This window comes from Impatiens glandulifera, chromosome 1 (assembly GCF_907164915.1).
Source record: "Impatiens glandulifera chromosome 1, dImpGla2.1, whole genome shotgun sequence".
In the NCBI taxonomy this organism is placed as follows: Eukaryota; Viridiplantae; Streptophyta; class Magnoliopsida; order Ericales; family Balsaminaceae; genus Impatiens; species Impatiens glandulifera.
The window spans coordinates 43,149,278-43,293,456 of record NC_061862.1 but is presented as its reverse complement, the minus strand read 5'-3'; the positions used below and the strand labels follow the sequence as shown (position 1 = coordinate 43,293,456).

The following is a 144,179-nucleotide window of genomic DNA, read 5'->3' as shown; positions in this document are numbered from 1 at the left end:
TTGAGTGATTTGTTTGATGAGAGAAGAATAAAATAATGTTTAATTAAGTTGGATTATTTAAATAACTTAAGAACGAGACTTTGTTTAGTAGAATTTTATTTAAAATAAAGAATAATAATCTAACGATATTTCAGACCTAAGTAAACAAGCAAATATTTTAGTAAAATTATTATGTTATTATTATTTTAGTACTCTTTAAATATTTTTATAAAAATAAAATAACTCCTCAATATCACTCATACAAAATATTTTTTAAACAATTCATATATTATTTACAAAAGTTAAGTCCTTAAATTCTTATGAAATGAATCAGTTAAGACTTTTTCAAGTGTTTAATTATTCTTGTGAGTAGGGGTGTTCATCGGTTTGGTTTTCGGGTTATTCGAGTTTCTCGGTTCGGTTTATTTGAATTTTTATTTTTTTTAGCCAATTCGAAAAACGAACCAAATTCGAATAAATTTTAATTAAATCGAACCGAATTCGAATTTGATATTCGGTTTGAATTTCGAATAATTCGAATTCAAACAGAATTTGTTTATTTTATTCTTTGAAACTAGTATAACTCAAAATAAATTGCACTAGCTAAGAATTGAACCCAGATCTGTACCGTGGCAGGGTACCATTCTACCACTGATGCTTTTTTTACCTTCTTTTTTATTATTAAATCTTGATTTCAAAATATTTTAATTTAATTATTTCGAACTTTTTCTTAAACTAAGTTTGGAAAAATAAATAATAAAAAAATGAATTCGGTTTGGTTTTCGAGTTGAAACTCAAACTCGAAAACCAATTCGAAAACCGCATTTGAATTCGAATTGGTTTGAAATTCGATTTGAAAACCGAAAATGAAATTCGAATTCGATAACGAATTCGATCTGATATTCGGTTCAGACCAAATATTGAACACCATTACTTGTGAGTTTTATCTTATTATTATTTTTAAAAAATAAGGATGTGAATCCTTTGATAATTGAATTACTTGAAAATTGTAAATAATAATAATATGCAAGAGCTATTTTTTATTATTATTTTAATAATGGATTTAATATTTGTAATTATAAAGTTTAGATTTATTTATAAACAAAACTTGCAATATAATATTATATAATTGGAATTGATTAGAGAAAATAAAAAATCATTATCCTCTGATTTTTTTTCTTACTCAAACATTTTCCTCTACGTCAGGAATCTAAAAGAAGGTCACGTGTCTCTTTGTTTTCTTCTTATGATTTTTTAATTTTTTGAAGTTACAATATCGTGATTTCTCACATTGAATGGTTAGTTTTATTCAGCTAAGTTGAATATAATTCCCTTTATTTAATAATAACGTTAGCTAAGTTTAATTTATTTATTTTTTATATTTATAATATTATTTAATAATTAATATTATATATAAAATTATATATATAATTAAATTTTAAATATTATTAAATTATTTAAATTAAAAAATAATATATTTTAAAATAAATTTTATAAATATATTAATTTTTATAATTCTATTAATATATATTTATTTATGTTCATTTAATAAAACAGTATTAACACTTGAAAAAAACTTAAAATGAAACTAGCTCCAACATTCATCATTTCCATCCTAAATGTATTTTTAATATAAATAATATTTTGCATTATTTTATATATAATTTTCTATAATTTAACTTATATAATTATATAAATAAAACTTATTTATATATGAATTAATATTTATTACTTGTTTTTTTAAATTTATGGGTTATTATAAATATTTGTATATAATAAAAAATAATAATAATTTTTATAAAATAAATATAAATAATAATAATTTTATAAAATAATATTTGAAATTAGAATAATATAATTATAAATTAGTTTAAAAAATAAGTTATATAAATCTAAGTTGTATTAATTAATAATAGTATCACTAATTTATATAAATAATTATAAATATCATTTATTAATAATTTACATGGCTTATTATAAAAATAATTTTATTTTATAAATTAATTTTATATATGACTTATTATAGATACAATTTTATTTTATAAATTAATTTTATATATAATTATTATTTTTTAATTAACATTATTAGTTATTTAAAATAATTATTATATTTAATTATATATAAAATTTTCAATTTCATTTTTTTTATACTTCAAAAATATAATTTTTTTATTCACAGAAATAAATAAAATATATAAAAAATAAAAAATAAGTAATTATGTAGTAATTATTATTATTATTTAAATTAGAAAAGTTAAACATAATTAAATATAAATGAATATTTAATTATTATCACCGAAAAAACAAGAAACGTCGATTAAAACACGATCGGCACGGTTAGCACAGCACAATCGACGACACGATCAGCACGGTTGGTACAGCATAATTAACGGCACGATCGGTACGATCGGCACAATCGGCACGAACAACACGATTCGCGAAGTAAGTGTCGATAACCCTAAATCTCTTAGAATTTCGTTGGTAACTTTTTTGGATGTATTTTTCCTAATTTAGAGCATCAGTGTGTTCTCTAATCTTTGGTGTTCTCGGAAGGTTGCATTTCGAAACGATTTCGTCGCTAAATCGTTAGGGTTTATGAATTGTCATAATTCTGCATTTATTTTACTTTATTATTTTGTTCTGCAACAATGGGGAAAAAGAAAAGTAATATAGTGAAGGAAATCAAAGAATTTGTTATGGAAGGTCTCAAAGAGATTGCTGAAGAAGACATTCAAGAAAAACATGACAAAAACAAAGGAAAATCAAATGTTGTGGAAAATTCTGAAAAAAATAATGCTGGAAATTAGGGGAAGAATGTTTCTAAAGAAAATAATATAAGAAAGTAAGGAAAGAATGAAGAGGTCTTAAAGGTTGGTTACAATGAGAGAGGCAATCTGTTTGGCCTAAAAAACCAGATCACAAAGTTTCTGATGCAATCTAAAAAATGAGAGATTGTTCTTAACAAGGAGAAAGTTCAGCATATAACAATTCAACTCAATATTCATTATCTTTGAGACTAGAATTTGCTGAAGAAGGAAGAATATGAAAAGATAGTAAACTGGTCAGTGACTATAATGAGGGAGCCGATAAAGGCCCCTAAATCGAAGATATATACTATAAGGAGAAACTCTACCTAGAAAGTAAATGAGGTATCGAATAAAAATGCATGAAAGAAAGATGAAGACCATGCCTACAAAGGGAAAATCTTCTTGGGGGATGTTAAAACAAAAGTAGAGGTACTTAATTCTCTTTTTGAATTTAAACTTTCCAATGAAGTAAAAGAAAAGTGCATAAAGAAATGGGAAAATGTGGTGGTAGGGAATTATATTGGAAAAAACAAAGTATCGTTCTCAATCACTAAAGAAGCTTTAATGAAACAATGGAAGGAAAATGGGATGGAGAAGATCTCTGCAAATATTCATGATCTCTACTTTTTTCAATTCAAGAATGAGTTGAATCTGGATGAAATTATAAAACATGGGCATATACATATATTGGATACAACTGCATGAAGTTGGAAAGATGGTTTAAAGATTTGAACCTGTTAAGTAAACTTAATAGATATGGTCCAAGCTTTGGAATATCCCTGCACACATGTACAAAGAAGAAGTCATTAGTCATTTTAGGGATGGCAATGGGTACCTATGGATACCCGATGGTCGGGTTTCGGGTTTGGATATTTTAAATCGGGGTCAGGGTCGGGGATGGGGAGTATGCAAAACCCAAACCCAATACCTGATACCCGAAATATTAATATTAAATATATATATATTAAAAATTAATTTGACTTTTCAAATTTTAAATCAATACCATCATTATAAATTTACATTAAATATATTAATTAATTAGTTATACCAACACTCAACCACCCACTCCCCACGCCATATCCATGGCTCTTAATCTTTCTTTCTTTAATAACAAAAATTTTCCCTCTCTATTCATTTCTTATTTTCAAGATTAACATCTCTTATCTCTATTTTGTTTCAATATTTTCTCTAATTTTTGTTGAACTTCTCTTTAATTCTTATTGAAATTCATGTATGTATATTGTTCAATTTCTACAATATAACTATACAAGTAAGTAATATTTTCATATGGATTTTTAATATTTAGTAATTAGTATATTTAGAAAATAATAAATAAAATTAATATTTTAATCGGGTAATGGTGTACCCGTCGGGTATCGGGTACTCTACGAATCGGGGATGGGGATACAAATAGATATACCCGTCGGGTTTGGGGTCGAGGATGGGTAATAAAAAAAATCGGGTTCGGGGGTTGGGTACTTCACTACCCGGTGGGTAGGGTACCCGTTGCCATCCTTAAGTCATTTTGTAGGGTTATTGGGAAAACCATTATACATGGACCCAATAACAGAAAGAGGAGAGCATCTATCCTTTGCTAGAATTAGCATAGAGGTGAATCCTCGTAGTACATTGTCGAATAATATGATAGTGGTCGACAGGAAAGGAAAATCTAATGTCATGGGAATCACTTATAAGTAGAGACCGGACAGGTATGCATTTGCAATACATTCCAACATGCCAATACGAAATGTGCTCAAGCTATGGAATATGAGCAGAAGATACTGAAATGCCAAGAGGCAAAAAATTAAGAAAAAGAAACAAGGGAGTCTAAAAGCAAAGAGCAAAATATGGAGGCAGAGAAAGAAACAGAAACCAATGAGGACTTTAAAAATGAAGAAAGTAATAAAATTAAAGAAAAAATGATAAGGGGGTTTCTGTTGAAGAAGAGAATAAAGGTAACAATGAAACAGAGAATAAAGTAGATGAAGGAAGTTGATTCTCAAACAAGTCAAGTTGTAATACAGGAAACTAGAGAGGAGGATATTTAGAATAATCAAGCTAAAGTAGATGTTACCAAGGTTGTTGCAGAGGATATCATAGATGAAGCTGAGGGAAACAAAGATAAGAATTATGAGAGTGATCAAGAAATTCAAGTTGAGAACATAAAGATGAAGAGTCCGAAAATCTTGAAAAATAATTCTTTCTATCAAATTAAAACAGGTTCATATAAAGAAATAAAACAAAATGAGAATATGCAGTATTCAATAATCTTTTCAGTTCATCCCCTTTTATTATAAGAGAAAGGAGAAAAGGAAGACAATTTGTTGATACAACAAGTTGGTATGGAAATAAAAATCCTGATTAAGATAATTAGGATTTGATACAGTTTATAATCTCTATTTGTATGTTTGATTGCTACTAATAATTTTCTTTAGGGTCGTTTGATTGTCATCCTTTAATCATAACTAATGTTTGTCTAGTTTTGATCATTAACTCTCCCACTTTTGGAATTTTAATGAAATGGTTTTAACCGTTTTAAAAAAATTATTTAATTATTATTTATCTTATTGTTATTATTATATTTTAAAATATAATAAAAAAATAAAATTTTAATAATTTTATAAAACTAAAAGATAAAAAGAAATATTAAAGCTTAAATATTTTGGTAATAGTTAAAAATAGTATATAATCTAATTTACTAATTTAATATATATATATAATATATATATATATATATATATATATAAAGTATCTCGGTCTATGTTTTGTTCCATAGCTTAGCACGTGTCAAGAGACACGTGACAATATGGAAGGACTATCGCGAGAAAACTCGAGGTTCGATGTGTTTAAATCTTGATTTGTGTGCCAGATATATTTTAAAATAAAACATTTATTTTTTAAAAGATTTTAAAAATACTTAGAGCGGTAAGTAATTAATTATGTAAAAATAAATAATTCTTTGTTCAAATTTTAAATAATTTGGGAGGCTAAATAACAGTTTAACCTTGACTCGATTTAAATTAATTAAATATAATCAATTTAAAGATTATTCATTTGAAAATTAGAGTCGCTAAGAGATTTTATGAAAATGAATAAAATGATACGTGTACAAGCATATTTATAATAGAGTTTATGAAAAAAGTGGTTCGTTGTTGTTTACGCTCGGGAAATGGTTTTTTCGCTATGTCCTATTTGCCCGTCTAAGCACGGTTTTCAAAATTCTTCTAAAATAAACAAAGTCTGGCTTCTATAAATCTAATTATATCATTTTTTATCTTTAATTAGTAGTCCAGTGGTCCTAAATAAAGATAGACTTTTAAATAATTGTACAAAATTATTTAAAAGGGTTTGAACATGTTGCGTTGGTGTTCAGATTTGATAAAACCTGAGAATATCAGAGGTGAATGTCAGAATTTAAAAATAAATTTCAAACGGGTCCTTATCCAAAACATTGGTTTAGAAATATCTTGAAAATATAAAAATATTATTTTTGATCTTTCGTGATTATTTGAAAATGAGTGTAGATTCTAAAATTACAAAAATAATTTTGAAAAGTGGAACCAAACAGGCCTTAGGACTGGAGTCTTAGGGTCTAGGTTCATTTTAACCGATCTGGGCTCGATCGAGATCGAAGGGGTTCGCATCATGGCTCGGTCGTATGGGTCAAGGGACCGAAGAGCTCGATATTAGGCTTGGGAGGCTCGGTCCCAAACTCGGGTGGATCGGTCAAAGACCGAGGAGGCTCGTTCCCAGGTCAAGTATATCGATCTAGGTGTTCGGTCCTAAAATTAGGTAGCGATCTGTCTTAGATTTAGGGTTAAGGTCAAGTTTAACGGTCCTATGTCAGGTGAGGACTCGTTCATATGGTTAGGTTTATCGGTCCTAGACTAAGTGAGGGTTCGATCCTAAGGTTAAGTTTATCGGTCCTAGTCATCGGTCCTAAGGTTAAAGTGCTCGGTCTTGGCCTTTGGTCCTGGCTGAAGAACATCGGTCCTTCTCCATGGTCATAGTTAAAGAACATCGGTCTTGCTCCACGGTCCTAGCTGAAGAACACCAGTCTTACTTCCACGGTCCTGGCTGAAGAACATCGGTCCTACTTCTACGATCCTGGCAAAAAATCACCAATCCCTCCCTTGGCACTAGCATAAAATCACCGGTCTTGGGTCTGTTTTCTCGGTCCTAGGCTAAAACCTTGGGACCGAGTGTTCTTAATTTGGTCTAAAATTTCAGAAGTCCATAACTTTTGATTGGGATCATGAAATCATGATTCGTAGACTATAGTAAGTTCATATGATCATGAATAACAAAAACCCTAACATAAATCACGATTTCGAAGCCCTTACAAGGATCAATTTTAAAACACCATTTCTAGGTCAAATTTTGGGATCTTTTAAATTAGGTCATTTCAAGGCCTGATTTTTATTTTATTAGCTTTGAAATGATGAATATATTTGATTTAAACTAAAACAAGAACATCATTAGAACAGTTTTTGAAGATTGAATCAAAATCCAACTTTTTTCAAAAACTTAATTTGATCAAATATGTTCAAAGTGATGAAATACTTGATTAGAATTCATCCTCATATGCTAACAAAAATGTATAATAGCAAATCTAGATTAAAAGCAAGAACACAGAATTTCAAAAATCTAAATTTTCAAGTTTTTTTTCTAAAATTTCAGTTTGATCAAAACATGATTACAGTTGTTTATAAATCATTCAAACATGTTTACAAACATGTATAACAACTAATTGAACCAAAAAATTTTAATTAAACTCAATAACATAAGATTTCAAAAAAAGTCTAATTTTTAAGTTTGACTTTTTTGAAATTTTTGATTTAATCTAATTTCTTTCAACAGAAAACATATATGTGATATATAGAATGATTCTCAACAAAGAAATTCCATAATCAACGTTAAGAATAAGATCAAACAAGAAAATTTGAAAAAGTTCAAAATTTTCAATCACAAATCCTAGGGTGTGTTGGCAATTATTCAAGAGCCTAGATTAAAGTTTGGATCGTCAGAACAAGTTTTGACAAAAAATAGTTCGTCAGAATCTTCAAAGCTTGATTTCAGGTGATGAAATCCGGTAATTGATGGGTTGTTATTTAATGATTTGGTAGTGGAATGGTAGGAGTATTTATAGTAGGGGAAGGTCGGTTGAGAAGGGTTAATTTGAGACAATTTTAATCTCCGGCGAGCTTATCCCAAAAATCTAATCCGATAGTTGGCAGACTTATCTACATTAGGATAAGGTTGGAGGATAAGGGAGAAACGTAGGCGCTAACGACGAGGGGGTCGCGTAGCCGAAAAATTTAGGGATTTGATTGCATATGGAGGAAGCTAAAGCTTCTAAAAGGTTGGACGTCGGCGAAGTCGCGATTCTAGCGAAGAAGACGAGCCAAGCGGCGTCGTTTCATGTAATGGGATGCCGAGTTCCGTCTGGTTCCGTCAACGGTCAGCCTAGTTGACTAACGTGGTTAGTCTGTCCCATTAGTTGATTCAGTGCGGGCGCACACGCGTGGCTGCGCTACATCCAACTACGTATGAGCGTCTAGGCTTTTGGATGAGATCTAGGCGCTCATTTGATGGTCCAAAATCATGCTGCATAGATTAAACATAATTTCAGCTACACAAGATTATCAAATTTTATTTTTATTTAAAAAGTTATTAAAAATCAATTTTTAATGTCTTTTAAATTCATTTCTTCACCAAAAATTCACACAAAAATATTTCTGAAATCATAATAACAATTATGATCATATTTTATATTTTTTGATATTTTTGGGAATTTTAGAGTATTTTATTTAATTGATTTAAGTCATGAAATAAATCAAAATTAAATATTTGTAACCCCTTCTTAGGTCTAATTTGGGAAAATAGATACAATATTTTATCCTTAAATTAATTTTGGAATTTTGGAAAATTTCCTTAATTAAAATTTAATTATCATAATAATTAACACTTAATTACATTTTAATTCATTTTTTAAGTTATTTTGAATATAAAAATTCAAAATACTATTTTAATATTATTAAACACAATAAAATTATTTTAAAAATAGGGTAAGTCAATTTTCATGATATATATATATATATATATATATATATATATTTATACCACATAGCTCTTTTAAGTAGTATTTTGTATGCGGTAATAAAATGTTTTTTTTGTTGCATTTATTTCTAGTATTGTTTCTAAGTGGATCCATCGAGTGTAAGTTTTTTTCGGATATACAAGTATTAATATTTTACGTACCCAATTTATAAAATTAATTATTATTTTAATTATTTTTTAATAATAAAATAAAAGCAAAACATAATTAAATAATTAATTATTATGATAATTAAATCTTAATTAATTAAAAATAATGGCCAAGAAAAATAAATACAATAATTTGGAATAAATGTTGTACTCATTTTATCTCATATTAATTTTTAAAAAATCAAGGGGAATTAAAATAAATAATTTAGGATAATTGTTGTATCCATTTTATCCCATACTAATTATTTATTAAGACCAAAATTATATTAAAAAATAATATAAATTTACAAAATATATGTTATATTTATTAAAAATATTTTGTATATTTTTAAGATTAAAAACAAAGCTCAAAGGAGTAAAAAAAATCAATTTCAAACAAACCCCTAGGCTAAAAATAGTTTGTGATCCTATGTGGCTGAAATTCAGAAGAATCGCTACAGTATGAACCACGGCATTCAGATGAGCACTGAATTTTCATCCAACACCCATAAGCCATCAATGTAGCCCGCTGCAACGGATGAAGAGTGTGTGCGCGGAGTAAGGGATCAACTAACACGCGCCTCAGCGTCGTTAGCTGAAACGCGACAGAACGCCCAAACTCGGACAGAATGTAGACAAAACGCCAATAGACCATCCCGCGTTCGAAATAGCTTCCTAAATGACATTGTTTCACCCTATGTTGTCGCCTTTCTCATGATGATGAACGAATAAACACAACAACCATCTTTGATTTTTCAAGAATGGAACTTTGTCGTTTCTCCACATTTTGACCTCGTTCAAAAGGAGAAATAATCACTCTACTCCGGTGATCATTTCCTCTACGCATAGGATCATCATCACGACCCATGCCGGCAATTGACCAGAGAATTGCCGACAATATTTTGAGTGGGTCAAGATACGATACGATATACATAAGATTAAGACACGACACAATGGAGAGTTTAACACGACTTGTCCGAGTCAAATATGACCGTTTAGGCACGATGCATAAAATCTGATCAATTGAAAACTGTTAGGGTTTCTGAGAACAAGAGATGAATTGAGAAAATGATAATATATTCACGATAATAAAAAATTAGAATAGTGTTCCATATTTATATAAATATAATTTATACAATGATCCTTCGATGATCCTTCGACTGTATAAGAATATATAAATTATACTAAATTTTTTTATTTGACTTATTACAACTCAATAACTATGCATTTCTAGCATTACATAAATTATATATAATTCTTACATTACCTCCTCAAGATGAATATCTTTAAGATTCATTTTGCTTCTAAGATTGTAAAAAGCTTTAAACTCCAATGGTTTAGTGAAAATATCAGCCTCTTACAGTTTTGAATAAATGTGTTCTAGACGGATGAATCCTTGTTTGAAATTGTCCCGAACAAGATGACAATCAATATCGAGATATTTTATTCTTTCGTGGAAGATTGGATTCTCTGTAATGTGAATAGCAACCTTGTTATCACATCTTAGGGGTATATGCAGTTTAATGTGTGTGTGGAAGTCTTTGAGCAGAAATGATATTCATTTTAATTCGCATAATGTTGTCATCATACTACGACACTCAGCTTCTGTAGATGATCTAGAAATAGTCACTTGTTTTTTTGTTTTCCAAGATATGAAGGCTTCATCGAGTTTGATACAGTACCCTGTAACAGACTTGCGTGTATCATTGCACGTAGCCCAGTCTGCATCTGAAAAACTCTCAAGTAAAAAATTAGAATTACTAGGATAAAATAACTCCAATGATGGTGAGCCTTTAAGATATAAAACAATCTGCAAAGCTGACTCCCAATGTACATTTAACTGGTTATGCATGACTCAATTATTGAACGTTAAAGCTTATATCAGGACGAGAAAAGTTTAAGTATATTAATCGTCCGATTAATCTTCTGAATTTTTCTGGTTAGGTGAATATTAAACTATTAGAGCTACTCAATTTTGTTCCTTTAATCATAGGGGCATTAGCTTGTTTACAAATAGTCAACGTTGTGTCGTTTAAAATATCCAGCACATATTTGCACTAGTTAACAAATAAACCTGCTATAGTTCTGTAAATTTTAGTCCCCAAAAAATAATTTTCTTTACCTAAATATTTAATTGAAAACTGATATTGAGATATTTTTTAACTTATTCAATTGTTTCCATGTTGTTTCCAGCAAATAAAACATCATCAACATAAACAATCAAAGTTGTAAAAGTGGAACCAGTTTTGTATACAAAGAGACAATTATCATGCATAGACTGTACAAAACAAAATTGAACAGATTTTTTTGTAAATTCAAGATTCCACTGTCTTGATGATTGTTTTAAACCATATAAAGTTTTATTTAAATGACAAACCTTATTAGCAGTTTCTGTTTTTTCAGTATATACTTCAAGGATGGTCATATAAACGTCTTCCTCCTATTCCCCATGAATAAATGTGTTATTTACGTCCACCTGTTTTAGAAACCAGCTATTAGCATCAGTTAATGCAAGCAAAAGTCTTACTATTACAGGTTTTGCAACCGGTGAGAATCTATCATGAAAATCTATTATGTCCCTTTGATTGTAGCCTTTAGAATCTAACATCGCCTTGTATATAGCCATTGTACCATTCGGAATTAATTTTGTTTTACAAGATCCACCTGCAACCAATTGATTTCTTTCCTTTCGGAAGTGTAACTAAATATCAAGTTAGGTTATTTTTAAGTGCTTTCAATTCTTCATCCATTGTATTTTGCCAATGTTTGATTTGAGAAGCCTCTTTGTATGTTTGAGGATTTTTAATGGTAGAAATAGTACCCAAAAATTCAATATGTTCATTGTCCTTACAATTTGTGAAGTAAGGAAGTGTATTGGGTGTGTATCCCTTACCAATATTTGAATCAATATTAGAGTTAAAAATATAATTGTCAAATTAGATAGGTTTTCTTTTTTCTCTGTTACTTTTTATTTGCTGTCTACAAAGAATTTTGTAAATTGTTTTCATCTAGTTCATCACGTAAAATATTTGAATCATCATTAGGGCGGGCCATATGATCATCATGATTGTCTGTCATTGATGTATCATTATACTCCAATATTTCTTATTTTTCATCTAAATCGTAAAAAATAAAATCTTCTTTTACATAAAATTTTGTTTCATTTTCAGCCCTTTTTTATATGGAAAAATATTTTCATGAAAAACTATATCTCGAAACAAAAATGACTTCATTTGCTATATCAAAAACTCTAAACCCTTTTTGTCCTGAAGAATACCAGTAAAAATGCATTTTCTTGCTCTTAGTTCAAATTTTGATTTTTGAGGAATATTATTTTTGACGAAACATAAAAAACCAAAAACTCTCATATTATTTAAATCTGGTTTCTTTTGTACAATTTATAAAATGGACTTTCCCAGTTTAAAAATATGAAAGTGTTCTATTTATTATATGTGTTGTCATAAGAATTGAAAAAGACCAAAAATTAAAAGAATTTTGACTTTAAACATCAAAGATCGTGCAACCTGTAATAAATGTTGGTGTTTACGCTCAACAACCTCATTTTGTTGTGGGGTATAATGGCAAGACCTTTGATGCAAAATACCATTGATGACTTAAAAATTCAATACCATTATTAGTTTTAACCATTTTAATTATTGACTGAAATTGTGTTTTAATCATAGTATGAAAATCAATGAATATTTTATAAATAGAACTTTTTGATTTAATCATGTATGTCCAAGTAAATCTATTAAAATTATCAACAATAGTAAACATATATGGACAATTAATAAGTGATACTTTTTATAAGGTCCCCAAATATCCATATGAATTAAATCAAAATATTTATCAGTTTTAGATGAACTAAAATTAAAAGGTGGTCGTTTCTGTTTTGAAATTGGACATATATCACAATGAAAGTTTTCTTCTTTATTCAAACCAAAAGTATTCTTAAGTGCAACATCAAAAATATGTCAAAATCTTCTCTATAATAACATGAAATCAGTAGATGTATTACACACGTTATTGACAAAATTTATATCTAGTATGTAAAGATTCTGTATAAAATCTCATTTGCCTATGATGGTGGAATTTTTAACTTCCTGCAATAAACAACCAGTGGAAGAAAATTGGCAACTAATATTATTTATTTTTGCAAGTTTAGACACTGAAATCGGATTATATGTAAAATCTTTTACAAACATAACCTTATACAATTTCAGTTTATCTGACAGTCTAATATTTTCTAAAAATTTGACATTTTTAGTTGTTCCATCGGGTAAAAATAAAAAATGAGTATTTTTTCTAATTTCAGTCATGCAGTTTAAGTTTGTACAAATATGACAACTAGTGTCACTATCTATAATCCAAACAGGTTTATCTTTATAGATATTACGTACATTTAAACTACATTCATTAGTGAAATTTCTAGTAGGATACATACCTTCATATTAGTTCTCATTTCCTTTGTCTTTTCCTTTTCCATCTCCAAAAATTCCTTTCATGACTTCTTTAACGACTGCAGAAATTTCAGAGCTGCTGAATTTATCAAAAGATGAGATCTTTAGTTGTTCTTCACCAAAACAGAATAGAGTATTGATTGCGTTGACAAAAGCTTTAGCTTTTGAGTCACGATTTCATCTCCACCAATCAGGGTATCCTATGAGTTTAAAACACCCTTCTTAAATGTGGCATTCAGTTTTGCATTATGTGCAATACAGTGTCGATGACCCTTTTTGTTTGATATTTTTCTTTTTGTTGTATCCTCCCTTTCCTTTTGTATTTCTATCAATGTTTTGCTGCTTCTGTCTTTCAAAATAATCTTTTACTAACATAGCAAAAATTTATGTTTAATCATTCATCAATGATTGAACCTCTTTTTGTCTTTCAATACTTTGTATCACTGCATAAGTCCGGTTTAGACTAGGTTTAGGATCCATCAAAATGATTTTTGTCTTGTATTATCATAGTATTCATTCAATCCCATTAAAAATTGTGTTAACTTGTTAGTAGAATCTAGTTGGATTACTAATTTCGTCATCCTACAATAACATAATGTTCTTGGATCGCAATCACAACATGGTAAAGGTTCTAGTACTAAAAGTTCATCCCACGATTTTTTGATTTTTGAATAGTATTTCTCAATAGAAAGTGTACCTTGCCAAAGCTTGCTATAACTTTCTGAAGATGGAAAGCTTGTGGATCAAAACTTTCTTGATACCTTTCTTTGATATCAATTCATAAATCTTTTGTTGTTGTTGTGGAAAAATAATTTATTTTGATTTCTTTTGAAACCATATTCAAAATCTACGATTTTACCAAGCAATCAACCTTTCTCCATCTATCGAAGTCGTCTACTTCTTTTGGCACAACAAGTGAACCGTCAATAAACCCTAGCTTCGACTTGGCTTTAAGGGCTAACCGAAGACCATTGCTCCATCCGATGTAGTTCGATCTGTTGAACACTGTTGTGCAGATAATCGCTTATGTATTGTCTGAGTTACGAATCGCGAATAGATCATTATCGTGTCTCTTCTTTCCGGCCATCTTTCTATCTGATGAATCGGGCGGAAAGTACTTATTGGATTTTGTTGATGTCGAATCCGACGATAAGGATGAAACACTAGATGTATCACTTACTGTTTGAATATTTTCTTAATCTTCAAGAAGATCCCACTCTGATACCATGAAATCTGATTATTTGAAACTGTTAGGATTTCTGAGAACAAGAGATGAATTGAGAAAATGAGAATGTATTCACGATAATAAAAAATTAGAATAGTGTTTCCTATTTATATAAGTTTAATTTATACCACGATCCTTCAACCGTTTATATATATATAATTATACTAAACTTTTTAATCTAATCTGTTACACCTCAATAACTAAACATTGATAGCATTGCATAAATTAAAATGGTTGAAAGAAGGAAATAGTGAAATAGTAAAAAGATTGGGTAAAGATAAATAACGAAGTTCTGGCGGAGTAATGAGGGATGGTCCACCTTCTTATGAGACTCATGAGAGAGATAAAAAGAAAAGAATATTTTCAGATGTACGGGCGGGAAATGGGATTCAAAGATGGGTTCCACATCCATCCCATCCAGTTCCTTCTCTGCACCTGATTCATCATCACTAGCACTTCTCGCTGCTTCGCGCCACCCTTTCCTTTTTATCTCAAATTTATATAAAAAAAATATTTAAATATTTAAATTCAATCATTTTTTTTTATAAAATTATGTTTGATTACATTTTTGGAAAATTAATTTTTTTTATAGTTAGAAATTAAAAATATTATTTATTTTGTAAAGATAAATTATTTTTATATAATTAAATTAAGGGTAATTTTTTAATTTCAATATATAAAAAAATAATTAAATAGTTGAAATAATGAATAATAATTGAGTTTAGGGATAAAATTCTAAAAACAAATCCAAGAAATTAACTACATCAAATGAATCCTTAGTTTATATTTTAATATATATATATATATATATATATATATATATATATATATATATATATATATATATATATATATATATATATATATATTTTAAATCATTTCATTCCACCTTAATTAATCATATCACTACATTTATAAATAAAAATATTATCTATTTTAAAAAATATTTTTAAAAAAAAATAATTAACTGATATAAGATCCATATTCAATTACAACTCATTTGGGGCTGGTTTGAGGTGTGGTTATTGATATTTTCCTGATTTTTACTTTAAAATTTAATCATTATTTCAACCATTTAATCACTCTTATTATATATTTAAATATCAAAATTATATTTTATTTAATTATATAAAATGAATTAATTTTATATAATTAAATAAAATATAATTAAAAAAAAAAACTCAAATAATCAATACATCAAACTAGCTTCAGGCCTAATTTGATTTGCTTATATGTGTGCTGCTGCCGAGTAACTTTTTGTAATAATATAATTAAACACATTTTATTTTTGGGTTTAAACTTAATTTTCTTTCTCATTATTTTTAAATATTTTTTTATTTATTCTCTCTTATTTTTTTCATTTTTTTCTAATTATTTTATTCATTCTCTCTTATCTTTTTAATCTCTTTCTAATTATTTTATTCATTTCCTTTCATTTATTTTATATATTTATAATATTTTTATATATTTATATAAAATTATTATGATAAAAAAACATACATTTAAATATATTTTTATTTATTTTCGATAACATATATATCTTAATATATAAAATAATAAAATAAAATATAAAATATTAATTGACTGTGATTTTTGTTTTATAATTATAATTTTAAAAATCAATAATTACCCATTACAATTGATTGACTGAAATGAATAATAATATAAAGAGTGTAGAAGAGAAGGGTTAGAAAGAGAAAAATATATATAATAATAATAAATTTTCTTTGTCTATATCATTTATTTGAAAATATATTATTTTTTAATTTAAGCTATTTATTAATATTTAAAATTATATATTAATAAAAAATTATAAAAATTAATATATTAATATAATTTATTTTTAAATATATATTATTTTTTTAATTTAAATCATTTATTAAAATTTAAATTTAAATTTAAAATAATAAATATATATATTAATTATTAAAAATATAAAAAATAAATAAGTTCCGCGCATAAGCTACCCAAATGTAACTATTAAATAAACTAAAATTATATAAAATATACAAGCCGAATAAGTTGGCGTAAATAAATTGAGAATAAGCGAAACTAATCTCTAAAATGTAGAAAGATTTTAGGTTTTAATAAAAATTAACATTTCATATTTTTAAATTTTTACTGTAAATTATTAATTTATTAATAAAAATATGAAAATACAAAATCTGAGGTGAAACAAATTATAAATTTTGTAGAGATTTAATTTAAGATATAAAACTTGTAATTAATTAAATTATACTAATTTTTAATATTTTAGGTTATAAATTTATAATATTATATATCTCAAAACTTTTTTAAAATCATAACAAATTATTTTTAAAATAAATTATTTTAGATTCCAAAATGATGTTTAGATAAATTTAATTGAAAAACAAAACAACAATTATAAGAAATTAATTATTATGTTTGTTAATTCTAGTAAATTTTATTTATTCTTTTATTATATTTTATTGGAGTAAAGAAATGTCAACTCCTACACATATTCTGACGGACCAAGGCATTAATTAGATTTAGATGTATCCAACAATACCCATATAAAAAAATATTTTCTATATAGATTAATTATATATTTATAAAAATATAAAATTATCATGTTGATCGAATAATAAATTATATATATATATATATAAAAGTATTAATGGGCTAAAAGATTAATGGTTGTCTTCGGCCCATGGGCCTTTTTGTAAAGTATTTATAATTCTATGACAATAAACCCTAATTTCTTTCTCTCTTCGAAAAGAAAGAGAGAGAAATGAGAGGGGGGAGAACGACGATGAACGCTATGAGATCCGTAGTGGTGGTTTTGGGATCATTGGCTTTCGGTTACCTCACCTTGCACATCGGATTTAAGCCTTATCTCGAGAAAGCTCAATCGCAATCGCAATCTCAACAATCTTCTCTATCGGACGACTCTCCAATCTCACTTGACGATACTCAAGCACTCGAATTCTCTCACCTTCCACCGGATGATTTCGTCTCCGATAACTCCTCATAGACATGAAGAACTCCTCCAGTGAGATTGATTACAATTACAGGTAAAAAAGAGCTGTCTCAATTCCTGTTTTATGAAAGTAAAGAGAGTTCATTTTGCATAATCAATGAAGTCTGGCGATTATTCAATAGAAGAAAGGGATATTTTAACCAACTAATGTGATTTCAGCAATGAAACCACACAATCAATGCACAAATGTCTATTATAAGCATCTTGTTTGATATGAATGTAGAATTTTGAGGAATAAGTAGATTTTATTTATTTTGAGTGTTTCCTTTAATTCCATGTATGTTCATGACCAAATACTATTGTCTATGTATGTGTTCATTCATGGTAGTAAAGATCTTGTGAGAAATATAGATTGTTGTTTTTCTACCATACCTTGAATTGAATGATTCTCTTGAAAAGAGAGATGTTGAACAATCTAGTTTGATATAGATTTGAATGCAAATATATCTCATGATACCCAAATTGATTCGAAGTACCGGATTTGTCCATTAGAAGTTTTTAAATACATCAAAAGAAAATGTTTTCAAATAAATTTATAGCTGTTTTTGGGTTTTGGATAAACTTCTATCAAAAAAAAAAAAGAGCTTTGATATCCTCATTTATGTTATGAGATTGACTTGTTTCATGGTTTGTTCGTTGTTAAATTGGTTGAGTGTTTACATATTGCGTTTCTCTTCTAAACAAAATTTTGTAAAAACTTTGTTGTTATTTTTATAATTTAAATGAAAAAATGATTAATATTTTGATGTTGATTTATTTATATTTAATTCTTATCAAACATGACTTGAGGATTTTCATGAAAAGAAAAAATGTCCTAATATTAGGATCTTTGTTGTAATATCTTAGCTATTTTAATATTAGTCTTAGTTGAACAAATAAAAAACAAATAATTTTAATTCATATTTAACTGAAATTAAATTTATTATTATTTATTTTAATTATATAAGGATAAGTTGAATTGTGATACTAGTTATAAAATGTATATTTATATAAACTCTTTTTCTTCAATTTTTTATGACAATTTTTTTCTTTTGCATTTTGTTTTTAGACCATATTAGAGCTCATTTAATGTTTTTTTTGTTTTTGTTAAATAGTTTTTTTTTATATTTTTTTAATCATTTACTTAATTTATCAATTAAAATATATTATTTTATTTTTAGGAAATTTAAATTTTATATAATAATTTAACTGAACTAAAAATTAAATTAGCATCTTTTTATAAATATATATATATATATATATATATATATTAAAATCTTATAAAATTCAAAATATTCCAAAAGCTTTTGTTGAGTAAAAGAAAATTTATGTTAAATTGATAGATTTAGTTTTATTTAAATCCTAATATTATGCTGTAAAATAAAAATTAATAAAAGTTTATTTATAATCACATTTTTTTAATTAATGTGAAAATAGTTTTTAATAAATAAATAAAAACTTTGGTTTAAAAAATCACTAAAAACTAATTTATCTTTCTATGTTTAATAAGATTATTTTAGTATATAAAATTATATTAAAAATTTTCATATTATTATACAAATCTAACATTATTTAACAAGTTAGAATGAACTTCACTTTTCTTGATCTACCTTATTAAATTTTATAATGTAACTCCTTTGGTATATATATATATATATATATATATATATATATATATATATATATATATATATATATATATATATATATATATATATATATATATATATATATATATATATATATATATATATATATATATATATATATATATATATATATATATATATATAAATTTGTATCTTAATATATAAGTTAAAAGAAATATTAGTATTTATTTTTATGATTTTTTATTTAATATATCAAATTATTTTTTTGAAAAATTTAATATATCAAATTATATAATTAAATATATTGATTTTATTAACTAATATAATTAATATAGATATAATAATTTTGTTATATTTTTTAATATTATTGTATATATTTTTAAACCAATTTAAATATTGAGTATTTAAATTTTTTTTATTTTTATTTATTTAATAATTCAGTTTTTTTATCTCAAATATTTAAATTATTAAATATTTAAAATTCAGTAATATTTAATATTCAGATTTTAATTTTTAATTATAAAAAAATTAAATGTTAATGGATCAAAACATATTTAAAACTTATTAAATTAAAAGTTAGAAGTAGAAATATAATGATGATAGGTCATCATAATTTTTTCTCTTTAATAAATATATATTTTAAATTTAAAAAAAAACTGTCTTGAATAGTAATTCAGCCTTGATAGCATATAAACTTTTGTATGTATAGGTCATATTTATAATGTATAATTTTTGTTTTTCAAAATCAAAACTGAATTTGTTGAGATTCAATGCTTTTCTTTTTAAAAAAGAATATTAAAATAATGACATTTTTTATTTGTAAAAATATGTTTTTATAAATTAAATAGATATTAAACCAAATCAAAAATGAAAATAAATAGATGTATTGTGCAGAAATATCTTCAACACACACGTGAAGAAGAAGTTAATTAAAAAAATTGTAAAACATATCTTGTAATTAAAAAAATAAATAAATCAAAACACAGAAATAGAAATGTTAATTAAAAAATAAAATAAATAAGATCACAACAAACAACTGATAGACCGGATGTACACGAAGTCGGTGGAGCCATCCACTATGGTGGGCCTTATCCATTATGTAATTTCTAATAACTTTAAAATATCCCTATTATATTTATGCTGTAAGAATTATAATCCTTCCTGTGGATAAAGTATACTTATATTTATAGTAAATTTTTAGGATTGTTTAGTTATTATATATTTATATATATATACAGTATAAATCAGGTATAACTTATACATAAGGGTAATGTTTGGTAGGTAGTATTAAATATATGGTATAAATTATGGAGAGGTATAAATTGTAAAGAATATTAGAAGGTATAAATTATATAAGTTATTAGTGTTTGGTTGAAAATATAAAAGAGGTATAAATTATATATGTTTTATTATTGTGTGTTTGGTTGGTGATATAAAAAATGAGTAAGAAGTATAAAAAGACTATTTTACCCTTAAATTTGTATAAATTATTTTTAATTATTATTTTAATATTTATCTTATAATTAGTTTGTATTATTAATTAAATTAAAATTTATAAAAATATAATATATAATTATGCGTATAAATATATTTTAAAATAAATAATATTGTTACATGTTTTATCATATTTTATATATAATTTAACTTATATAATTATAAAATATTAGTAATAATAATTTTATAAAATAATATTTGAAATTAAAATGTATAATTATAATTAGTTTTAAAAATAAATTATACAAATTATAAATTATGTATAATAATAATAATATTTAGTTACGATTTATTATTATTATTATTATTATATTTTAAAATATAATAAAAAAAATTAAAATTTTAATAATTTTATATTTTTAATTAACATTATTAATTATGTATATCATTTTTATATTTTTAATTAAAATTATTAATTATTATATTTAATTATGTAAAGTTATAATTTTTAAATTTTTATACTTAAAAATAATATAAATTTTCTATCATATATATATATAAATTAAAAAAATAAAAAATTATGTAATTATTTATTATTATTATTTAAATTAAAAAACTGATATAAAGTTAAATATAAATAAATATATACTTATACTTTATTATTATTATTATTATACTTTAAAATATAATATAAAAATAATAATAATAAAAATGTAAAAGGTAGAAAAAGAATATTAATTTTTTTTAAAGCTTATACCTTCTTTGTAATTAGTATTAGTAGGTATTATTTTGTACCTCATCCAATATATAAATAATCCTTGAATAATACTGTACATATAAATTTTAATAATCCAAACAACTTTTATAATTTCCTGTAGATATAGTTATGCTATATCTACAGTTTTGTATATCATAACAAACGTAGCCAAGGTATATAATATTATACCTACCTACATCAGTTACAAGGTTGCATAAATAATTATAAACTAAATATTCTTCTTTTACTCCTGATTTTATAAAATTATTAAAATTTAATTTTTTTTATTATATTTTAAATTATAGTAATAATAATAAATTATATCTAAATATCAATTTAAATTTAACTGTTTAATTTTTAAATTTAAATAATAATAATAAATACATAATTACTTAATTTTATTTGTTTTTTTAGTTAATATATATTTTTATTTTTATAAACAAAATTATATTATTTTTAAGTATAAATTTTTTTAATGTAGTAATTTGTATACATAATTAAATATAATGATTATATAAAATTAATAATAATTTTAATTAAAAAATAAGTTATATATAAAATTAAATTTTAAATTAATATTTTATTTCATTATTAATAAATAATATTTATAATTAATTATATAAATTATTATTATTATTATTAATTAATACAACTTATAACTATATAGTTTATTTATGAAACTAATTTATAATTATAACATTCTAATTTTAAATATTATTTTATTAAAATTATTATTATTAATAATATTTTATTTTATATAAATAATTAATATTATTTCAATATACAAATATTTATAATAATACATAAATTATTATTTTTTAATTAATTAATATATAAATAAGTTATATATATATAATTATATAAATTAAATTATAAGTAATTATATATAAAATAATGTAAATCATATAATAATATTATTTATTTTAAAAATATATTTATACAATAATTATATCTTATTTTTTATAAAATTTCATCTAATTAATAATACAAACTACTTATAATAAACATTAAAAATAATTTTAAAAAATATAAGGATAAAATAGTCTTTTACACTTTTTACTACTTTCTTATACCACCAACCAAACACAAAATAATAAAACATATACAATTTATGCATATTTTTTACTCCCAACCAAACACTAATAACTTATATAATTTATACATTCTAATACTTTCTTATAATTTATACATCTTACAACTTATACCTATATAACTAATATATCATATCAAACACTACTTTAGTATCCTATACATGTTAATATTTTTTACTCAATAAAAATTCAAATAAATTGACTATTTCCCAACCCCGTGTGAATATCAAAATTTTATTTCTAATAAAAGAAAAAATATGTCATATATAATAGTTCAACTATCAATTCAAAGTTACAATTTTTTTTAAATGGTTAATATAAAAAGTAAAATGATTTTATTTATATTTAATATAAAATATTTGATTGAATTAAATTAACTTTTATAAAAATAAAATTAAATTTTTATATCACAATATTTTTCTAAATATTTAAAAAAAATGTTGTGCTTTCAAATAGGTTAAATTTGTTTTAATAAAAAAATTATTTAACCCTAACAATCATATATTCTATGTAATATTCACTAAATTTTATTTTGATCTTGATTGACTTGGAATATTTTTTAGTATAATTGATTAACTTGGAATATATTTTTTTACTTAAATAATCAAATCGTATAATTGATATATTTTGTTTAAAAACTTAATTAATATGTGTTATATATACTATACATAAAACTTTTTCATTTGCTATTTGTTAATTTATTACATTTTAAAACAAGTTAGTATGTAAATACATAATTACAACAATATTACCACTTTATTAATTATTTTGATACAAATGTATTAAATTTAATTTAATTTTTTAATTAGACCGATTTATGGGAGTGAGTTAGAGTCTGTTTTAATTTTAACTTTTAATATATTTAAATATATTATTTTATTTTTAGAAAATTTAAATTTTATATAATAATTTAACTTAACTAAAAATTCAATTGGCATCTTCTTATAAATAAATAAATAAATAGATAAAAATATATATATATATATATATATATATATATATTAAAATCTAATAAAATTCAAAATATTCCAAAATCAAAGAAGCTTTAGTTGTTGAGTAAAAAGAAAATTTATGTTAAATTGATATTACCTTACTCATTTTTCTCCCAAAATTATCTAAATGATTTGAATTACCTTAATAATTTCTTAAATAAATTGTTTTTCCCACCCCTATGATATTCTCATCCTCATTCCTCACTCACTTTCAAAATTACTTATTTATTACTATCACTTTTATATATTTACCTTTCTTATTTTATTTATTTTATTTTATTTAATTATTAAGTTTTTTATCATTAAATATAATTAATTAATTAATTTTTAATATATTTTTTTCTACTTTATTTATTTAATTAAAAATACAAAATATTATTATTTTTATATTATAATTGTTTAAAATATATAAAATAACGAGTGGAGGACTTGGCTGTGCAAAATTTGGAGGAAATATCTATTAGAATTTGTATTTTTATATTTTTATTTTACTTTGGTGTGTTTTTTTTTCTTTATTATAACCTGTACTCTTTTTTAAACATGGTTAAAATATTTAATATTAAAAAATTAAAAGAAATTTTTTTTAAAGATATATAATTAATTTTAAATATTATATATTAATAATAAAATTATAATAAATTAATTAAAATAAAATAACTTTTATATAAAATAAATATTTAAAAAAGTTAAATATAAAATATTTTAATAAAAAATATTATTAAAAATATTATGTAATGTTATCATATATATATATAACATTATATTTAATGACTAATTATTAATATATAATATATTAAAGACTTTATCTTATTTATTTTATATAAAATTTTATTTATAAAAAAAATTAATTATTTAACTATTATTTTTATATTAGAAGTATTTTAAAATATATATAAATATAATTAATATAATAAAATATTAAATATTTATATTATATTAAATTAGAACACACTTCAATATTTAATATATTTTAAACAATTATAATATAAAAATAATAATATTTTGTATTTTTTATTAAATAAATAAAGTAGAAAAAAATATATTAAAAATTAATTAATTAATTAATTATATTTAATAATAAAAAACTTAATAATTAAATACAATAAAATAAGTAAAATAAATAAAATAAGAAAAGTAATATATAAAATTGATAGGAATAAATATGTAATTTTGGAGATAGTGAAGATTGGGACCGAATAGAAATATCATATGGAATGGAAAAAACACCTCTTTTTCGTTATATATATATATATATAATAATACTTAAAGTAATAATGCACGTCATCAAATATATAATTCACGTGATTACATTATATATTTTCTCTCTTCTCTCTATTCTCTTTTTTAATTAGATTTTAGATTCTAAAAATTATAAATATATTTTATTTTATATTTTATTTTTCCTAATTATTTTCTCGATCATTATATATATAATCTCACTAAACATAAAATATATATTTTTTATTAATAATTTATATATAATATATATATATATATATTTTAAATGTAGTTACCTTTTATATATATATATATTATATTATTTTTTTATCAATAATTTTATATAAATACATTTTATCGTTTATTATACATTTTTTTATATCATATATATATATATATTTTATTTTCTTTAATAGTATAAATAATTTTTTTAATTAATATAAATATTAAATACAAAATATATATACATATACAAAATAATAAAATTATTTCAACAATCACAAGTGGTCTAGCGGTTAAATTGTTCACATTTTATATAGTAACGCAACTTTTAAATAAATGATACAAGACATCTGAAAGTGTGAGGTCACGAAATAGAGGTCGGGTGGTGGGTGGTTTGTTGAGTGTGAGGTCAGAATTATTGGTTGGTTTGGAAAACATTTGAAAGTGTGAGGTCACGAAATAGAGGTCAAGTGGTGGGTGATTTGTCGAGTGTGAGGTTGGAATTAGTTGATGATTTGGCGAGTATTTGAAAGTGTGAGGTCATGAGATGGAAGTCGGGTGGTGGTATTTGTCGAGTGTGAGGTCAGAATTAGTTATTGGTTTGACAAATATTTAAAAATGTGAGGTCACGAGATGGAGGTCGGGTGGTGGGTGGTTTGTTGAGTGTGAAATCATAATTAATTGTTGGTTTGAAAATCATTTAAAATTGTGAGGTCACGAGATGGAGGTCGAATGGTGGGTGGTTTGTCGAGTGTGAGGTTGGAATTAGTTGTTGGTTTGGCGAGTATTTAAAAGTGTGAGGTCACGAGATGGAAGTCAGGTGGTGGGTGGTTTGTCGAGTGTGAGGTCAGAATTAGTGGTTGGTTTGACGAATATTTGAAAGTGTGAGGTCACGAGATGGATGTCGGGTGGTGGGTGGTCTGTCGAATGTGAGATCAGAATTAATTGTTGGTTTGACAAACATTTGAAATTGTGAGATCACTAGATGGAGGTCGAGTGGTGGATGGTTTGTCGAGTGTGAGGTTGGAATTAGTTGTTGGTTTGGCGAACATTTGAAAGTGTAAGGTCACGAGATGGAGGTCGGGTGGTGGGTGATTTGTCGAGTGTGAGGTCGGAATTAGTGGTTGGTTTGACGATAATTTGAAAGTGTGAGGTCACGAGATGGAGGTCAAGTGAGTGGTTTGTCGAGTGTGAGGTCGGAATTAAGATTGGTAGTTGAGTTTGACAAGAGATAAGAGATAGAGGCTTGTCAATTGAGGTTGACTAAGATTGATGAGTAGTTTCCGATGGGATAAAAAAGATATATAAAAAAAATATGAGTTAAAATGATGTTCAATTAATGGTTAAATGAGGGTTGATGGGATAAAATATATTTTAATATAAAATTTAAGATTAAACTTTATTTTTATAAACTAAAATTAATTTTAAATTATTTAAATTTAAATAATATTAATTTTATCTCAACCATTTATAGATGAATAATATCAAAAATATATTTTTATTATTACAAATGCACGGAATATATATATATATATATATATATATATATATATATATTATAATTGATAAATTAATAATTTAATATATAAGTTAAAAGAAATATTAGTATTATTTTTATAATTTTTTATTTAATATATCAAATTATATAATTAAATTTATTAATTAATATAATTAATATAGATATAATAATTTTGATCTATTTTTTTTAATATTATTTTTTTGAGTATTTAAAGTTTGGAGTTTTTTATTTGATAATTTAGTTTTTTATTTTAAATATTTAAGTTATTAAATATTTAAAATTTAGTATTCAGATTTTATTTTTAATTTTATTTATATGGACTAAATTTGAAGTTAAAATTTTTGAGCATTAATTGATTAAGGAATGACAATAATATTTGTTAATAGTGCAAACGTCATAAGTACAAGTTTGATTTCATTGAAAACATATTGAATATTTGTTTAATTTTCAATTAAAATATTTTAAATTAAAGTATAAATAATAATAATAAGTTATCATTATTTTTCCTCCTTTTTTAAGTATATATTTCAATTAAAAAAAATATTGTATTGAATTGTAATTCAATCTTAAAGAATATAGGATGCTATTATAGAGATATAAACTTTTATTAGTTTATATGCATTGCTCATGTTTATGATGTATATTTTATATCAAGATCAAAACTGAATTTGTTGAGATTCATCTTGACAAATCTGCATTAGTTTTAATACAATGTTTTCTTTTTTTTACAAAAAAGAAAATAAAAATAATGACATTTTTTATAAATTAAATGGATATTAAACCAAATTAAAAATCAAAATAAATAGATGTATTGTGCAGAAGGATCTTGAACACGTGAAGAAGAAGTTATGACAAATAAGAGTTGACTTGATAATGAATGTTTTAGGTTATTTATAAAAAAATGTAAAACATATCTTGTATGACATAATTCATATTATTATAACTATAAATTTATTTCATTTATTAACTAACCATAAAAATATTTTTACTTTATTAAATTTTAATTATAAAATACATTTTAATGATTTATATTACAAAAATGTAAATAAATTATTTTTTTTTCAAAAGAACTTATACATATCAAACAAGCTGGGAGAGAAAGAACAAATCAAAACACATAAAAGTTAATTAAAAAACAAAATAAAATAAATCAGATCACAACAAACAGCGGATAGACCGGATGTACACGAAGTCGTTGGGTCCCATCCACTATGTAATTTCTAATAACTTTAAAACGTCCTTTTTATAATATATTTTTTACTCAATAAAAATTCAAATAAATTGACTATTTCCAACCCATGTGAATATCAAAATTTTATTAAAAAAAAAAAAAAAAAAAAAGAAAGTGAATTAACAAAGTCATATATAATAATTCAACTATCAATTCAAAAGTTACAATTATTTTTAAAATGGTTAAAATAAAAAATAAAATGATTTTATTTATATTTAATATAAAAAATTTGATTGAATTAAATTAACTTTTTATAATTTTTTTATATTATATTACACAAATATTTTTAATCATAATATTTTGCTAAATAAAATTTTAAACAGAACAATTTATTTTTGGGTGAGTTGGAGTCTGTTATAACTTTAAATTTTAATCTTTAATTCAAAACTCTAACATGTTTTATGCTGGCTAATTCATGACATTTATAGACACATTTTATTACCACATAATATGACATCATTTAATCATCTACATTAAATTTCAAGATTTGTTTAATCAATTTAATTATTCAATGTAACCCCTTAATTCCATCAATATTATTAGATATCAAATTAATATTCCATTCTAAATAAGCTCTTTATTAAATTGTTGGGATATAAAAAGAAATAAATTATTTTGTTTAATAAATGTAGTAAGTAATGGAGTTTAAGAAGATAGTAAAATAGGATTGATAAACAGAAATCTCAATAATAATTACTAACTCTTAAATTTAGTTAAAATAAGTAAATTTCACTCTTTTATTAAGGTAAGAAAAATAGTTACTTTTTTTTTGGTATAAATATTTAATCTCTTTATAAGACTATTGAGTTTAAATGAATGCCTTTTCTTACCTTTTTATTTTAAGAACTTGTTTGTTATGAAAAGAATAAATAATTCTTTATATTTAATATCTTAAATTATAAATAAGTTAATATTTTAATTAATAATTCAAATAATTTATTTAATAATATAATCTTAAGATCAAACAAACATTTAAGATTTCAAGATTGTTTCTTTACTTGATCATCATCATAGTCATCATTCCAATTTCCACTCGCCGAAGAAATCTCTCTCTCTTTCCCTCTTCTCAAGTCTATGCCCGAGACCCAGGCCCGGGTCTCACCCATGACCCGATGAAGGAAGAGAGGAGATGAAGAGAAAAGGAGAAGAAAACCGAACGCCCGCTTCATTCATTTTTGCTACTAAAGAAAAGAAGGGGTCTTTGCTTGTTCAATGAATGCACTTTTGCTTTATAGTCACCCATTTTGCAAGTAAAGAAGCCATAAACTACAAAAGAAATTGATTCAAACTCGAATCCGCCATCAGTGTGTTTTGCTTCTTTCCCACATTTGTTTCTATCTTTATCCTTCATCTTAATCTAACCCACATTTTCATCTTCAAAATCAACGGGAACCCACCCACGATGGTTAAGAGGCAGTCGAATGAAGAGCTTCAGACGATGTGCTTCTCTGATTTATTCAATAAATTAAAACGGTTCAGACTCTTAGAACCTTCTTTGGGCATTCTGGGGTTCTTCCTTGTCACTGTTTGTGTTATTTGCGGTTTCTTCTACTTGGATTACAGGGCTGCGGTTAAAGGGTTTGGGTTTTTAGCGGAATCGAATAGGTTTGTGTGGCTTAAATCTGTTGGGTCCAATGGGAATCAAAGAGTTGAGTTTTTGAGTGACAAAGGGTTTGATTGTGATGTGTTTGATGGTGATTGGGTTTGGGATGAATCTTACCCACTTTATCAATCTACAGATTGTCCCTTCTTAGATGAAGGGTTTAGATGCTCTGAAAACGGAAGACCCGATTACTTCTACACTAAGTGGCGTTGGCAACCCAAAGCCTGCAACTTGCCCAGGTCCTCTTCTTCTTCTTCTTAGATGCAATGCATTGATTATGTTCGTTTTCAAACTATTAATCTCGACCTTTCTGTTTGATTGTCAAGATAGATGATATATGAATTCATGGCTTAGTTTTCGATTTGAATGACATGATACTGTTTGCTTTCTTTTTCTTTACAACTTTTTGCTGTGTTTTTGGGCTCTAACTGATAAATGATAAATGCACTTTTGTCTTATTCTTGGTGTCCTTTTGCTATTTCTTTCTCCTTCTCTGGGGATTCTTGTTTCCACAATGTTGAATTCTTGAATTTGTGTTGATGGGTTTTCTACAGATTTGATGCAAAGATTATCCTTGAGAGACTTCGCGACAAGCGGTTAGTATTTGTTGGAGATTCAATTGGGAGAAACCAATGGGAGTCTCTATTGTGTTTGTTATCTGGTGGGGTTTCCGATATTGATTCAATTTACGAAGTAAATGGCAGTCCGATTACGAAACACAAGGGGTTCTTAGTGTTCAAGTTTGCTGATTTTAACCTAACCGTCGAGTATTATAGGGCCCCGTTTCTCGTATTACAAAGCAGGCCGCCTGCCGGAGCTCCGGCGAATGTAAGAACCACTTTGAAGTTGGATCAGATGGACTGGAGTTCAATACAGTGGAAAGACGCAGACGTGATTATATTTAACACCGGACATTGGTGGAATTACGAGAAGACCATTAGAGGTGGTTGTTACTTCCAAGAAGGATTGGATTTGAAGTTTGATATGGAAATTGATACTGCCTATAGGAAATCGCTAACAACAGTGTTTGGATGGATCCGTGAGGCGGTTAACACCAACAAGACGCAAGTGTTCTTTCGCACTTACGCCCCTGTCCATTTCAGGTAGATTGTTGTCCATTTGAATACTGAATTTTGAGTGTTGAATTAGATAATTGTCTAGAAAATGAAGAAACAAAATGAAAACATCTTGAAGTGCTTTAGTTATATGAAAATATGTTCATGTCCATTCCATGATTAGATCAGGCTGATAGTCAAATGTTTCATATCGGTTCTAAGAATACACTCGCTAAATCTGTATTGTGTCGTGTCGTGCAAATTGAATAATTTTTGAAAAATGTTGGAAAAGTATCTATAACTATTCTTACCCTTTCCCTGATTTTTAAAAGATAGTTGAAAAGTATTTAAAAACTAGTTTATCCTTTTAATTTAAGTTGGGGGTGAATATAAATATTTGAAATGTTTTTTTTATAAAATTATTAATTCAAATAAGCAATTGATTTTTTCTAGATTAAGTAATAAAATGTGTTATCAAATTTGCAGAGGCGGGCACTGGAATACAGGGGGAAACTGTCACATGGAAACTCTACCGGACCTGGTTTCCTCATTGGTACCAACTCAGACATGGGATCGTTACAACATATTTGAGGACGTGTACTCGGGCCATTCAAACGTGTCAAGTGCAAAAGTTGTTAACTTATTAAACGTGACCATGATGACTGCCCGAAGAAAAGATGGACATTCATCGCTATACTATCTTGGTCCATTCATAGGCCCGGCTCCACTCCACAGACAGGATTGTAGCCATTGGTGTCTGCCCGGTGTGCCCGATACATGGAACGAACTGCTCTATGCTTTGTTGTTGAGGCGTGGGTCAGCATCAGCTTTTTCGGGCTAAAGGCTTGTAATTTATACACAATAGGATTATTGCAAATTTTTTAGGGTTAATTTAATTTTCATCATGGTATGGTTGAGAATGTTGAGATTTTTCTTTTTAATCTTTTCTAGGGGTCAACAAATATGTAGGTTACAATAAGTTAGCTAGTGACAAGTTTTGTTTATAGGCTTATAGCTCTTTTTATTTACAGGAACAACTCTAAATTTGTATAGTTTATTTCATAGTATTTCAATATCTACTTTTAAAATTTTATATTGGTTGAAGAAAGATATCACCTTTCTTAATGGGTTTTTTAATAGCCAAATGTTTGATCTTTGATGTTTTATAATTCTATTTACAGTTTTTGATGTGTTTGTCGAGGTGGGTTCATTAGCTTATTAAAATAAAATAAAATAAAATAAAATAATATTTATTTTATTTTATTTTATTTTCACCAATTATCATCCTTAAATAGGATTTTTGTGTGTATCTATTAAGGTAAAGAAAATTTAATGTATCATAAATTGAATCAAGACCGACTTTTTATTTTATTTTTTTTACCTTAGTGGGTTTGTTTCCTAATTAGGTTTTTAGGGAGGAGGAATGGGTAGAATGAATACAAGCACGATGAAAGCTTAAATATTAAGCTATTGGGTTTTTCTCACGAAGCAAATTGAGTCCTCCCTCCTCTCTCTCAAGAAATAATCAGTGAGCAGAGAAATTGCAATGGCGGATTCAGTGGAACAACAAAGTAGATCGCGGGACCTTGATAAGCTTCTCCTAAGACCTGGCAATCTCGTTGGTTCCAACTTCGAACCAGGCGTCGAAGTAAGTGCTTCTTCTCCCATTTACTCTCACTTTGAGTTTTTTAAACTTCTACTATCTATTGTTAACATCTTGCAGCTGAGGGATGACCTTCAAGAATACGCCAAGATTTTGGTTGTCGGAGCCGGAGGTCTAGGCTGTGAGTTGCTCAAGGACCTTGCTTTATCGGGTTTCAAGAATCTTGAAGTCATAGACATGGACAGGATCGAGGTTTCCAATCTCAACCGACAGTTCCTCTTCAGGTCCTAGCTTTCTCCTCTCTAAATTTAATTACCCATTGTGGTTTTGTATCGCAATAGCTAGACAGGATTCAATTTTATTTGGGTACTGGCTGGAAGTTCTTAACAAAGGCATGATTTTTATAGGCTTAAAGATGTTGGGAAGCCAAAGGCAGAGGTGGCTGCCAAACGCGTGATGGAAAGAGTAGCTGGAGTGAACATTGTGCCACATTTTTGCCGTATTGAGGATAAAGAACTCGACTTCTACAGTGATTTCAACATCATTGTTCTTGGTCTTGATTCCATAGAGGCTCGCAGCTACATAAATTCGGTTGCTTGTGGTTTTCTTGGTAAGTTTAGAAATTCATGACTTAGTGTGCTTTTACTGTCTTCTTCATTTCAGCTAATTTTGAAACATAAGTGAAAGAAAATCTATGTTCCTTTTTTTTTAACAATCCATTCATTAATTTCATTCCACTCCTCTGGTGCCCTTCCAATCATCATACACACAATGACTTAATTGCAAATGATACAAGAGAAGGGGTAATCACAAAGAAGATGATCCATTGTTTCATCCATGCTTTGACAAATTGGACAAGTAACATCTGAAATATTCATAATCATTCTCGAACAAACGGATGCCTAGGGATAATTTGAGTGGACCAAACCATTTTTCACCAACTGACTTCCGTGCTTTTGTTTGTAATCATATCCCATGCCTAGGAATAATCCATGTTCCCTTTTTTAGAACATTCATTGATCTCTGTGCTCTTTTGGAGGGAAATATCTGAATTTAACCTACTTTATTATCTGTCTTATTCTACTACTTTTTTTGGGTATCACGGGATGTAGAGTATGATTCTGATGACAACCCACGAGAAGAAACTATAAAACCTATGGTAGATGGTGGAACTGAAGGCTTCAAAGGCCATGCGAGGGTTATACTTCCAGGTGTCACTCCATGCTTTGAATGTACTATTTGGCTTTTTCCCCCTCAGGTGAAATTCCCCTTATGCACATTAGCAGAAACACCTAGAACTGCTGCTCACTGTATTGAATATGCCCACTTAATTAAATGGGACGAGGTAAAATTTGTTGCTCTATCTGTATTTTACTTTTCTGTATTAAATGTTTACACTCATATGTTTTTAAAAATTTCATATATTTTTCAGGCTCATAGTGGAAAAACATTTGATCCAGATGATCCAGAGCATATGCAATGGGTTTATTCAGAAGTATGATACTATATTGGTTTGAAGCTTTCCATTATTCTTTCACTGAGAATTAACCAACAGGTGCATGTTTCATAGGCTGTCAAGAGAGCTGAACTATTTGGCATTCAGGGAGTTACATACTCGTTGACTCAGGTTTGAAATCAATAAAAGACGAAATTTGAGGACTTTGTCTGTGAAACAAGCTGAAAATTTCTATTGTCGTTTCTGTTCTCAGGGTGTTGTAAAGAATATTATACCTGCCATAGCTTCCACCAATGCAATCATATCAGCTACATGCGCATTGGAGACTTTGAAGATCGCCTCGGGCTGCAGTAAAACAATTTCAAATTATTTGACGTAAGTTCTATTTTTCTTTTTCTTTTTGTGTGTGGTTTTGAAATGAATATTGACGAACAAAGGTGAAAAAAGGTTCAAACATAACCTACCGGGTAGCTATTCAATTGGAAAGAGTCTTGCCTAAAATACTAGCCTCATGTTTGATTCCCTTTAAGGACACCTTGATTTAAGTGGGGCAATGGCAGGGGGGGTTGTTTTAGCCTTCTCCAGGAATAATTTCTGGTCGCTGAAAAAGGCATTATTGTCTATGGACCATCATCAGAAACATAAATTTACTGCAAACTCACACAAGTAAAATATAGGAAGACATTTAGCATGATAAACAAACTCCAAGGGCATTTGAATTTCCATGCTGATGGCAAATAGATGTTGCCATTGGAAGGATGCTTTGATGATGTGGGACACTAGCCTCATTTGGAATATTTTTTCCTTTAATATGAAACAAAACATAGCTAGACACAAATTCAGAAATTTACTACAGTTTCTCATCTAGATTTGGATTAAGATTCAAAACCAGAAGCAAAAAGTGTTTCCAAATAGTCCCAAAAATTCTGATATCATGTAAAACAGTTAAAGGATATGAAAATTAAATTGTTTTAATTGATATTTTATCTGCAAAGAATAGAACTGTTCATAAAATTTGAGGAATAATGATAATGATATATTTTGTTAAACTTTATTTTTGTGATAAATTTAACCTGAAACTTATCTTATTACATAAGTACTAATACATTGTTTCAACAAAGTTACATAGTATAACAATTTCCTTTTAGTTTGTTAGTTTAATATTGTTGAATTGGGATGGAGTTGATATGTTTCAGGGTACAAGGGTATGTTAGTAAGTAATGATATTGATAGAGTTGTAATTAGTGTTAATAGAGAAAGTTAGTGAATAATAATTGTAAAATGAGATGTATGTGAGTAATCAATCAAAATAGAGTGAAACGGTAGTTCTGGTTTTCTCATCCTTCGATGTAGGCCATTCTGTTCTCAACTCAATTTCTTCTTCATACCTTAGTTATAAAGTTTGGTATGTCAATGTAGGCCATTCTCTTTTCCTCTCAATTTTTTTATCCGACTAGAGTTTATTATCTAGAGGAAGCTAGCTCGATCCCCACTTAAATTAGAGCGTTCTTAGTTGGAATCTAATGTGAGACATTTGGTCTCTTAGGAAAGACTCTTTCTATGGGAGCTACATGTTCATCTTAATTTCTTCTTCACACCTTAGATTGCAAGTTCCGTACCTCGATGTAAGTCATTCTCTTCTAATCTCAATTTCTTCCTCACACATTAGCTTTCATGGTACTTCTTTTTTTAATAGTAACGAACTTGGATCCTACAATAGAAGTACAATGTTTTTGTGTGGGGTTTAATAATCCTTTGGCTTTTCAACCTCATTAAATAGCTTTTAAGGTGTGATTAAAGAGCACTGCTCCTCACACATATGATGGTGTGCGTTGTCTTCTCTCTTTCTTTGTATTGTTCAGTATATAGTAAATAGTGACAAGGCTAGAATTTTATTTAATTATTTTTTATGAAAATGGTCTGAGTGTGAAGACTCAAACTCATGACCTTGCGAACAAGAGTTCTTATTTATGTATGGGAGTTATCAATCAAATGGGCATAACCTGGCCATTCTTTGCTCATCTCAATTTCTTCTCCACACCCTAGATTACAAGTTTGGTACACATCAGAAGGTTCACAAGAATTACCTTGGATAGAGGTCTTCATATAGACTTGATTTACCTTGAGTCATTCTATTGTAAAGGATTAATTAAAGTTCAACTGCTGAAACTCAATATGGGTATTCAATTATGTGAGTTTTATATTAAATCAAAATCAGAATCAATAATAGTTTCTTCTTAATTTGGCCACCAATATATAGGCCTTGGTGTAGTTGTATGAAGTGATGCCTATTATAACTTGATGATGTGACTGCCTAATCTCCTGCTAAATTCTTGTTTAGCACAAAATGGTCCCATGTACAAAAAGTAGATCCAAAAATGCCTGTTATGATGGGAAACTAAACTTATTTCAAGTCAACTTAAAAAATTCTGAATCTGGATAGAGAAACAAAAATTATAAGTGTTTCTAAATGGGACGTCTTTAAATTCTGATTTATTCATGCCTTGTGTAGACAGAAAGTCTGTTAACTGTTAAGTGAGTTGTACAATTCTTTCCTATCAGTTGTTTAATTATTTGGGAGAACTGTGAATGCAACCATTTCTTCATGATTTTTATTTTTATTTTTGTAATCTCGTGGAGTGAGCCTAGGATTTATCTTTTTGCAAATGAAAGTGTTATGAAACAATGAATCACTTGCAGTAGTTTCTCTTTGATTTTCTTGTCTGATGTGATGCATTAATTGCAGTTATAATGGGGTGGGAGGTCTCCATACAAAAGTTACAGAGTTTGTGAAGGACAGAGAATGCCTTGTATGTGGTCCAGGTGTTCTAATCGAGCTTGACACTTCAGTTTCCTTGCAGAAGGTAATGATTTTGTCTTTCTGGCTTTATTTGCAATAAAATTATTAATGAACAAGACTGAATACAATCTTGATTATTATTACGGAAACCATATTTTCATTGCAACAAACAAAAAAACAGTTCATCGATCTTCTGGAAGAGCATCCAAAGCTGTTGTTGTCCAGAGCAAGTGTTTCACATCGAGGGAAGACTCTATACATGCAGGCTCCTCCAGTACTGGAAGAGATGACAAGATCAAATCTGGAAAAGCCACTTTTCGATCTAATGGAGAAAACATCGAAGGACATGGTTCATGTGACTGGCATGGCAAAAAAGGGTGACAGGAAAGCATCTATTCTAAGGAAATTATGTGTTGTTTTCAAGGGTGTTGTTGATGGCGTCACAGATATGGACACAGCCGGTGGAGCATAATTTTAAGCATCAGATTCCAAAGTCTCTCGTCTATAGCTCTTCTTATTGAGTGAGTTTTTCTCCTCTTCCTTTTTTTTAAACCTTTTTTGTGCCCCGCCCATTGAGAGAGATATTGTAATACATTGCTGAATAGTTCTAATGAAAATTAAAAGAAAAATGCTTTTCTGACTTGATTATGTTATGAAATTGTAGAAGTAGAGATTTTATTAAGGGATAACAGATAAATTTAGATCTTGATGGGAAAGAAAGGCTTTTAGATGTGATTGTGATGTTTCTCTTGGCCATGCATCCAGCTGCAGATTGATGACATTTCTTGTTTAAATAAGTTGAATAATATCATAATCAGATAAGGATCAAGTTAGATATATTTTAAGTGATGAACATGCTGCAATAAAAGTGATGTAAAAGGCCGACCATCAAACTGTGTGGTGTGTGCTTCTCTGGTCCCACTTTCATAATATATGTATAATTCACAAGCTAAGATGAGGCAGGAATCTTAGCAACAGCCAACCAAGATCTCTCAACTTATTTACTATTACTATTACTAATAATTTTGTGTTCTTTAATAATGCAAACAATAACTTGCATTATTTTGAAAATCAATACTTTTATCAGATTTTTTTCACAAGGGCAGTTTCTGTGAAGGAATAGGATTTAGACTATTTGTCTAGAGGAATAGGAACAATGACTTGTTTAGTATTGGATAAAATGAAGGTGGGTCTGACTCATGGTTGATAGAGATTTACAACCAAGTATGTAAGGTGAAGGTCTGTCTATCCATCTTGAATATCAAAGGGGATCAGATATGTATTGTGAGGATTGTTGCCTTACCCAACTGGATAATACTATATCTATCTTTCTATCATCAAACTACTAATAATATGATTCTATTGTGGGGTTGAGGGATCTTATTACAGATTGGATAAATTGACCATCTTGACCCCACCTCTCCCACATGCACTGTCATCCCCCATCTCAACTCCCTTTTTCTCTTCTTTTCCTATTTATAATATCATTCCTTAAATATACCACTTCTCAAAATATAATACCATTCCTTTTTTTCTTCAACTGAAGTGACATCTCCCAAGATCCCCTCTTATCTATGGAAGTTGAAGATGATGTCTTCTTTGCAGACTTGAACAGACGAATTTCTCTCCTAATCATGGACGATGACGAAGAAGTTTCAGTTGTTAGTTACCCTTCAGTTTCTGTACAGGTTTCTCTCTTTCTCTCTAAGATTAAGAAAAAAGAGAATTCTTTGATCACAAACTAATTCGTTCTTTTCCGGGGATTTAAAAAAAAATCAGGGCTTCACGATGATGGGAATCCATCCGTCGATGCAAGTACAGTCGAGCCAGTTTACTCACATGCAAAATGGTAGTAGTACCAGAAGAGAGTGCAAAGGAACGGGAGTGTTTATTCCTCAGTCTGCACATCCAAGGAGAAGGAACAGGCAAGGAAGGTTCCTATCATCTTCTTCCAACACTAAGAACACATCAAGATCAAACCTTCCTCAACCCACCACTTACAATCTCCCATCTAACAACAACATCAACAACACCACCAACTATTACTGTTACAATTCTTTTGGAAAAAATAGGTGTTGAGTGATTATGAGAAGCCAAGTAATTAATAGTGGCTTTCTCTAGTACAGTATCCATGTATAAGAAGTGAAGGAAGTGCTTAAAAGTAAAGTGTTTTGAGCTTTTCCTTTTGTCAGATTGTGTGATCATCCCCTACTTGTTCTTCTTATGTAGGATGATAAGCTTTGTCTAATTAATTCATTTATAATATATGATTGCTGTCAATTCTATTGAAATATATGAAAATTCCAAATTTAAATTGAGCAATGAGGAAAAAAGGGAAGATACAGAAGTAGATCCAGTTGAGCTCAATCAATTACATGAAAAAAGTAACATATGTTTTCAATAGAAAAAAGGGTCTCTTGGGTAACTTTACAATTTTGTAAGAACACGAATGTCAAAGTGAAAAAAGGGTCTCTTGGGTAACTTTACAAAATTGTAAAAACACGAATGTCAAAGTTGAGATCGTGACTAGAAGAACATTGAATATCTTAGTGGGGGAAAGAGTATAATATCCCACATAAGAAGACAATGCATTTGCCCTTTGGTTTATAATAAGGGTACCCACTTTAGATTTTATTTTCTAGTGGCCCCTTAGTTGTTTTGCCATACCGATTGCTCAACTAAAGAAGATCTCTAGAATTTTGGTTTGATTTGTGTGCAAATTTATGTTCAGTCGGGACACCCTTCAAGCTCCAAGAAAGGCCTACATCCATGGAAGTTAGGATTTCTTTTGAACATCACCAGACATCAGTCTGTCATTATAAATAAGGATGATATGGGATGCGTAATCTCGAGATTGAAAAGGCCTACATCCATGGAAGTTAGGATTTCTTTTGAACATCACCAGACATAAATCATTGGTTTTGCTAGAGCTTACTTAGTGAGTGCTCCATATTATGGACACTCTTTCCAATAATTATATTCAAAAATCAAATGACTTTATTATGTACTTGTCAATATAAATAAGGCCTAACTCAAACTCGAGATCGAAAAGGCCTACATCCATGTGAGTTAGGATTTCCTTTGAACATCACCAGACAAATGGGCATTGGATGTATGTTATGCTTGATTAGGTTTTGATCTCCACAACCATCATATTTTCTGTTATTATTAAAGGGGAGAAGCTACTGATTTCGTATTTTTTGGTATGATGGATCTTAACTTTTAGTATGATATCTTTTTGCAAGGAATTCCTTGGACTAACCGAAACAACTTACCAACATTAGAGATATGTTCACTCAAGTTGATAATACATTAAAGAGAAGATATTGAAGAGGCTCAAGAATAGAATTAAAAAAACAATGGTATTTCTAATTCTACTCACAATGTAAAATATTATTATGAGTTGTAATCAAATGAAGATCACTTAATGAAAGAAAATGTAAGTTATACATTTTAATAAGTTATAAATTTTAATATAAAGATTAATTAATTTATATATTAAAAAAAGACTGCCAAATAAAAAAAGTACAATTCAGACAATTTTTTAATATTTTTATTTTTTAAATTAAAGAGAATTGATATGATACATTGATATATCTATAGTAATTGTGACAATTTCTAAAATGATTGATCAGAGATATTAAATCTTTTTGAATAATTAGTAATTTTCTTTATAAACTGTCTTAATTATTGTGGCATGTTTATTTTTAATTTAGTTATCATATTTAATTCATGTTATATTTTTTAATTTTAGTTTTTATTGTTTGATATTTTTTTCTTAATTGAATTTTTTATATTTAAGATAGATTTTTTTAAATTCTGTCTCTTATGTTTTTCTAAACCTAAAAACGTTAGTCTTTTTTTTATATACATATATATCAATTGTTTAGAAAAATTAATTACATATTAAAAAGAAAAAATCTTACTTTTACATAGATTACAACTAATTTTTGTACATCTTTTTAAACTAAAATGTAAAAGAAAAACTAAAATTAAAGAAAAAAAGTTAATAAAACCTAAAACTAAAAAATAAATTTAAAAAACTGAAATAAAATAATCAATTAAAAACACTAAAAAAAAAAATCATTTTAAAAGAATTAAAATTGAAAAGGATAAGTTAAAAACTTATAAAAAATAGAAAATCAAATAAAAAACAAATTTCAAAGAGAAATAAAAGAAAAAAACAGTTTAAAATGTTAAATTAAAGATTATTTGAAAAAAAATTAATAAAGATTAAAATTGATAACTAAATTAAAAAAAATGATGTTATCATTGTATTCATATTTAATTGTAATTAATGTATTTTTGATATTTAAATAGATATGTAGTTGTTTAGTAAGTAGTACAAATTATATAGGGTATAAGTTGTATAAAGATATAAATTGTAACGAGGTATAAATAATATAGGGTAGTATAAGTTGTATAGGTTATTGATGTTCGGTAAAAATTATAAATTATTGTTTTGTTATTATTTAATAATTAATGTAATTTTAATTAAAATATAAAAAAATAATTATAATATAAACGATAAATTATGTTTATTTAATTTAAATATTATTAATAATTTTAATAAAATAAAATAAAATAAAATAAAAATATTATTTATAATTTAAGTAAATATAGAAAATAATAATTAATAAAATTAACGTTATAAAAATAAATAAATATTTTTTAATTAAAATATTGACTATTAAAAAAATATATATATTAAAAATGATTATATATAATAATAATAATATTAAAACTAAATAAATTTTTTAATATATTATACAATAATAGGTTATATATAATATTAATAAAAGATTTTCTCAAAAAAAATATTAATAAAAAATATAATAAAAAATTAAAAATTAAATTATACAAAGATAATGTTGTACCTAGGGGACTAATTACTATTTTATACCAGATATGAGGTATAAATTATATATAGGGGTATAATTTATACCAACTGTAAAATTATAAAAAGAACATCATATTAAAACACTATTGATATAGTATAGTACCTCTATATACCTCTAACCAAACATACCAATGGATGGAGTACACAACATATATCTTTTCTATATACCTCTAACCAAACATACCAATGGATGGAGTACACAACATATATCTTTTAAGAAGTTAGTAGAAAATTAAAATAGATTAAAAGAAAAATTTATTAATTATTCTTGTTTTTGTTATAAGTTACAAATTTAAGTTTTAATAGATAGATAATTAATTTATAAAATATATTTAAATAATAATTTATATAATTAATGAAAATGACAAAATCTTCTAGAGGCATGAATTTTATAGATATTAAAAATGTTAGAAGGTCTATCCTGTTGTTTTAGTTTGTTTATTTTCATATTTTACAATATAATCATCAAATAACAAACTCTTTGACACAAAAAAGTAAAATTGCAAAATCAGTATGGTTCCATTCTCACTTTTGGGCCCAAAATCGAGCCCATTCTATTTTGCCCCAAAAGCACCCTTCTATAATTAATCAAGCTCGACCATGGACCCAAAAAAAAAATACAGAAAGAAAAGAAAGAATAATAAGCTAAAACATAAATCATGAAAAAAAATATTATCTTATTATATAACTCTCAATTGAAAAATAAAATAAAATTAATTCTTAAAAAAAATTTAAGTTTGAGTAATCGGTGGTAGATTTATAATAATTCTCTGTCATGTTAACAACAATGCCTTGTTTGAGTAAAGAGTTTTTTGGTTTTATCATGGTTTTATCTAAAAAACTCCTGTTTGATAAAATGTAGGAAAAAACTGGTTTTAAAATTTAAAGACTAATTTTTCCTTTGACTTTAGAGGATATGGTGTAGGTGGGAGAATGATGGTTTAGAGAGAGAGAATAAAATTAGAGAATAATTTTGGTATTTAAATAATAAAATTATTTAATTTGATTATTGATAAGATGTTTGAGTTTTCAGATAAAAATTGAATTTTATCTCAAAAACTTTTTCATTAAAGGAGGCGTAAGTGAGTTTGATTTAATAAACGAAAATATGGGGCACAACATTTAAGGCATGCTGGGTTATTAAAATAAATAAAACATAATGTAGTTGTTGTATTTCAAACAGGTATAGGATTACATGCCCGACTTTTGATGAACGGTTGGCTTAATGTCGTTATAGTGTATCAATATTTACATACTTATCACTTATCAGCGTAAGCTGGGCATGGGGATTAATTTCGTGGAAACCTCTTTTCAATTGTTTTGAAATGGATTTCGTTAGAATACTTTAAAAAAATAAAAATCACGAATTTAATACATTAAAAAATATCATTTAAGTTACATAATTTCAAGAAACTTATAATATTTTTTTTTATATATATATGTTAAATTTGGGCCCAAAGACCAGACTGCCTAACACTTTGTTCTTGTACATTTTATTTCGCGGAACTTGAAATATGGTTAACACTTTTTTCCCACGTAATTCAATTTTTTTCATTTGTAATGTCCCTAGTTTTGGATACAGTTAATTAATCATATGATGTTACTATTTCTCTTCTTGGTAATAATGTTTATTAAAGTTTTTGTTTTTGATCATCCTTTATAATGAATCATGTAATAATTTGTCCATTAAATTAACCATTAAACAAGACTATATTAAAATTTATTTTATAAATATGGAATTTCCTTATTCATTTGAAAGTCAGAGAAACCACCCACAATCCAAAAACCATATTAAAATCTGTAACATAACATAACACTTAAGGAGTTTCGTTCAAGTCCGGGAGAATCCACCTCCTTCCCCCAAACTCTCCCTCCCCATCATCATCATCACCACCACCATCCGCCGCCTCACCACCACCATCCGCCGCCCCATCAGCCGCCGCATTTTCTTCTTCTGCTGGTTCTTCTGGATCATTCAACAGATATCTAACATCTGCAAAATCCTCCGCTGTAAACACTGGAGGTGGATACATTCCACGCCACGGTCTATCCGGGTGCATTCTCATGTGCCCAGATAGTCTTTTTTCAGAATCAAATTCCAAATTGCAGATGCAACACGTAAATACAGCCGCCAAAGTCACTGCCGCCGCCGTTGGGGATGCCGGAGGAACTGCGGCCCTTAATTGAGGTGGCACAGAGGGCCCAGCTCCAACATCTCCCCCGTTCCTGGTCCTCTTTCTTAGGACTCTTTCAAGGAAGGGGACATTCTTTTCAAGGGTATAAGACCCTCCAATTCTTACATTCACAACTTCCGGCGGCGAAGGAGGTGCACCGGAAGAATTGGCCGGAGACACATCGCCGGAAGGGGAAGGAGAAGTGGGAGAAGAAGAAGAATGAGAGTTGGTTGACATTCTTCTTCTTATGAATTTCTTATGAAGAAAGGGGGAAGGAAACTGTTTGTAATTAAAATTGTTAAATAAAGTCAAATATTTATACATAAAACATATAACAATTAGATGAGAAATACAAATATTTCATCATAAATTACCTACATAGATTTTAGTAATACACTAGATATGTCATTAACTTTAATTTTATATTTAAGGTATATAATCTTTGGATAATAATGAATATACTAAAATATTTTAAAATATTATTTCTAAAGTTAAATATTATTGACTTATTTGGAAAAATAATATTAAGAAAATATGGGTATAAAAGATTGTTTTTAGATTCTAACAATAAAATATGATTACTAAAAAAAAGTTACATAATAAATGAGAGAAAAAGAATTTGATATACCAAATGTCCAAAGATAAACAATACACAAACAATAATTAACATTTGTTTTTTAAAAGCATAAAAGTTTCAAATTTGAAACTTTCTTATGAAAAAATTGATTGGAATCTTACTTGGGGAGATGTAGTTTAATTTTAAAAAAATGGAGTAAAAAGTAATATAAATGCAAGAGAAGATTGAACAATTATATGATGTAAACTTTAATCCAATCAATCTAAAATTATTAAAAATGTCAAGATAAACATTGACACATTTTAGAGAAATAAGAAATTTTTTGGCTAGATCAAAAGATACGACAAGAATATTATGTTCTTCAATACAGTTCCATTAAATGAAATAAACAAAACTTATTAGGATAGTTTAAGTAACGATATTTGTCTCTAAGAGATCAATGGTTAAGTTAAAATTTATTGAAAATGCCAAGACAAACATTGATACCGATTAAATAAAAAATACGACAAATGATACAAATAAAATATTTGTTCTTCTATATAGTTCAATTTAAAAAAAATAAAGAAATAAACTTATTAAATAGCTTAAGTAACAAAATTAGTCTATAAGAGACCAAGTTGAAGTTGATTGAAAATGTCAAGACGTTCACACATTTTTGGAGAAATAAGAAAACTTTTAGCAATATCAAAGGATACGACAAAAATATCTTATTTTTCCATATAGTTCAATTAAAAGAAATAGAAAATCAATTTATTATGATAGCATAAGTGACAAGATACTTATGTAAGAGATCAATAGTTCGGTCGAAGTTGATTAAAAACGTCTAGACAAACATTATTAACACATTTTGGAAAAATTTGAAAATTTCGGGCTAAACCAAATAATACGACAATAATGTCACTCTCTTCCATATATTTCACTTAAAAAATAAATAAATTAACGTATTATAATAGTTTAAGTGACAATTAGTCTAAGAAACCAATGGTTAAGTTGAAGTTTATTAAAAAGATCCAGACAAACGTTCATACCTTTTGGGAAAATTAATAAAACTTTTAGCTAGATAAAAAGATATGACAAATTATACAACTAAGGATACGACAAGAATATCTATGTAGTTTAATTAAAAGAAATTAAATAATTATGATAGTTTAAGTGACAATATTCGAGACCAATGATTAAGTTGAAGTAGGACAATAATAATATCATGACTTCCTAAATTCAAAAATTAAAAAATAAAATAAATCAATTTATCTAATTAAAGATGATTTTGGTAACTATAATTCCACCATATTGCAAAAGTTATACTAAAATTTAATCAGATGAGAAGAAATATCATAAGTAACACATATTTATGTTTTTTTAAGTGAGACATTGAAGATAGGTTAAAATTTTTGCATAAAAAACTGAAAAATAATGTATTCAAATATGGACAACAAAAACCCTTTCACAAGTTATAAAGGAAATTTAAGGAAATTTGCTATCCTAACCTTTATAAATTCTCACAATACATGGTTAAGAAAATCAATTCCGTGGTTAACCAATTATGTTTAGAATCCTAAACATTCTTTAATAGATATTCATTGAGTTAACTAGAAAAATATAAAAAAAAAATCTTCTTAAAGCACGAGTTTTAGAGATTTTAAAAATGTTTAAAGGTTTATCCATATAGATTTTGTTGATTTATTGTTTGTTTTCGTCTTCTGTAATAATACCATCAAATCACAACTCTCATTATTATACTAATTAAAATTGCAAAAATAGTTTGTGTTCCAAAATTGAGCTCATTGGATTTTGGCGAAAGTCAACGTTCTACAATGAACCAAGCACAGGCATGGACACAAAAAAAAAAAAATTACAGAGAAAGAATTGTAGGCTAAATAAATCATGCAAAAGAAGATTCAAATAAATGAAAATTATTTCTTAAAAAAAATGTGAGTGATTATTGGTAAATTTATAATAATTTTCTTGGACGATAATAAACAATTTGATTTTCAACAATTAAGGCCCATTAGGTTAATAAAATAAATAAAACATAAATGTTTCGGCCCATTTAGCTGTTAGCTGTTGTAGCTCAAACAGGTCTAGGGTTACATTCCCGTTCTGGCGAACACTTTTCAGTGTATCAACATTTACATTGATTTTGTTATGATTGATTAGGCCTTAATATTAAACAAAAACAATTAAAATATACAATTTCATAACTTTTCATTTAATATTATATATATATATATATATATATATATATATATATATAATATGCATATTGTCTATCAATGAACACAATAAAAAAAAATGTAATCAAATAACCTAAAAAAAATAAACTTAGAGTATTCTTTCTCTTTTTAGACAAATAAACTCTAGAGAACTTGATAGGTAAGATTTTCTTAGCCCCTTAGATTACTTTTTTTTTTAGCATCAGAGGTGTATTGTTTTTCTTTTCATCATTTTTTTTGAGTTGATGTTGCGTCTTGTTTGGTCCAACATTCTATTTAGCCGGATTGATTTTTTTTCTCGTTTTTTATAGTTCGAATAATACTTTCAATAATTGGTGGGTCGTTTGCTGTTCATACCTCCGATTGTGTTAGTGATCCTTTCTTGAGTCCGTACTAGTCCCCTTCTTAGCAGCAAATGAGACGAAATAATAAGACCTGAAGTTATTTTTTATTTTTTCAATAAAAAAATATTTGATTTGATCTTTCGTATGGAGGACCTCTATAATAGGTATCCTCTCATGATTTGTATGAATTTCTCACTATTTCAGCTATACATTTAGATGATTTATTTTTCATTTGGCATAATCTTTTCCTGCGTTGTTTACCAAACCTCAGCTAGTGATAATATTAATTGTCGCTTAAAATCTTTGGTAGAGATTCTTCCGATACCGTTTCAATGATTCATTCGACTTGTTCTACTACAACATTCATCATTCAAGAGCTCAAATGAGTTCGTCTTTGAAGGAATCCTCAACAAATATTTGTTATAATTGTTGGATATTTTTAATGAAAGTTTTATTTTTATAAATTGTTTATGCAATTTATATAATATCTAAATCATAATTGATTGATTTTGTACTTAAAAAAAAATATACATTAACTCTAAAGCTCAATAAAAAAAAGTTAAATTTAGAAACTAGCTGCACCAAATCATTATATTGTTAAAATATATTTGTTTAAACTGTATAGTCAAATTACACTTGTAATAAATAATTAAATATTTTGAAATTATAGTTAAATATATATATATATATATATATATATATATATAATTATACTTATACTTTGTAAAATCAATAATAACTTAGAAAATATTTCTAAACAATATTTTTAAAAATAATATATATATATATATTAATACATTTTATTTAAAATAAATAAAACAAAAAACTCGGTAAAGAAGAGATAGTTGACTAATAAGGAATATGTTGTTTGAATGACGAAAATGAGTCGGTAAGTAGGTGAGAATAAAATTGTTATTTTATTTGTACGAAACCTCACTAGTTTATTTTAATTGCAATGTATTATATTGAACCTTGATATTTTAATTTCTTCAAGTGTGTCTACTTGCTCACTCTTATGTTTAGGTTTAATGTGTTAAAATCATTTAACACATTTTAAGTACTTTAATATGTTTTTGTTTATCATGTTTTCACAAGTATTTGATCCATTTAATACTTTTAACATATTTAATATGTTTTTAGTTTATAATTTTTCACCAGATTTATTTTTATCAGCAAGTTATTTTATTTTAGAAGTAAACTTTTTTATATATAAACCAAAAAGGTTAAAGATTTTTTTATATTTTTTCTTTCAAATTAAATATAAAAATGCATTTTAGAGGATTCTTATTCTAACTTTGTATTTAAAGTTATTTAGACTGAATATTAGTAGATAATAGTTGTTATTTGTCAAAAAAAAAAAAAAAAAATTTACAATGTTATTTAAACTTAACTCAATTCAAAATCAACTCAACATGTAATCTATATCCATGTTTTGGTTTGTTTTCACAAAATAATAAATTTTTTTGTGTGTAAGTTCCTAAAATATCTAATTTTATACTCCTCTCTAGTCTCTTCGTCTATAAATATTTATAATAAATTGTTCTTTTTTTAAAATTAAAATGTGTACATTAAATTAAAAATAAAATATATTAAATTAAATTAAAATAAAATTTAACTTAAATATTATACACTAAAATAAAATACATTAAATAAAAATTAAAATAAAATAAAATACATTAATAAACTGAAATATTAATAATAATATTCAAGACATTACAAATTATGTCTTGTATGCCATTTTTATCAGATTGTCCACAAATTATCATGATTCAAAGGTTATTCATTCGGATTGAATATGCGAGTTTTAACCCATTTGACCACACTTTTTTTTTCTCTTAACGTCTTCATGGATAATGTGAATGTCATAGATCGATCTCCCAATTATTTATGAAAGGAAAAAATTTACTTAGACATATGTACTCTCACTTAGACGTATTAATAAAAGTTCATTTAAACCTGTATACTATCCAAAATTGGCTCATTTAGTCCTTTTTTTAGTAAACTATAATTAATTTTTATTTTTTAATTTATATATTTATTAATTAAATATTAATATAATTTCTCTCTAATTCTTTTTCATTAATCAATTAATTTTTTATTTTTATTTTTTTCATACATAAATGGTTATTTCTATATAAGTATTTATTATTGATTATTATATATTATTATTATTATATATATATATATATTTTTTTTTTATTTATGAACATTCATCATTAATTATTTTAATTTTATATTTTTTTTCATTTTTATATTTTTATATTTTTTTATTATATTATTATTAATTATTAATTATTTTAAAATTATTTGATCTCAATGGTTAGATATAAAAATAACTTATCCTTTCAATAATAAAATTCCTTCAACACAAAATAAATTAATTAATAATCAAGAATTTTATAATAATAGCAAGTGTTTCATCAAATAATAAAAAATAATAAAAGAGTAATAATCAAATATCAAACAAAACAATGTTTCTAATTACAATTAATAGTTATAAATAAAAAATTATTAATTATATTAAAATAACTAAGATTTTTTTTTTTTTTAAAAAAATATTACTGTAAAACAAAAAAATAAGAATTTAAGAATGATAAAAGAAATAAAAACTGATAAAAAAAATAAAGAGAAAATAAAAAAAAACTAATATAAAAATAATAAAAAAAATTAGAAATAAAATAAATTTAACTGGTTTAGTTAATGAAAAAAAAAGGGATTAAAAATATTTTAATATTTAATTAATAAATATATAATTAAAAAAATAAAAATTAACTATAATTTACTAAAATAGGCTAAATGAGTCAATTTTTGATAATACGTATGTTTAAATGACATTTTATTAATAAATATGTCTAAGTGAGCTTTTCCTTTATTAAATTCTTACTTCTAGTAAATATTTTATAAATTGTAATATTATTACATATATTGTTTACATTATATGTTGCATGTGGTCAAATAACTTGTCACAATATGTATAAAAATAATATAGACTCCATCTTGTATAAGAGGAAAAATCTCTACATAAATTTACATTATTTATTTATTTTTTGAATAAAGGGAGTAGACGGTAAAGACTTCGAAAGACTCCTCTTGATTCATAGTAAAAATAACGTTATCTGATGATACTTTTTATTTAAATTTATAGATCGATAATATATATATATATATATTTCATATTATTTTACCAATGTTGTGACGGGAGGGATTAGTTGGTCCCCTCTCTGTATCACTTATAAAAAAATATATTTTATAATTGTTTAAATTCATATAATTAACTATTTCTTTTATAATTGTTTATATATTTTTTCTAAGTAATATAAGGAGGGTACAATGTAGGTAACAGTGTGATAGATGAGACAATAATTTGATAAAATAAAAAAATTGATATGAATTATTAATTGAAGAGTTCCATTTTAATAGTACACTATAGATAAGATAGAAATTTAAAATTTATTAGTTATATATTAAAAAATAAATAATTCTACAATTTAAAATTAATTATTTAATTTAAAAAATAATTATGTTTAGTGAAATATTTAATTTAAAATATAAAAAATCAAATATAAAGAAAAAAAACATATATAATGAGGCAGAAGGGATTAGGGGAGAAATCATCATTTCATTTATAAGGGCAAGGAATTGTTTATAAGCAATTTGAGTTTTGTAATGACGCCGATTCAAATGTTTCAAAATCTTTAACATGAATTATAAATGAATTTGTAAAGACTAAATGCATATTTGGTTGTTCTTGAAGAAAGAAAGAAAGAAAGAGATGAGGTAACATGATAATGAACACAATGATTATGTGAGTGAATCTCAAATTGAAGCTGATATTATGGGAAACAAAACAAAGAATAACCAAATCATGATTGATCTCTATATATCAATCATATCATATCAGACAATTGGAGGGGAAATATGTAAGGCACTTTCCTAATTCAGAATCACACCATCTAGCTAGTAGATAGATAGATTACTTAAAAGGACTAACCTCTGAAATGAATTGATATTTTCGATTGCATTGTTGACGATCAACTTTGCTTCATTGATTCATGATCAATGTGGCAGGCAAGCTTATAAGGATGATGATAAGTTTTTTCATGACAGAGGACTTGAGAGACTCAGTTATTGAGCCTGCGGAACTTGAAGATGGAGCATCTGATGATGTGACTTGTGAAGAATTTAATATCGACGAGAGATTAGAAGGACGACGATGATGAAGGCGTGTACTTGTACCTGCTCAAATAATTAAGGAGTAGAAGAGATCAGCACAGCAGGAGAAACAAAAATTGTGTATAATCATGATCATCATCTGACTCACTCCTTACAAATTGAAGTTATGCAGAAATGTCGATTTAAGCGAATCATTAAATTGATGAATGAAGAAACCTCGCCTACTGGAATATATACGCTAGTTATTCAATGTAATACTTTCTCAGCCATTTGGTGCATATTTGAAGAACAAAATACATGCTCCGATTAAGATCAGAGAAAATATATATATTCTATCGGAGAATCGATTCAGACTTAAGATGATCGAATTCGAACCTAAGCATAGCGATTCGAGATCCGATGTACTGAGATGATAAATAAATAAAACTAAAACTAAAACTGAATAAGATGATGGAATTGGAATTCGAACCTAAGCATAGCGATTCGAGAGTTTTGACATCATCATCATGAGATCCGAGTTTGTTCTTGGGTTGGCAGAGAGAAGAGAGAGAGTAAAGGCGTGTAGTGTTGATGCGGAAACTGTAGAGGAAAGGTCGGCGGACGAGATAGCAAAGACATGCGGCCTCGTGTTTCTGGAAAACGGAGGAGAAAATGCGGCAGCACTGCGTGGAAGGCTGGGAAGAGCTATTGTTCGGAGAGGTGGAAACGTAATTGAGGCAAGGAGAGAAGGACACTACCTCATTAGAACAGCCGAGTCCGGCCAGTGATTCCGGCGTTGGCTGAGCAAGTGGCGGAGAGGCCAACAACACCGGCAGGAGGATGATCAGAACAAGTACAATCACTATTCCCTTAACGATCAGAAACTGGCCACTGATCCACATCTTGCGTGATCTACCTAGCTAGCTAAATGGCGATTCGATGAGATTCGAGAGTTGGTTTCTATTTCTTGATTCATCATCAGCAAGGTTAGGTAGGTACACCTTTAAAATGGGAAATGGCGGGAAACCGTCATTTTAATTCAACTGAACGGGGCAGGCAGTTACTCCATTTATAATATATAATATAATTTAAACTAAATATATTGTTTTTGGCTGTTAAAATACACATTTTGTTATTTCTTGATCTTAACCAAATTCTTACAAAAGATTAAATTTTTTTTACTCTGCATCCAAGAATTGAAGAGTTGTAGGTTGATTGATACCCACATGCTTTGTAGTTTTAATTGATTTGTTTTTGCCTAAACTCAGATTTATGATAGTTTTCGTTATTTTTTTTGCAGGACTTTTTTTTTTTTTAACGATGGATTTCACTTCTCTTTTGGAGTGCGATTAATCCCACATGTTAAGTATATAGCCCGCAAACACACTTAACCAGACGTAGAACTCGTCATCTGACGGGCTCGAACCTAAAATCTTCGAAGAGGTTGGAGATATCTAGCTTTTGTTGCTGCTAGGCTAGAAGACGAGATTTGCAGAAAGATTGAGAGTACTTGTACAAGGGCGGATCTATGTTATTTTTTTTACGGTAAAAATATGACATAACCCATTAATTTTTTTTTAATTCTAAAAGAATTAAAAAAACCTATATTTATCAATTTATTTTATCTATAATTTTTTCTTTATTTTTTTAAATTAACTTTAACTATAATTCATGAATTCTTCATTAGAGAGTTGAACGAGTTAGAAGCAAACAATGAATACAATTGAAAATAATATGGATAGTTGCATTTATAGTTGATTGTTATTAGGGTTTAAACATTTCTTTAATCTTTTAAAATGTTGAGAAGAAAGAAGTTGTAATTATGCCCAAATTAAAATTTTAATACAATTATTTGTTTTTTGCTGGTTAAATCACATTGTTGTAACATGCTTATCAAATTCGGGAAAAGATTAATCAATTAAACTTAAAAGTTGTTAATCAGTAAATTAGAATATAAATAAATAAATTATGAAATGTTAATTTATATAGTTAGACTCAAAGGTTGATCAATCTCAAGTTGCCTTTCAAAACCATATTCATAAACATTCAACTTGAATTCGAGAGATATTGTTGCAAGTATAAAGAGAGAAATTGTAAGTATATATATATGCCCAAAATCTCTTAACATATTTGACAAATAGAACACAAACACAAGTAATGGAGCATTTTATGATTTTCTATAAGATTTAAAAACAAATTACAAGATTAAAACAAAACTCCACTGTACTAATATTTTGTTACTATTAACACTATAATATTATATATTTCAAATGTAGAAAAACACAAAAATATATTAATTAAAAAATAAATAAATTCGCTCAGAATACCCAGTACTACTATAAATATAAACGAGTGTTTATATTATTTTAAAAAATAAGTAATGATCCTAAACACTTGTAATAGTAATTATTATAAAATATATATTTATTGATTTATAATAGTAATTATTATAAAATAGAACATTTGTATCGTTACGAGTCATAGTCATGACAATTTACCTGTTTCCATTTAAAGTGTTTTCCGATGAAATCAAACTAATGATATTTTGATTTCTTAAACTGACTCTCATCACTGAACTACCTTTATGATATTACTTTTTTATGAAGATAAAATAGACTTTAGATAAAATATACCTACTATAAGTTGAAAACATAAATTCAATTGAAGACAAATATCATAATAATTTTTTTTTTTTAGCAAAGTACAAAAATTTGCACTTAATTCACTTTATTATCACGATCAGAACATAGTTATCTTTATACCGGGAAGGATATATGAATTAGAGTTAAGAAGGCTGGACTTAAATAATAAATTATTTTTATATATACTAAAACAAGACATTATATTATAATTTCAAATAAGTTAAACTCTACGAGATTTTGAAATATAAACTCATCTATAATAGAATTTATATCTAGTTATATCCTTAGCTAAATCACGTTCAATATAGAGTGTCAAACAATTAGCCAGAAAATTATCCTTCATTTTATTGCGAAGTGAAATCGTCACATGTTTCATTTTTAAAAATGTTCGTTCAGTAGTAGTTTTCTCTAGTTTCACGATCTATCTTCTTGAAATATGTAAATATTAATGTTTTTCATTTTTTTGTTTGTATTTCTAGATATCTAGACATTGATTTAATTGTAAAATATTATTTGGAAATAAAAAGTAAACATAAATTATAAAAAACACTCAATTAATACTATCAAACAAATAAAGTCAAATGGATGTTTGCACTCCAAAAGAAGAAGGAGGTCTGGGAATAAAGAACTGTGTTGAAGGAAACAGAGCACTCACTATACGTCATCTATGGGCATTGGAGGAGAAAACTGATTCTTTATGGGTAAAATGAGTTCATACAACATTTATGAAAGGAGAATCAAGCATCTAGACATGTGCAATCAAGGATCAAATGGAATGGTCACTGAAGATAATCATAAGATCAAGTAAGGATGCTTACAAAATGATGTAGTGTACCATAGGAAATGGAAGGGGATTACTATTCTGGCATGATCATTGGCTAGAAAGTAATCCCATAATACTCAAAGATGAATTTCAAAGATGCAAAATCAGAAGAAGATGTCTAAGATTATCGGGTTAGAGAAGTTTATGAAGAAAAATGTGAATCAATTCTGAGGCGAATTTCAGAAGGAGACATAATTCTGAATTTGATTAGTAATTTGCAGTTCAATGAAAGAAGTGACAATCTATCCTGGAAAATCGAAAAAAATGGAAAGTTTGTTCCTGATTTGGCATGGAAAAGCATTAGAACAAAGAAAAAGGTGGTCGACTAGCATAAAGTGATCTGGTCTACAAAGATAATTCATCGACACCAATTCATCATTTGGCTGATTTATAGGAAGAAACTGATGACGCGAGATAGAATTTGGAAAATACATGAATATACCTGATGTTAATTATCTAGTCTGTAAAGGGAACGAGGAAAGCATAAACCATTTATTTGGGGAATGCTCATTCGTTTATATACGTTGGTCTAATTTTGCAAAGAATATGAACATCTCTAACTTCTCAAGAACATGGAATGAAATCAAATAAATAATAATGATGAGAGGGAAGAGAGACAACTTTTATGCAAATTTGTTGAAATATTTCCATAAAGCACTAATCTAGTATGAAGGCAAAGAAATACAAGAATTTATAGTACAATGCGTAAATTAATACAAAAAATCTAGAAAGATGTACTTGCATATGTCAATGCACTAATATTCATGTAGTCTCATCCAAATAGTTATAAATTTATAAACAAATAACGAGTATTAAAAAATAATTATTATCTAACTTATTTAACCCACTTCATAACCTTAGTCTCATCCAAATAGTTATAAATTAATAAATAAATTGTAATTATATATATATAAAACAAAAACAAAAAATTGGCAGTGATGAGTGGGCTTAAGCCCACACATGCATCATCTCTACCTATGTACCTAGAATTTGCAATTTATTTGTAAGGCATATGTTCTGGATTAATCTCATGATCCTTATAGAGATCAGGTATTAAAAAAAATGAGTTTATGGCAGTAAATAAAACATTGCAAAGAAAAAATAACATTTTTTTTATTCTTCTTATCGATCATTGGAATGCCTCTCTTATCGGTCCTTCAGATGTCTCTAATATTTTCGCAATACCTATAGAATATATATATATTATTCACATAATCTAAGTTTTTTTATAATTTAAATTAAAGTAAATGAATATTTTTACTGGATTATGCAAGATATGATGTTCTGTTGTGTTTAGGATTGTTAAGATTCATTTATTAAGTGAAATCCTTAATAAAATCAAAATATATATATTTGGAATCATATATTATTTTTAAAACAATTTAAATACTTAGAAATATTGTATTCGTCATAATTGATATAGGTGTAACGCTCCAATCTAGTTCCTACGAAGGATTGCGTCGTCTCGACTCGATGATCGCCCAATAACTAATATCTTAGTAGATATCAACTTTTAACTAATTAAATTAATTCAATTACGTCGATTTAATCAATTTTTTAAGTTAAATTATCAAATATTAAGCAAAACATTATTTTTTAGGAATAATTTTATATCAATATGATCTAAATAAAAGTGTATGTTAAACAAAAACAAGTGAAAAAATATTTTTCTAGATATTAGGCCAAATTTAATAATCTAAAACACAAAATTGTTCACACTTATTATATTTTAAGAACATAAAAGTAATTTTATGATTTCGTATGAACTTAAAATGATTATATATAAAGTTTGATCTTCTTATAATAAAATAAAATTAAAACATCACTAAGCCCGTCTAGCTCAGTTGGTAGAGCGCAAGGCTCTTAACCTTGTGGTCGAGGGTTCGAGCCCCTCGGTGGGCGTTTTGGTTTTTGTTTTTCATTCAAATTTTTTTTTAAATTAAAATCCAAACAAAGTTCCCATATGAGTTGGGTGGGGGTCAAAGACCGATCATGTGCCATTTTGAATGCCATTATTTATTTATTACACATGGGAGTGGGGTCCAACTACTTCAATTCCGCCTGCTATTAATTGCAAATCAAACAAGACCGACCACACACACAAACACCTATCTAGGCATTTTCATAAATCATAACTCATGTTTGTCTCCACCCTGTCTTACCTTAATTTTCAACAATACATTACATGATTCCAACCAAACTGAATTTAGTTCAAATGAAGCTCTACCCATAAGAGGAGGATTGGAAAGGGATGGTTCAAAATACATATTACCATAAACTTAATTACCTTCCGACATCCATCACCTTTAAGAATTGATCATTGCCAGTTCAGACTTGGTCTAAACCATTCATTTCTAGACAACTAAGCCAAAAAAGCTGCCATGTGAAGAGGTAGTTGGAAGATTACAATAGTTGTGAAGATACCCACCTCTCAAATGATTGAGCTTCTTCTTCTGGTTGGGGCCGCTTTCTTTTACTTTCTTTATCATGACAGCAACCATTCATTTCTTTTTATCATTCAGACCTAACAATAAACTCACTTACTCTAAAAAAAAGTTCGTGTGATTTTTTGGAAAAGTACCATATTATTGTGCTAGCATGTTTCAGATATTAATCGAGGTGTGCAAAAGCAGTCTGAGGTTAAAAAAAAAATGATTGGTGAAGAAGAAGATGATGCCATGTGAACTAAGGACATTAAAATATTGGTTACCCATGTGAGAAATCATTAGAAATATGTATATAGATAGACCCATTATTTATTATAATATAACCATGCAAGAGAATGATTGTGTAGAAGAAGAAGTTCATCATATAAAATAACATAATAATGAGAAAACAAGATTTGATTAGCTAACCACCCTAGCAAAAAAACAATTGAGTGCCCAAAAGAATCAATATACTAATAATGGGACAATTTGCTTAACACCCAACACTTTAAAAAAAAAAGAGACCATGTTTTCTCGTAGTCTAATAATACATTAAAGGTGTTTTCAATAAGATAAAAATTGAACGCCTACACTTAATCATGACTTATTTACAGTCTATTTTGATAATTTTTTGGTGGATCATCAAGATAAAGTGGAACAAAATAATATTTGTACGCTAACAAGTGTCTAATCATTTGTAGAGTTGTAATACTTTTGACTATGTAGTTGCTTAAACTACACGTTTATATTAATTTTGTGACCACTTTAAAAAAAAATTGATAACTTCAACCAACTTCTTTCTTCTAAGATGAAAAAAACACAAACCTAATTTTCCATTAGGCAACATAACCATACAAGTAGTTGATAGAAGCTCTTAAATCTCAACTGTATAATCAAGACAGGATATATCAATATGTGGACCAGGTGATGATCCTTCCAAACATTAGGTGGGGGGAGGAGGGCCTCACCTCTGTTTATGCCACTAAACCTGCATCTTACCAACTGGACATGAACTCACATGCCGTGGCCAGCCATAATACATGATTACTACATTTCAGATATCCGAAAAATCTATGTTCGACCAAACCAACCATACACACTTGTTCAATCATTGTCTCTGGACCTCAAGTTTGGATACATGTTCTTCATTTAGTGCTCACATGGAGGAGAACACAGAAAAAAATGTCACTAGTTAGGTAGAAACCAAATTTGATAGAGATTTGACTCGTATTATCCAAATTTGGAATTACCAACCATGGGTTTTTACTATTTGGGAATTATTAATAGAAAGAAACATGTCTGCACCTAATATCATGCTTTAAGTTACACATCTTCAAACTCCTTTATTTGGTTTCTACAACAGTCATGTTAGTGTTCTACATCAATCATTCTTGAATACTCAATGTGATGTATTCACAGCATAACCTACCTCCAAGCACATGCATTGAAGAACAAAGACCAGAGACTTAAGGTAAAATACAATATAAAAGAAAGTCACATGTGTAAACCTTATCTATTGTTAAAACAATCTTGTACGCATTGCAGTCAATGACAGGAAGTTGTCCACATAATTGCTAGACATGATGCGAGATTTTAGCACCCGAGTCCAAAAATCTCCATTCGTCACACTCAACTGGAAACTATCAAGTACTTGAATTAGAAGATAACAGATACTAACCATAGCTGTTCATGGAAGTTAAAGTGATTTAGTAACTTGTTTTACTCAAAATCAGAATAAATAAACAAGAAATACTCATGGAATGTCCTAATGCTTTTTAGTCTTAGAACAACAATAAGAGACAGAAGTCAAGCATATTGCCAAAACATAATGGAGAGACGATTAAAAAAATATTAAGCCTTGAGTTCTATGGGTCAAACTGAATCAGATATAGAGATAAAGCAATTTGAGAACCAAATTGAGCTATCATACCCATGACAACTGCAAATAACTGTCAATCAAATAAAATTGTAACTAAACTAAGAAATAAAGAAATAAAGAAAAGAAGAAAGAGAGGGTGGAGAATCAAGCAAATTGGGGCCCCCTCATGACCAATTTGTCCCATTTCCACTGTCTATTAGAACATGGAGCAAATTATGGCAGTTTTCCCAACTATAAATCCCATCTCCTCTCTCTTTCTTCTCTCCCACTCCCTCTCTATCTCTCTCGGCACCCCTAAAGCTCACACACAACAGTCAGCACTTCTTGGTCTGTATAGGAAAAAGTATAATCAAAGGTGTTCACTTTCCTCAAAGACTATGACTGAAACATATATACCCATCTAGGAAAGCAATCAAAAAGCAGCAATCGAAAGCTACAATCGATGGAAATTGAATCAATCAAGTGTGCATGCTGCGGGTTGAAAGAAGACTGCACTGAGGATTATATTAACCAGGTGAAGGACAATTTTGGAGGCAAATGGCTATGCGGGTTGTGTTCTGAAGCAGTTAGAGATGAAGTTGGCAGAGGGAATAAGCCATTTGAGATGGACGATGCCCTCAAGGCTCACATGTCGTTTTGTCGAAAGTACAAATCTAACCCCGCCATTCGAGTAGCCGATGGGATGAGGCAGATGCTCAGGAGAAGATCAGGAGAAACATCTTCATCCTCTTCTTCTTCTTCTTCCAAGAAGTACACAAGATCATCCAGCTCTTCCCAAGTTGGTGATGACTCTTCTTTTTCATATTACTAGATCCAAACAAATCCTCACCTTCGGCGAAAACATAAAACACTCCTCCCTAGTCCCCACCACCCTTTCTAATAACCTATGTTCTCTTCCTTTGTAAAAATATGGGTTAACATTTCAGACTCAGTGGAGGCTAATTCCATTCCTGTTCACCTTTCTTTGATGTCACATCTTTGTTTGTAATCTCTATCAAAATCAATAGAAAGAAACACATTGATATTCATAACAGAAGAGAATGTTGTTCTTGATGTAATTCTACAGTAGATGTATTTTATAATAGTCAGTAACCATTCAATCGTATTCTCTGGAGGAGGCTACCAATGATCTTTACAGGAGCATGAGCCATTTTTATAGTGATGAAACCTAGTCCTGTCTCTAACAATGATGTTCATCCTATACACATTCGAAACATACTTCATAAAAGTGTGGCAATCCTCGCAGATTCTGAGATTCTTGACTATGCGAATGCAAGAGCCGCCTTTAGTCCCACCAATCAGTCCGTAACAAAGCGCTAGTTTTTCACTGTGCCGTAAAACCATTTCCACCTTCTCTTCTTCATCAACATCAACCAAAACATCACACGCATTGGGCGTATAGCCGACGAGCTTCAACTCAGCAACCACCTCATCTAGTTTCGCATAGATCTCTTTCGCCTGTTTGTGATTCCTATCCGCCATCAGAAATTCGTGTATCTCGTTTCTCAATTCAATCCTACTAACTGCCCGGTCCTTTAAGATGCCTTTATTCTTCATCAACATCCTCAGCTGCCCAACGTCTTCCCATCTCTTCTCTTTAGCGTATACGTTCGATAGGAAGACATGAGCACCGTCGTGATTAGGTTCCAGCTCAAGGACCCGTTTGGCTGCAAATTCTCCTAGTTCAAGCTCGCCATGAACCCGACAAGCCGCCATAAGCGACCCCCAAATGACGACATTAGGTGGTAGAGGCATCATCTCCACAACCTCTAGAGCTTCTCTAATTAGTTTAGAACGGCCAAAGAGATCTACCATACATCCATAATGCTCATGTTTGGGAATGATTTTATGTTCATCTTTCATTAGAGCAAATATTCTCCTTCCTTCCTCGACTAATCCTGCATGGCTACAAGCATAAAGGACACTGACGAATGTAGCCCCGTTTGGCTGTATATAACCTTCTGCCTTCATCTGGTGGAAGAGATTCAATGCATTACTGGCATCGCCATGAATGGCAAAGGAATTTATCGTTGTGGTCCAAGATATTACATTTTTCCTCCCCATCCTGTTGAAAACCGTTATAGCTCTTTCCAAATCCCCACATTTGGCGTACATATCGATAAGAGCATTGTTAATAGGCAAGGCTGCACCAAATCCACTTCTATCAACATGGATATGGATCGATTTGGCTACATCTAGAGCACCGAGATTTGCACAGGCCGATATAACACTCAACATCGTCACTTGATCGGGTACTGTGCCCGATTTCTGCATCTCTTTGAACAAACCTAGAGCTTCTTGAGGCTGATTGCTCTCTGCGTAGCCAGAGATCATTGCACTCCAACAGACTAAGTCTTTTACTTCGATTTGATTAAAAATTGAACGAGCAGCTTCGACTTTTCCTAGTTTTGAGTAACCGGATATCATGGCGGTTGAAACTACAATGTTTTTCTTTTTTAACTGTTGATACACATTTTGTGCATCTTCCATGGATCCACAGTTTGAATACATGGTGATCAAAGCACTCTGCAAGTGATGATCATCAATCATATTGTTCATGGTTATGAACTCATGGATTTCCTTTCCACAAGTTAAGTTCCCAGATCGACCACAAGCTGAAAGAATGCTGGAAAGAATCATACCATCTGGTTCTATGTTGGAGCACTTTATATCTTCATATAGCGCCAATGCATCACCAAAAAGCGCACTCTGACAATATCTGTTTTAAGAAATCACAAGTAAATTTGAGTCGTAAAAAGACCCATTTTTTTTCTTAAATTGAGAACAAAAGAAAAGATTGGCTGCCCTACCCATCAATCATAGTACTCCACGTAACAACATCTCTATGAGACATTCTGTCGAACACACTCCGGGCAACCAAAATCCTGCCACAAGCAGCATACATCGCAACCAAAGCAGTCTGCACAAAGGGATCCCCATCAAAACCCAGTTTGACGGATAAACCATGAATCTCAATTCCAATTTTAAAGGTCAAAGATTTGGAAGAGGCTTTCAACAATGGAGGGAAGCTAAACCTGTCCAAAGTTAATCCTTTTCTCCTCAATATACCATACACCGAGAGTGTCTTCAGCGGCTGATTGCTCCGTGACAAATCCCGCAGGAACCTGTTGGTGATGCGAGGATTCGGATTGGGTATTTGTCCAAACACAGAGATAGCGTAGTGAAGGGAGGGAGAGATAGCGTAATCGAGAGAGGAAAGGGCGAGCTTGGAAAGAAGGGAATTGGAATGGTCGACACCTAAGCGGAGGATATGGGCGTGGATTTGTTTGAGTTGATCGACAGAGGAGGCGGAGGAGATAGTCGAGAGGAGTTGACGATTGCGGAGGCCAGTGGACGCTGCTGCGGCGGGGTCAGGATGGGGAGGAAATGGAGAGGTGACGAGCGGTTGTGTAGTGGGAAAAGCCATTGAAGAGTCTGAAAACCTCGCGGAGAGTTACAGAGTGGTTATATTTGAAGTCCAGCAATGAAGTAAGAATCCAGGCTCTTCCCCATGGAGAGTGTCAGCTCTTCTCTGTATATTAGATTCATTGTTATCAAGATTCTTAACAAAAAAAAATAATGATCTAACTCTTAATAAACCTGTAATAATAATATTATACATATTACTACGATAAATCCGTGATTTTTCTTCAACTAGAAAATAATCGGCTTGATAATTTAAATATGTAAATTTTTGACATATTAATTGTCTCAGTACAAATTTCTTAATATCTAACCGATAACTCGATCATTAAGTGAATCTTATTCATATTCCACTTTTTTTCCCACAATATTCTTTTTTATGCATATATCATCCGTAAAATCCATTATGAATAACGCTATATTTAAAACACAAAATTTTAGATGAAATATTTTTTTCCGAAACTTCTCATAATAAAAATAATATAAAATTATCTCAGCAAACAAATTGTAACAATGTTCACACATAAAAACTATCAATATATTGTCAACGCATAACTGGGATGACAATGAAGCGGTTCGGGGTTGGGAGTAGAAACCTTGTCCCCGTCCCGATTCCTCCGAACACCTACCATCCTCACCCTGATTCCTGAACGAGAATTTTTATTATATACTATCTTGTCCCAATCGAGATAGGGATTTCTCGCGAGACACTAAAAATATATTATGTTTTTAAAACTATAGAGGGATTAGAGTAACTTATTACCAAGGTTAACGGATAAAATATGAAAAGAAGAAGAAAAAGGAAATAAGGTTATGTAAAGACCTACTGTAGATGAAATGATTTGTAAAATGATAATTTTTTAATTAAAAAAGTAATTATTAGAACATAAATACATAATATAATTAATAGTTATAAGTGTATGCTTTAACATTTTTATCATTCTTTTATACTATTCCAAATATATAATTTTAACTTATTTTATACGTTAGTTTTTCTTTTTAAAAAATAAGATTAATGTTATAATTAAATAAAATTATTAAATATAGAGAATGATACTATTGTAATTTTTATTTGAGAAAATCTGATCCGATCAGTTCATTTGTCCTCTTGTTGTTTAAACGAACTTACTTGAGTCTTACCAAAAAAACAAAATTTGGGTATGAAAAAATTATCCCTAATATTTAATATTCTTTTATCTCTAATTCGACTAATAAAATCCAAGACAAAATCCAAGACCGATAATTAAATATGTTCTCAACTATAATATCTAACCATTTTAATAAATTAAAAAATACAAATATATTATAATAACACATGTTGATATTATAATATAAACAATACAATTATTTTTAAGTATTTTTATCAAAATATAAATATACACCTCTAATAATAGGTAATTTTACGAAATGACCTTTAAGATGGTCTTATTTGATTTTTTTTACCAGCACATAAAATTAAATGCGCCGGTGACATTTTATAATTTTTTTGACAAAATTGTCCCTGTCGCGAAACGCAGCCGGATACCATGTGAAAAGTCGACAATGCCTTGTGAAAAGTCTATAATCGCGAGTCTCGCAACCGGCATTCGCGAGACGCAACCAGAGTTGCATCTCACGATTATAGATTTTTCACAATGAGGGCATTTTCGTTCAAAAAAAGATGTCACCAATACATTTAAGGTCAAGAAAATTAAATAAGGACATCTTTAGGATCATTATGTCAAATTTCCCCTAATAATATGCACTTAATTGTTTCTAATGAGCCCACACTCTAACTATAACCACGACTAATTCACATTTATTTCCAATTATAAACCATGTCTCAATAAAGAATATATTTAATCATAACCAGATCAGCTTAGAATTCATGGAAATACTAAATTTCTGTCAACTAAATAACTTCGATTCCTAATTCAAGATGAAAAAGAACAATTTAACCAAATCCAGTATATCTAGTTCACAATCTTCAATAATTTTGTATAACAATATGAACCTGTCTAACAAAACCTTAAATATTCTTGACTCTTATCATTATAAATGCTGTTGAATGAAATCTTACTTTTCAGAAGCCTTTATTTCTTGCTTTAGCAGCATTGCTAGGCAACTTGATTTTTGAGGGCAGCTGAAATTGCTGAGACTTCATCTTCAGTGACTTCACCAAGGAAGATAGTTCAAGTTTGTCTTTCTTCTTAGATGACTCTTCCGATTTCAAATTATCTTTTTCAACCGCTAGCATTGGCATTGGCATTGGAATTGGCATTGATATCGGTTCAGGCACTTCTTCTTTGTTCTGTTTTTGTTTAGCTCCTTTTTCTTCCCTACCAGATCTTCCTTGATTTTGTGCTAATTCATATTTACTTGAGAAAATCATCCTAGGCATTGTTTGATGAAGCTTGGTTTTATTTGGTTGGACCAATCATCATTCAAGAATTTCTTTTAAAAAAACATTATTTTGAATAACAGTTAGCATACCTCTTAAACTGAGGATCAGTAGGATCCAATGCAAACAGAGGCGAAGTGAATAGTGAGGAAAACCGAGGATCCTCGTAGTCAACATTTGGTATTCTTTCGTTTCTTTTCAGGTTTATGTTCCACGACATCATCTTTGTCGTCGTCGTCACTATCACCTTTCTTTGCATCATCATCATCATCGAATAGACCAACTGGACCACGCATTGCTTCCTCCTCCATACGCTTAAGCCCAAATTCAGAAGGATATATAGACACAGATAACATCTTGCCTCCTTTAGGTAGGAAGAAAGGAGGTGAATAACATAAATATATCAACTGCCTGCAGTGAAAGAAAAAAGTTGCTGAAATGGTAAAATAACTAAATCCAAAGAAAAAAAACTTTAAAGCATTACAACAATTCTTCAACTCACCCTAACATGACTCCAATCCAAATCGACAACAGCAAGTCTGTGTGTTTCTTTTTCGATCTCTGGCACATTCTCCTCCTGATTCATATTTCAACAGTCAATGGATATCCTTTTACCAGTTTCATGAGAATCATGACCTTAGACCACTGAAAACAAACAAACAAACAAGAAGAAAAACCTGTTCAACATCATCATGCTCCATTGAGTAAATCTCTTAATAGCAAAGGTTTTAACTTCATATAATGATTACGTTCATCAGTGTAACTGTATAAGCAAAGATAACTCTTAATAGCAAAGTGTAAAAATGATCAAATAAAGAAAATAAAGCATTCCTTCATAATATAATGATTATGCAACTAACTTGAGGTTGATCTTAGTGATAATGGTAACCTTCAACTTGATAACTATACTTGTGAGAATTTTGGTATCAATGACTATTATATTTTCTCTTATTACTTTGATACTCATTTCTTGATTATGATAACCTTTAACAGATACTATCAATGACTTCATTTTAGCAAGCAAGTAGATTAAAATTCACTATATAGTGGATTTGCAATTATTATGAAAAAAAAATGAACATGACAAATAACAAGTGAAATTATTTTACAAAGTAATGTAAAAATTTGTTCATTAAAACTTATTGACAACACAAGAAGTTTTGTATTTTAATATAACGAAGAATTTGTATAATGGTTGTAAAAAGATTTTGGCTAAAATGATTGTTATTTGTTATGAATTGATTCTTAGATTCATTGAAAGTAAAGGATTTAGAAAATTTTCTCAATACTTAGAATTCAAGTTTAATTGAGAATTACATTCAAATGTATATTGAAGAGAAAAAAATAACTTTATAAAACATTGAAACTATAACTTCTATTTTTAAGCCAAATCAATTCATAATTAAATTATTTATTATATGTGTTTGAATGACACTCTATTAATGAATGGACTAATGATTTTAATTAAGTATAGTAGAATTAATTATTATTTATTTTAGTTTGAATCATTTTATTATTGAATCAAATTTTTTTATCTTTTAATAAATAAGAGAGAATAAATTATTGAGCTCAACAAAAAAATAATTTTTTTTCATTTTCTTTATTTATATATATATATATTCAATTTAAAATATATATATATATATATATATATTCAATTTAAAAAATATATATATTATTTTAAAATTATAATATATATATATATATAAATAACAAACTTAATATATATTGTGAAGAGTAGGATTTAGATTATTTTATTTTAAGATGATAACTAAAAAGTTGATTATATATGTCTAAAAAAAACACAATTAAATTTTACCCACTTGTGCGGAAAGAAGAAAATGACAAGGTAATTAAATAGAAAAAATAATTATGAAGTGATTCATAAATTGCTAGAAATGTTATCAAAGAAATGATTGAGAAATTGCTATAAATCTAATAATATTTTTGAAACATTTCTTTATTGTGATTGTTTCTTACTTTAAAAATAACAATTTTTCAATGAACTTAATTCAAGATTAATTCAATTCAAATGAAGTTGATCCAAATGTGAATCATTTATCAATGGTTCTAAAATTTATTACGTATTTGGGGTAGATAAAGAAAAGAGTAAAACGTGTCTTTATTTGAAAACACATATAGTTAGGGTTGGAGTGAATTTAAATTTGAATAGAAAAATAAAATAATATATATATATATATAATTAAGATATATTTCATTAATCATTAAATCTAAATAATATTTTTGCAACATTTTTTTATTGTGATTTTACGTGTGTTTTTTGTAATGAGCTTAACTCAATTCAAAATATAGAAGGAAGTGTGGCAATGGTTCCAAAATTTATGATAAGAGTATGAAGTCCAAAAATTTTGAAAGCTCTACAATTAATTTGAAAGAAAAGGTTAAAGAAGATTATTTAAATTGCTCATTAACTTATTCATTTATGCACCATGTAATGGAAGGATATTCTATTAAAAATAAGTTTTTGCTCAAAAAGTGTTTAGTATCCTGGCAGTGAAACTTTTGCACAAAATGGATGCTACCTAATAAAGGAAGACATGTCCAATCCACACCACCTATCTTGTGGATGGCCTATTAGAAAAAATGTCAACTTATAAAAGAGGATCAACCACCTGTTTTGTCAATCCGACAAAACCCAATCGAACTGCTCAAAGTGATTTATGGTCTTAAACAGGCACCTGATTCATAAAGTGGCGCAAATTATTTGGTTATGCCATTTTTGGGATTTGTTGGGTCATTGAAAAGAAAATGGATACAAGGATCCCAAGATGCATTATTATTTCTTTCCGACCAATTACACCATATCCTATCAAGAAACTCTTTTGTCCATCCAACAAAAGACATAGCAAATGAACACCAAAGACAAAGATACAAGTTTGTATTCCACATGGTTGAGACTAAAGGAACATACATCATCTAGTCCAATGGAAAGCAAATACTCCATATTAATAACATCATGATGGACTAGACAAGCCAAGCGCATGAAAAAATTTCCGTGGAAAAATGCATCTATGAGAGGATGTCATAACAACACTTTAACACTCGTTACATTCTTGAATTTAAGAGGTTTAATTCTCAAGTTCAAACGAACGTCAACTGAAGTGGAGGGTGAGACAGTTGGATAATGTGTTACCCTCCTCCCTCCAAGTTAAAAAAAAAAAGGTCTAAAAAGAACACATTCACGCACAAACATGAGATCAAGAGAATTCTTTCATTGCCTTACAAACATATCATTCGTACAAATGTTTCCAATATCCACGGCTCAAGAAAACATTTTCCTAACTAGTAAGCATAGGATGACTCATCCGCAAAACAAACAAAAAAATGGTCCCAAACTGGCCATAACTCTAAATTGTCTAATGCAATATTCAAGACCAGACAAACAGGAATAAGGTAGTAGAAGACTTACTTAATTCTGAGTTTGAGTAGTAGTAGTAGTTTAGGCTGATTGATGTTTACTTGTCCGTTTCAAATCCAAAATAACCATTGAGAACATCATTAGAGACTCTTCCAAATCCTTTTGACACTCCTTGCATGTTTTTAAGTTTCATAGTTTGCCACCTTATCTGATCTATCCTGCTCTTCACAGCTTCAAGCAGAGAAACCCGTTCAGTTGATAAAGTGCAAGTCGGAAGTCGAGATTTTTCCAAACTAAGTTGCTCATTCAAATATAGAAGATAGCTCTTTTGGGCATGGAGCCTTTCCTCAGCGATTCTATATTCATTTTCCTGCGATTTTCTCAGTTCCTGTAGAACCTGATCAATCTCTTCCTCAAGTTTTCCACTGTCAATATGATGCTCAATTTCCCCACTTACAAATTTGTCATCTACATCTGTACTGAAATCTTCCATTTCCTCAATATTAGCAATGTCCATCGTATCACGTCCATTGTCAGAAATATCTCCTGTCATCAAGCCAATGGGGAGTTGGAGTAATCTCGTTTAATGAAAATGTGGATTATTTTAGTCAAATACCAAAATACCCTAAGTTTATTTTTTCTCTTATTTTTTTAAATGCTAGTTTTGTATTTTAATTAGTAATTTGATGAGACATCAGATTATTTGGATTTAATCCAAATAACCCACACATCACACAAGCCCCAAATTAACAACTAAAATGGACAAAACTACTTTTATCCAAATGAAAAGAAAAAAATGTAGACTTTGCAACTTGGGCCTTGTTTGAAGTAGGTTATTGAAAATCACGTTTTTTGTATGAATGTAGAGGGGGTATTTGGTTGATGATTTAAATGATGTGATTGATGAGTAGATTGTTGACTGAATAATGGGTTATAATTAACAAAAAATAGGGATTATTTTAAAATAATCTCAAAACCCTCATCAAACATGCCTTGAAGTGTAGAAATATCAAGCAAGTGTACTTAAAATTTTACCAGCGACAGAAGTTGCGGTGTCTTCTACTTTCCAAACTTCTTCAAGTTGCGCTCCATTCTTAAGCTGCCACAAATATGACATGAATCATAAGATGGGTTCAGACGGCCAAGTTTAAAAACTCTATTACACTTCAATACTACATCTATTACCTTTCTCGTGACAACTTCAACACTACTCAACAGCTTCTTAGCTTCTGTTCTCTTTGAACCACGTAAAATTCCTGTACACATGTTTAACGACCTCTCAACATCATCCTTAGAAGAGTTAGACTGGCAGGCCTTAATTAGCTTTCTGACATGGGGAACCAGATCGGTCCTTGCATCACAACGGCGACAATAATATTCTGCATCCAAACCAATTATTCCTCCAACCGTACCAGCCATGAATGATTGGAGAGCACAATTCACATGAGCAATATGACCGCATATATAGTTTTCACTTGCCGCAGCCTCACATCTAATGTAGCTCAAGTCTCCATTGATGGTTTTAATAGTTCTAGAACAAAGTATACAGCAACAATCTGTGCAAAAACTTGGTTCGCTGCAACAAAGATGACAAATCATCACTTCTGCAGAGGGACTTGTTTTTTCAACCAGACTGATGCACATTTTATTGCCTGCCTTACATCTGAGTATAACAGATTGGGAATCGGGATCAGACTGTTCTGGCATCTCATCAGATGAAATACTTACAAATGAAATCTCCTCTTCATCTTCTGTATTCAAAGAAAAATATATTATCACTACACATACACAATGAAATCAAAGAATGATACAAAAGCTGGTTTAATAAGCATAAGACGATCTGATATGCCTAAGACATTGAAAAGAGTTTACGACATCAACCAAATACCTATCCAAAACTGAATTCAATCTCGAAAGATATTAACAGATGGTTCAATGTTAGAACTCACCTTTTGTGGCTGACCAATTGTGAGATGGAATCTTCCAACTAAATGATGAAAAAAATGTATCGACATTTGCATCGGGGAATCTTTCCATGATGAACTCTTTTACTGAAAGCTTACTTGCAAAACTGCGCTTTTTACTGGAGGATGACTTAAGACGTTTAGGAATATAGAGATACCTATCCAGGAAATACCCAGACCCGGAAATTCTTTTTCCAACCTTCCAAGCCCACACATCACCCGATTCAGGCCAATCTACAGGAGCATATGGAAGACCCTGACCTGAATTATTAGCAGAAACTGGATATAGATTTAACTCGTTCTTCACCATGTTTTCATCAATATGATTCGGGTTATCAATTTCCATCCCAAATTTTGAGTCCTCCTTAAAGTGCTCGAGGTCAGTGAACAACTCCTATTGTGAATGGTTGGCATGGAATAAACAAATGATTAAGACAAATAATCAAATCGAACACAAACAAGAAATTATACCCATATACAAAACAGAATGTACCATTTTTTCAAAAAAGAAAGAACTTTATTCGATTGGTTACTTGTTGATAAATGGTCGATTAAGCACAGCGACAACAAGCATAAACATAGTGAAATCAAACCGAAACAATCAGTCCTAACAGTCTTAAATAACCCCCAACAAACGGATCCTATCAGTCTAATACAAAATCAATACCCTATCAGTCTTAAATAAAGAACGTAATAACAAAAGCCTAAAGGAAAAGGAAAAGGAAAACAGAATATACTAAAGTTGAAACAAATACAACTGCGTACACGAATGAAGAAACTAAGTCCTGAAAACCCACATGCGTCATACCTTATTTTCAGAGCTAGATATCGGGAGAGAAGTTATGGCAGTAAGAACGTCTAAGGATTGTAAATGCATGACCGTATCGAACTTTAGATCATTCTGAGAGGTGAGACGCGAAGATAGAACACCTGGGTAGCTGAAAGATAATCGATTGCGTGCGTTCCTCAGTCCAGATTTCTCCGTTTAGCTACCATTTATGTTGTTATCAGCTTGTAAAATCGCCCTCCCCGCATAACCTAGAAGAGCTGCCCAGTACCCAATTCCTTAAAACCCTCATTTCACTCGAATGTGAGATTATTTATTATATATATGCATGAATCCGGTTGGTTATATTCCTTAATGCTAAGTAGCCCAGGAATCTATGGCAAGTACAATAAATTCCTTAATGGTTTGAACCGGGTTCTGTCTACTATATTCTTTTTAAATAATATATTTTTAAGAAAAAATAATAATTAATTTAAAACGATATTAAATTCTTTGCGTTTTTTAGTGAAAATCGAATCTTAAAACCATTAACCATCTAAATCCATCAAACTATTCAAACCCAGAAACTAACAACATTTAAGACAGTTCTGAACATGGTAGAAAATCCTATCAAAACACCACCTTTAAGCACTTTGTCCACTACAAGATTGCAAATTTTGATGAAAAATTATGTACAGAAGAAAACCCACATCAAAAGCAACCATATTTGTCTAGATGCTCAACCCTCCATTTGATTTTGAGTCTTCCTTGAGTTTTCTGGTCTATCCCTCCATTTGATTTGCTAATCGATGTGCGAGGGTCTTCCTGTGTTTTCTGGTCGAGGAATTTGAATTCTAGTTGGAAGACATGGTTCCTGATGGGGCACTTGATGTATTTGTCATCTCGATTGTACTATCAACTTCGTTACTGATGCAATCAAGAGAAAGTTTTTCCATTGTTTCCTTTGAACTTAATTCATGATCTTTGATTTCACCACCTGTGGAAACAACACCATTAATCAAAGGAAGTTTGCAAGCTACAGTTTGATTCAACTCAGAGATACAGTCAGAACTGTTCTCCTCGGTTTTATGGTGAGGCGAAACAGAAACTCCAATTGTGTCTTGAATTGACACTTGATTTCCATTCCCACTTGTGGAAGAATCTTCAACCAAGACGTTTTCACGTGTGTCGTCGGAATCCACTGGCACAAGTTTTGTATCTGAAGAAGCAACGTCAATAACTCTTTGGCTTTCATTTTCTGTTGCAAAATTCTCGTCGCCACCAGTTTCATGTTTTTCTGCGCCATTTTCTTTCGTGTGTGCTGCTACGGTTTCAGAAACTGGAACAGGAGCTTCTGAAGGACAAGAAATGGACTCAACCAAAACAACTTCTTCTTCATTAACAGTGACCTGGCTTCGCAATTCAGTAGTGTCACTTAATCCAAGATTGTCGCTGGAGGGAATAACTGCATCTTGCATAATGGAATCCTCAGGGATTCTAATTTCTGTTGCAAAAATCTCGTCGCCAGCAGTTTCAAGTTTTTCTGTGCCATTTTCTTTCGTGTGTGTTGCTCCGGTTTCAGAAACTGGGACAGGAGCTTCTGAAGGACAAGAAATGGACTCGACCAAAACAGCTTTAGCTTTTTCATTAACAGTGACCTGGCTTCGCAATTCAGTAGTGTCACTTAATCCAAGATTGTCGCTGGATGCTTCTTGCATAATGGAATCCTCAGGACTTTCAATTTCCGGTGCAAAAATCTCGTCGCCAGCAGTTTCAAGTTTTTCGGTGCCATTTTCCTTCGTGTGTGTTGCTAAGGTTTCAGAAACTGGGATAGGAGCTTCTGAAGGAGAAGAAATGGACTCAACCAAAACAGCTTTAGCTTTTTCATTAGCAGTGACCTGGCTGGGCGATTCAGTAGCGTCACTTAATCCAAGATTTTCGCTGGAGGGAATAACTGCTTCTTGCATAATAGAATCCTCAGGGCTTTCAATTACCGTTGCAAAAATCTCGTCGCCAGCAGTTTCAAGTTTTTCGGTGCTATTTTCTTTCATGTGTGTTGCTACGGATTCAGAAACTGGGACAGGAGCTTCTGAAGGACAAGAAATGGCCTCAACCAAAACAGCTTTAGCTTCTTCATTAACAGTGACCTGTCTTGGTGATTCAGTAATATCACTTAATCCAAGATTGTCGCTGGAGGGAACAACTGCCTCTTGCAAAATAGATTCCTCAGGGCTTTCAATTTCCGTTGCAAAAATCTCGGCACCAGCTGTTTCAAGTTTTTTGGTGCCATTTTCTTTCGTGTGTGTTGCTACAGTTTCAGAAACTGGGATAGGAGCTTCTGAAGGACAAGAAATGGACTCAGCCAAAACAGCTTTAGCTTCTTCGTTAACAGTGACCTGTCTTGGCGATTCAGTAGTATCACTTAATCCAAGATTGTCGCTGGAGGGAATAACTGCCTCTTGCAAAATAGAATCCTCAGGGCTTTCAATTTCCGTTGCAAAAATCTCGGCACCAGCTGTTTCAAGTTTTTCGGTACCATTTTCTTTCGTGTGTGTTGCTACAGTGTCAGAAATTGGGACAGGAGCTTCTGAAGGACAAGAAGTGGACTCAACCAAAACAGCTTTAGCTTCTTCGCTTCGTGATTCAGTAGTGTCACTTAATCCAAGATTGTCGCTGGAGGGAATAACTGCATCTTGCATAATGGAATCCTCAGTTGAAGCTTTATCGTTGATCTCATCATCATCACATTCGGGAATTTCTTGTCCAACTGATGAATCTACATATTTTGATTGTTAGTAAAATAAGGGCATACTAAAACTGTTTTCTTGTTAAAATAAATAAATTTATAAAATGGACCTTCAATATTCGACGTGTTCTCCAGAAGAGGCTTCTGTAACATATCTATACCAGGAAAGACCAACATATTCAGCAACTTCATCTCCTGTTTCTGAGGGTTGTTGAGTCGACTGAAACCAAAAGCCACTTTCCACGTATGCATGTGCTCCGATATAGCAGGAATAACCAATCTATTCACTTTGACTGATCGAAGAACCTGGAATAATCAGGGAGAAGGAAATCCATTCAATAAAGTAGCTCAACAAAAATCACATGTCTTTTGAGTGGTTTTGCAGAATTAGGTCGTTTTCATTTTGAAATGTTGTATGTGTGAATTTGTTTGTCTGATTCATGCTAATATATCTTTTTCAACAAAAGAAAACTCTTAATAGAGTGATATTTTTTATCACCAAAATACCGATTCAATGGCACCAAGGAGCCTACGACACATCCCTTGACGCCTGTATAAATGACGTGTCCCTATGAATGGCATCTCAGCTAGTTGAGTCCCGTGTATCCTGAACAAGAAAGTAATAATAAGTAGCGGAAAATACAAAAAATCGCAATACAATAGTCTGTCAGCATTATTGTTATACCTGATGGATGCAGCAGCAATAATTTCATCACCCTTCTCCAAAATGACAGTGTAGAATCCACTGTAATTCAATCGGCTGAAATTAGATCTGCACAAGGGGGGAGAAGACTTCAATCAATAGAAAGAAAGAAACAGAGAGATAGAGAAAATAGTTGCAGTGCAGCCCTACCCACAATTATAAAGAACGTTGTGAATCATATTAAACCCACTCCTCCTGTCAACAATTGGCAAAAAACACTCATCCATTACAGAGAGAGCAACAGCCAGCTTAGAATTGCTTTCCACCTTGTTCGAATAACCAGAGTTTCGTTCATCTATGTCTAGTAAGTCGGATCTACGAATTAAAGACCACGAAAACCTTTCTTCAAGTTCATGTTTGACCCCAAGAAGCTTCTCCATACGGTCAAATATCTGCACAAGCACAAATTTCCTAATCAACAAGGATCCCATATCATGTTGGAATCCTACCCCATTTGGAAAAACTTTTGTTACTGTATCTGGAAACTGCTCCGGATTATTTTATTTTTTTGTATCTGGGGATAATTTCTTCCAAAATAATCATTCATCTAGCCAGTAACCTACCCGTTTGCAATCCTTCCCACAGAAAGACATGGTTGAGTCAGTAATTCCCTCGCTGCATGATTCATGATCTGATGACAACAGCAGAGTTTAGAATAGAAAGATTCTTGCAGATAAAAGAATCAAATACTATAAGGCCTTGTTCAATCTGGATTATTTGAATTTAATCTCAAATAACTCACTATTCCATCAGTCAATCAAAATACCAAAATATCATCTATGTTAAAAAAAAATTGTGTATACTCCTAATGTCTGTGCCCAAACAACCCAACTTTCAATAACCTACACCAAACAAGGTTATTTTAAAATAAACTACCAGTTATCAAATAACCCAAGATCAAACAAGACCTAAGTAATTACAAAAGAGAGAGAGAGAGACTTACATCTTTTCTCACACAGATTACACCTAAGAAGCGCACTTGTTGAATCGGCTTCAGGGATATTCTCACTGAGAATACCACAAAACTTACATGTGCAATTCAGACAATGCCAATCGCCATCCGGAAGCATCTAAAATCGTAATAGAAATCAGAAACATTAGCTCAGTTCCAATTCAAATTCATAAACAGTTTGCAAAATTTCTAAATCATTTGAATAATACCTTCAACCCTAAGCAATTTTGGTGAAATGTGGATGGACAACCATCGCAACAAATTAAATCTCCACCGTCGCCACAAAGACCACAAGTATCGTCGTTTGGATCATCGCTATCAGTGTGGACAGTGTGGAAACCTTTTCGTTTAGACTCATCTTGCCTATTCCAAGCATCGATCTGACATTGCAGAAGTGAAGAACCCGATTCAAGAAATATGTTTTGGAATGGCTGTCGCAGTTTGTTTCCTGCGTGAATCTCGAATTTCGTAACAGAAAGAATCTTGCTACAGCAACTACAATGGATACCATCTTTGGCAATCCAACCTTCTAACATCACTTTTGTATGCCTACGGTTCATGTATGTTACTTTCTCACTCAATTTAACTGTTCCCGAATCAACCAGCCATAGCAAAACAGTGCGTTTTCCTCTGTAAGGGATGTAATTATCGCTTTCTGAGGTTCGGTGCTCGTCAGAAGAACGAGCCAGCAAAGTACATCTTCCGATTTTTCTGTTTTTCCTTCTTTGTATTGAATCAGAGATCTCTTTCTTCTCATCATCTCCGTCCTCATTGTCATCATCTGAGCTATTCTTCATTTTCTTTTCAATCTTTTTACGGGTTTGCCTAGTCAATTTATTAATCAACTCATTTGGCAATGGAGTGAATCCATCAGAGTTACCCCCAGGTTTTATTTTTACATCATCTTCCTCCACTGACTGCTTTTGAAGTGCATCGTATGCTTTTGTGATTGACCAAAAACCTGTTCCTGAAGGATTAATATATACAGAGTCTAAATAGTCTCTATCTTTTCTGGGTCTATAATCAATCGTCCAGCCAGCTTCAATAAGCATATGTTTTATCTTCTCCCGTAGCAACTGTTTCTCTGTTGCCCTACCACGCTTTTGCTTTCCAGCAAGAATTGGTGGAGTCTTTTGAGAAGATGAAGTTTTGAGTCTAGAAGATCCACGGCCACGAGGACTTTCTTCTTTTGGTTTCTGATGATTCTTCTCTTTTCTGGATTCTTTAACTGTTTCAGAGCTTTTTCCTTTATGTGGCTTATCGAGTTTCTTCTTACTCGCCGTTACCTTCAAAACACCATTTTTCCCAGGCAACCTGATTGCTTCATCAGAAGACTTGGTGATGCGAGACTTCTGCCTAAGTGAAAGAATAGGTAAATGAGCTTCGTCATCATCATCATCCTCTGAAGATCCATCACTAGCAGCACTATCATTAGAAGAATCTTTTCTTTTAACTGCCATGACAGGCTTACTGGAACCACATTCAGATTTCGTCAAATTTCTACCCTTTCCTGTAAGCTTAAAGCTATTCTGCAAATTCTTCTCCTTTCTCATCTTTTTTACATCACTAACATCGTACTCATCAAACTCAAACACATCCAACCTTCTCTTCCTATCACTTACAGCTTCACAATTCTGTCCAGAATCAGAGTCATCCGTGACATTGTTACGAAACTTACCAGGAGTAGAAGAAGCAAGTTCCTCCTGGCTCGACTCTGAATCACTTGAGACAACACGAGGCTTCTTCTCCTTTCTAGTGTAAGATTTCTTCGCTGACCTTGATAAATTCGAGCTGCCCCCTTTCTTCGAATTCATCTTCTTCTTCTTTACTGAACCTCCGCTGGATCTCATCCCTTCATCCATTCATGCACAAAACCCTAATTAACCCTTGAATTCTCAGACAACCATACTTTGAGATCCACACCCAATTCGACGAAATTAAAACAGCAAATTAGATCTGAACAAAAACAATAAGACACCACCGGAGGGGTGAAATCGGTGAAATCGAGGCAAGATGAAAACTTTATCAGGACATATGAAGAGGGGAAACGAAATAATGAAACACCTACCTCAAAGAACAAGGGCGATCCACCGGAGAAAGGACAAAAGCCGTTCGGGCTCTGGGTCACCGTCTAGATGAAGAGAAGCCAAATACAAATCATTTACAGATGTTTATCGCCGGAGGGGGAAAGAGTCGTGTAGGTAGGAGAGGAGAAAGGGGGATTTGAAAGGAAAATCGTTTATTCATTCATTTACCCACATCCCCATTCTCATTATCACTCTTTGAGTTAGTGCATAATTCCTAGCAGAGCTTCTTAGATTTGATTGTTTTCATTAAAAAAAAAAAAACATTTGGCTTTCACTTCTTAGATTTTTTATGTTTTTTTTCTGTTTCTCCTTAAAATTCACCACCCAGACAAAAATTAGGAAACACAGCATTTAGGTTTGAAAAAAATATAAATATTTGTTTTTTAAAATTGCAACTCCGAAGGTAGTTGTTGTTCAATGGTGACTTATGAATCTAATTGATCAATTACCCTGCAATGGTGACTTATGAATCTAATTGATCAATCTTGTTCTTAGGTTTTTTCCTTTTAAGTAACTCAAATATGTTTGATAGGAAAAGTAAATAGTTTTATTATAAGAATTTTCAATTAAATTTTCATTTCCTCGCCACTTTGTGGAAAATCGTTCGGTATGCGTTGTGTCGATTTAGGATCAGATCACATTCGATCCTAACATCGTCCAGTGTTGATCCTAAGAATTGGGCACCATAAATGAAAAAATCTAAACTTAATATTATAGTTTAGTTCTGTTGATAATTTTGTATTATTATTATAAAAAATAACTTAATATAGTTAGTTAAATTAATATTTTATTTTCTAAACTGTTAGGTTTAAATCTTCACACAAATGAAAATTCCAATTGAAGTAAGTTTTATTTGAAAATGTTTACTTCAATTAAGGATGGCCTAATAAAAAAATTAATATTTTAAGGTAAAAAAAAATATCAAATAGGATTTTGTTTATTTTCATCTCAAATGAAACATTCATATAATTTAAACATGTGATCTAAATATTGTTTATCATTCAAATAGATATATAAGAAATATTAAAATGAGACTTCAAGTCTTACAAGATATTCAAAATGGAACCTAATGTTTACTTACCATAAAAAAATCATTAAATATTAGATACGAATAAAAATAATTTTACAATTTTAAATTTATGCTTAGAAAATAAAACTACATTTTTTTTCCGTAAATAGCTTCAGGAGCTTTAAAATGTAAAAAATATTAAGAATTGACACATAATTATAGATAAAAAAAATTAAAATGAAATTGTTAGAAGGCCGGATTTGGATTATTTAAACAAATATTAATTTATTTTAAAAAAATGTGTAGTGATGATGATTAGGAAATGTTTTTTTTAATTAAAATATTTATAAGATATTAATATATAATAATAAAAAATTTGAAAAAAATTATATATTTTTTAAAATATTTTAATAAATGAATTTATTCATATAATTATGAAAAAATTCATAACATATTATTTGATTATAGTTAAATTTAAAAAATAGCAATATTATTACATTATGATATAACAATAATGTAGAATAGTATAATTGATCTCTATGTTTCTATTACATTTCACTATATGATTTTTATATCTACCATCCAAATTAAATTTAAGAAATGGCGTTTTATTTAGTTTATCCACAAATTTCTTAATTTGAAGTAGAGTTTAATTAATGACAGAATTTAATGAGTTGTTACCTTGTTTAGAATCTTAAGATTATTATTATTATTATTATTGTTTTATAAATCAGATTTATTTTCTAGATGACCACATACTTATGACAACATTAAATTATAGGTTAATTATTAGTGAGGATTAAGTTAAAATATCTGATATCTTAAATTATAAGATATTTATTATTTGAGCTCTTGTGAGTTTTAAGATTATTATTAAAACCTATTTTTATTTTACCAAATATAGTTTTGTTTGATATTATAGTAACCTAAAAGGTAGGTGTGATCAGTTGAGTTAATCAAATGCAAATTGCTGTCATCATACTCAAAGGCTCATTTTGCTAAACCAGATGATTATTGAGATCTCATTTTCTTTTCAGTACTTAAAATATAAGAAATCATTATTCATATTTAATTAGAAAAAGGACCTTTTTGGTTAATACTAATTGCAGGTTTCTTGTTGGTAGCAAATATTGCCATGGTTTGTTGGAATCCTTGTAATTATATTTTCTTGGTTTTGTGGTTATAGGTTTAAATAACTGTTTTAATTAATTAAATAAACTTTTGTTTAAAAGAAAAGTCACAAATCTAAGGTAAATAACTAATTGTTTTTTATATATAATTTAGAAAATTAACCCTACCCTTAGATGGTCTTCTTTTTCAAATTAAAGATTTTGTAATAAAAAATCACTTTAACTGCACTCTCACTTAAACTAAATTTTCCAATAAATATAGCTCACTTTAAAGGTTAAAAATTCTGTAATAATATGATTAGTAGTAGTTGCATAACTTGCATTCAATAATTTGTTATTAATACATCTTAACACTTAAATAATAATAACTAGCATTTAGCCGTGCATTTGCACGAGTAATAATATAAAAAACCGTAAAAAAAAATTACAGATAACATTTTTAATTTTATTTTTAACTGTTTTAAGTTTATGGGTGGGTCAACCCACAATCCGAACTAAGTATCCATTTAGTCAACATCATTATATATTAGTTAGTTAAAAAGTTGAACTTATATTAATATTAAAACGTCCCGCGTTTATCAAATTTGGTGTTGAATTTAAAATATAAAGTCTTTGTGGCCTAATTGGTTAAAGAGTTGTACTTGTTTTGTTAGGTTGCAAGTTCGAAACATACCTCTAGCATTTTTAATTTTATTTTTAACCGTTTTAAATTTAAAAACGGGTCAACCCACAATCCGACCCAAGTATCCAAATTAACCACAGCTCTCGACCCGGCAATCCGGACACTTTAAAAATTAAGCATCATTATATATATATATAGATTTTGTTTCGCATTTAACCTTAAATTTAGTTTAATAACTCAAATGTTTCTTTTTCTTTGACAAAATGAATGTTTTCTTAAATTATATTCATTAGCTTGATAAAAAAAATTACCACAATTATATTATCTTAAACATAGTTTCTTACCACTCGAACTATCATATTTTATTATTTTAAATTTATTTCATTCGTCCTAAATTCTAAATAAAGAGTTTCAAATTGTAAAAATTATTTACAAATAAATTATAAAAAGTGTTTAAAAAATCTAAACAATCAAACAAAATTAAAGATCCTAAATAATAAATAAAAATGAAAAACTCAATTGTAAAAAATGATACTTCTAAACCGAACACAATTTATTTACATAACTAGTTATAAATATAAAAGTATAACAAATTATTCAAAAGCTTTCGATATAATTTTTATCAGCATTTTCGAAGAGAGTAAAGATGAATTATATCAGCTAAAATTTGTAATGTAAAAAACTAGTAAAAAAAATAAAATAAAAAAATACATTAATATACTCTCAATTCAATTTTAAACAGAATTGAATATATGATATTTAATACAAGATTTCTAATATTTAAAAGTACCATAGTAAATCAATCTACATGATTTGATAAAAAACAAATTATGTAACGATAAATGTGATGCTTTTAAACTCCAATCAAAAGTCAATATAATGATATTTTTATTTATTTTTTATATTTTAAAAATTTCTCCTCATATAGTCCGCAAATATAGTTAATCTTTTTTTCGCTAGTGGACTAGTTTTTTTAAACAAAGTGTATTCAGATTTCAGCTACATTAAATAGTTTTAAAAATTAATTTGTTTGTTAGTTTGTAAATGTGTTAGAGAAGGAGAGAGAGAATGATCTGCACGCGCATTTTACTTAATTAGTGGAAATAATTTAGGCAGATTAATTTTGTGTTTATGGATATAGACCGATAATTAATTAGGCCCGGTTCCATAATTTTGGCCCCCTAATTGTCATTTCCATCTCATCCCTCTTCTTCCCCAAACCTTAAATACCCCCACCCATCAATCGATCATTCATTCATTCATTCTCAAACAAATGATGGATTTTCCAACTTGCTTTGGCGAAAACGTAATACAGGTTGCAAATGCTTCATGTTCCAGTTTGAATAGATCATCGACTGATGTTTCATGTTCCAATTTGAATCATAATACAGTCATATGCGTCTATAACTGCAATGTACTTGGCTATTCTTGTTTGGTCACCATTACTTGGAGCAAGAACTTGATGGGTCAGTTCTATATCCTTCAAATTTCTGATTTTTCCGGTAAATCTCTTTCCAAATCAATTATAAAGCTTTCCCTATTCTCAAAACGAAAAGGGTTTAAAACTTTAGAGATGAATTCTATCAAACTTGGTTTGTTTTGGGATTTATCATCAGCCAATTTCGGATCAGGGCCTGAACCAATTGAAGGGTTTTACTTAGCTTTAGTATGTTACGGTGAAATGGTTTTGATAATTGGTGATATGAAAAAAGAAGCATTTGAGAAGACGGGTTCGATCCTTTCCATTGTAAATGCGACGTTTGTTTCGAAAAGGGAGCATATATTTGGGAAGAGAGCGTTTGGGACTAAGGTTAGGTTTCACGATGATGGTCCGATTCATGAACTTATGATCGATTGCGATACGGTTGATAATTCAAGGCTAGTGATCTCACTTGATTCTAACATTGCTTTGATTGTGAAGCGTTTACAGTGGAAGTTTCGGGGGAATCAAACGATTTCGATTGATGGTGCGGCGGTGGAGGTTTTCTGGGATTTATATAATTGGTTATTTGGAACTGCGTTTGGGGAGGCGGTGTTTGTGTTTCAAACGTCGGCGCCGGAGGAGGAGAAGTTGCGGTGTTGCTCGGAGCAGAGCTTTCAGAAGTCTAATATTACAGGACTCGGTTTCTCGCTCGTCTTTTGTGCTTCGAAGTAAGTGTGCAAGCAAATTTTATCGAAACCGAGTTCCGCGAGTTCCGCACTCAATTCGATTAATTTCTTGTACCGACTCTGATCGATTCGATGAAAAACCAATCGAATCGAACCACGTCGAAAAATGAATGAACCGTGGGTCTGCCTGTCCGGTTAAGAGAATTGAATCTTGTATTTTTGTTGTTATTATTATTATTTTTATTTTTATTTGGTGGGCTACACATTCATTAGTTTTGTTAGCTATCTTCTTCTCAAAGCAAATATGTGTTGACAGGCTTTAATCATTCTTTTTAGAGTAAAGTAAATTTGTAATTGACTCCATCCTAACTAATTAAGCTGGTCAATTTATATTAAAAAATAAATATATATTTTTTTGTTTTGTAATACGACTAGGTACATAGTCCGCAAACTAAGGCGGCAAATGAGCCGAGTCGAGTTTAAATCAATTTGAGCTCGAATTCGACTCGATTAAGTATTTATTAGCTCAATCGGTTCGAACTCGAACAAGTTTATAAATTTGAGCTCGAACTCGACTTGACTAATTACATACAAGTTCAATTCAGCTCGAAAATCTTATGCTAAAATTAAATTTTCAAAACCGAGCTCAAACTTAAACCAATTTTTTAAAGGAAAATAACTTAGCGCTATTTAATTAAAAATCCCAAAAGTGGGAGAGGGTCAAAATCAAAGTTAGACAATCTCTATATTTGATTAAAGGATGACAAACAACGACGCGTCTGAGTATCTGATTGGAAACAACAAACAAACAAAGATTACAGTAAAAAACAACAAAAGCATACAAGACCTACAATTTTAAAATTTTGATTTTGTTGTGAACTTCCTCTTTGACTACTCTTACTCTGTTTTAGAATCCCAATTTGCATTCCTCAAAACCCAATTTGCATTCCTCAAAACCCAATTTGCATTCCTCGAATTCCAGCGATTATATTTACGTCGCATCCTCACCTGTTTGGCTCTAGGCTTTACTATTAGTGATTGAACTTTTGCATATGATGATATTTGTTTGTGAGTTGCGCATTCAATAACTTCAACTTTGTCTGAGTTGTTTCGATCTATTTTTATAGTTTCCTCTTCACTTTCCTCCACTACTTTTCTATCACTTTCATCTGCTAATTTTCCATTGTTTTCATCCCCTGATTCTTCACATTTTTATTCCTCTAATTCTTCTTCATTTTCACCCTCTATTTCTTCTTCTTTATCCGATTCTTCATCTTCTCCTTCCTCTAATTTTTTATCTTCTCCTTCTTCTGAATCCTCAACATTTTCATCATATGCTTCTTCATCTTTAGTTTCCTCTAGATACTTTCCAGTTCTTGATTCTTCAGTTTCATTTTCCTAGCTTTCTCATTCTACTCCTGAACTTTTAGGCTATCCTTCTGTTTCTAAACTTTCAAGATTTTCTATTGTTCTTCAATTGTTTTTTCACATTGATTACTGACATGTTCAAAAGTATTGCATAATGCACATCTGTTTGGCCTCTATTCATATGAAATATCCATGACTGTGGGCTTACCTCTGTTGTCAATAACTGTCATTTTTGCTGGTAGAGTACTTCTAGTGTGCACTTCAATGCTTATCCTAGTATATGTGATGTATTCTATTTCTTCTATGATTGGTCCATATACAATAGTTTTCCTAGTAGACTAGAAAAATGACTAAGTGCTTCTGCATTGTACATATGAGCTAGAATGTTCCTTAGTTTGAACCAAATTTGAGCCGTTTCTTTCGGTTTGCTACGTAGGTTCAATCCTTCAGACTATCTTTCCAGCTTCATGCAGTTTGACCCAACATAAGTATACCCCAACTTCAGAATATTCTCCAAATTTGTTCCCTTCTTGAACTTTAGGAAATAAAGATCATTGATATTTACAGATACATTTTCTAGTCCAATGTGCTCCCATTGCTTTAGCAAGGCATCCTTAGTGACCAGGAAAGATACACGATTTTTCTATATAGTTACCAACAACTACATATTCCCACTCTTTAATGCATTTCTCTTCAACTTCAAGGGGTAATTTAAACAAAAATGGAGATTTGAGAATCTCAACCTTTGGTTTAAAATCCCTCAAGTAAAATTTGCCTTTGTATTGTACCTGAAATTTAAACCAAAATTTATTTTTAAAACAAAAATGTTAAACTTACATACTTATTCAACGAAAGAAATGGTTGAGTAACTTGGGTTGACTAATTATCAAATGAAATAATATAAAAAAATGAAGTGATGGAAGAAGAAAGAGTGTTTATGAATAAGTGAGAGAAATTATGAAAATGAAGAGTGATTGTGAATAAATGAGAAAAATTGTGAAAATCGAAGAATGCTTGTGAAAAAGTGAGAAAAATTGTAAAAATAAAAGAAAATAGATAAAATACATGATATGATTGTTAGAATATAATATATTCCGTAGATATATTTATGAAATATATCTAGGAAATATATTATATTAAATGATGACGGATTAGGGAGTTAGTGTTTCTAATTTTAAATTTTGGGGCAATATGATATAATAACGTGGGTCTGACATACGAATTTTGAACACGGAGAGAGTGAATAAAAAATATTTGTTTAGATTTTAATATTAAAATAAATACAAATATATTATTTAGTATCAAACTCAAAAAAACTCGACAAGCCATTAAACAAGTATTTTATGAGCTCAAGCTCGGCTCGAACTTGGTCAAAGTCAAACTCGAGTCGAGCTTTGACTGAGCGGCTCGTGAGTAGCTTGACTCATTTGCAGCCCTACCGCAAACACACTTAATCATTTAACTAGACACAAAATTTGTCGTCTGACGGGTTTAAATTCAAGACCTTATAGAGGCTAGAGATATCCACGTCTTGTTGCCGCTAGGCTAGAAGAGGGAATCTACATTTTTAATAAAAATTTAAAATCAATTAATTTATTTTCTATACGATAAAACTTTTAAAGAAGACTGAAGTGTTACAAGTTTGAATGAACACAATCAATAGATAGAAGTTAATTGACATATAATAATGAAGGTCTATCATATATAAAATGAAAGAATGTGTTTTTGATTTTAATTTTACTTCCTATATTTTAATTTATATTAAAAAGATATAATAATTTTATAATATAATTAATTAAAATAAAATAAATAAAAATTATTTTAATTAATTAATTATAATAAGAATATTGAAAGGGAACTGTAAAAAATATTGACAAGAAGAATATGTAAGGAATAATAATATATATTATGATTTAGATCTCTATTCATTACTACTCTTATAATAATATATATTATGATTTAGGTTAAATATTTTTTTTAGGGTGATGGGTTTAGACTCTTAGTATCCTCTTATGTGGCTTAATCCAATGTCCGGCCCATAATATAATATGACTCAATTTGAAAATTCAAAATATGATGAATTTTGAAAAAGTAGTTGAGTAGCTAAAAATAATGTAAAATAAAAATAATTCAAAAATCATTGTAGTTTTAAAAATCACTTTATAATTAACAAATGGATAGTTAAATTTTTTTGTTTGTTAATTAATTAAAAATCAATTTGAAAATGAAAGAAAATAAAAAATGCTTAGATAACAATGAATTTAGAATGAATTTTTAAAATGAAAACAAAAAGTTATGATGATTTGGTAGAAATAGGTTACCTAAAGAACGTAAGACAAATAAATAAGGAATTCAAAGTGAATCGAAGCTTAATATTTAAGTACGGAGGAATGAACTAAAATTCCTGATTGTTATATCCCATTTTCAGTTTTTTTTTTTAAATGTTATACCTTCCATCTTACATATTATTTGACTTTCTTTCTTTTTCATTTTTAATATTTAAATTATTCTTTTATTTTCTTTTATATATATTTTATTTTAAATTAAATATTTCACTTAATTAATTTATGTTATAAAATAAATATTTCATTAAAAATATTTAAGTTTTAAATTAATTTTAAATCTTTAGAATTATTTTAACAATAAATGTTTTTAAATATATAATTGATAAATTTTAAACATATAACTACTAAATTAATTTGTAATAACTTGTCATTTTTATATCATATCAACTTTTTACTGTAGTGCGAATTCAAACGGTTATTTCATAATATTTGTTAAAATATATATATAATATATATATATATATATATACATATATAATTAAGATGTCAACAACTTTACTTTATATTAAGAGAAATGATTAGGTGAGAGAATTTGGTGAGATAATGACTTCACATAATCTTATTTGTTGAAAAAATCAAATAATTTCTCTCTTTCTCCCACTTTTACATTTTTGTGATGCCAAGTCATTCTCTCACCAAATTCTCTCACCCAATCACTCCTCTTACATTAATTAACTTTAAAATTATCAAATTTATTATAAGAAGTCAACAGAATTACTGCTTCTTTACCTGAAACATAGGGTTTGTTCGAATTAGGGTTTTTGAAAAAATCTAGAGAGAAAAAAAATAATGATTGGTGATGATTTTGAGAAGATAATGATTATTTTTGGTAAAAAGACCTAAAAGGTATTGATATATATGAATAAAATAAAAAAATAATAATTTAAAATTGAAGGTATTTTAGTATTTTGGTTAATGAAATGAGTGATGTGATTATTGAGAAATGATTGATTGAAAACTTGATTTTGGATGGATTTTTGAAAAAACCCAAAGAAAACAAGGCTATAGTAGTCTTTAAAATAACAGACTTAGTTACCACTTACCATGAATATAGTGTATTTTTTGGATAAAAGTATAAACAAAATATTAATTATTTATATAAATATTATAGGTTAAATAAATATTATTCAAATTTAATTAATTAAAACTAGTTTTAGTTTATAAAAATTTAGTTTAATACAAAATTTAATGTTAACATATATTTTAAAATTTATTCAATATCTAAAAAAAAATTATGAGTTTGAGAAACATTTAAAAACAAATGTAGATTTCTTATTATTAAGAATCAAATTAATTACATCATTTATCTTTTTAGTTACTATAGATCAATCCAGAAATTTTATTTAAAGTTGTCATACATTCTATTTTTATCTAAATTAACATTATACGTACTTTACATTATTATCGACCTCTTATCTATTACCGCGACCTTTTTTACCACTACTTTCACAACTAGCCACTAATCACACAATCCATATTTCATATCATGGCCTAAAACACTTTCACACACTTATTATCTCTCGTCAAATCAACCACCATTCTCAATCGATCTCTAGTATCGTGAGCTCAAACATTTCACTTTTCGGTCAATCAAAATTTTATTCATATTATTTTAACCACCAAACTCTCCTTTATTATCGGTCTCTTATCCCTACAAATCTCACATCTCATCTCATACTTTTTACTCTTACCGCGACGTCTTTTACCGTTAATCAACCTATTATCTTGTGACTTACACTTTTTCATATTCCTTTTTATCTACTCGGAAAATTACCCATAAATCCCAATCAACATTTGAACTCGTGACCTCACACACTCATTCATATATTTTAACAACTAATATCTCATTTAATACCATCATCTTTTATATTATCGCGACATCTTTTTTTACCTCTACTTCGGTAAACCAACCACCAAATCTAAATCGACATCTCATCTCGTGATCTCATACACTTTCACACACCACTTATCATCGTCAAACCAACACCAATCCTTCAATTGACCTCTCATCTTGTGACTCACATTTTTCATATGTGTCTTTGTTCCCTCGACAAATAATTCACCAATCACAATTGATCTCTAATCTCGTGACCTCACACACTTTTACATTTTGGTCAATCAATATCGATCCCATTCATATATTTTTAACCACTAATATCTCATTTGTTACCGACCTCTTAAATTATTCTCCACTTTTGGCAAACCAACCACCAAATCTCAATCAACAACTCATCTCATCTCATCTCATCTCATCTTATATCATATAACCTTACACACACTTTCACACACATCTTATCCCTTGTCAAACCAAATATCAATCTCCCCAATTGACCTCTAATCTCGTGACTCACACATACGCCTCTTTATCCAATTGGCAAACCACTCACCAATCCTAATTTTGACCTCTAATATCGTGATCTCACATACACGTTTATACTCTAGTCAATCAACATATCATTTATATATTTTTAACCGTTGATATCTCCTTTTATTGTTGGCTTCTTATCCCAACAAATCAACCAAAATCCCCACCTCACCTCACATCTCATCATATTTATTCTTATCGCGATTTTTTTTACCCCTACTTCAACAAATCAACAACCAATCCCCCCAAACGACCACTTCGGTCAATCAACATCTCATATATATATTTTTAACCACTAATATTTAATTTGTTAAGAAGAACCCTTATATTACCTTCACTTCGGCAAATTAACCACCAAATCCCAATCGACATTTCATCTCTTGACCTCACACACTTTCACACACCTCTTATTCCCTCGGCAAACCACCCATCAATCTTAGTCGTCCTCTTGTGATTCACACTTTTTCATATGTCTCTTTATCCACTCGGCAAACTACCCACTAAATCATAATCGACCTCTTGTGACTCACACTTTTTTATATGACTCTTTATCCTCTCAGTAGACCACCCACCAATCTTAGTCAACCTCTTTTACCCCTACTTCCACAAATTAACAACCAATTCCAATCGATCACACACCTCTTATCCCTCGTCAAACTAACCACTAATCCCCCAATTGACCATCATCTTATGACTCACACTTTTTCCAAATGCATCTTTATCCCCTCATATGCCTCTTTGCCCCTTCAGAAAACAACCCACAAATATTAGACGACCTCTTTTACCCCCACTTCAACAATCAACAACCAATTCAATTGATCACACACTTCTTATACCTCGTCAAACCAACTACTAACCCCCAAATTTACCATCATCTTGTGACTCATACTTTTTTATATGTCTCTTTATCCTCTCGGTTGACAAACCACCACCACTCAACCTTTACCTCGTGACCTCACACTTTCAAATGCTTGTCCAACCAATCAATAATTCCGACATCACACTTTCACACGCATCTTATTCCTATTTAAAAGTTGTGTCACCATATATTATACTCAATAATATATTCTTTAACATCGATCTCTCAAATATTTATAATATTTACTTTTAAATTTGTAGTTTTTGGGATTCAAACCATGGTCTTAAACATGAAATGTGAACACCGTAAATGCTAGACTACTTAAGATTGTTGAAATAATTCTATAATTTTGTGTATGTATATATATTTTGTATTTAATAATTATTACTAATTAGTTAATTAGTCGTTATATTGTGACTCAAACTTTTTCATATGTCTTATTATCATATTTTTATACGCTTCTTATCCCTTGTTAAACCAACCATCAATCTCAATCACATTTTCAAACGCCTATTATTTCTCAGAAAACCACCACCAATCTCAATCATAGTTTCACACGTTTATTATCTTTTAGCAAACAAACAAACCAATCTCAACCGACATCTAATTTTGTGACCTCACAATCCTTTTCTACCCACCTCTTATCCCTTGGAAAACCACGTACCATTCACAATTTCACATGTCTCTTATCCATATAAAAATAAACCACCAATCTCAATCGACATTTAACTTCGTGACCTCACACTTTGGTCAATCAAATATTTGATTCATATTTTTAACCACTTTCATTTGTTACCGACCTATTATTCATCGAAAAACCACACCCCAATCACACTTGGTTAAATGGTTGAACTTGTTTTGTTAGGTTGCAAGTTCGAAACATACATATAATATTTTTTAATTTTATTTTTAATCGTTTCAAGTTTATGGGTGGGTCAACCCACGATCCGACCCAAATGTCCATTTACTCTCACATATGTAGAAACTCTTTAAATTAATATTCGGTAAATTAATAAACTCTCTAAAATAATAAATTTGTCCGGTCCCGACTTAGGCCAATGTAAAAAATTGAAAAACTTGAGATAATATTTTTTCGGGAGATCCTTTTATAATTTTCGGTCCCCAAAAAATCATAAATTAATAATTAATAGAAACTGAAAACATATTGATTATACTCTATTGAAATATGATTCAATATTTGTCATTAATAGTGTTTTGTGCTAAGCTTGGAGTCCTTCGCTACAACGTAATTCTAAGAGGCTAATTTGCCTTGAAAAGTTGATAACATACATAATGTGAATTTATGTAGATATTTTTGCTTCATGTTCACATATTGTTACAGTTTATTTGATACACAGCCTAATAGAAGCAATATATTAAATCATATTACAATATATCAATGTTTTGTAAGATGTGAGAATGCGAGTTTAATTCAATTTCTAATAAGTATGTTTGACGTTTTTACTAATAAATAATTTTGGTGTGGTGGGTTAAGGTCGTGCACTTGAACGAAAATGAATCGCCCTCGAAAAGTGATAGTTTGTGGACGATGATGCATATATGACATACAACGTAATTCACGATTTCCTCAATACCGTCTTTAATATTTAATGGTAAGTAATTTATTTTATTTTTTATATAATACATTTTATTTTAATAGTTTAATTTAGTATGTTTAATTTTTAATTTACACATTTTAATTAGAAAAAATCATTTAATTATAGTTATATTTATAAAATTAATCATAATTTTAACAAGAGTGTTTTATTTGACTCATAAAAAAAAAGTCAAACATTATGTAAAAGAGAGAAATATAAAGAATTAAATATTTTATGGAGTTAAACAAAAAGATCAATAATTTGAAAAAAAAAACAAACGGACAAAATGAACTAATAAGGTCCAAAATTTATAAAGATTGGTTGCTGTTAGTATTATTTCAAGCTTTGTTTTGTCTAAAGCTGTTCATGAAAGATACGTTTTACCTCTTCCTCTTTAATGAATTACTTTTGATAAGTGAACTATTGATAACCGATTTTTTTGACTGAAAATATCTCAATCTCCTCCCTTTAAGTTCATTTGTTATAAGGAAGACTACATTCTAGGGACATATATACCTAGGTCAAGAACTTAAAGTATATTGAGGGATTAAAAGTTCATTATGTTTTACCCATTCTTGCTTGACTCTCATTTTTATGATTGTTTGTTGTCCAGGCTCAGTCTTTTCAGCAGTTGTAACACTAAATTCCATAGAGATCTTTAGTAAACATGAATGGCTGACATCAAAACCAAAAGTGTACTTTGGTGCAATGGGGAGATCATAAGACTGTATTTTCAGATGTAACCAAAGTCCCTAAACCTTACATTTTCAAGGGTGAAGAATCTTGGCAGGTTTGACAACAAAATGTGTGTTTTTATTTTTATTTTTTTACTACGATCTTATTGCAATAGATTAGGCCCCATTTGGAAACTCTTTTATTTCTCTTGCCAGTTTCTCATCTGGGCATTTAAGAAAAGAAAAGTTCCCTGACATTGTTTTTGGTTGCTTCCAAATGAACATTTTCAGCTTCTAACAAAATTTCCGAATAAGATGTTCAAGAGGCGTGGACTGTATGAGAGGATTTCATTTCAGATGATGTATTTGATGAGTGGGAGCTTTGTCCATCTGTTTTTAAAGACCATTATTGAAAATATACTCATTTCAAGGACAAACAATTTAACGTTAATCCTTATGCCCAAATTGTGTGTCTCATGGACAGGGTGGTAAGTTTAAGCATTGATTGTCGGTAAATTGAGAGTTGTTGGTCTTAATTATCTTTTATGTAATTAGGGCTTATTTAATTATTAATGGGCTTGAGTATGTATAAGTAATTTAAGGTTTTTAGGCTAATTACTCCTTTATAAGGGTTATTTGTAAAGGTTGATAGATAATACTTAAGACTCTTAAAACTTTTCCTCTTTAACATATTATTGTCTATTTTTCCAGAGTTTCATTTTATAAATCTTATTCGGAGAATATTGGTTTCGGTATTTCTAAATTAAGTGGAAAAAATGGAGTCGCTGAAAAAAAAAATTCTATTGGATGCGCTAAGAGTCGTAGCAAAGTATCTAGGTCAAGAAATTTACTAAATCCTAGATCTTCGATTAAGACAAATTGTAAAGTTAAGATTAATGTAATTATTCAAGGTGATACAAATTTTGTAATAAATGGTGTACACCTTGAACATAACCATATATTGAGTCCAAAAAAATCACGATATTTTAGATCTAATAAAGTATTAGATATATCTACGAAGAGAAGATTAGAACTAAATGATGAAGGCTATGATAATTTCTATTGGATGAAAGAAGATGTAGAAATTATATTTCAGATGTTATAAGGTTGAGATTAGGGAATAGAGATGCTGAAGCTTTGAGTGCTTATTTTTTCCGCATGTAAAGTAGGAACTCAATTTTTTTCTACGCACTTGATTTAAATGGTGAATCTCGGATTAGAAATATTTTTTAGGCATATGCAAGATCAAGAGCTGTATATGATTATTTTTCCGATGCCATTACTTTTGATACTACTTATTTGACTAATAATTATGACATGTGTCTTTCGCTCCATTTGTTGGAGGGAATCATCATGATCAATCTATTTTACATGAATGTGGACTATTATCTAGTGAAGATACAAAATCATTCATATGATTATTCAAAACTTTGTTGATATGTATGTTTGAATGTGCTCCAAAGGCAATAGTCATAAACCAATGTCGTTCAATGACAATTGCAATTGTATAGGTATTTCCAAATTCTCATCAACGTTTATGTCTTTAGCATATAATGAAAAAAATTCCAACTAAATTAGGTGGTCTTGCGTAGTATAAAATGATAAAGAAACAAATGAGAACATTATATATACTCACTTACGGTTGATGAGTGTGATGATAATTGATAGAGTATGATTGAAGAGTTTAACTTACAGAATAATGTCTGGTTGAAATTTTTGAATGAAGAACGTAATAAATGAATGTCTGTATTGGTCAAAGATAAATGTTGGGCAAACATGCCTACATCTCAGAGAACTGGAAGTATGCATGCTCTTTTTTATGAGTATGTGCATTCTAAAACTTCATTGAAAAAATTTCTTGAGAAATATGATAATGCTTTAAAGAGGAAGATTGAAAATGAAAAAGTTTTTGATTTTGCTTCTTTCAATTCTGTGATCCCCGTAATAACTGACTATCCTATTAAGAGACAATTTGAAAATACGTACACTAACAAAATATTTAAATTGTTCCAAAATGAATTAAGAGGTTTGATGTTTTGCGTTGCCTTATTAGTGAAGGAAGAATGGACAACTATGATATTTGAAATAGTAGAAATTATTTTGGCAACAAATAAAAAGTCACTACGAAAAATTTGTTTTGTAGTGTGTTATACTATGTTAGATTGCCAAGTTAATTATTTTTGTCCGAATGTTTGAGTTTCAGAGTATTTTATGTAGACATATTAATAATGTTACTTTTTTCTACATGATTCTACACTATTAAGTTATTATTGAGAATTATCTAAATCTCAATTTTTTAATTACAAATTCCTAAACTTCATTAATAAAAAAAATTAACATGAATATTTGAGAATACTTCTTGAGAAAATTAATTCAATAATTTTCATAAATAAAGAAAAAATATTTAGTGTAAAAATCAAATGAGTTATTAAAGATAAAAAAAATTACAATAAACAATTCATACAAATAGAAACTGATGAAATAAAAATATATGATACATGCAAAAGAAGTCCTAGAATATATAAAATAAAAATGTATGATAAAAGTAAGTCATTCTTCAAATATTTACATATAAATATAATACTAATTTGAGGTAGATAAACAAATTAAACTGATTTGAAAAAGTATACAATACTTTTTTGAAAACTTATTAAATAGTGTTAAAATCCTAAAATAAAAATATGTAAAGATAATCAATTACAAAGATTTAACAACTAACAAATATGTATTTGATACTATATAAGTTTACAAGTAATTATTTGGTAAACTCTATGTGTCTTAAACTAAAACGTAAGACAATATTATTGTTAATGACCACTATGAATATAGAATGAAGAACAATATCTGTGAAAAATAAATATACATATTTTTAAAATTAAGATTTGGAAAATAGATAAAAACTAGAACAATCTCCAAAAATTGTAGTATTACACCAACCCAATTTAAATATATTTTGTGAGGAAGTGTGAACAAATATCATACATTTGTAAAACTAAAAAAAAATGTAAAAAATCATTTATGTTAGGTATATATTGTTAAATGAAAATTTACAGCTTTTTTTTATTATTATTCTAGTGTCAGTTATGATTGTTGGAATTTTTAGGGTCACTTGTATAATAAATAATTGTGCATGTGTCATATTTAATATAAGCCAAAATAATGTGATTTAATGTGAAATTAAGTTTATGGCTTATGAGTGTATTTGTCATGAAAATAAAGTGAGGATACCTAAGTGACATTTCTAATTTTATGAAGGGGCTAAATTAGAAATTGTCAAACTATAATAACTAACTTATTGTTGGTTATATGTAACGGTAATGGTCCCCATTAACGTCGATTCTCCTTTGCGTCCCCATCAACATAGAGAGAAATCTGTTGACTTACTCATCAAATGGAAGATCCATTCCAAATAAAGAAAGTCTAAAAAATAGAAGATTTAAGACTTTTTCTATTACAAGGAAAGAGAAGATTCATGCGATTAATTAAGGTACGCTTCCGCCGCATTCAAGATTTTAATTTCTCACACATTAAATTAGGATCTAAATTAGGATAATTCTAACAATAATTAGTATCATATTCAATATTATGATAATTAAATATAATAAATCGGTAGATCCACTTTCTCGAGTGTTGTGTCATGTTGTAATTGCAATTTTTCTTATTTATCAAAATATTATTTTTGTATATATAAATCAAATGTGTTATATTTAATAAACTAACAGATATTTCCAACCACTTTAAAAACTCATCACATTATCGTGCAAGATCCTCTATTACTAATTATACATGCTTATGCTTAATCTGTTCTTCCTCACAAGAAGGGCCAAATAAAAAAAATGTTTCTTTTTACTATTCAAACACATGTATATATATTTTTTTAACTCAAATTTATTTTTTAAACAAACATAACTTAAAAATTCACCCAATTAAAAAATTATTGTTTTGGCCTTATTCTTTTAAAAGTTAATTTCATGTTTCGTCTCAATTATATGTATATTTTTAATTTCAATTTTTTCACTTTAAAAATCACACCAACATATTTAATTATTAAGATAATAACGTGTAAACTAGTTAATTTAAAAATCTTTACATATGAAATGATGAAATAATCAATCTATTATTTTTGTTTTTTCAACTAAAACAGGATGGTTTAAAAATAAATAAGGTTACAATGTCTGAATAGATTATTACCCATTCTTGCTTATTATCAAAGGCTGAATATTTAAATTCTTAATAAAAGATTATCAGGAAAAAGAAAATACTGATCTGTAAAGGTCATTATAATAAAATTTGACCAGCACACAAAAAGAAAATTGGCCTCATTTCTTTTTAAATTGAGTTAAATTAAAAAAAAAAAACACCTATGTTGGAAAATTATCTAAATTTTAACTTTGTTTGTGATTTTAATAGTTTGAATAAATATTAAATATTTAACCAATTTTGGAAACAAAATATTTATAGTATATAAATAAATTTAACTTATAACTAATAAATTTCTACAATATTAATAATATTTTATCCATTGAAGGATGAAACCTTTATTTCTATTTTATACCATTTGGTTTAAAAGGTCAAATCCCTACTCTGTCTTTATATTTCATGTATATTATTTAACACATTTCTTATAAAAACAAAATTACTAATTTATATTACAACATTATGGAGATTTGATTATTACTTTTATTTATCATATTGTGTCTCGTGTTAAGTCGGGGCGATCCAAATAACACAAATTTAAGCTCAACATTTTCCATTGTGTATAGTGCCGTATTGTGATAGTGTTGGCCTATAGACCAAATTTGTATTAAAGCATCTTATAGTGTGTTAGACAACTTTTGAGTTAAGAGATATCATTTTTGCTTTGTCTTAGTTAATTATTTGATAAACAACCCTTATTATTTACATATTGGTTAATGAAAATTTAGGTTTTTTAAAATTAAGATTTATGCCAAAATTTTAATAATAATTATTTTTATTTTATTAATACATTCAGTTACAATATCTTGACAATATTATGACTTATGAGCAGGGTAATTTGGATTACTAGTTAATGGTCTATATAATATCAAAATCATAATTTAAGATGTTTTGTTTTTGATAATGCAATTAAAAGAAAATGTATGATTTTATGTTAATCAGAGGGTTATTTAACCTCATCAAGAATATATTGATTCATTATAAAGTGTTAAAGGAGCCTCAATCCCATAATAATATCAAGTTCTCACAATTTTTTGGATTACTTAAAGATTCAATTAATTAGTTTTGAGTTATTTGACCTAATATTGCAAAATAAAAAGCATATTATTCTTTCTTTATAATGGCTTGATAGCATATAAAAGGAATATGCACAATTTTGAAAGATTGGTTGTTAAATTAAAAAAAAATGAAAATTAGAAATTGTATTATTTAAATATATAAAATTTCAATACAAATATTTGTTTTTATGGAGACAAATTCAAACTAACTATAGTTATTTACTTTTACTTTTATATTGATGAACCATTTCTTTTTCTTTAATCAAACAATCACCTAACAACTTTTATTACTCAATTTTGAGTCACTCTTTTCAGTTAACCAAATTTAGTTACAATGTCTTTATTCTTTTATAAGGTACCCAATATATAGAAAGATCCACACCAAAACAAGAAGAGAGCGAGTATTTGGCGGATTAATCCGTAATCCAAATCTTACGTTCCGGAATACTAATTTGAACTACATATTTCAGTTTGGTTTAAAATCGGATTAAATTGAGTTCGAATTTTACTAAATTTGAATTAGTATGATTATCCAAATTATTTACACAAAATATATTTTTCAGTTTTTTACCATATTGTATTCAATTAACTTTTGCATAAATTAAAACACAAGTTTTTTTTTTCATTTATCCGATGTCGCATCTCTCCCCTTCATTTATTCAATTTGGCGATCAAACATTGGTGTAGTAACATTCCTTCGAAATCGTTCGTTATTTTCTTTCTCTTCGCCGCCACCAATGTGAACATATTTGTTATGTTTCTTCTTCGGACAAAACTCTGCCATTCTCAAGGAATGGAGACTTTAATGCCGTTTTTCATCTCTGACATGACTAAGAAACTCGAACCCCATTTGTTGTCAGAATCCGATGGTCGCCGAAATCTCATATTAATCGACCGACCATTAAGAAATTATCCGAACCCTTATCTTTTCCGCCATGAATGATTCTGAACCCATTAAAGCATGTGATTTCTAATTTCTAATTTCTAATTTTCACTTTTTTTTTTTAACTTAACCCGTCAATCTCACAATGTCAATCTCATTCCTTAGCAGTAGAAAATAAGGAGAAATGGATTTATGGGTTGACTGGGTTAGGTGACAATCTGACGTTTAACTGATGTTAAATCATTAACAAATACATTGTCGTTTCATTCCTTTTACATTATTAATGTTAGTATTGTGTCAAATAAATCAATAAAAATTAATTAAAATAACATATATAAAAAATTCAGTAAGGCAATTTATCTATATCAAGATTTCTAATTACTTAATTTTTATTTTTGGATCTAACAATGTACTCGTTTAACTAAAGATACAATCTATTTAATTTTATCACAATTTTTCATCACAACTAATAATTAAGAATTTTGTGATAGGTTAACATTTAACATTATTGAAGGTCTACTATGAAATAATTATTAGAGATTGTTTGATATAGAATTAATATCACATAATTATTGTTTATTATTTTGAATATGGGGATTATGAAACTTTGAGAAAGAAAAACAAGAAAAATGAGGCATATTGGAAATTTATATATATAATGATGTTTAATTTTTAAAGTGTCCGAATTGTCGGATCGAGAGCTGTGGTTAATTTGGATATATATGTGAGAGTAAATGGATTCTTGGATCGGATTCTGGGTTGACCCGCCCATAAACTTAAAACGGTTAAAAATAAAATTAAAAATGCTATATGTATGTTTCAAACTCGCAATCTAACAAAACAAGTACAACTCTTTAACCAACTAGGCTAATAACACTTTATATTTTTAATTCAATACAAAATTTGATAAACGCGAGACGTTATAATAATATATTTTTATTCATGTGCATCGCACGGGATCATCCTATTAAGATGATGATGCCGTACAAAATAACATAAGTGGTCTAGTTTGGAAGATTGACAAAGCCACTATTAACTATAAAAAGCTCTCGTAAAGTACTAACTATGGTATGATTTTTTTCACTTGGTTATATCTAGATGTATTGTTTTTATCATATCATTAAATAAGATTAACTGCTTAAAAGAGTTAAAAGATTTATTTAACACAAATCACTCTCTAATAAAGTTACTTACATGTATATGTTTGTTGGAGTCTTCATTCTTATAAAAAAATCAGATTCTTTTTCATTGATCCAGTTTATTAAACAAAACAATTAAAATATAAAAGTGAATATTTTTCATTGTTAAATAATGTGACTATTTACTCAGTTAAACATGAAAATTGCATCTACATTGGTAAAACCAAACATTACAAATTTTTATGGTTGAAGCATGCTTTAAAAACATGAATGGAACATCTTCATCAACAACAACTCTTGGATGTTTGTCAATATTTTTATTGTTCTTCATTTATATTTACATTAAAATATTTCATTGACCTCACTTCTTTGCATTTTAGGGATTGAATGATATGTATACTGGTTTGTGAGCTCACATTGGGATAAAAAGAATGAGAGATATTAAAATGAAGCATTTTCTTGTTGTATGTAAGGAAAAATATCCAACTTCTATAGCAGAAATTATATCATCAAAATTGTGTACTTTGTGGTAAGAAAAGTTGAGAAAATTGGAATCAAATTTGGTTGGTGCTATTAATTTTATTTTTATTTTTTTTCTGGTTTTTAGTGCTTTGGTGGGCAGGGCCCTTAGACGGCCTTTCCCTAGGACCCACCCTCATTCAAGGTCATTGAGACTGAAGATGGAAACCACCATGAGGTGTCATTTTTAACCATACTTTTATGTGTTTTGTTAGCTTGTTTCATATTTTTTCAGCCGTTCATTTTTTTTTTCTTGATCTAGATTTGTTTCATGGATAATGCAACAAAACATAGATATGAAAATGACAAGAACTTAAAACTCTGAGAGATGAGTGGGGAAATGACGTTTATGAAGCTTTGAGAACTGCCTTACCAGAGATGAATGAGTATAACTCAAGTGGCAATTATGTGGTTTTAATGGTTTGTACTAACAATCTCCTTTGGCTTTTAACTATTTGTGTTTCATTACTAGAACATATGCAATTGTCATTTAATTGCTCTTAGTATAAGAATATACCTTCTTTTAACAACTAGTGCTAGACATTTCTAAATGTTTCAATTTTAATGGTTTCCTATGATTATAATGAATTGTTCAAAGCGTTGTTTGATCTTTGGGTTATTGTGACAAAACTCAACCATCCCATCACAAATCAAATCAATCATTTTATTAATTAAAATATTCAAATTATTTTTTGCTTAAATATTTTATTTAATATTATTAAAAATTAATATTAATATATATCTTATATTTATTTTGTTACATTATAAAATTTATTTTCATATAAATTAAATTAATAACTTATTTTATTTAAAAAGAATTATATTAAATAAAAAAATTTAAAATATAAATAAAATTATAACCTATTATATTATCTAATATACCATTAAAATATTAAATAATTTAAATAAATAATTATATCAGAAAATAAAGTTAAATATATTTAAATAAAAAATATTAATTAATTTATAAATATATCTCATTTAAATTAAATTTTTATAAATAATTTTTTTTTAGTATAAACTAACTTTAAACAATTATTCTAAATAAATATTCTAATAAACTTGTTTGAATTTTAGTTATTATTTTATAAAATTTATTTCATGTAAATTTTTTATATTAATTATATTAAATAAAAATAAATACACAATATAAATAAAATTATAATACTATATTATTTTATATAATATTTAAATTATAATAATAGTGATTTATAAAAATAGTATTTATTTAAATTTTTATTTATGTATTAATAAAAGTTAATATTAACATATTTATAGTTTTTTAATATTTATTTTATTATATTTTAAAATTTCATTTAATATAAATTAAATTATTTCATTTAAAATAATATTATTAATCATAGGTCGTTTTCTGATTTTTTGTCTCTGGATCTCCCAATTTTGAACATTGATCTGAAATCGTTCTGACGTAGATGAGGTTTAGGTCTTTCAACCATTTATTGATAACACTTGAGTGTTGTTGAGAGTGAACATGCATGTATCTTTGTCTGATGATTTGTCTGATGAGAGTAACATAAGTAATCTATCTATATAGGTAATGAGAGTGAACTTGTATATTTTAATTGTTTTATTTAATAAACATAAATATGGAAAATTGTTGGTAATATTAGAAAGAAATCTCAAATGATTTTTTTTTAAAATACTTTTTATGGAAATATCCCAAAAATATTTTTAAATCATTTTCTAATTTTTCAAAAAATTTAGACAATGGTTAGAGGTTCCAAAATTACAAAAATAATTTGGAATTTTAAAATAGGAACCAAACAGACCTTAGGACTGGTATTCTCGGTCCTGGGTTCGTTTTATCAGTCGGGGCTAAAAAGCCCTTGGTCCAGGTTTATGATCCTCGGTCGGGGTGCGGAAGTCCCTCAGTCGAGATGCTAAGACTTCTTGGTCCTTTGCAAGAATTTTCGGTTGGGTGCTAGAATTCTCGGTCGGACATTTTATCTTAGGTGGAAGTCATCGATCGGGTGCGAGACTCATCAGTCCTAGGTTCGACTTCACACAAAATGACTCTCACTTGTGGGGATATTTTTCTATCCAAAAATCCAACCGTCTTTGTGCAGCTGAAGTGTTATATTTATAGCCAAAGAAATAACATAGGCCTAGGAAAATAACTGCTTCAGAACGTGGGGTCTAACTGCTCGGCCGTGGATGCTGAATCGTGGGTCGGTCCTGAGTGAAAGTCATCGGTCCTAGGTTCGGGAGTTCTCGGTCGGGTGCGAGACTCTTCGGTCCTATGTTCGATTTCTCGGTCGGATGTAAAAATCCTCTGTCGGACCTATCGGCCTAGATGAAGAACATCCGTCGGACCCTTTCGGTCCTAGATGAAGAACATCGGTCGAATGTCTCGGTCCTTGCTGAAAATACTCGGTGGGACCTCTCGGTCCTGATTAAAATTTATTGGTCGGACCTCTCGGTCCTGGTCGAACGTATCGGTCCTCAAGAACATCAAAATTGTAGGTTTTCCAATTTTGATGGAGGCTTGGATCCTTTATTCAAGGGCTTGGGTAGATTCACAAAGCTGCTAAGAACATTATGAACATCATATCAATGTGTGATTCAACCTTGATGATGTTCAATTTCATCAAAATAGTTTAAGGCCAAAAATCGAGTTTTAGGTTTTAAAGTTTTTTTGAAGTGTAAAGAGCTTGCTAATAGGTTCCTTATACATCACAAGCATTTATTCCGTGCATTTGCACGAGTATTACAGTAAAATATGATAGCATTTTTAATTTTATTTTTAACCGTTTTAGGTTTATGGGCGGGTCAACCCACAATCCGACCCAAGTATTCATTTACTCTCACATATATATCCAAATTAATCACAGCTTTCGACCGGGTAATCCGGACATTTTAAAAATTAAGCATTATATATATATATATATATATTAGTTAGTTAAAAAGTTAAACTTATTTTGTTAAAATGTTCCGAGTTCATCAAATTTAGTGTTAATTTATGTTGAATTCCATCCATTAAGACATAGGCAGCTTGAAGAACTATTAGATGGAGCTAAGTCCTTCTCGTCGGCCATAAGTACTATGAACTGATGTAAAATAGTTTATAATAAATGGGTAATTAATTAAGGTTGTCAATTAAAATAATTTCTTAATATTCAACTACAATGAAAGTAGGATGGTTTTATGACAAATATTAAAATATTATATTATATTTATTTATAAAAACACAATTATATGTTAAAATTTAAAAAAATATACAAACAATTTTATATGTATAAAGTACGAAAAAAACTTTAAATATGTTTGACAAAATTAAAATTAAAATTAAAAATTTAATTCTTATTCCTGATTAATTTTGTTTTGTATAATAAATAAGTTTATATTTATTTATAGTTTAATTTTAAAATAAGTTTTCATATAAATAAAATAAAATATATTATATAAATAAATTTGGAAATACGTTAAAATTATAAATTATATAAACATTATATATTAAAAAATAAATTATAATAAAATATTTTTTAAAATATTTTTATAATTAGGATAAGAGATATAATAATTATTTTTTTGAAAAAAAAAATCATATATAAAAGAAAAGTTATCTCGTAAATTCTCGAGAAATCTTTACTAAAGAATCTAACAAAAAAATATAATTTTTATTTATTATTATTTTTAAATAGTTAATGTATATTACCATTGATAAAAATAAATTTAAACATAACTAACAAAACAAAAAATATGTAAGGGAAAATAAAAAATTCAAAAAATATGAAAATAATAAAATACAAATATGTTGTCATATATGTAATAATTATTAATTTATTTATTATATATATATATATTATATTAAAAATTAAATCAGTTGAAAGATATTTATTTATTTTATGTTTTGTTCTATATGACTAATTGTGGTGAGGGAGAAATTTGTTTTTTTTTTCAGCTTCATCAATTGAAAGTTATTTTTCATTTATATATAGCAACGTAATCTACATTACAGGAGATTATGTTAATTTTGTAATCTAACTATTAAAATGACCATGATTTATTGTTATTTATTTAAGTTTAAGATTTTTTTTTTTTATTTTTTTTTTAAAACGACTTAGCGTCATTGAAGTCGTAACATTCTGAATAAAAGCTAAAAACGTAAATGAATTATCTGTTTACAATGCTTTCAATTCTAGTGAGTTTAAAAAACGGTAAATTCCAGTTCCTGCAGATATTCCAGTTCTGCTCCGCGCTTGGAATTCCTCTCCACGTTCCCGCGAGGGCGCTGCAATCCGATACAATATCTTTCCATAAGTCGTCAATGCTCCTGCGGGTTCTGTCATATACCCTTGCATTCCGTTCTTGCCAAATGTTATACACCACTGCTCCAAAGCCGCACTTGAACACGCTTGTTGCAAATATATTTTCCTTGACTTTGAGTAGTGCTGCTTCTTTGATTTCATTCCATTCGCTCGGGAAACTGATCAGCTCCAGGCTTTTATAGAATCTGTCCCAAAGCTCCGAAGCAATACAACAACTCCCGAATAGGTGATCTATGGTTTCTTCATTTCCTATGCATAGAAGACAGCTCGCGTCCGGGATGCTCATATACTTACTGATACGATCACGTGTGCTGAGTCTTTCCCAGAAGGCGAGCCATAAGATGAACTGGTGTCGAAGGATAATCTTTGTTGACCATACAAGAGGAGCCCATTCTACTTTCTGCGCTTTTTCCCGGATTACCTCCCATATTTTCTTCAATACCAGCTTCCCATTGTCATCAGCTTTCCATTCATGAATATCCGGTCTGTCGTGTAGTTGTATGTTACTTATATGATCAAGTATCCTCTTTCCTTCTGGAATTCTTCTCAAGAGCAAGTTCCAATTCCCGTATTTGATGTCTCTGATTTTCGCTTTTGCGCAGTCCCTTCTGATACGAGTATTTTGAAACTGTTCATTGTCGATGATAGGCTGGTTTTCAAACCAAGGGTCGTGCCAGAATAGAGTGCCTTTCCCGTTCCCTAGTCGGATGTCATAAAGATCTGCAATATCGCTTCTTAGTTTAAGAATCTTTTTTAGAGACCAGTTCATACCTTCGTGAATTTTGCAGGTCCAGATGCTGGTTCCGTGTTTTATAAATCTCGAATGCACCCATTTGATCCATAGTGACTCCTGATTGCGCTCCAAAGCCCACAGATGCTTGAAGGTTAGAGCCTTGTTCCACTCGATATAGTTCTTCAAGTCGATGCCTCCCTCGTCCTTCGGTTTGTAGAGAGCGGTCCATTTGACTTTCTTTCCTCTTCTTCCACTATTACCTCAGATAAAGTTTCTCATCAGTGTGTCGAGTTCCTTCATTACCATCTTCGGAATGACCATTTGCTGCGCCCAATAGCCAACTATGCCCATAACCACGGTTTTGATAAGTTCGATCCTCCCTGCATAAGAAAGTTTTTTCGCTGCCCAGCCAGATATCGTGTTTTTTACCTTTTCAATCAGCGGCTTGCAGTGTGAGATCTCGATCTGCTTCGCAGTTAACGGAATTCCTAAGTACCTTATGGGAAAGTTGCCTTCCTTGATGCCCATGATGTTGAAGATGTCTTGCTTTGTTTCGTCCTTCACGCCTCCATAAAATGCCACACTTTTGCTTTTATTAATAGTTAAACCTGTTACCTCAGAAAAGAACGTTAGTGCAACCCTAATAGTTTTAATGGAATCAACGTCCGCGTGCGCTAGAATGAACAAATCGTCAGCAAAGCATAAATGTGTTACCTTCTCTACCTCACAGAATGGGTGAAAGATGTATGGACGATTCAAGTTTAAGATGTTAATACATTGACTTATTGAATAATTAGAGTTGGAGTGATTTTAAAGTAGAATGAAATTTAACTAAATGAAAAAGAAATTATTAATTAAGAAAAGAGTATTAAGGTGAGTTCTGTTGCATTCATTTTTTTTATTTTTTCTTCTCCTCATTTTTAATTACAAAAACAAATAATAAATTAAATTAAAAAAATATATGAGTAATGTCTCCTCCTTCCATTAAAAAAAAGAAGAAGTTATTATTATTATTTTGTTCGGGATGGCATAAGCCTCCGCAGCAGAGTAATGTAGATCCCATAATTTATGAGAAATAATTATAATTTATTATTCAAATTGAAGATATTATCAAATAATATTTTTATGCAGGGTTAATAATTTAATTTAATATATTAACAATTTTAAATATGTTTCATATTTTATAATCACTTATTTTTATATATTTAAATAAAAATGTGTTAAAAATAATAAGTTAAATATCAAATTTATTTTAAAAGTAAAAAATAAAAATAAAAACACTACTATGAAATAATCACTAAAAATCATATTATCTTTCAAAGTTTAATAAAATTACCACTTTATATAAAGTTGTATTATATTTTTCATTTTTATTCTCATTACAAGTAAGTAAAATCTCGATAAATTAATACTCGATAAATTAATAACTTCGATTAATTAATAAATTTTTATAGTCCCAACTCGGGACCATTAAAATAAATTAATAATTCGCTAAATTTATAAGATAATATATTTTTATTAATGCATATAAGTCCCATATAATATATAAATTAATAATTCTATATTACATTAAAATTATAGATATTTATTTTAAGATGTACTTTTATAATAAAACTCAAATGTAATTTGTTTCCCCTTAAAATTGATGTCTCCTTGTACTTCATTTTAAATCATTCTTAATGTATTATGGAGCTGTGACGTACTATGTTCATATTGCAAGATAAAATTATGCAATGTAATTGTTTCTTGAAGGACATTCTTTTGTGAGACCGACTTCAACTCTGTATTGTCATCTTCTTTCTCATTTTTCATAACACTATTAATGATTTGTTCATCATTCAAAAATTCTGCAGCGACTTCATTTTCACCAGGATAATCAACTATATACATATACATGAATGTGTTTATTTAATTATTATTTATATTAATAAACTTAGTTTAAATTCATGAATGAATTAGGTTTAGCAATATTTATGAATGTATTTAATTTATTTAAATTAATGCATTTATAATTTATTAAAATTAATACATTTATAATTTAATTACATTCAGGAATTTATTTAATTTACTAAAATTCATGAATATTAATTATTAATTTATCGATTAACTAATAATTTTCCCGGTTACAATGGTGTTAATTTATCGAGGTTGTACTGTATAACAAATATTTTTTTTCTAATTATTAAATAAGAAATAGATGAAAAAATATTATTATTATTATCTCTCATATATATATGAGTTAAAAAAATATTAGCATTTTTTTTAAATTATTTTTTATTTAATATATTAAATTATATTTTTAATATATTAAATTAATTTTTAAAATTAAGGAGAACTATCCTTACCCACCACATTAATGACCATATACTTGTAGACTTCAATGGGTTACTCTGGTGGGTTTATTATATTTAGAGATGTGTCGGTATGATATACTTTTAATGTATTATTCATACCTTATATATTACCGAAAATTTTGGTATACAAAAAATTCATACATTTATCTTACCTTTATTTCGGTATACAAAAAAATAATACATTTACTTTACCTTTATTTCAGTACGTTATTATACCTTTTATACCTAAAAAACATATTAAGTTTAAAAAAATCAATTTAATATATTTACTACATAAAACTAAAAAAATATTTATCATAAATTAAAATATTCGTTTTAAAATTCATTATTCGTAAAACTAGCAAATATTAAAAATTAAAATTAGTTAAAAAAATTTGAGTTAACAAGAATAAACATAGATATAGTCTTCAAGTTAGACTAAAGTAGAGGCGAGAGATTGAAATTTAGAACAGTCTTTAATTATATTTGTATCTACAAATTTGTTTTATAAATTGATAATACAACTCATGTTATCATAGATAATAATATTAATGATAAATATTAGTTAATTTAGACTTAATTAATAAAAAAAAAATCACTCTTCATTTTTATTAATTTTTTTAAACAATTCAAGTTTATCATTATCTATAAAAGTATCCACTATCATTTACCAAACTAAAAACAGACTCACTAATAACGGTTAATGATGAGATTGTAAAAATATATTTCACAATAATTGAAAGGATTGAGGCCAAATTTTATTTCCTTTTCACCACTCGAAGAGATTGAAAGTTTGATTGTATTTTTTTTTTCAATCTCATCGGTAAGGTAGAGATTGCATGGAATAATATTTCAGTATAATTATATTTTGATATTATTTAATAATTATATTTTTATAATTAAATTAATATCAAATCTATTTAATTATTTCCTTATAAGTATTATATTATATATATTGTTAGGATCTAGGTCGCCGCTGGTGAACCGGGGTTGGACCGGTTAGCGGTTCTTACTCGTAGGGTGGTGATTAATCCGGTTAAAGATTAATACCGGGTTTCAATACTACACAACCTGTCACAAACCCTTGAACTAGGTTCAAGCGCGGAAGAGGTTTGCTTTCAAGTTGAAGCGGTACACGTGTATGATAGGCAGAGTCGGTTTCGGATGATGGAGATTTGAAGAATGGTGGATCGGTTTTGATTATCTGGATATTCGGTATGGTCAGTATGGAGTCGGTTTGGAGCGGTATGGTTAAGTTAGTCGGTTATGTAATGAAGCCAACAGAAAGTAAATAACACAACAGATTTTATGGATGTTCGGAGATAAAACTCCTACGTCACCCCTTCCTCTCGAAACCGCGAGAAGGATATTCACTAAGGAATACAAGTACAATCCGATCGAGACTTATTCTCTGCTCGATAACACTCTTACAATTTACACCGAAATTATAGCACACACACACTTAGAATTTAGCACTTAGGCTTTCTTAGAATACCACACTGTTATCACTTGTAGTAAATGCTCTTAGCTCTTGTTATCCCAATGTTTGTCCCGCATTTACTCTTCTGCAGCTGCCTCCTTTTATAGGTGAAATATGCCAACGGTCATATTTCAAAGCCTTGAATCTGATTGGCTGATCAGAGATGCAGTGATTCAGTGTCTCAGACCTGCCGGTCGTCTCCTCAGACCTGACGGTCAATCTCAGACCTGGTATCCTGTTTCAGACCTGCCGGTCTGTAAAGCAAACCTGCTGGGTTTGTCTTTTACTCAATGTAGGCACTGTCTGTTTGGACAGTTGTCTGTACTTTGAAGATTTCCTTTCTGGCTTATCCCGAAGTAGAAGGATCCGGTAGTACTGTTTTTCTGCAGCCTACAGTCTTTCCTCAGACTTGCATGGATATGGAGGTATTCAGTCTGTTCCTTTGATATCGTTCTCAACAGATACCTAAAGTGTCTTCTTGTACTAGTCGGCCATTTGACTTGGCCGAATATCTTTTGGTAGTGAAGTAACCGGATTTCTTCCGGTTATATTTGTCTTGTGGATTGATCGGCCATTTGATGGTTCCGGTTTTGAGCTTTGGCCGATCCTTCCTTTGTTTGGTCATGCTCCGAATACTCTTGATCGGTATGATAACTTGTCCGGTTCGGTTTCTTCAGTTGGTTCTCTTATTCATCCGGTCCACTTCCTTGTTCCTGCATGGGAAGTTTGTTTAAGTTAGGTTTATTTGAACCGGTATGAATTTATCTAACAATTTCTCCCTTTTTGATTATTTTATTTAAAATTATCAAAATCATGTAAGTTTGCAACCGTAGGCCGGTTGTTTTGTTTGGCCGGTTTTTGAAAAAGACTTAGAGAATTTTTCGAAAAATTTTGAGGGAGGAGTTTTGGAAGAATCTCTATCTTTTATCTAACAGTTTCTCCCTTTTTGATTATTTTATTTAAAATTATCAAAATCATGTAAGTTTGCAACCGTAGGCCGGTTGTTTTGTTTGGCCGGTTTTTGAAAAAGACTTAGAGAATTTTTCGAAAAATTTTGAGGGAGGAGTTTTGGAAGAATCTCTATCTTTTATCTAACAGTTTCTCCCTTTTTGATTATTTTATTTAAAATTATCAAAATCATGTAGAAATGCAAAATAAGGCCGGTATTCAAAAATAACTTTATATATTTATAGATAGCCGGAAAAGACAAAGTGTAAATACTAAGACAAATAAGAAAAAGAAAGATAGTCCCTATTCCGAGTCCGTGAATTCGTAGGCGCTCTTCTTTTTCTTTGGTTGCGGTGGCGGTTGCGGTTGCCTGGTCTGTTGGGAGGGTCGTGGTCTTTTAGATCGGGACCGCAGCTGTTCTTCGACTTCGTCTTCGACTGGGTCGGCTTGCTGCGAAGTACCCGTAGCAACCGGGTCAGATATTTCATTGAGCATCTCGACTATCCGAACTTTCTTAGGAGCCGGCCTTTTTCTCTTCTTCGGTTCTGAATCGGAGGCGGCCGCCTTCTTCTTTTTCTCGTGTTCCTTTGCAAATCCCGCCAGCCTTCGTGCCTCCGTGTCTAACCGTTCGGCATCCGCTGCGGCCTGACTGGCCACTTTCTCAGCATACCCTGGATATAATATCTCGGCCCTTCTTATTCTTTCGGCCTCTATTTCGGCTTCGGTTAGCTGAGACGATCGCGGCGCCTCTTTATCCTTGCTGGCTTCGGCGTTTAGTTCATCCTGGACCCTTTTAGCTATTAGGGCATCAGCCTCTAGAGCCGCGGCATCCGCGTTTTCCTTTGCTTTCAGAATTTCGGCCATCTGTTCGGTGAGTGCCTTTACCTCGGCCACGAGAGTCTCATTTGTCTTTTCCAGCACCGAGACCCGGTCAATTGTCGTGTCGACCCGTTCGAAATCTTTCTTTAAGTCCGAAGTTATACCCTCTAGAGCTGCGGTATGCTGAGCACATTTTTCGCGCTCACCGGCCTCTTCCCACAGTCCGGTGCTGAGGTCGGCTAGGCGTGCTTGATGTTGATCCACAAGATTTTTTGTCACACCGGCGAACTGCATGGCCGAATCAAATATTTTATTGCAGCATTCCTTGAACGGTTGAAGCTTGGACACTTCGTGTTCAAGTACACGGTCATCAATCTGCTCCGATATTGATGCCTTAAACTTTTGAAGCCGGTCTTCAAGCTGCCCTGATATGGACATTTCAAACTTCTTAAGTTGGTCATCAATCCGCCCCGAAACGGATGCTTCAAATTCTTGGAGCCGGTCATCAATCCATTCCTTAGGGGGAACTGACACGGTGGCTTCCGGTGGTGGAGTAGGAGTTAACTGCTCGGTGGGATCTGGATCGCCTCTCTCACCGGAGTCTATCAGTGCAGCATTCTCATTAGGAGGTTCTAATGTTGCCGCATCCTTTAAGCTTGGCACCTCACTTTCCAGGTTTGGAACAGCATCTTCTAAGTTTGGAACCTCAACTCCCAAAGTCGGTATCGGTTCCTCATCTTCCAATATCGGTTCCTCAAATTCCCTTGGTGTCTCAACTTCCTCTCTTGAGGGTGTTGGGTATTCAACTGGAAATTCTTCGATTACCGGAGCAGTATAGACCGGTACTTGCTTTTGGTTGCATATTGCTTCCAGCCGCTCTATTTCCTGACGTATTTCCAGTTTGCCCTTTTCAAGCTTTTCCAATACTCGCGGTGCTACGGTAGACACCGATCCTCCTTCGGCATATTCTTCCTTAATCTTTCTGATGCGCCTTCTTAGTTTCCGAAGATGGCTTCTCGGTATCAGGAGGCAAGTTCGGCATTGTACCTCCTGAATTGTGTTGGATTTTGTGAGGCTGAAGATCATGTTCTCTACTTCCTCCAATCTTGCGATGCAACCCTGTTGCGAGAGATCCGGTCGGATATCTTTATACTTTGTATTGAACCGGTACTCATGCCACTCCAGATATAAATCTATGACGTCCTCGTCTCGCCTGTTTATGCCCTGAAAGATATTCTGGGCAAGTCTTTCGGCCTCGGCCTCATCGGCCTCTTCCTGGTTGTTTCCTTCATCATTGTCTCCTTCATCATTGTCTCCTTCATCAACCCCGTCCTCACCCTCGGTGGTCTCAGGATTAGCGCTTCGTTCGGCATCGTTCGGACTCCGAGCCGAATTATCGTCTTCATGGACCGTTCTATCTTCGGTCCACTCCGTGTCGGTTTCCTCAGAGGCCCACTCCTCATCCTCTGTTTGTTGCGGTGGGTCTTCGAAAGTTATCTTTTCTTTCCTCTTTCCTCCGGTCTTTGCTTTTGCCGGGGCATCTTTCTGTGCGGCTTTCTTCTTTCGGCCACCTGTGGAACTGGAGGCCGACTGCGTTCTTGGAAGGAATTGCCTTGATCGAATGATGCAGCGTTTTATTATCCCAACACCGGGACCGACGTTGACGTTCAAGTGTAGGAAGATCTTACCGAGTTGCACAGCATACCCCCACGACCTGGCTGAATCCGGTCTTACCATGTCCATGAGGTTGCTGAATACAGATCTTGCCCAGTTGACCTCTTTTCCTTCCATCAGACCGAAAATCATTTTGATTTTGTCTCTGGTGAGGTTGCTGAAGTTTCCTCCCCTTGCCAGTATCGCCCTGGCGAAAACGTCACATGCCGGAATATATTCCGGCTTCAGCGTGTTCTTACTTCCGGATGTCGTGATTGGCTTATTGGTTGCCGATAAGAGGTGGCGAGCCGTCTCAAAAGTATCATCGTCTATTGGTGCCGTTGCGTCCTCGCCGGTAGTTGGGAGACGCAAACTTTCGGCCACCACTGCCTCGGTGATCTCGATTTGGGAACCGCAACCCGTTGCGATGATCCTATCGTAGGAGATGGTTGCGGTTTTGAAGAACTCTTCGACCGCCTCTTTGTAAATTACGTGAGGACCATCTAGAAAATATCCCAGACCGGTTTTGATCAGCAGGTCAATGACTTCCTTTGCTTCGGTTGTTCCATTCTGCCGAATTTCCTCGAAATCTACTTGAGAGTAGAGTTTGAACAATGCCGAATTACGACCCATGTTGAAGAGTTTGAGAATGAGAGAAATCGGCTTCAGAGAGTTTAGGAAGCTTAGAGAGAGAAAGTGAATTTTCGTGAGAATGAAAAATATGACGAAGGCCCCTTTTTATAGGCACGGTTTGGAAGCCAAACCGTCCCATCATGAATGGGCGGGAAATTTCCCTCCAAATTGAAACGACGCCAAACTGTTGGCGGTTACATATGAAACGGTGGGCGGCATCTTTTAGCGGGAGATTTCCCTCCAAAATTTGTCTATGTCATGGATGACATATTCTTATCTTAGAGGCCGAATGATTGATCGGTTTCTAGTATTATTCAGACATTTTGATTTATCGGCGTTTAACAGTTTTAAGTAGACTTTATGATGCCGGATAAGAACGAGGTTAAGCCGGTTATTTAGATAGATGCAAAGAGTAAAGAGAGACGATCTTTAAAACTGAGACGATATTTTTATTAGAACGGAAACCGATAGGATGAAAGAAAGACATTTAAGCAAAGACATTTAAGCAGTAAGCACCATTCTGGAGTACTTTTCCACCACCGGATCTTTATCAAGAATGTTTGAGGGGGATGCCGGTGTGCCCGGTCCAAAATCTAGCCGGTACTTGAGAATGAGCTTGCTGATGTGAGGTGCAAAGCCGAGACCCTTCTTGGTCCGCACCATTTTCCTCAAGATTTGAAAGAGGACCGCTGCCCAGTTGATGGGCGTGTGGTTGTAGATGTGGGTCATGATGTTGTAGGTATTCTTTGAATACCGCTGATTTTGAGATTGGCACAGAATGGATCGAGTGACAATCTCAAGAAGTAACTGAGTACTACGACCGAGGCGGGTTTTTAACCCATGGGTTTCCACTGTATCGAAGGTTGCAGAGCAGCGGAACCCATAGTAGTATTCATCAGTTCCCTCCATGGCCAGAAAATCAGAGAACCCTTCTTTGGGCAGATTGAAGAGGGTGGCAAATTCGGCTTCATCAAGCCGGAAGGTATGATTTCTTACAGTAGTGACAATGCAATCACCCCAGTTGATGGCATTTCTGAAAAATTCCTTGACATCCTCAGTCAGTATGGGACCGGATTCGTAAAGGAAAGATTGAAGACCGGTAACAATGAGGCTTTCAAACATATGTTTCTTTGGATGGTCATAATCCCATTCTGCCATGCATGAGCTGAAGTCGACACTTAGAAAATTTCCCAAAGTTCGGCTTGGCATGATTATGGTCTAGAGAGAGAGATTCAAGAGGAATACAAGTGATTTTGGATGTGATAGAATGTGAGGAAGATGGCTCCTTAAATAGGATCGGTTTTGGAGGGAAAATCTGTGCATTGATGGTCAGTTTTGTTTTATTAAGGAAGAGAATCTTTTCCTTTTCAAAGTGCATGGGGAAGTGGCGGTTTGCAAAGCTCGAGGTAAGTGTTAGTTGGGAAGTGACCAGATTAGTTGGAAATTAAATATGCGAGTGGTTGGGAGTTATCTCATTAAATGGGATTATCTCATTAAATGCACATAACGATATGGATTAGATAGAGACCGAAAAAGGTAGAGACAATATCGAAAATGACATACAGAAATGATGAAGTTAAGAAAAGCACAAATAAAACCGAAGTGGACATGGATGAAGCCGATATGATCAAAGTTGAATTAGATAATGATACATCCGGTACATGCAGCAAAACGACCGGATGCAGGAAGGAGTGACTTAGCGAGCATGGGAATTAGCATCACGAGGGGGGTTGAAGTTTCTCCTCCTCCATTCTCTTTCAAACCGATCGTAGAATGAGTCGATGACTTCTCTGGTGAACACCTGACCGTGGTTCAAACCTTCGCCGGGACATGTTGGAACTCCAAGTTCCTCAAAAAGTCGGCTTATCTGAGGAACGAACGCCACTGACCGGGTGCCGATTATCCAAATAAGGACGTCAAACAGTACCCTAGACCAGTTGACTGGCGTTCTGGTGATGATGGCCGCCATAATGTTGAACGTTGCCGCGCAGTATGTGTTGGTGACATCTTTTCCAAAGATGCCTCTTCCTATTATGTCATTGAGGAGCTGATACTCAGCCCTCAAAAGAGATTTAGAGCCATGGTCATCAATAGGCTCATTTGACCGGGCAAGGGAGAGAGAGACCTCAGCCTTAATATCGGCCGGAGGGTTTAGGTCTGTTAGCCCTTGTTTGGGCAAATCGAAGCATCGACCGAAGTCCTGCTCGGTGAAATCAAAGAGAATACCCCCAACCTTTGATTGGATGTGGGTATCGAAGTGGGGTGTTCCCCGGTATACCCTGGCGTTGTAGTAAAATTCCAACACTGATTCAGGGTAGATTGTTTGCCTGGCATCTAGAAAATGCTGGAGGCCGGTATCTTCTAGTTGTTTGATCATCCGATACACCTCATAATGATCGGTATCGGAGCAAGATTCAAAGTCAACTTGGAGAATGTTTGGGAAGAGAGACATTTTTGCCTTAGTGATAGAGATAGTGTTTTGTTTGTGAATGTTTTGGTGAGTGAGTGCTTCCTTTAAATACTGGTTTTGGGGCTAACCTATTGTCCGGGCATTAAGTGAGATGATATGTATTAACCGCAGGATAAGAAACTTTGCATGAAATAGGCAGTTTTGCAGGTCTAGGTGTCGGTCATAGGCCTGGACTGTGAAAGATATCAAAAGATCTTCACGTCTTTTTAGGCGCGACCAGGTTTACTCTGAAAAGGCAATGATGCAGAACAGATACCGTTAACCTCTGATAACTATTCCTCTTCTGTTTGAAATTCAAATAATCTGGGGCAGCGTGCTTCCGAGCCGGTCAGACATCAGATGTTCATCCCTATGCGGTTATTTGGTGCATGCACCAAGTAGTCGGTCGGTTTACTTTTTCTGATAGACTGGGCGGTTCTTCCGCAAACACCCCGAAGATTCAAAGTTCAACTTCTTAGGAAGAATTATCGGTTTGTCTGTCTGAACTGATTCCCTTTAATTATCCTTTGGAAGGATTTGGCTGATGTCGGTTAAGCCGAGAGTAAGTCTAAATTGAGAAAACTTAGCTTCCTGCAGCGGCTTCGTGAAGATATCGGCTACTTGTTGATCGGTTGGTACGTATTCCAGCCGGATATGCTTCAGCGTGACATGCTCTCTGATGAAGTGATGTCTGATGTCGATGTGCTTGGTTCTGGAGTGGAGAACCGGATTGTAGGTGATCGCAATAGCACTTGTGTTGTCACAGAAAATTGGGGACTCTTCGGCTGTAATACCGAAGTCCTTCAGCTGCTGTTGGATCCAGAGGAGTTGAGAACAGCAACTTCCGGCCGCCAAGTATTCAGCCTTTGCGGTTGATGTCGCCACCGATGTCTGCTTCTTGCTGTGCCATGACACCAGTCGGTCACCTAGGAACTGACATGTTCCACTGGTGCTTTTTCTGTCGATCTTGCACCCTGCATAATCTGCGTCTGAATAGCTTGTCAGATTAAATGATGAGTCTTTTGGGTACCACAGACCGACATCAGGAGTGCCCTTTAGATACTTCAGTATCCTCTTTGCGGCTGTGTAATGGGATTGCTTTGGATTTGCTTGGAATCTCCCACACACACCAACTGCAAACAGGATGTCCGGTCTACTTGCTGTCAGGTACAGCAGGGAACCGATCATGCCTCGGTATGCAATCTGATCTACCGATTGACCTTCATCATCTCTATCCAATTTAACGGATGAACTCATTGGAGTGGCCGCCGAGGAGCAGGTGTCCATACCGAATTTCTTCAGAAGCTCCTTGGTATATTTAGGTTGGCTGATGAATGTTCCTTCCTTGAGTTGTTTAACCTGAAGACCTAGGAAGAAACTTAATTCTCCCATCATACTCATTTCAAACTTGTCAGTCATCATTTTTGAAAACTTGTCACAAAGTTTTGGATCAGTGGAACCGAAAATGATATCATCTACATAAATTTAAACAAGTAGGATATGTTCCTTCTTTTCAAACTTAAACAAGGTTTTATCCACTGAACCGATGGTGAAGTCATGCTCTAATAGAAATGCGGTTAGCGTATCATACCAGGCTCTTGGTGCTTGCTTTAGACCGTATAAAGCTTTGTTCAGCCGGTATACATGGTTTGGAAATGCAGCATTTTTGAAACCGGGTGGCTGTTCAACGTACACTTCTTCACGTATATCACCGTTCAGAAATGCACTTTTAACATCCATTTGAAAGACTTTGAAATTTTTGAAAGCAGCAAATGCAAGAAAAATCCTAATGGCTTCAGTCCTGGCTACAAGAGCAAATGACTCTTCAAAATCAATGCCTTCTTCCTGTTTGTAGCCTTGAGCCACTAATCTGGCTTTGTTCCTCGTGACCAAACCGTCCTCATTAAGTTTGTTTCTGAATACCCATCTTGTTCCTATGACCGATTTATCTTTCGGTCTAGGAACTAAGTACCAGACTTTACTACTCTCGAACTGGTTTAGCTCTTCTTGCATTCCCAAGATCCAATCCGGATCTGACAATGCTTCATCTATTCTTTTCGGTTCAATCTGGGATATAAAAGCAGAGTTAAAATATCCTTCCAGAAGTTGACTCCTAGTTCGAACAGGTTCTGAAGGGTCACCTATAATTTGCTCAGGAGGATGTTTACTATTTCTTCTGAGATTCAGTTCAGGGGTGTCTACCAAATTACCGGTAACTTGACCAAGGCTAGACATGTCGGTAGGCTGAACGAGATTGTCAGACCGACCGACTCCCTCGGATTGGACCGAGGTGTCAGCTTCCTGTTGTGGAACAGCTTGATCCGGCTGGGTATCAATATTACCCATTAGGTCATGGACAAATCGCCTGAAGACCGGGGTCTCATCTTCACTGTCAGAATGAATATCATTATTTTCAAATCTGTTGTGTAGATCAAAGCATGAAGCAGTGTTGCTTTCAACCGATTCATCGAAAACAACGTGAATTGTTTCCTCCATGGTTGCAGTTCTATCATTATATACTCTATATGCTTTACTTACTGACGAGTATCCTAGCATAATGCCGGTATCGGTCTTTGCATCAAAAGCAGTGAGTTGAGTTTTACCGTTTATATGAATATAACATTTACAACCGAAAATCCTGAGGTATTTGAGTTTAGGAACTCTGTTAAAATAAACCTCATATGGTGTTTTGTTGTGAAATCTGTTTATTAAAGACCAGTTTTGTGTATGGCATGCAGTGTTGATAGCTTCAGCCCAAAATTTCTGAGCAATGCCGGAGTCGGCTATCATGGACCGTGCGGCTTCCTTGAGAGTCCGGTTTCTTCTCTCGGCCAGGCCATTTTGTTGAGGAGTCCTAGCACTAGACAACTCGTGTCTAATGCCGGATTCATCAAGATATGCAGTTAATGTACTATTAGTAAATTCGGTACCTCGATCACTTCGAATGCTGTTGATGCGAGTTGATTTTTCATTTTGCAACCGCTTGAGAAGTGTGATCAGGTTTGATACAGTTTCACGTTTGGATGGTAGAAATATCACCCATGTATATCTAGAATAATCATCAATAACTACCATGGTGTAAAGCATACCGCCTAGGCTAATGACCTGAATCGGTCCAAATAAATCCATGTGAAGAAGATCTAGGCATCGGCTAGATTGAATATTTCCATTACTCTTGAAAGATGACCTAGTTTGTTTACCCATCTGGCATGCTAAACAGACCTTATCCTGGTTGAATACTATATCAGGAATACCTTCAACTAGCTTTTTGCCACGAATGTAGTTTAAGGTTTTCATGTTTAGGTGGTTTAGTCTTTTATGCCATAGCCAGGTTTGATCAGTTTTAGCTATCATGCATATAGGATGTTCTACTCTTGTTTTCCAGTCTACCTTATAAATGTTACCTATCCTATTTCCGGTTAGTAATACAATACCTTGAGAATCCTTAACTAAGCATGCATGTTTAAGAAATTCTACCGTGTATCCGGCATCACACATCTGACTAATGCTAAGTAGATTAAAGCGTAGGTTTTCAACTAGGAGTACATTATCAATAGTTAGATTACCATGGACAATCTTACCCTTGCCCACAGTTTTACCCTTTGAGTTGTCACCGAATGTAATTAGAGCACCGGTTACTGATCTGATGTCGATTAGCAGATTGCTGTTTCCGGTCATGTGCCTGGAGCAACCGCTGTCCAAGAACCATTCGGAATTTCCTAGCCGTTTCTTTGGATCCTGCAAAATGTACATATTTACAACTGTTTGGTACCCACATTTACTTGGGTCCACATGCGATTAGTCCCTTAGGTACCCAAACCTTGATGAACCGAACAGTTTTCTTTGCTAGGGTTTTAACTGTCCTTTTGGCACTTGGTCTGGTGTATTTCGGTTTTCCATCGGATGTCCTAAATGGTGTTCGTCTTTGGTTCAGTGATCTGTAGTTTGACCTACGCGGCTCAGGAAAATCTTTCTTATATTTGAGGATTTCGGCTCTTCTTTTCTCAAGGTCAAGCCATGAATCGGTTGGGCCAACATAATCGTATTTTAGCTTTTCTTCCCTATAATATGCGGTTTCCTCTTCTTCGGCTGTCCAGGTACTCTTAAGGAATCTTATAAAGGGGAGGTTTCCTTTTGTAAGCCTTGCTTTTTCTATGGGTTTTCGGTCTTTGGAGCTATTCCCTGTGTATCCTAGACCACGCTTACAACGAGGATGCCTATAGTGTTTATTCATATCCTTTACTATATCGCTAGATCTTTTATAGGCGGCCATCGTATATTGAAATCGGGCATTCTCTTCCTCGGTTAGTTCTCTAGTCGGTTCACTAGGTTGTTCGATTTTAAGATCTAACTCGGTTTCTAGGGTGTGAGTATCATCAGGTTGTGTGACTTCCGGTTCGGTGATGATGGGTTCCTCTGGTTCTATGGGAATAGGTACTATGGGGTCGGGCTTGATGTTGAGGTGTTTAGGTAACATGGTCAATAGGTTCTTGTATTCTTCTACCATATCATTTAATGCTTCATATAACTCATCTTTAGTAAATTCATCATAGGGAGAGTCGAATACCTGTTCCTCATTGGCCATGAGGCACGTGAGTTCATCGTCGCTGTCACTGCGAGCCCACAAACTTCCTCCATCGTCGGCTATCAGTGCTTTCGGTACCTCACTTCCCTCACCGGCTTGTTGATAATTGTTTCTGTCATTTTGATATTCCGGTTTCTGGGTATCCCTCCTTGGTTTCCTGCATTCCCACTTAAAATGTCCCATACAGTTACAGTTGTAGCATCTTACATTGGATTTGTCACCATAGTAGTTGTTTGTCGGTTGGCTCCTTTTCATGAACCTCCCAAACTTCTGTGCGAGCATGGCCATGGCGTCCTCAGTAAACTGTTCGGCTGTTCTGATAGGTGTAGGTGCAGGAGCCGGTATCGGGACAGGTGTAGGTACAGGAGTAGGTACAGTCGGTTCTGTAGATGTGATCAGTGCTCTGGTTGATGTTGAGGCCGAGACTTCCTCTTCGGTTCTAGATTTCATTTCGAACTCATATGCCTTGAGATCTTCGAATACATCGTATAGTTTCATCTTATGTAGGCTCTTTGATTCCCTCATTACCATTGTCTTTATATCCCAGGCACTTGGAAGAGATCTCAAAGCCTTCATAACTACCTCTTTGTTCTCATACTTTTTGCCCAGAGTTGCTAGTTCATCTAACACACCAGTGAACCGGTCACTGTATTCCTTCATAGTTTCTCCTGGTTTCATTTTGATGCTTTCGAACTTCTGTGTAGCCATCATTATTTTGTTCTCCCTTGTTCTTTCATTTCCTTCAAAGATCTGGATGACCGTGTTCCATGTCTCCTTTGCAGTTTTGCAATCTCTGATCTTGCAGTATGTGTTTCTGTCTACGCTGTTGGAGATCCGGTTTCTTGCATGGTTATCCAGATTGTTTCTTCTCCTATCATCAGCTGTCCATTCTTTTCTGTCTTTATCAATGACTATCGGTCCTTCGGTTAGAACGGATTCCATTTCATCATCCAAGGTGACTAGATGCAGGTGCATGCGTGCCTTCCAGTTGGCAAAGTCATCACCTTCTAGCATTGGAGGCCTATCCTGATACATGTTTGCTTGAGTATTGAAACTACCTGGCTCTGATACCAATTGTTAGGATCTAGGTCGCCGCTGGTGAACCGGGGTTGGACCGGTTAGCGGTTCTTACTCGTAGGGTGGTGATTAATCCGGTTAAAGATTAATACCGGGGTTTCAATACTACACAACCTGTCACAAACCCTTGAACTAGGTTCAAGCGCGGAAGAGGTTTGCTTTCAAGTTGAAGCGGTACACGTGTATGATAGGCAGAGTCAGTTTCGGATGATGGAGATTTGAAGAATGGTGGATCGGTTTTGATTATCTGGATATTCGGTATGGTCAGTATGGAGTCGGTTTGGAGCGGTATGGTTAAGTTAGTCGGTTATGTAATGAAGCCAACAGAAAGTAAATAACACAACAGATTTTATGGATGTTCGGAGATAAAACTCCTACGTCACCCCTCCTCTCGAAACCGCGAGAAGGATATTCACTAAGGAATACAAGTACAATCCGATCGAGACTTATTCTCTGCTCGATAACACTCTTACAATTTACACCGAAATTGTAGCACACACACACTTAGAATTTAGCACTTAGGCTTTCTTAGAATACCACACTGTTATCACTTGTAGTAAATGCTCTTAGCTCTTGTTATCCCAATGTTTGTCCCGCATTTACTCTTCTGCAGCTGCCTCCTTTTATAGGTGAAATATGCCAACGGTCATATTTCAAAGCCTTGAATCTGATTGGCTGATCAGAGATGCAGTGATTCAGTGTCTCAGACCTGCCGGTCGTCTCCTCAGACCTGACGGTCAATCTCAGACCTGGTATCCTGTTTCAGACCTGCCGGTCTGTAAGCAAACCTGCTGGGTTTGTCTTTTACTCAATGTAGGCACTGTCTGTTTGGACAGTTGTCTGTACTTTGAAGATTTCCTTTCTGGCTTATCCCGAAGTAGAAGGATCCGGTAGTACTGTTTTTCTGCAGCCTACAGTCTTTCCTCAGACTTGCATGGATATGGAGGTATTCAGTCTGTTCCTTTGATATCGTTCTCAACAGATACCTAAAGTGTCTTCTTGTACTAGTCGGCCATTTGACTTGGCCGAATATCTTTTGGTAGTGAAGTAACCGGATTTCTTCCGGTTATATTTGTCTTGTGGATTGATCGGCCATTTGATGGTTCCGGTTTTGAGCTTTGGCCGATCCTTCCTTTGTTTGGTCATGCTCCGAATACTCTTGATCGGTATGATAACTTGTCCGGTTCGGTTTCTTCAGTTGGTTCTCTTATTCATCCGGTCCACTTCCTTGTTCCTGCATGGGAAGTTTGTTTAAGTTAGGTTTATTTGAACCGGTATGAATTTATCTAACATATATATACATTTAATTTATAAATACTATTTCGGTATTTTGATATATCTCGATATACCAAAATTTTAAAAATCTAATACCTTTACTATATAAATAATTTTGATATCAATATTATACCTTACATTTTTTCGGCATACCTTAAAAATCGATGTTTTCGATATATTGCGGTACAATATTTTCGATATACATATAATATCGGTAATTTTCATACCCCTAATTATATTAAGGTTATTAACTAATATAAATAATATATAAGATTAATAATGTTATGTAATTTTTCAAATATGATCAAATTAATTCAAATATTAAGAACTTAATATTTATTTATTTATTTAAAGAAAGAGAATATATTTAATAAACAAATAATTTATCATAAATAAACTATATATATATATTTAAAGTTTTGATAACAATTGGACATTGATTAAATTAAATTAAATTAAATTAAATTAAATTAAATTAAATTCTTACAACTAATTTAACTAATTTTAAATTAAATGTTTACAACTAATCTAACTAATTTTCTAATTGTACAAAACATTTATAATGTTAGCATTTTTTTTTAGTTTTTATTATTGCACTCCAACTTTATGATGAAATATTAACCTAGGATTTTTTTTTTACACTCAAATTGCTCGATAAATGACCACTTAACTTAAATAGTTTGAGGTTATCTTAAAATCGAATATAAACATAATTAGAACATTCAATTATTTGCTCAAATACTATTCAATAATAAATAGTTTATAAATATTTTAAAATAATAGAACATAATATGATTAAAAAAATGAAAGATATATTCATTTTTAAAAAGATTTATCGTCAAATTAGTGACAATTCAGCAAAAATATGTTTCTACACTAATATATATAAAAAATAAAAAACAATTTTAACTCCCAACAACACAACAAACATTTTTCGGCCTATTACTTTTATTGAACGAGATCTGAAATAAAAAAATGTCTATGTGAATATGATATTAATATATGAGATGAAATAAGACGCCATATTTTTTACTGATTACTTGTCACTCTATATTGAACCACGTTTAGTTAATGATATAGACGTAAATTCTTTAATAGATGAGTTTTGTGTTTAAAATCTCGTAAAATTTAATATGTTTAAATATTATAATATATCATCTCATATATATATATTCAATTACATTAAGATATTAAGATAAAGTTTATCACCTTTAATTTATAAATCTGTAGATACTAACATAGTGTCTATTTTTTTCATAATTAAACATCTCGTTTTGAAAAAGTTTCATTCTTGTCTTAAACCAAACAAGCTCAAGTTGCCCAAATTCTACCAAAATTAAAAATTGTTATTTTATGAAGATATTTATTTTTTAAGATAATAATAATTTCCTTAAGGATGGACACTATTACATGAAAGCATGAAGTTGAACTTGAAGCATGATATCTATCAAATTTAGATGGTAAAAAATTTTGATGAATAAACAACCACACATTTCTACTAAAAACAATTAAAAATCATGATAAGAATAAATTCCAATTAAAAAGTAATAAAATAAAACTTCTCAAATTTGATTGCACGAAAATCATAAAAAAAACAAAATCAAATTAGGGAATGAATATAAGAAAATTGGTTTAATTGGTTTCTAATTAGTCTAATAATAATGTAATAAAAGATCAATAATAAAACTAGAATTGATCAAATATAATTGAGAAATGGAAAAAGATAAATCCATCAAATATTAATTCTCTAAATAAACTGTATCTCCAAACAAATGTATATTAATTAAGTTAGAACAATACTGAAATAAAATAGAAATCAACTAGAAGTGATCTCCTAATCGATAATGATAACATTCTTACCCAAATTTTCAGCTTCATTTCCCTGTTTCACAGTTATTGGAAGAGCTCCTTTCTGAATTTCTACTCGAAAGATGATGCAACGACTGCTACTCTCATCCATCAGCTCGAACAAACACACATCTTTCAAGTTTAGATTGTTGTCGATAGCAAATGTCTTCCAGTTTCCATTAAACCTTGTTTTATTCTTGTGACTTCCATAATAAACTATCTTCCACCTCTTCCCACCATGCTCCAAAAAGGCTCGAACATTGTCCTCGGGTAAAAATCTATTCATTTCCTCCGGAACATCCTGATTGAAATTACATAATTATTTTGAATTATGAAACATATATAGATAAACTATTATATAGAATTTAGAATATTACCAATTGATAAAATGGTGCAAGATTATCTTGACCAATTATCACTTCAAAGAAAGGTCTTCCTAATAGAGGAAGAGTTTGAACCATCTCCATCGTAGCTTCTGAAAATGATTGGATTGACTCATTTATATTCGTGACAGTTTTATCATCAGTCACTAAAGATTCCACAATCATGTTGCTTTCCGATATTTTGACATCTTCAGTTGCCATGATCTCCTTCATGGATCTATATTGTAATACATGTATTGAATATGTTATTTTGAAAGAAATAAGAAAATAGATTATAGTAGAAATTTAAAAACTACATAAATAAGCTCTTAACATATTTTTAAAGTTTTGTATAACTTTTAAACATTTTGATATTGAAAATCTTTAAATTTGATAAACTTTTGGAATAAACAATCTTTTTTTTATTAGTAGAAACTATCACAACTCCTATAGGGAAATAACTCATTTTCTAATAGTATTTACTACCCCACAATGAAATAACCCATTTTATCTATAGTGCTCAAGATTTTGATATTTATTTCTTTTAGATGTAGATTATGAAGAAAATCTTTACCATGGATGTTTAGAGCCTATTTATGGGGTTTCTCTTCTTCAATACTAGATCATACATACTAACACAAAGTTTGATTTGGTACCTCAATTTGACATGTACATAAATTTACAGTAAAACTAATCTTAGAATAAAAAAATATAATAAATTGTTGAGGATAGTAAGAAAACCTTTTGCTTCCTTGATGCATTAGTCCTTGAGTTTTTAGGATTCTTCTTGTGATTGTTTAGTATAACTCCTCCTGAATCTGGTAGAATACTTTTTTCCTCATTGATTGATTTTGTAATCTTCGAAAGGCTACCACTACATTCACAAATTAAAAAATCAATGTAATTTAAAGATATACAATTGAATCAATAAAGGTTTTCAAGCCAAATCAAATGTGAGAAAACAAAACAAAAAATGCATTTAATACAATAAAGAAAATTTCAATAAGGTGAGAAACAAAAAAAAAATACATAAAAAAACTAAAATGCAAAAGCCGAAGAAGAAACTTTAGAGGATCTTAAAATAGTCAATTTGTTATTCAATTTCACATTAATAACCTATCAATTTCACGATCTCAACCTCAATCTCAAATCTCGTCAATTAGATTTCCATTAAAACACACCTATTTAAGATTTAAAAATTCTAGATAGACTAAAATTCAAGTTTGTACCTTCCATTTGTAGGTACAGTCTCGTTTTCTTTATATCTTTGTCATTATGAGTATGCGCTAGGTTATACATTGTCGGTCGTTTCTCCGTTCTCTTCGTCCACATTTTTCTTCTCGGGATGACCGCCTCCTCGGGGTAGCCGCCTCCTTATTGATATTTTTATTGTTTTTTGTTATTGCCTTCTAAAATTAAGTTAGCATATTAGGTTAAACAAAAGAAATTATGTTGTCAAAATTTTGGTGAAAATTATTTGTATATTTAATTTAATTCTTATATTTGAAAAAAATATAGTTATAATTTTTATCATTTTTTAAAAAACAATTATGATTTTTTTTAAATAATAATATATTTAAATTATAAAAGTAATAAATATGTAATGAAATACTTTTTAATAAAAAAAAAAATATGTTTCATATTTCTGACAAACAGCACAATCGTTTCAATACTAGTCTATTTCTTTAGTTAAAATAATTTATTATCATTCACATTATTTAAATATTTAATTAAAATATATAATTAATAATATTTTTAGTCATATAACATACATATTTCCAATAACACATCAAATAAGATTATTTGAAAAATAATTAAGAAATGTGGTTATTTTGTAATGTTTAGATGTCACTAATAAATATGTAAACAAATGTTTCATGTTTTTTTAGAAAAGAAACACAATTGGTTATTTAATGTTTTATCACTAAATTTTCCTTTTAAATATAGTTTAAAATATAAGAATATAGCTCCTATTTTAATATATTGGATTATGATTTTAATTGATATCACTACAACAAAACATACTTTCAGCGACCCTTATATGCCAACCCATATTAAGCGTGAGTAAAAATTAAAAGAAAAAAACTTTTGCCAACCTTTATATCTATACCACCACCTTTATTTTTTTTATATACCAACTTTGTAACTTTGTTAAAACCTTATAATTTAAATATTCTAAATTTTAATAATTTTTATGTTTTATTTTTAAACTTTGTAAATATTTTATTTTAGTTTTTTAATTTTTTTAAAATTAAATTTGACTTAAAATTTCGTTAACATTAAAATTTAATTAATATTTTTTATATAACATAATTTTTAAACTTTTATAGTATTATTAATATAAAAGTAAAATATGAGAGAGTTCAGTAGTTTCTGAAGTGTTAATATGACATTTATCCTACATCGGAGAAAAAGAAGAAGTTTTTGGTATATAAAATATGAGAGAGTTCATTAGTTTTCTGAAGTGTTTTTAAGGTTATAATGTGTTGGACTATGGGTTCACCCTAAGAGTTTAGGGTTATGTTCATCAGGTACTTGAGAGATGAAGGGCAAATGTGATAATAGTAGAGATAAAAAAATAACATCTAAACTGAAAATAGAAAAAAACAAATTTAAAAAAAAATAGTTTAAAAATAAAATAGACTTTTAGCGACGTTTTTTAATTTTGTCAACGCATAAATAAGCGTTGTTAAAACTTTCGCCTTTCGGCAACGCTTGTACCGACGCTTAAATAAGCGTGGTAAAAACTTGCGTCCACCCTGCTTCTGCCGACGCAAGAATAAGTGTCGGTAATGTTTTTAGCGACGCTTTTAAAGGTTGGCAGAAGTCTTTTTAAGCGTCGCCGAAAGTCATTTTTGTTGTAGTGCCATGACCGGTTAGTCGGTTTGATGATTCGATCGCCGTTAAAACGATTAACTGAACCACAAGGTTCAATTTACTGATTTCATCGGTCAATCAATTTGGTTGGTTTTGGTTTGGTTTGGTTTAGGACAATTCGATTCAATTTAGACGTAATCAATTTTACTTATACCTTTAAAGAATTAATAATGAAATATTTCTAATAATTAATTCCTTTGTGAAACAACTCAAATCAAACCAGGCCTAAAACAACCATAAGGCTTGTTTGATCATGGATTTTCAAAACCATAATTTATAATTTTAAAATAGTCCTGATCCAATATTTGATTTTTAATAATCCATACACAGACTCATTATAAATAATAATTAGTTTAGAACGGTGATCAACCATTTTTCAAATTAACTAATTAAATTTCAAATTATTTTAAAATAAACATTGATATAAATAAATATAAAACTATTTAAATAAAATTTTCAATATCAATGTTGTGCATATTTTGTCAAAAAAAAAATAAATAAATAATAAATATATATATATATATATAACCGTGTCACGGACTACACAAATAAGCAAGTCGTTTTGGAAGAAAAAAAAAATGGAAACTAAATTTTGAGTTTGTGAGAAGATTCCAATCGTAAACTTGGTTGAAATAAAATCATAGTTCATTTTAGCAAAAGAACGAGAAAGTCTTAAAGAAATACACCAAACAAGAGTCTTATTTATCGTTACACATTAATTGATCAAATAGTTTAAAAAAATAACTAAAATTTGAAAAAATCATAACATAAAAATTTCAGTAAAGTCAACATTCTTTAAATATCATCAATCGAGATATAATTCATGTCAAAATTTTCTCCTTCATTGTCTTTCTCTTCAATGTTTGTTGCAGTGCTGCCTAGAAGAGAAAAAAATTAAGACTATGCGGCATAATGGCATATGCGGTATGCCTATAAGGCTATAAATCAGATTAGATTTTTTTTCCGACCCGCGGGCCAACCCAAACCCGACCCGCCTAGGTCCGCGACCTGAACAGGTTGGCTGTGTAGGCCCACTTCCAAATGGTTTGCTAATATTTTAACCCAACCCGTCTAAATTGTTTGGCGGAACGGGTCAACCCAACGGGTCTAAGCCAAATTGATGGCTCTATTTATAAGTTATTTGAACCAAGGTTGTCAAAATTGAGAGTTTACGTAAAATCGTTTGTTAGTTGTAAACTCGTAAAATCTAGAGTTTAGATGTAATCGTAAGATTTTAATTTAAAAAATAATAGTTACATATTATTATTATTTATATATATAATTAAGTATGTTATATTTATCCAATTTTAAGAATTTATATATTTAAATATAAAATTAATTAAAAAAAATATTAAATAATAACACTATAAAAAAATTATTCTTACAAAATTAATTTTATTAATTAATTTATTTAAATAAATAATAACTTTATTTTTTATTTTTTTATTTTTAATTATACATTTATATTTTAAGATGTAAAATCGTATAATATTGTAAAATCGAAATTATTTATAAATACGTAAACTCTAAAAAAAATTTAACGTAAATTTAAAATCGTAAAATTTTACTTATTTAATAATATACTTAAAATCAGACTCGTATATTTTAATTGTTTTATTTAATAAACATAATTATGAAAAATTGTTGGTAAAATTAGAAAGAAATCTCAAACGAGCTTTTGTAAAAATACTTTTTGTGGAAATATCCCAAAGTTATTTTAAAATCATTTTTTAATTTTTCAAAAATTTTAGACAATGGTTGAGGTTCCAAAATTACAAAAATAATTTGGAATTTTAAAATTGGAACCAAACAGGCCTTAGGACTGGTATTCTCGGTCCTGGGTTCGTTTTATCAGTCGGGGCTAAAAAGCCCTTGGTCCAGGTTTAGGATCCTCGGTTGGGGTGTGGAAGTCCCTCAATCGAGGTGCTAAGACTTCTTCGTCCTTTGCAAGAATTTTCGGTTGGGTGCTAGAATTCTCGGTCGGACGCTTTTGTCCTAGGTAGAAGTCATCGATCTTGGGTTTGGGAGTTCTCGATCGGATGCGAGACTCATCGGTCATAGGTTCGACTTCTCGGTCCTGAGTGAAAGTCATCGGTCCTAGGTTTGGGAGATCTCGATCGAGTGCGAGACTCTTCGGTCCTAGGTTCAATTTCTTGGTCGGATGTAAAAATCATCGGTCGGGCCTATCGGCCTAGATGAAGAACATATGTCGGACCCTCTCGGTCCTAGATGAAGAACATCGGTCGGATGTCTCGGTCCTTGCTGAAAATACTCGGTGAGACCTCTCGGTCCTAATTAAAATTTATTGGTCGGACCTCTCGGTCCTGGTCGGACGTATCGGTCCTCAAGAACATCAAAATTGTAGGTTTTCCAATTTTGATGGAGGCTTGGATCCTTTATCCAAGAGCTTGGGTAGATTCACAAAGCTCTCAAGAACATTATGAACATCATATCAATGTGTGATTTCAACCTTGATGATGTTCAATTTCATCAAAACAGTTTAAGGCCAAAATTCGAGTTTTTTTGAAGTGTAAGGAGCTTGCTAATAGGTTCCTTATACATGACTAGCATTTATTCCATGCATTTGCACGAGTATTACGGTAAAATGTGATAGAATTTTAATTTTATTTTTAACCGTTTTATGTTTTTGGGCGGGTCAACCTACAATCCGACCCAAGTATCCATTTACTCTCACATATATATTCAAATTAACCACAACTCTCGACCCGGCAATCTAGACAGTTTAAAAATTAAGCATCATTATATATATATTAGTTAGTTAAAAAGTTGAACTTATATTGTTAAAATGTCCCGCGCTCATCAAATTTGGTGTTGAATTTAAAATTTAAAATGTTATTAGCCTAGTTAGTTAAAGGATTGTACTTGTTTTGTTAGGTTGCAAGTTCGAACCATACTTATAGCTTTTTTAATTTTATTTTTAACTGTTTTAAGTTTATGGTCGGGTCAACCCACAATCCGACCCAAATATCCAAATTAACCACAACTCTCGACCCGGCAATCCGGATACTTTAAAATGAGCATCATTATATATATATATATATAGATTAGTTAGTTAAAAAGTTAAACTTATATTGTTAAAATGTCCCGCGTTCATCAAATTTGGTGTTGAATTTAAAATATAAGTTGTTATTAACCTAGTTGGTTAAAATGTTGTACTTGTTTTGTTATGTTGCAAGTTCGAACCATACTTATAGCCTTTTTAATTTTATTTTTAACCGTTTTATGTTTATGGTCGGGTCAACCCACAATCCAACCCAAATATCCAAATTAACCACAGCTCTCGATCCGGCAATCCGGACACTTTAAAAATTAAGCATCATTATATATATATAGATTAATTAGTTAAAAAATTGAACTTATATTGTTAAAATGTTCCGCGTTCATCAAATTTGGTGTTGAATTTAAAATATAAAGTGTTATTAGCCTAGTTGGTTGAAAGGTTGTACTTGTTTTGTTAGGTTGCAAGTTTGAACCATACTTATAGCCTTTTTAATTTTATTTTTAACCGTTTTAAGTTTATGGGCGGGTCAATCCACAATCCGACTCAAATATCCAAATTAACCACAGCTCTCGACCCGGCAATCCGGACACTTTTAAAAATTAAGCATCATTATATATATATATATATATATATATATATATATATATATATATATATATATATATATATATAATAGTTAGTTAAAAAGTTAAACTTATATTGTTAAATTGTCCCGCATTCATCAAATTTGGTGTTGAATTTAAAATATAAAGTGTTATTAGCCTAGTTGGTTAAAGAGTTGTACTTGTTTTTGTTATGTTGCAAATTCGAACCATACTTATAACTTTTTTAATTTTATTTTTAACTGTTTTAAGTTTATGGGCGGGTCAACCCACATTCCGACCCAAATATCAAAATTAATCAAAGCTCTCGACCCGACAATCTAGACACTTTAAAAATTAAGAATCATTATATATATAGATTAGTTAGTTAAAAAGTTGAACTTATATTGTTAAAATGTCATGCATTCATCAAATTTGATATTGAATTTAAAATATAAAGTGTTATTAGCCTAATTGGTTAAAATGTTGTACTTTTTTTTGTTTGGTTGCAAGTTGAAACCATATTTATAGCTTTTTTAATTTTATTTTTAACCGTTTTAAGTTTATGGGCGGGTCAACCCACAATCCGACCCAAATATCCAAATTAACCACAGCTCTCGCCCCGGAAATTCGGACACTTTAAAAATTAAGTATTATTATATATATATATATGCTTGATTGATACCAAAACATGAACACTGGTTGTTCATTTAGACCAATTGAAAACTAAAAATTTGTATTTATTTTGAAATTTTTGATTTTGATCAAACATGATACAAATAGTTTTCCAACATCACTAAAAAATGTTGGAAGCTTTTTTGAGCTACTGTTCTTGAGGATTAGCCCAAAAACAGAAAACTCGTTCTTTTTAATTTTTTTCAAAGTTAAATTTGGGTTTTTTTGTTTGAGATCGATTGATCGATCACAACTTTCACAAAAAGCTTGTAAATGATCTTAGATCGATTTCGAATAAAAAATCCAACAACTAGACAACATACAAGTTTATGAACTGAAACATAAAAATTTCAATTTCAATCTGGAAGTATGAATTAAATGATAATTGAAAACTTACAAATATTAGAGAACACTATTAAGACCTTAAGGAAGCTTTTGAGATGCATGGATCTAAGATTTAAGACCTTACACGAAGATTTCAAAAAATCTGAAAGCTTGAGCTTTAATGGCGGATTTTTTGAAACTTTTGATTCATGGCTTGATATGATATCTATTAGCTTCGGAATTGGTTGAGGAAGCCAAGTCTCTTGAATTAGTCAAAAGCCATTAATGGAATTTTGGTTGTTTTTCCGGCGAGTTTCCGAAATAGGCATTATTGATGCCTATAGATGTAGGGGAAATTATCACAGTGGTAGGGTAGTCATTTCACCTTTTGAACGTAATCAATCCGTCTAGAAACGACGAAATTCCATCTTTGAAAAATCAAAGATGGTTGCGTATGGTTATCCATCCAGCGTCGCGACGAAGACGATGATCGGGGAATGAAATGACGTCGTGTAGGTATATATATAGTTGAGATAGAGGGAGGGGTATAATAGGAATAAAATTAAAAAAAAATTACTTATTACATCGAACATCAAACAAGGGTTATTTCAAAAAAAATATAGGATTTATTCAAATAACCCATTCATCAAACAAACTCCAAGATTTGTAAGAATTTTTAATTTATTAGAAATTTTTTATTAATTACTACTGTTACATCAAATGTGATGGATTCAGTTTTTTTTTCAGTTAAAGAAGAAATGAAAAATAATTTCTTTTTAGTATTTTATATTAAATATGTGATTGAAATAGATGAAATTTTATTTGATATTTAATTTTATGGTTATTTTTTTTTATAATATTTTACATTTTGTTAATTATTTTATTTATATTTATTTTTCTTAATTACAATGTTAAAGTTTTTCTTAACGCTTGAAGTATTGTTAGATTTTATAAAAAACAATACCAGTAAAAATACATTAATCTTGTAGAATCTCGAGAAATGAATATCTTTTGGACAAAAAAAATCATTTTGCGAGATTATTTATTTATCGATTAATGAATATAATATTTATTTATCGATTAATGAATAATAATTCATGATGATATTTTTAGACTTTGTTTTTTTTAATTATATCATTTTATATATATTAAGTTCAAATGTATCTGAAACTCACGATTAGTTATAACTTTTATGCAAACTTTAATTACATTATATTTTTAGAATTATACATTAGTTGTACAATGTGTTAATTATACATTAGTTGTACAATGTGTTGATGGATGTTGAACATCTTCTGAACTATCATGAAGAAAATAATGCGGTTATGGAATCTCCTACGGACGAAGAAATCATTGAAGTTGTACAAAATGATGAGGTAAATGATCCCGAGCCCGATGATAGTATCACTATACCAAAAGTATCCTAAAAAAAAGTTTTTCAAGTTATTGTCAATATACAAAATGACGTGCAACATGATCAAAATCAAGGATTCAGATGCATTTTGGGGAGGAAAAAAACAATCAACTTTGGAGACATTTTTCAAACTTTGAAAATTAGTCATTGGATGAAATTTATTCATGATATATTATATAAATAAAATTATATTATCTAAAATATAGTGATTATTTATTTATATTTACATAGGGACTATAAAGACTGCATTTGTATTTATTCGCTTAATGCATTAAGCGAGGATATTCGTTAAACCCGTTAGACCAAGTTTGGACCAAATAAATTTATTCAGACAAGGTTATTCATTTACTAAGTATAGTTTGTAAACAATTTTACCTCTCAGCTCACACATTTCTTCTATTTAGAAAAAAATGATTGCCAAGCTGCTCTTTCATATTTATTTACACCTAACTATAAACATAAACATACTCCACAAAATGACGTTGATATCTCATCCATTCCTTTCGACCTTTGCGCTTCTCTTTTCACAGCTTTAACATCGATATCTGCCAATTTCTCTCTTTGACGCAATAACAGTACATTTCTCTGCATTTGGCACAAATAGCTCCATTCTCCAGCGTCCATCCAAGGGTCGCGACTTTGGCTGTAGCAATTTCTCTGTATTTCGGCTACATCCGATTACATATTTTATTTTCTATTTAAAATCTTAAGGGTTATTTATAATTGATTTTTCTTTCACTCTTTTGCCTTTATTTTTAAATATTTAAAATACACAAAATATATAAAATAGATATGATAAATATTTTTTCAATTTATTTTATTTATTTTATATTTTTGGGTTAAATAAATAATATTTTGGGATAAAATGGGTACCAAATTTCATCCTAAATTATTTATTTTAATCCCTTTATTTTTTCTAAAATTACTTTGAAATAAATGAGTATAACATTTATCCCAAATAATTTTTTTTTGTCCATTTCTTTAATTAATTAGGTTTTAATTATCACAATAAGTAATCTAATTAATTGTTTAATTAAGCTCTGGCCTTGGGTTAATTATTTTGATTTTATTTATTAAAAAACAATCAAAATAATTATTTTAAAATTAAAAAATTGGATACGTAAATTTTTTGAGCTTCTAAGTGTGAATTAATATGCAGTGTGATTTGTAATACCAATTGATCCTCCTTTATTCCTTATAGAGATCAATGAGTAGATGACTAACTTTATAATTTTGATTTATATATAATTGAATCTTTTTTTTAGAATTTTTTTTTTTTTTAGCAAAATTGAATCTTTAATGTGCACAAATTACAAATTATATATATACAAGAAGTAATACAAACTCCAACTAAAATTATATATCATCTAAATATGCCATACCCATATGAACAATATGTTAATGAAAGATCCTGAATATAAAATATTTAGAGAACGAATCCGTAATTTAGAGTTTGTCTAAATATTCTCAATAGATAACTAAATATTCTGAATTCTTTATTTTTCAAATGGTTTTACTTAGTCGAACTCGTATTAAAATTAAAGTAAGGATTGTAGATTATTATCACGTAGTAACTTTAGTGATCTTTCTTCCATTCATAATTTGTAACCCCGTAATAAAATTTTACTCTAATATTCTTTAGTTGGATGTCACAAAACACTTAATAATAAATTGTGTCAAAATTTTAAGAGAATTTGAGTGTCTACTTAACACTCTTACGAGAGTTAACTCTTTCAACTAGTGTAATTAAAATAAAATTACATGACACAAATTTCAACTGTTTGGTATCTCATAAAATTCAAATTAAAACACCAAATGATCTCTTGTTTGATTCAATTTCACTGTATGAGTATGTAATGTTTTATTTTTCAAATATTACATTACTCGGTTGGTTGCTTTCTATTGATTCAAACTAGGATCCTGTTAGTATTTATCCAACATCATAAAAACATACATAATATCTTGAGTATACAAACTTGAGAATACATTAAACTCTCACTTTATGAGTATTTTGTATTTCTTTATTTTCAAGACTAATCTTGAAATACTTATGAGACCAAATTTGTCTCTAGATCTTTTATAATATTCAACCATCAACAACTAACAATTCTTTAGTCAAGCTTATTTTCTTTGGACCTATAAGACATAACCTTAACAAGATAACCCAAATGAATTTACTAGTTGTTTTAGTTTAAACTTTATTCCATATATAAGTTATAGTTTTAAATATTTGTTTCCAAATTAAGAGTATCTAAAATAGTTCCTTATTTCCTTATCTTTAATTTGAATTGTCATTGTTCATGCCGATATTTCTCTTATCATTAATTAACTTTTGACAACTAACTCAACATTCAAATTATCTAAAATATTTCTTTACTTCCTCATCTTTAATTTGAATTTTTAATACCCACGCTGGTGATTATTTCTCCATCAATTGACACTAGTAAAAAAAGCTTCAATAGCGACGACAAATGCCGACGGGAACTAAAAGTTGTCGGTATATAGTATAACAATGCCGACCAGGGAAATAGTTGTAGGTATTTGAGGTTTAATAGCGACCATTTAAAAAACCATCGGTATTTGAGGCTTAATAACGACCACTTAAAAAGTCTTCGGTATTGTAACTAATATACTGATTGTTTTGAGCCATCGGTATACCTCCTTATTTTTAAATAAAAGGTGATATATTTAAATATGTTAGATATTATTAAATTAAAATACTACTATATCAGTTTGTTGAATTATCATAATATTTGAAATTGTTTATTAATATGTTTAATGCATAATTTTTAACTTGGTTAATTATTTAACAATTTAACCTATATTATATTTTACTTATATTATTATTACTTAATAAAATATATATATTTAAGCTAGATTTATTCTTACAAATATATATATTATATATATATATATATGAATGAGATTTATTTTTATATTTTGTTGTTTGCAAAATAAAAAAAAAGTTAACAAAATGTAACTTATCATTAATTAGCGTCTGATTATTTTTTTTTTCTCAAACTTAGAACATTATTATTAAATTTGAAGGCTTAGTTGTATATTATACTAACTTTTGGGTGCTATTTTAATATTCTTGATTTAAATTAAATGAATAAGAAAGGGAAGACGAAATGAGTCAACTCGAAGCAGAGCTGAGTTTTTGTATTTGTAATGTCAACTGCGAATTCGAGCTGTTTCTCTCGCTCACATTTCTCTTTCATACTCATTTCACTTCAAGTTCTGCTACAATGAGATTAATTCGAAATGCACCGCTTCATCTTCATCTTCTTGATTTCTTTATGCGGATTTTGTCATTTCTTCGATGTATTTGTCGAATTTCACCTTCCAGATGCACCATCAATTATGAGATGATCCCACGGCTCGGGAAATGGATTCTCTTCCGTCAAATGGTCGAACAAGGTAGCGTCGCGTTCTATGAGCGGATGACTGACCATGATCGGAAGATAAAAGGTACGTCACTCAGATTCTCCGACGGAAATCACTCATGATCGGCATATCTGATTTCATTCCTTAGATTGACGCAATAGGCTAGGGTTTTGTCTTTGCACTGTTTGATGTGTTGTAATTTTAGTGTGCATTGCACAACTGTCTCTCTAATGTCTTAGTAGCCACCTATTCTTTGTATACATGGAATTCATTCTTCATGTGCTGCTTTAGGGATGATGGAACATGCAGGATATATTATAAAGGTAGACATGACAAAGCTTATCCTACCTTCCCTTCCAAGTTTCAATCCATGACTAACTAATTCCAACACCTGATGAGATTTTTCTATTTTTGTGTCCTCCATATCACTGTTTAGTCTCTCAACTCAACTATTTAGTATAATCTTGTTTTGTAAATTTAGGGTTATATTCATTTTATTCAATTATAAGTAGTATAATCTAGTTTGGGTAAATACTTGTATAAATTATTCGAGGATAAATAATGGTGTAATAATTCTGTTGATTAAGAATATAATTTAATTTAACCATATCCCTAAACAAGGCTTTATGTTACTTACATGTTGTTACTTGGTGATCCCACATTGATTACTGAGGAGACTGAAATTTATGTCGGGTTCATGAGATGTTGCCATTAGACCAGAGTGTGATTAACGGTGCTGTCGGCCTCCTGCTTATTATGCTTGTGATCACACTGCTGCAGAGAATCATTCTCAATCAGTGCTTTGTCCTTGACTGAGTTGGTCTAGTGGTCGTCTAACAGACTCTCAAACTCTTTTTTATCCGGTCAAAAACCATTTTATGTACTTTAATTTTGCAAGCCTCCTTTAGTTGGTGACATCCTAATATTGAAGAGTTCTTTGTTAGAGGCCATGATATGCATGTATCCATTGATAAATGTGAGCAATGTTAGAGTTTTGCAAAATTCTTTGACAAGAGAGAGACATGAGTTTTTTCCAAACAATTAGTCCAAATAACAAATGTGTTCATCTACCCTCCATTTAGCATCCTTCAAATATAGATATGTTACCCTCATTGTGCATATCATTCCATTATTGACTATTATTTGGTTTTCAGAAATCCATCAATAGATATGACCTTCATTTTGATTGATCCTATCAGTGATTAGTTCTATCATCTCACAGGACATATCACAGTTTGGTTTGGGGTTAAATTATTTGAACAAGAGGCTAATCCTTCCATGATTAACTAATTCCAGCACCTGATAATATCTTTCATGCTTAACTAATTCTAACATTATGATATCTATTTTCGTGTCATCCTCAGAAGTCAAACCTCATTTCCTTGTCCTATATTACCCTATTTATCATAGTTTTTTTCTCAACTCTTTGGTGCTTGTTTGATCATCTTCACCGGTGAAGAGAGAGTTTCTGTCGAGCGTTATCTTCACATTTCAGTTCCATAGGAATTTTTCTTGAGTCCCTAAGAGCTTTTTCAAATCAATGTTAAGTCTAAACTGATTGTAATACAAATTCGTAGCCTTACCTGATTGATACTCTCTCACTTCTAGTATGTTTGCATAATTCATCGATCGATTGTTAGTTATCACTATTGTTGTTCTTTAATTGTTTGCTAGATTAATTGATCATATCTAATTGTTTACTCGATCCTCTAGTATTGAATTTGGATTTTAACCGAAAGTGAATAATAATTAATTGTCGTCCTTGAGCCTTGTCTCAATGACGATGATCTTCAAAAACCTATTATGTCTTCCTTTAACATATTAGAAACGTTTGGAGAATATATTGTAGCAATTATAAGGAGTTATGAAACTGATTGAGAAAGTGTACTGACTAATTGTTCATATATGTATATTTTGAACGATAAACTAGGGCGATTATGATTAGATTAGGATAGGTTTAGGATGAATTGGAGTGTTGCTTGCTAACATCGATTAGCTTTCCGTGTTCGATCAGAACGATTATTTGATTGTTAATTAATTCATTGTCTATCTGAGTATAATAAGTTCGCAATTCTGGTGGATATCCAATGTTTCAATTGTCATTGTTAATGAAATTCCCAGTTGAGATTGGGGAGCAGAAATTGCATATGAATGAGGTTCATAATTGTGTATGGCCTTAGATTTGATTTTATACACTTGCTTATAAATGAGAGAATCTGACATTAGTTTCCAATCGGAAATTGATGAAGACGTAAGCGTGATGACTATAGGTTAGGATCAGCTTTAATTTGATTTGAACTTTTATTGTTAAGATTTGAAGAAAAATTGAATGTGTTCTACAAATTGAACATTGAAAGCCATGATTCAGTTTTAAATCTAACAAGACATATAATGCATAAACCTATTTTAATCTCTACTTGCCTTATTATTATAATAATTATTATTATTATTTTCTAGACTAGGTGATCAAGTGGTTATTTTCTCTCCCTACTCGGTCCATTATACATTATAAGATTGTTGGTTTGTCATTCAGAGCTGGTTTTAATTATTTCTATTTTTTAATGTCTTAATAGTATTTCAGGTATTCATCACCATTTTTGTCGTTGAAATTTTTTCAGAGTTCTTGCGTGTTGATCATTAATTCATCAAATCTCAGGTATCTTATATCAACTTGTCTTTAATTTGATAGATTTAGGAATGCAAATGGTAGACAATTGTTGGCTCACATGACAAAGCATGGAAAATTTTGTGTTAGATGTCTTTTAACTCTTGGATTTGAATTGTCTTAAACAATTCAAATTTTCGTAAAGAGTCTTACGTGAAAATGATTTATTTGTAGAATGCATACACCCGATAAAATGGTGATAATGATGAAGACAGATGTAGAAGATGATAATTGTGGTAATTATTTGTAAGAGTTTATAAATGATTTATATCCAAATTGTGTCGACGATTCAAACTGTGGTAATACTAGTGAAGAACCACACGAGAAAGCTAAAGATTTTTTTAGATTGTTAAATGATTCCAAAGAACCTTTGTACCAAGGATCGAGAATTTCCAAATCATCAACATTACTTAAGTTACTTCACCTCAAGAATGTTGAACAATGAACAAATACCATCTTTTAACATGTTAAAATTGTTGAAGGAATAAATATTACCTAAAAATTCTAATCTTCCAGATTCATATTATGAGTGTAAGAAGTTTATTAGAGATATCGGTCTTTGTTTTGAAAATATAGATGCATGTAAATAATTGTATGCTATATTGATATAAAGATTTGAGATAGTTTATGTATCAATATTTATAAAATAAATATTATATAGTTGATCTTTATGGTTCAAAATTTAACAAATAGAATGATCATAAATGATTTACTGATATTAGAATTTGATATGATTTATGTATCAATATATTTAAAAGAAATATTATATAGATGATATTCGTAGTTCTAAATCGATCAAATAATATTTAATAGTTGTGTAAGATTTGTGCATAATTCCCTTTTGATTTTGGTTCAGGTGGACAAATTAGATCCAGATTGTGTGCTTTAAGTGTGAAGTGGAGCGAATGGATTTTCTCCTGAAATTCTCACTTACGTTGCTTGAAATTGGTCAATTTGCTAAAACTAAAAAGTAATTTCGATTTCATTTTGTAGTACGAAATAGTTGTGACCTAATTATTGTTCAATTAAGTTAGGAAATTCTTAAAACCTTGAAACTAAATATTTTATATTATTCTATATTTGGTTTATATTTTAAAATTATTATTTAGATTGTTTTAATATTTTATAAATCACTCTACAAACAGGCTACTCAATGGTGAGGGTAAGAGTGGTCGCCATTTAGCATTCTATGGCGACAGTAAAAGTTGTCATCATAGAACATTCAATGGCGACGGTAAGAGTGGTCGTCAAAAAGTCCCTTATAGCGACGGTAAAAGTGGTCGTCATAGTGTCCCTTATAACGACGGTAAGATTGGTCTTTATAGAGTCCCTTATAGCGACGATAAAAGTGGTCGTCATAGAGTCCTATATGGCGACAGTAAGAGTGGTCGTCATAGAATACTATATGGCGACGGTAAGAGTGGTCGTCATAGAGAGTTTTATGGCGACGGTACTAAAATGGTCGGTATATGTGTTTTTGGGCAATAACGACAAGGTCAATGCCGACGACTGACGACTGCTTTTTCACCGTTGCAAATTATTTATAGCGACGATTTATATCTCAATACCGACGACTTCTACTGTCGTCATTGAGCTTTTTTTTACTAGTGTGATTTTTGAACACTAAGTCAACCTTACATCGACACACTTATTTTAAATATTTACATTGAAGTTTATCATCAAATATATCTAAATACCGATTTAAATTACTCTTAGAATAAACAAAAAAACTGAAATATGTACTCTTTTATGCACTATTTTCTTTAGTGATTTTCTTTTAAGTGCAACATCTATGATTTCTACAAATTATTTACTTTATTATCTTTTAAGATATTTGCTAAGTAATCACTATTTATATTATTTTTGTTTCAATCTTATATTTTTTACACATAATATGACGTGAGTTCATATAGAGACTAAGTCACCTTCTACACAATTGTAATTCACATCAAATTAATTTAAGTTTGGATATGAAATTCAAATTAGATGCATGAGAATACATTAGTATAATTCTAACTTTAATTCATTTAATTTTAAAAAAAAACAAAACATATATTATGATGTATTTTTTATGTTATCTTTATTCTAATAATATCCTTAATAATTTAAACCTTTTTAAATATAGTTTTTAAAAACTTTATCATACAAAATAAACTTAAGAGGTTGACAAAAAAACGTATAAGCAGAAGTGTAAATTAGATAACAAAACAATTGAACAACCATATTCACATCAATTTAAAAATCACATAAATTCAAAATAATGATACGTCTCATTATAAGATACCAAACTTAACATTAATATTTAGTCTTTAGATATTAAATATTAACTTGTAAACGATATTACTATTTTGTAGTAATCAAATATTAACAATGTCAAACAATTAGTTATGTTTAGATAGTCCAATTATTCACATTATGGTATAATAGAAAACTACACAATAGATATTGAGTTTGTTGATAAAATGTTCAAAGATTTATTGAATATATACTTGTGTTTTGTCCGTGTTGACTCATGAGTTATGATTGTATAAACTAATAATTGTGTCGTGATCGTACCGTCTTGTGGTTGTGTCGTGTCGTGTTCAACTTACGATCGAAGTGAGATATTATATTGAGTTGAATCTTTCATATTGACCCAACTCATTGCTATCTGTAGAGGAACATTGGTTTAAAAGGGTATGTGTGGATGATAACGATGGTGGGTAAATGCAGTGTACATATTGTGATTTAAACAGTGATGTACAAGTATAAATATAATAATGCAAATGGGACAAATTATTAAATTATATATATTATATATTATTTACTAATTTACTTTACCTTACTTCTTGCTTGAATCATCTTTTGAAAATCGGCAGTCGTCTGTTCTATTCGTTCTACTGTGTGACATTAATCTCTAGACGATTTGATTCTCTATTATGTCTGTTTATTGTTTTGTTTTTTATATTTTTTTATTTAGTCTTTTGATATTTTAAAAGAAATTATTTTCGCGGTATGGCGTAAAGCTGGACATCGTGCATATACAGTCGTATTCGACTTGTGCAATTCGTATTAGGTTTTTTATTATATCGTGTCGTGTCAAAACTCATTTTTATTTGTGTCGTATCGTGTTTTGACTCTCTCAAAATGTCATGATCCACGGGTGACGAATCTATTTGTGTCGTGTTAACTCGTGTCAATATGTTTATTCGTATAATGTTTCTCGTGCTCAAATTCGTGTGTCGTGTTGTGTCAACTCCATCCGTCTAATTGTATTTATTGGTCAAATTGGGCTACCTGATTTGGATGCGTCACATAAGATAACTGAATGTCTCTGCGGGATGAAAGGCTACAAAGGCTTGGTGATTCTTCGGTAATCAAAAACTAAAGTTGATCATCATGTCGGTCGAGTATCGTGTCAGATTGATTGCCGCTTTCATGCATATTTTCGGATTTTATTATTATTTATTTAATTTATCTTGAAGTATCAAGTACATAATATTATTTATTTAATTTATCTTGAAATATCAAGTACATATATTATATTATATATATATTATATTATATATATATATATATATATATATATTATCAGTGAAAACTACTCCTTTTATTTATTTATTTATTTATTTATTTATATATATATATATATATATATATATATATTAGAAACTCGATAAATTAATACTCGATTATTTAATAAAATCTCTAAAATAATATTTTTGGCCGATTCAGACTCGGGGATAGGGTGCTAAATTAATAATTCACTAAAATTATAAGATAATACATTTTTGATAATTTCTTTAGACCCCATATAAAATATAAATTAATAATTACTTATATATAGCATATTACATGAATGATTTATAAAGGTTTCTTGAAAAATGACTTAATTGTCTTTTGTTTTTGTTGAAATCAATTTCCCCTTAAATGTCGTCCCTAATTTTCCTTAGCATGGTAAGAACTTCTGGTGTTGTTTTCTCATAGCTCAACAAGAAATTGTTTAATGTGATTGTCGCTTTAATAGCTTCGTTTCGCGAAGGGGGCTTCATTGTAGAACTTTCATCATCTTCTTCATCAATATCATATTTATTAATTCTAATAACACTTTCAATAATAAAATAATGAAAGCTTAAAGGTGTTTGTAAACTAAGTATTTTACTATAAATTAATAAAATATTAATTAATATATAAATTAATAATTATTAATTTATCGATTAATTAATAAATTTTTTAATTAATAAATTTTGGTCGTCCTAAATGTATTATTTTATAAAGTTTCTATTATATATATATATATATATATATATATATATATGGTAATATATGGTAATCAAGTTAATCTATTAACTATTCATTATATATTAGACTAGCTCAAACAAAAATTTGACTATTTTTTAATGTATTTATTATATTGAAAGAGACCAAAAAAATTCTTATTCAAAAAGTTGTATATATATATATATATGATTGTTGAGATTATTTATTTTTATAAATATTTTTAAATTATATTTTTAATAAATTATGAAATACAATTATTACTTTATTAATTTTAATTTAAAAACTTAAATTAATTAAAATTATTAATAAGTTAAATGTGTAAAATATATGCAATTTAAAAACAAACTATAATTAATATGTAAAATGTATAGAGTTTGAATTTTAAATAATAATTTGAATGTCACAAATGTGTTTGTCAAAATAATAAATAATTGTTAAGTTGGTTTATTACGTTAAATGTGCTCTCTTAGAGCTATTAATATTTTTTTAACTAATATATTAAGTTAATTAAATATGATAAATTTAAATTATATATAGTTTTTAAAATTTTAGATGAGAATTTACACATAATTATTAAAAGTATATGATATTTATTAGGTTATATTTTTCTTTATTATTATTATTATTTTTGTTAGGATCGGGATCGACGATAGAGACGGGGTCTCACAAAGTTGAACGTTTACACACGCTTTAGTTGATATTAACTCTGTTAGAAGTTAATATCGGTTTCTATTTTTCATAAGTCGTCACAAACTCTTGAACCGAGATCAAGTGCAAAAGTGTTTGTTTCGACTTGAAGGAATACGAAAGGATTAGGATAATGTGAAAAGAACACAAGACACAAGCGATGTTTATGAATGTTCAAAGTAAACTCTCATACGTCACCCCTTCTTCTCGACCTCGAGAAAAATATTCTTCTCAACCTTGAGAAGAATATTCACTAGAAGATTTGGTTTGATTACAACACTTGTATAAACTCAGTCGAACAACCAGGACTTAATTACTGTCTGTTTTCGAATTCCTAACACACTCACTTTGTTGAACATAAACATATTTTGTCAACTTACAATGCTAACCAACTCACACAGAATAGTTAGTATTGTAATACACTTTTAACACTCTAACACACTTGTAAGCTTTAAGGCTTGAGAGCTTTAGAGAGTAGTGAGAACAATTGGTGTTTTTGCTTGTAAAACTGATGAAGTTGATAAAGCTTGTTCAACACTTGTGAAGCAAATTGTCCTTTGTCTTCTTAAGTAGGCAAGCTGCAACGGGCAAAATTTGCTTCACCAACGGATATATTTGCTTTAGAGGACACTAGTCCTAATTTGATTAGTTGAGTTCTAGAATGGTATATCAGAGAAGATTTTCTTTTGATCATGTATGTACTTTGATGATAATAAACCAAGATATTCATTAATGGATCATGTTATATTAGGAACGTTCATTGTAGAGGATTTGAATAATCTTGGTATATGGCATTTTTACTTTATGTATGTTTATACTGTTGTGTCAGACTGCCCATCCCAAGTTGGTGAAACACTGCTTTGTTAGACTGCCCATCACGAAAGCTTAATTTGGAACTGAAATTGATCAGGTAGCGGAAAGCATTTATTCAGATGCCACATTTGATCAATAACCAGTCCTAATTTAAATACCGAAGTGCCTATTTAATACCGGAAGCCTCATATAATGTCGATCTCATTTAATACTGAAGCGCCTATATAATGCTGAAGTCATTTAATACCGAAAGCCTCATATTATTCTGAAGTCCAAATAATCGACCAGTCGCGCATC

General features: G+C 29.9%; 10 protein-coding genes and 1 non-coding gene across 15 annotated transcripts; 6 read left to right on the top strand and 5 right to left on the bottom strand.

Annotated features, from left to right (window-relative positions):
• The first annotated feature begins 28,856 nt into the window (after positions 1–28,856).
• Positions 28,857–31,520, top strand: LOC124922660 (protein trichome birefringence-like 10). The gene is made up of 3 exons (XM_047463380.1): positions 28,857–29,613; positions 29,929–30,477; positions 30,916–31,520. The coding sequence occupies exons 1-3, from the start codon at positions 29,174–29,176 to the stop codon at positions 31,268–31,270; spliced, it is 1,344 nt and encodes a 447-aa protein (XP_047319336.1). The 5' UTR covers positions 28,857–29,173; the 3' UTR covers positions 31,271–31,520.
• Positions 31,521–31,863: 343 nt separating this feature from the next.
• Positions 31,864–37,329, top strand: LOC124922659 (NEDD8-activating enzyme E1 catalytic subunit). 2 transcript variants are annotated; one of them, XM_047463379.1, is made up of 10 exons: positions 31,864–32,077; positions 32,153–32,316; positions 32,440–32,642; positions 33,145–33,377; positions 33,465–33,527; positions 33,603–33,659; positions 33,742–33,863; positions 36,235–36,352; positions 36,470–36,809; positions 36,951–37,329. In XM_047463379.1, exons 1-9 carry the CDS (start codon positions 31,976–31,978, stop codon positions 36,758–36,760), a joined length of 1,353 nt encoding a protein of 450 aa, XP_047319335.1. In that variant the 5' UTR covers positions 31,864–31,975; the 3' UTR covers positions 36,761–36,809; positions 36,951–37,329. The 2 variants fall into 2 exon arrangements, with proteins under 2 accessions (XP_047319335.1, XP_047319334.1); XM_047463378.1 differs by lacking the exon at positions 36,951–37,329 and having other exon boundaries at positions 36,470–36,928.
• Positions 37,330–37,781: 452 nt separating this feature from the next.
• LOC124922661 lies at positions 37,782–38,549 on the top strand. The gene is made up of 2 exons (XM_047463381.1): positions 37,782–37,976; positions 38,068–38,549. Exons 1-2 carry the CDS (start codon positions 37,863–37,865, stop codon positions 38,365–38,367), a joined length of 414 nt encoding a protein of 137 aa, XP_047319337.1. The 5' UTR covers positions 37,782–37,862; the 3' UTR covers positions 38,368–38,549.
• A 17,393-nt stretch (positions 38,550–55,942) lies between these two features.
• TRNAK-CUU lies at positions 55,943–56,015 on the top strand. The gene has a single exon. It is a non-coding gene; the product is annotated as a tRNA-Lys (tRNA).
• A 2,683-nt stretch (positions 56,016–58,698) lies between these two features.
• LOC124922653 lies at positions 58,699–59,375 on the top strand. The gene has a single exon (XM_047463374.1). It carries the CDS (start codon positions 58,861–58,863, stop codon positions 59,227–59,229), a length of 369 nt encoding a protein of 122 aa, XP_047319330.1. The 5' UTR covers positions 58,699–58,860; the 3' UTR covers positions 59,230–59,375.
• A 43-nt stretch (positions 59,376–59,418) lies between these two features.
• On the bottom strand, positions 59,419–61,935 carry LOC124922652 (pentatricopeptide repeat-containing protein At4g14820). The gene is made up of 2 exons (XM_047463373.1): positions 61,229–61,935; positions 59,419–61,137 (listed from the first exon to the last, which is right to left on the bottom strand). The coding sequence occupies exons 1-2, from the start codon at positions 61,843–61,845 to the stop codon at positions 59,538–59,540; spliced, it is 2,217 nt and encodes a 738-aa protein (XP_047319329.1). The 5' UTR covers positions 61,846–61,935; the 3' UTR covers positions 59,419–59,537.
• A 5,499-nt stretch (positions 61,936–67,434) lies between these two features.
• Positions 67,435–70,657, bottom strand: LOC124922651 (protein OBERON 2-like). 2 transcript variants are annotated; one of them, XM_047463371.1, is made up of 5 exons: positions 70,373–70,657; positions 69,550–69,958; positions 68,786–69,351; positions 68,636–68,699; positions 67,435–68,146 (listed from the first exon to the last, which is right to left on the bottom strand). In XM_047463371.1, exons 1-5 carry the CDS (start codon positions 70,439–70,441, stop codon positions 67,698–67,700), a joined length of 1,557 nt encoding a protein of 518 aa, XP_047319327.1. In that variant the 5' UTR covers positions 70,442–70,657; the 3' UTR covers positions 67,435–67,697. The 2 variants fall into 2 exon arrangements, with proteins under 2 accessions (XP_047319327.1, XP_047319328.1); XM_047463372.1 differs by having other exon boundaries at positions 68,786–69,348.
• A 230-nt stretch (positions 70,658–70,887) lies between these two features.
• LOC124922650 lies at positions 70,888–77,030 on the bottom strand. 3 transcript variants are annotated; one of them, XM_047463370.1, is made up of 9 exons: positions 76,800–77,030; positions 74,941–76,687; positions 74,723–74,849; positions 74,343–74,410; positions 73,930–74,171; positions 73,762–73,848; positions 73,584–73,683; positions 73,187–73,382; positions 70,888–73,097 (listed from the first exon to the last, which is right to left on the bottom strand). In XM_047463370.1, the coding sequence occupies exons 2-9, from the start codon at positions 76,591–76,593 to the stop codon at positions 71,185–71,187; spliced, it is 4,386 nt and encodes a 1,461-aa protein (XP_047319326.1). In that variant the 5' UTR covers positions 76,594–76,687; positions 76,800–77,030; the 3' UTR covers positions 70,888–71,184. The 3 variants fall into 3 exon arrangements, with proteins under 3 accessions (XP_047319326.1, XP_047319324.1, XP_047319325.1); XM_047463368.1 differs by having other exon boundaries at positions 70,888–73,106; positions 76,800–77,029; XM_047463369.1 differs by lacking the exon at positions 76,800–77,030 and having other exon boundaries at positions 70,888–73,106; positions 74,941–76,736.
• Positions 77,031–80,855: 3,825 nt separating this feature from the next.
• LOC124926083 lies at positions 80,856–81,734 on the top strand. Its single transcript, XM_047466252.1, has one exon. The coding sequence runs from the start codon at positions 80,856–80,858 to the stop codon at positions 81,732–81,734; it is 879 nt and encodes a 292-aa protein (XP_047322208.1).
• A 707-nt stretch (positions 81,735–82,441) lies between these two features.
• Positions 82,442–111,581, bottom strand: LOC124926073. Its single transcript, XM_047466241.1, has 6 exons — positions 111,209–111,581; positions 110,414–110,761; positions 109,362–110,101; positions 108,938–109,316; positions 82,590–82,884; positions 82,442–82,475 (listed from the first exon to the last, which is right to left on the bottom strand). Exons 1-6 carry the CDS (start codon positions 111,579–111,581, stop codon positions 82,442–82,444), a joined length of 2,169 nt encoding a protein of 722 aa, XP_047322197.1.
• Positions 111,582–122,801: 11,220 nt separating this feature from the next.
• LOC124926062 (B3 domain-containing protein Os06g0112300-like) lies at positions 122,802–123,411 on the bottom strand. Its single transcript, XM_047466230.1, has 2 exons — positions 123,193–123,411; positions 122,802–123,116 (listed from the first exon to the last, which is right to left on the bottom strand). Exons 1-2 carry the CDS (start codon positions 123,409–123,411, stop codon positions 122,802–122,804), a joined length of 534 nt encoding a protein of 177 aa, XP_047322186.1.
• Positions 123,412–144,179: the final 20,768 nt, after the last annotated feature.

Coding starts and splice junctions, on each gene's coding strand:
- LOC124926073 (XM_047466241.1), bottom strand. CDS start 111,581: ATGGGTCGTAATTCGGCATTGTTCAAACTCTACTCTCAAGTAGATTTC. Junction 110,762..111,208: donor GCCAATCACGACATCCGGAA/GTAAGAACACGC, acceptor CGCAACAAACAG/AGGATGAGGAGTGGGCCTCT. Junction 109,317..109,361: donor ATGAGACTCTCGTGGCCGAG/GTAAAGGCACTC, acceptor CTGAAAGCAAAG/GAAAACGCGGATGCCGCGGC.
- LOC124926083 (XM_047466252.1), top strand. CDS start 80,856: ATGGATTTTCCAACTTGCTTTGGCGAAAACGTAATACAGGTTGCAAAT.
- LOC124922652 (XM_047463373.1), bottom strand. CDS start 61,845: ATGGCTTTTCCCACTACACAACCGCTCGTCACCTCTCCATTTCCTCCC. Junction 61,138..61,228: donor TGGAGTACTATGATTGATGG/GTAGGGCAGCCA, acceptor TTCTTAAAACAG/ATATTGTCAGAGTGCGCTTT.
- LOC124922650 (XM_047463368.1), bottom strand. CDS start 76,593: ATGGATGAAGGGATGAGATCCAGCGGAGGTTCAGTAAAGAAGAAGAAG. Junction 74,172..74,342: donor GTGGGAAGGATTGCAAACGG/GTAGGTTACTGG, acceptor GTGCTTGTGCAG/ATATTTGACCGTATGGAGAA. Junction 73,107..73,186: donor GAACACGTCGAATATTGAAG/GTCCATTTTATA, acceptor CAAAATATGTAG/ATTCATCAGTTGGACAAGAA.
- LOC124926062 (XM_047466230.1), bottom strand. CDS start 123,411: ATGAAGGAGATCATGGCAACTGAAGATGTCAAAATATCGGAAAGCAAC. Junction 123,117..123,192: donor TTGCACCATTTTATCAATTG/GTAATATTCTAA, acceptor AATTTCAATCAG/GATGTTCCGGAGGAAATGAA.
- LOC124922660 (XM_047463380.1), top strand. CDS start 29,174: ATGGTTAAGAGGCAGTCGAATGAAGAGCTTCAGACGATGTGCTTCTCT. Junction 29,614..29,928: donor AAAGCCTGCAACTTGCCCAG/GTCCTCTTCTTC, acceptor GGTTTTCTACAG/ATTTGATGCAAAGATTATCC. Junction 30,478..30,915: donor TACGCCCCTGTCCATTTCAG/GTAGATTGTTGT, acceptor TCAAATTTGCAG/AGGCGGGCACTGGAATACAG.
- LOC124922653 (XM_047463374.1), top strand. CDS start 58,861: ATGGAAATTGAATCAATCAAGTGTGCATGCTGCGGGTTGAAAGAAGAC.
- LOC124922651 (XM_047463371.1), bottom strand. CDS start 70,441: ATGCATTTACAATCCTTAGACGTTCTTACTGCCATAACTTCTCTCCCG. Junction 68,700..68,785: donor TTGAAGTTGTCACGAGAAAG/GTAATAGATGTA, acceptor TATTTGTGGCAG/CTTAAGAATGGAGCGCAACT. Junction 68,147..68,635: donor CACCGCAACTTCTGTCGCTG/GTAAAATTTTAA, acceptor GCTTGATGACAG/GAGATATTTCTGACAATGGA.
- LOC124922661 (XM_047463381.1), top strand. CDS start 37,863: ATGGAAGTTGAAGATGATGTCTTCTTTGCAGACTTGAACAGACGAATT. Junction 37,977..38,067: donor ACCCTTCAGTTTCTGTACAG/GTTTCTCTCTTT, acceptor AAAAAAAATCAG/GGCTTCACGATGATGGGAAT.
- LOC124922659 (XM_047463379.1), top strand. CDS start 31,976: ATGGCGGATTCAGTGGAACAACAAAGTAGATCGCGGGACCTTGATAAG. Junction 33,528..33,602: donor TGCAATGGGTTTATTCAGAA/GTATGATACTAT, acceptor CATGTTTCATAG/GCTGTCAAGAGAGCTGAACT. Junction 33,864..36,234: donor ACAATTTCAAATTATTTGAC/GTAAGTTCTATT, acceptor CATTAATTGCAG/TTATAATGGGGTGGGAGGTC.